The sequence below is a fragment of the Aquarana catesbeiana genome, linkage group LG11, assembly GCF_042186555.1.
Source record: "Aquarana catesbeiana isolate 2022-GZ linkage group LG11, ASM4218655v1, whole genome shotgun sequence".
Lineage (NCBI taxonomy): Eukaryota > Metazoa > Chordata > Amphibia > Anura > Ranidae > Aquarana > Aquarana catesbeiana.
Window position 1 is genome coordinate 229,931,259 of NC_133334.1, and position 135,408 is coordinate 230,066,666.

At 44.0% G+C, this 135,408-nt stretch overlaps 2 protein-coding genes and 1 pseudogene across 3 annotated transcripts; all 3 read left to right on the forward strand.

Annotated features, from left to right (window-relative positions):
• The first annotated feature begins 19,560 nt into the window (after positions 1-19,560).
• Positions 19,561-82,889, forward strand: LOC141111651 (inactive hydroxysteroid dehydrogenase-like protein 1). 2 transcript variants are annotated; one of them, XM_073603804.1, is made up of 5 exons: positions 19,561-19,640; positions 32,421-32,679; positions 52,725-53,170; positions 60,323-60,550; positions 82,426-82,889. In XM_073603804.1, the coding sequence occupies exons 2-5, from the start codon at positions 32,421-32,423 to the stop codon at positions 82,528-82,530; spliced, it is 1,038 nt and encodes a 345-aa protein (XP_073459905.1). In that variant the 5' UTR covers positions 19,561-19,640; the 3' UTR covers positions 82,531-82,889. The 2 variants fall into 2 exon arrangements, with proteins under 2 accessions (XP_073459905.1, XP_073459906.1); XM_073603805.1 differs by lacking the exon at positions 19,561-19,640 and adding an exon at positions 31,086-31,222.
• A 15,205-nt stretch (positions 82,890-98,094) lies between these two features.
• LOC141111738 (dynein axonemal assembly factor 1-like) lies at positions 98,095-119,006 on the forward strand. The gene is made up of 6 exons (XM_073603879.1): positions 98,095-98,180; positions 98,273-98,371; positions 102,021-102,105; positions 104,323-104,414; positions 111,254-111,475; positions 118,822-119,006. The coding sequence occupies exons 2-6, from the start codon at positions 98,275-98,277 to the stop codon at positions 119,004-119,006; spliced, it is 681 nt and encodes a 226-aa protein (XP_073459980.1). The 5' UTR covers positions 98,095-98,180; positions 98,273-98,274.
• An 8,046-nt stretch (positions 119,007-127,052) lies between these two features.
• LOC141111739 (F-box/LRR-repeat protein 8-like) overlaps positions 127,053-135,408 on the forward strand; it is a 24,842-nt pseudogene continuing 16,486 nt past the window's right edge.

Genomic DNA, 135,408 nt, shown 5'->3' on the forward strand with positions numbered 1-135,408 from the left:
GAGTACCCTAACCCCAGGTCCCACCTACATGTACCTCCCCCTGAGACTGCCCATAAACTTGGGTTCAGCCTGGGGTGGAGCTACAACCAAACAACCTGAAGTCACCTAACTAAAAATGTAATTTTACTTAAAAACCACTGCACGCATTTTAACAATGGTCTGCACTAAAGGATTCAACATGAATTTTAAAATACTGGCGATACTTCAATAGTACATATTGCACAAAAAGAGGAAGTGGTCATTTCTCTATCCTCAGTAAAAGATAGGTATTCTGGAATTTTAATTGAACTCTCATATAAACCAAGGTTTGAATTTTGAATGGGATATTTCATGTATTAAGTGTAACAATTGGATATGTTAGATCAGGGGCCTCAAACTTCTTAAACAGGGGGCCAGTTCATGGTCCCTCAGACTGTTGGGGGGCTGGACTATAGTTTGAAAAAAATATGAACGAATTCCCATGCACACCATCTTATTTGTAGTGCAAAAAAAAAAAAAAAACAGGAAAAAACAATACAATATTTAAAATAAAGAACAATTTTAATCAACTAACTTATTAGTATTTCACAGAATTCCCTAATCACAGACTGCCCTCATCACAGATCCCCCCATCAGACTCCTCTCCATCACAGAGGTCCCCATCATAGACTCCTCTCCATCACAACCCCCCCCATCACAGACTTGTCTCCATCACAGAGTCCCCCATCACAGACCCCCCCTCATCACAGAGCCCCCCTATCACAGGCTCCTCTCCATCAGACTCCCCCACCATCACAGACTTTGGAATTTGCTATTAGAGGAAATAACACAAAGAAAAAGAAGCAAATATTTGCTTGAGAAAGATGATTATGAGAACACAAATGTGCATTTCTGGAGCTGTAGAAACAGATCAAACAGTAAAAAGGAAGAAGCTCAGTCCTAAGGGGTAGTTCCACTCACATTAGATCACGTAAAATGAGTTAACTTTTCAGATACAGAAGGAGAAACTACAGACATCACAATTGCACCAGGATCCTCCAGACAGGAGAAGAAAAAAGGAATTTTTCAGATGAGATTGACATTTAGAAATCAGGAGATTAAGTGATTCATCTTACAGTCATATTAATAACTGTCGGCTTGTGTTGCTGTGAATGGTAACTTTTGTTGACTGTGTAATGGGATTATCATTAATAGGATTATCGTAACAAAAAGGCAACAACACAAGCCAAAACCTATTACTATGACTGTAAAAGATCAATTATCCCTCCACCAGCACTATGTTTGCTGGCACTGCTCTGTGTCCTGGCACCTCCAGTCAGCACATCCAGCATGAATATAGGGAGGAGCAGGTGCTCACTGTAAGCTCCTCCATGGGAATGCCCATAAATTGGGCTTCTGCCTGGGGTGGAGTTACAGCCAGCATAAAAAGAAACAAAAGTATTTTTCTAATAAAATGTGGCCATGGATCAGAACTTTACCAAGTGCTCCATGCACCAGGTTCTCTGGGGGATTTCATTAGGTTTTAAAATACTGTATGTAGTGGGACATCTTTAATGGAGTGAAAGATTCTTTCAAAGATTGCTCATTAAGGCAGCATACCCTTAGTGTATTTAATAGACTAATGGGCACCAAATATGTAATTTTTTTTTATCTATTACTATTTATACCTACTGTATATACTTATCTCTTTATTTTACATACTTGGGGTTATATTTTCTATTATTTGTCTTAATACTTGCTGTATTAGCATGACCACTTAGGATTTTTTCCCAGTCACTGTACAAATGGGTAACCTCTGCAGATGTTTGTCCAAAGAACCTTGTTATTGATTTTCTTTACCTGTGCTTTTCACTAATTGATTTTAATTAAACAAGCTGATTATTGATTCACTATGTATTTATTGTCATGCCTTTACATTTTCTATTCATTTTTATATCTGCAAAAAGTTGATGAGGTTCGCGTGAGTAATGTCCTAAAAACAAACCTTTTTATTTTTTATCTCTTATCACACAAGTGCAGAATACCTGTTGAAGCAGACTACTCTTCCAGCTGACAGATACAGTATGTACTCTTTGACAGGTTTTATTTATGTGCTAAATCATATGACATGTAACACCTCCTTTATCTCCTCCTTCAGTCTCTGCCCCTTTTCCTAATTTCCCAGGTACTTTTTGTTAAAAGCATATTTACTACAGCTCCTTACTGAACCTTACTTGACAAAACTTTATCTTTCAGGTATTTACTGTTACTATAGAATCTTTATATAGTCATCCTTTTATCATTTTACAATGCAATACATTTTATAATACCGTCTGATCACTCAGTCAACAAACTAACGAAACAAGTTATCAATTTGTATATTAGAACATTTCTATGGTAAGTTGCAAAGACCATTTTAAAATATTTTTTCTTTTTTTTGGAAACAATTTTTATCTCTCTTAAAATACAAAAATATCATTGCTTTTTATAAACTGTAGAATATATACTATCTGCAATATTAGTAAGATAGATAGATAGATAGATGCTGGTGAGTAGTGAATATCGTGGCTCCAAACGTGGACCTACATGCATAGATCTGATATGTCTGTATTCTCCTCTTTCTTATATATTTTTTACTTATGTATACTCTTATACTTCCTATATTATCACAACCTACATACACTTTTTGACTCATAAGCTGAGACAAATATATTATAAATATTTATACCTATTGACATTAGTGTATATATACTTTCTCATACACTTCTTGCTTATTTTTTTATACCTTTTTTATCTTTTACTCTATGCCAGATTGACGCCTCTCTGATGTTTTGGCTGTTCCTTGCGAACACTGATTTTCTGCTTTGGGGCGTGGGCATTAGACACTATATCATATGGGAAAGCCATGATTTGGAATATTTCCCAGTCTTACATTGCCATTTAAAACTCATCAACCATATGATCTACCATACAGCCGACTGCAATCTGTATCTTTGGCACAATATTGCCATGCACAGACAGTTCAGATCTGAGGCCCCGTCTCTCTTTTCAATGTGGTTTGTGCACCCCTTCCACATTAGATACCATTGCTGTAAGTACAACTTGCTTTTTGATATGTTATACCTTGCCTAGATTCAATTAATTCTGTTAAGTAAAAAAACATACAGTTATGTACACTCGCATTATATACTCTACTATATTGTAATACAATCTTTTTTCTTTTATCAGACATATAACTGTTCGCTTTCATCTAACCCCTGAGGAAGGAAATTAATATGTTTACTTTTATTCCCCCTGCTTTTCCGAAACATGTTGGGATTTCTTGGTGTTGATCCAAGAATAAAGCAATGTTATATGCATTGTTATCTTTTCTAATGATTTTAGGAATATTTTGTAGGAATTTCTAGTGTATGTTATTGTTATTTTGTAATAAAATTATCTACTTTTATATACACTTTTGTTGTTTATCCCTTACTCATACTCCCACCCACACCATCCCCCTAAGGGCAGTCTTTTCCACAATTTCTCCATGGGATGTGGTGGGAGTTTTCTTGGGATTAACTCTTAGGTGATTTCTCTTCCCTTTCTAATTTACATGCTTACTGGGTAGTAGATACCCACAAGTCCCTTTTTTGAAATCTTCCCTTGGAGTTTTCAGAGTGAATTATCCTGTTTTTTTCTAGGCATGGCAGAACTCCTGAGTCAGTCTTGGGATGAATACATATCAAGGCTTCAAAAGGAATTCTTCCAAAATGAATCCCGGGAATCAGAATGAACTTTTCTGTTCTCCAATTTGACCAAATGGCTTGAGAAGAAGTCACGATTACATTGGCATGTCAAAACATTCCAAGAATATATTAAAGATGACCTTAATCCCTTGGGACTTCGTGTCCAAATGTTTCCATCTTTTGACAATATTGACCCTGCGTTCAAAACAGCCTGGGAAAACAATCTAAAATCTTGTTCCACAGGCATGATGAGACTCCTGATTGAGGAGTACCAAAAACGCCTTGTGGATATAGACACCAATATAGAAAAACTTTTTTTTTCTCAAATTAAATCCCTACAAAACTCATATAGAACTCTAACAAAATATTCTCATTAAACAAGAATTTTTTTTTTTAAGAGATAGACAGGTCTTTTCTGAGGGTATGGCATATAAATGGAATAAAAAAAGTTACACTAGAAGGACTCAACATAATTATGTACCTAATCAGGATTAAATGGAGATGTCAGACACTTCTTCTGCATCCTCCATCACGTCACACCATTCTTCCAAAACCTCCAAATATAATAGACGGCCCAAAAGGCGCCATGATGGTGATCATCCCCCCACACCTCTTTCCAATAAGCGTGCACCTAAACACATTCCTTGCACTTCCCCGGTGATGGGTCCCGGGGCATCGGTCGCAGCACCAATGGAGTCTGTTGGGGCCGAGGCCCCAGCACCCGCCACACATGGCACCCCCCTTTTTGGTACTCCAAAAATTCCCTCAATGTTTTTTCCTAAGAACCAGGGGAACTCTTCTGTCCCTCTGACTGCAACACCACCTTAAAAGCACCAATTTTGTCTTGTGAACTTAATATTATCAACCTTTCTTCTCATTCCCTCACTCAAGATGAAATTTCGGTTTTATCGATAGGTCTCTCATTTTGTCCAACCAACAGGTTGGACAAATTTGAGGCAATTAAAGATCTCCATTTATTCGCGTGCAAATTATTACTTAGAAGCATGTTTGAAAAAGATAAACCTGAATATGGGGGCTGCCGCACAGCCAGCGAGCGACAGGCCTTGGATAATTTAAATGCCCTACTGCAAGAGAATGAACCGAGAGACCTGATCGATATCATTGACTTGGATTCCCTTCTATACCAGGGGGACACGCCCCCCATAAATATCACCAATACCACTCCCAAATCCTCACTAAAGAAACCTTCATCCCTGTATCCCGCTCTTAGCACTAATCACGGTATAGCCACATTTTTGAAAATGATAGGCCTAGAAATAAAGTCTCTAGATAGTCGGTCTTCTAGCTCAGGAAATTTAACCAAAGATGAAAAAATGGCACTGAGGAATCTATCTAATAACCATGACATCACCATAAAACCTTCGGACAAAGGAGGCAACGTTGTCCTTATGGAATGGTTGCATCACTGAGAATCTTTCTAAACTTATAGATGAGCACATCAGACCGTTTGTCCTAACGTTGCCTTCCTATATCCGCCATACGATACACCTTTTGCAGATCATTGAGGGAGTGCAGGTGACTGAAAACTGTATTCTTGCAACAATAGATGTAGAGGCCCTCTATTGTTCAATCTCACACTCTAAAGGGCTCTCTTGTGTCCGCAGAGTTATCTTAAACTAGTCACCACGAGGACCCATTCAATGACTTCATTGTCCTGTCTTTGGAATATATACTTAGACACAATATTTTTTCCTTTGATGGCTAAATTTTCCTCCAGGTACAGGGCGTAGCCAGGGGCACTTGCTGTGCCCCTGGCTACGCCAATCTGTACCTGGGGGAATGGGAAAAATCTTTTAGATGAATGCCTTACAGCTTTGAACATTAATGAATTTAATCTAAAGTTCACTATGTCTTCTGATACTTCAAAGGTAGCCTTTTTGGATGTTGAGATCTTCAAAGATAACTCCAATATGCTCTCATGCAAACTATTTAGAAAATCCACTGCAGGAAACACATTCTCCACTCCTCAAGCTTTCATCCAAGACCCCTAGTAAAATACCTTATGGTCAATACTTGCGTATTAAACGCAACTGTTCAGACTACTCAGATTTTAAAAGAGAGGCAAATAATCTTAAATGTCGCTTACTTTAAAGGGGCTACAGCCACAAAAGCCTCAAGAAGGCATTTAATCGCGCCGATACAATTAGTAGACATGATCTCCTTTTTTCAAAAAAGGAAAAAACTTCTGATAGATGCCCAAGAATTATTACCACATATATATTGAGGACCACATTTATTTTAGACAGATCTGCCAAAAATATTGGCACCTCCTAGCCTCAGACCCTGTGGTGGGTCGGTTTGTACCTTCCACTCCAGCAATCACATATAGACATGCCACTTCCTTATGTTACATGCTGGTGAGTAGTTAATATCGTGGCTCCAAATGTGGAAACCCTTGCAAAACCGTCGGAACCTTCCCCTGTAGCTCTTGTACCCACTGCCAGTACATAGATCTTAGAAAACAAATAATTTTACCCAATGGAAAGCCCTTTTTTCCAAACATTTTTCCAACTGCCAGACACAATATGTGGTTTACCTTTTACTGTGCGGTTGTAAGTGTTTTTATATTGGGAAAACTGTACAGAAGTTATGGCAAAGGATATACCGACACATACATGCCATGCAGACCAAAAACCCAGACCTTCCCTTGGGGAGGCATGTCCTGTCCTGGTGGGCTTTGTCCCAGGGTGTCGGTTGTGGTACTTGATCGTATACACCCCAGCTCGCGTGGGGTGCCACCAGGCCTTAATGAGGCCTTTAATTTGAAGCCCTTTCTACCTGGGTTCTCATCGGGCAGTTTCAACAAAGATCTGTAATATGACATTCTCTTACTCATTAAAAAATGTCATTTTGGATTTGCAACTGTTCAGACTACTCAGATTTTAAAAGAGAGGCAAATAATCTTAAATGTCGCTTACTTCAAAGGGGCTACAGCCACAAAAGCCTCAAGAAGGCATTTAATCGCGCCGATACAATTAGTAGACATGATCTCCTTTTTTCAAAAAAGGAAAAAACTTCTGATAGATGCCCAAGAATTATTACCATATATACTGAGGACCACATTTATTTGAGACAGATCTGCCAAAAATATTGGCACCTCCTAGCCTCAGACCCTGTGGTGGGTCGGTTTGTACCTTCCACTCCAGCAATCACATATAGACATGTCACTTCCTTATGTTACATGCTGGTGAGTAGTTAATATCGTGGCTCCAAATGTGGAGACCCTTGCAAAACCGTCGGAACCTTCCCCTGTGGCTCTTGTACCCACTGCCAGTACATAGATCTTAGAAAACAAATAATTTTACCCAATGGAAAGCCCTTTTTTCCAAACATTTTTCCAACTGCCAGACACAATATGTGGTTTACCTTTTACTGTGCGGTTGTAAGTGTTTTTATATTAGGAAAACTGTACAGAAGTTATGGCAAAGGATATACCGACACATACATGCCATGCAGACCAAAAACCCAGACTTTCCCTTGGGGAGGCATGTCCTGTCCTGTCCTGGTGGGCTTTGTCCCAGGGTGTCGGTTGTGGTACTTGATCGTATACACCCCAGCTCGCGTGGGGTGCCACCGGGCCTTAACGAGGCCTTTAATTTGAAGCCCTTTCTACCTGGGTTCTCATCGGGCAGTTTCAACAAAGATCTGTAATATAACATTCTCTTACTCATTAAAAAATGTCATTTTGGATTATGTATGTGCCTGACCTGAGAAATTTTATTGTTGAAATTGTGATTCTATAACCTTTAATATGGAAATGTAAAATTCATCTTCCCATGTCCAATGTTTAACGTGATTTTCTCCTCTCCCCCTTTTTTTTTTTTTGACATTCTAGTTTCATCCATCACTGCGCGGTGACGCCTCCCTGGCCGGGGGAATGCCCCTTTCATGTCGGACTGTCATCATCCTGACGCTCCCCCCTTGCACAGCTGATTACCATTGTTATGGGGATGGGACTATACTATAGTTCCTCCCTCTGGGTTTCAGCTGTGCATAATCACTACTCAGTGAATCTTTTCGGACACCTGGCTTTAAATACTCCCCTTATGCAGCAGTATGTTGCTGCACAGCCAGGATTTGGTCATACATATGACCTGTCTAATAAGGGTGTTCCAATGTTTATGGAATTAGCTTTCTGAGTCCTATATGGTATGTTTGTTTGTTGCAAGGAATGTGTCTTTCTATTTCTTCTTATGCCGCGTACACACGGTCGGACTTTTCGACCGCACTGGTCCGACGGACACTGACGGACCAAATCCGGTGGACAATCCGATTGTGTGTGGGCTTCCCCGGACTTTCAGCTGACTTTTTCAGTCGCAAATCTGACGGACTTTAGATTTGGAACTTCAAATCTTTACGTCGTAACTCCGCCGGACCCAGAAATCCGCTCGTCTGTATGCTAGTCCGACGGACAAAAACCAACACTAGGGCAGCTATTGGCTACTGGCTATCAACTTCCTTATTTTAGTCCGGTGTACGTCATCACGTACGAATCAGTCAGACTTTGGTGTGATCGTGTGTAGGCAAGTCCGTTCGTTAGAAAGTCCGTCGGAAGTCCGTCAAAAGTCCGTCGAAAGTACGCTGGAAAGTCTGTCGGACCAGTCCGGTCAAAAAATCCGATTGTGTGTACGCGGCATTACACTCCATAGTCTTATACTTTAATTCTGAATACAGACATTTTGTTGAATATGTCTCTCCTTGCTGACACTGCAGCTATGGATTGAACTTATTTTGACACTAACTTCCTCTTTCTCATATATTTTCTACTTATGTATACTCTTATACTTCCTATATTATCACAACCTACATACACTTTTGACTCATAAGCTGAGACAAATATATTATAAATATTTATATCTATTGACATTAGTGTATATATACTTTCTCATAAACTTCTTGCTTATTGTTTGATACCTTTTTTATCTTTTACTCTATGCCAGATTGACGCCTCTCTGATGTTTTGGCTGTTCCTTGCGAGCACTGATTTGTCGCTTTGGGGCGTGGGCATTAGACACCATATCATATGGAAAAGCCATGATTTGAAATTTTTCCCAGTCTTACATTGCCATTTAAAATTTATCAACCGTATTATCTACCATACAGCCGACAGCAATTTGTATCTTTGGCACAATATTGCCATGCACAGACAGTTTTGAGACCTGAGGCCCCGTCTCTCTTTTCAGTGTGGTTTGTGCACCCCTTGCACATTGGATACCATTGCTGTAAGTACCATTTTTACTGCTTTTTGATATGTTATGCCTTGCCTAGATTCAATTCATTCTGTTAAGTAAAAAAACTTACATTTATGTACACTCGTATTATTTACTCTACTATACTGTAATACAATCTTTTTTCTTTTATCAGGCATATAACTGTTCGCTTTCATCTAACCCCTGAGGAAGGAAACAAATATGTTTACTTTTATTCCCCCTGCTTTTCTGAAACATGTTGGGATTTCTTGGTGTTGATCCAAGAATAAAGCAACATTATATGCATTGTTATCCTTTCTAATGATTTTAGGAATATTTTATAAGAATTTCTAGTGTATGTTATTATTTTGTAATAAAATTATCTACTTTTATGTATACTTTTGTTGTTTATCCCTTACTCATACTCCCACCCGCACCATCCCCCTAAGGGCAGTCTTTTCCACAAGTGTATGTATGTCAGGTAGGTATGTCAGTGTATGTATGGTAGGTATGTCAGTGTATGTATGGTAGGTCAGTGTATGTATGTCAAGTAGGTAGGTCAGTGTAATGGTCAGTCTGTCAGGCAAGTGAGTTTAGTGGTCAGCATTGATTGGCACTGGTAAGCCAGGCAGCAACCAGCAAGTGAACTTACCCCCCACCACACAACCCCACCGCCCAGCCAAAAAACCCCGTGCCACTACCGCCCCTATACCCCCCAACCCCCCAGTGCCGGCCTTGGACTTTGGGATGAAGCCCCTGGTCTTTTTGCCACCTAGCAACGCCCCTGCTCCCAGCTTGTGTGAGAAGTTTCAGGTTCCACATGCTACGATTACTCTGTATGGCAGCTGCATCTCTCCCTCGTCCTGCCTCACACATGGACTAAAACCCCCTTCCCTCTCTGCCTAGGCTCGAATGTCACAGACAGGAGGATGAGGGGGAGGAGAATGGACACAGCATCAACAGGACGGCACAGGACGTGCTGATCGAAGGTTTTTACTGACTCTGAATGCTCGGCACCTGCAGGGGAAGGAGACACAGGGAAGGGGGGTCAGAGAAGGGAGCTAGTTGTCAAAGAAGGATACTTGCTGGGTCGTAAAAAATACAACCCCCCCAAGCACAGGTTCTCTAAGTTCCCAAAGTACCCCCTTGCACATACAGCATCTTCTTATCCCCCCCAAATCACTGCAAGTATCCTTCTCTGACAACTTGCCCCCCCTTCAAAGAGAGGCTGGCTGCTAATGAGGGGGCAATCATGGTTTCTGGGCTCCCGGGCACCTCGCTAGAGATTTGGGGTAATCACTCCAGGACTCAAGGCCAGTTCACACCACAAATCAAAAATGAACGCACATGTTCTTAAGCGATACACATGCCTTCCAGGTGCTGTGCGATTTCAGCCCTTTCATTTGAATGGGCTGAAATTGTGTTGGTCTGCACCAAGAGCTGTGCATGCGCTACTTTACAAAACGCACCGCAACTGTATTGCATGGTACTGCTGATCATACAATCTGGTGCAGGCAAACTCTGCATTTGCAACCTGCATTTGGGGAGTCATTAAGTTGACACCAGCTGCAGATCGCTTTGGCAGTGCATTTTGAATGCAGTGTGCGAAACGCACACAAACCGCAGGTTTCCCTTAAGGCATTCTGGTGTGAACAGACCCTTAGTCCAGATACACAGGATTTCATTTGTATCTCAGGGAGGTCCCACCAAAACCGGGACAGTTTAGAAGTATGGATTTGTATTAGAAGGGGAGAGGATTTGTGTTTTTGGGGGTTTGTACTGGGAAGCGGGATTTGGGTAGTAGGATTTGTGACAGAACTGGGGAGAATACTTATGCTGGCATGGGGAGAACAATTCATGCTGGGGGGGGGGATTTTACCCAGGATGGGGTGAAGGGGTTGTACTGGAAGGGATGACCTGGGGGAGAGGATCTGTGCTAGAAATGGCGGGAGGATTTTTGCAGAGAGGGGGATTGGGTGGGGGTGGATTTGTAGAGACGTCCTACATGTTGCACCCCATCACAAATACGGGCATATTGTGAAGGAGGTTCCAGGGTGGCTGTAGACATTAAAAGGTGGGGGGTGGCATTGTGGAGGGGTGGCAGGTCAGGTCATCAAAAATCAAAATGCACCTTCGCCTGTGTAGCCAAAAATTCTTGCACTGGCCCAGCTGGTACTGATAACCGCTGCCTGACTTGCCCCACCGCTGCTAGCCCAATGCTGCCAGTCTGATCTTCCATCCTTCATCAGTGTCCCCAGTGTGAGCCACTTGCTGTCAGAGCTCTCCTCCTGCACCACTGCGGGTCATATTCCTGGGGTCAGCAACGGATATGCTAGTTCCCCTGTCATGGGTGATCTGCTCAGGGTACACTTACTGAGCCTGTCAGTAACATTAAAAGCCTTTCAGATGCTGGCAGTGCAGGTCTTACATGCCAGTAAAATCTATAACATTTTATGGCAGCACCTAAGTACAGGTGGAACTACCAGGGTCACAAAGGTGGGGGTGAGGCCAAGATGGCAGGAAGGGGGCCGCTGTGGGCCTCGGGACCAGAGGTCGGGGGGGCCCTTCATGGTTTCTTGCACCGGGCCCTGAAGTTGTAGTTACGCCTCTGCCTGTCACTAACACAATTTCTGTTCTAGAGTTAAAATGCTCACTCGCTGTATATTGTCTGTAAAGGAATAGTGTTGTCACCTCAAACTGTTTTCCTGATTTGGACTACAAACACATCCACCGCTCCTCATCTCAGTTACTTGGGGTAGGTGTTCTGTAGTTCACAGAGGATAGCTGGGAAAGCTGAACATTGTGATTTCAGTTTAGTGCAAGACAGTTACAAGGCAAATGGATTTCTTTCAGGATCAGATATTTTTCTGTACTTGCAATAAATGTTGCACGTCCAGGCACTGGTAAGCTACAATACATTACATTTTTGTTTCTGGGTTTAGGTACACTTTAAAAAAGAACTTTAGGCTAGGAATTTAAAATTGGCAGACAGGCAGGATTTTTAATGCAGAAGAGACATGCTTTGTCTTTTCTGCATTAAAAGCTACTTACCTGACTGTCTGTCCTTGTACAGTGAGCCGCTCACGCACAGCTCACTGTACCAAATTGGCAATGCTGACGTCTGAGTGGCATTATCCCCGCCCTCCCAATAACAGTGGGGCGATCAAGACCTGGAAGCAGGCCGTGCAAAGATGTCAGCGACCAGGCAGGGAGCATAGGGATGCTGCATTGCTGGAGACGAGGTGAGTATAGTTCTGCTTTAAGTCAGACCGCCTAACCTGCATGCTTACAGTACCTCACAAAAGTGAGTACACCCCTCACATTTTTGTAAATATTTTATTATATCTTTTCATGTGACAACACTGAAGAAATGGCACTTTGCTACAATGTAAAGTAGTGAGTGTACAGCTTGTATAACAGTGTAAATTTGCTGTCCCCTCAAAATAACTCAACACACAGCCATTAATGTCTAAACTGCTGGCAGCAAAAGTGAGTACACCCGTAATTGAAAATGTCCAAATTGGGCCCAAAGTGTCAATATTTTGTGTGACCACCATTATTTTCCAGCACTGCCTCAACCCTCTTGGGCATGGAGTTCACCAGAGCTTCACAGGTTGCCACTCAAGTCCTTCCCACTCCTCCACGACGACATCACGGAGCTGGTGGATGTTAGAGACCTTGCACTCCTCCACCTTCCGTTTGAGGATGCCCCACAGATGATCAATAGGGTTTATGTCTGGAGACATGCTTAGCCAGTCCATCACCTTTACCCTCAGCTTCTGCAGCAAGGCAGTGGTTGTCTTGGAGGTGTGTTTGGGGTCATTATCATTTTGGAATATTGCGCTGCGGCCCAGTATTCGAAGGGAGGGGATCATTCTCTGCTTCAGTATGTCACAGTACATGTTGGAATTCATGGTTCCCTCAATGAACTGAGCTAACCAGTGTTGGCAGCACTCATGCAGCCCCAGACCATGACACTCCCACCACCATGCTTGACTGTAGGGAAGACACACTTGTCTTTGTACTCCTCACCTGGTTGCCACCACACATGCTTGACACCATCTGAACTAAATAAGTTTATCTTGGTCTCATTAGACCACAGGACATGGTTCCAGTAATCCACATGTCCTTAGTCTGCTTGTCTTCAGCAAACTGTTTGCGGTAGACATGTGCGGTTTGTTTCGTTACTAATTAATATTCGGAAAAATTTTTCAGTATTCGGAGATTCGAATATATCCAAATACCTGAATTATAATATAAACGAATTTTACCGAATGCTCTGAATAACGAAATTCGGACTGAAGTTCAAATCGAATTTTACATTGAACTCCAGTCTAATTCTCACTACACATATTGCTGAAATCAAAGACTGTGTGTGTATTAGAGTAGCATTTCGAAATAATGCTGTTCTTGTTAAGCCAAGGGTGATTTAAAAAGTCATTGTAATCATTTAATGAAGATTTTTCTTTTGTTTGTTCGAATCGAAAAAATCAGCAAACTTGAAGAAAATTCGAAAATTCCGAATATGAATTCTGAAAACAAATTCCGAAAACGAATTGAACATATCAACTGAATTTAACTAAACAAAATAACTAGATTAAAACTCAAAACTAAACAAATTTTTTCGTCATGCACATGTCTAGCTTGCGGGCTTTCTTGTGCATCATTTTTAGAAGAGACTTCCTTCTGGGACAACAGCCATGCAGACCAATTTGATGCAGTGTGCTGCGTATGGTCTGAGCACTGACAGACTGACCCCCCACCCCTTCAGTACACGAAGCAAGCGGATACTGGCAAATTGTTATTTTGTTATTTGATCTAATATTAGAATTAGAAGAATTTCTATTTTCACATAACACTAGACTTAGGAAGATGTGATCCAATAAACTTTAACAGTGAAATTGTAATTGCTGCCAGACAAAATCGAATCATTAAGATGGAAGTGTGCAAAGTACAGAACCTTGAAGACGATGGGCTACAGCAGCAGAAAACCCTGCAGAGTTCTACATCTTTTAGTTAAAAACAGGAACATGATGCTATGGGGTTTATTTTCTACAGTGCAGTTGCACTCTGCAAGAGCAGTTACTCCAGAGCTTAGTAAATGAGGTACAGATTCACTTTACAAAGAATACCCAATCACATGCAAGGAAAATAGAAAAAAACAGCATTTTTGTTTGCGCATGATTGGATGATGGAAGTCAGCTGAGCTTCTGCTCATTTAACTATGCTCTGGAGCATAGTGCACAGTCATTTGCCTTTAGTAAAGTAACCCCTATGGTTTATATGGTATAGGAATTATCAATATTTGACAACTAAAGACTGGAAGTACTTTATTGGGGCTGATGGATACAGATTTCTGATGTGACGTGCAGATGTAGGGTCAAAATTTGGAATACATGTCATGAATTCTTTAATGGGAAGGGAGAAAGCTTAAAAAAAATCTTTGTTTTGGTCATTGAAGGGGAATTAATTTGAAGCAGAATCAGCTTGTAAGACCCTAGCTGTGGGTAGCTAGCTGGCATATCATCTGTTTAGGCAAAATTCTGCTGTGGTTCTAAATATACAATCATTGTTACATGTATGGTTTTTCTGGAATTTTGGCAAAAATACTTTTCTTAAGTCCCAATATGGTAAAAATTTTCTTATTTGGGTCCTCAGTTAAAAAAGTTTAAGAACTCCTGAGCTAAATATTTATAATAAACATATTTCTGTAAAAAAAAAAAATTGAAACTATGATTAATAAAGGTTAAATGAATGTGTGATTACATACCAGCTCCTCCCACGTCCATAAAGTTAGAATAGCTGTTTCATATCTTACTTGGAGAACCCAAAAGTGAAATACAGAGATTATAAGAAACCAACAAGTGGTTCAACCTACCGCTGTCAAAACAAAACTGATATATCACTTTTGGATAGCTTTGACCTTTAAATTCCTTGTTGATATTAGTCAATTAAAGTTTTTTTAGTGAAAAGATATAGTAAAAGTGGTAAATTACCACAAGGTGTTAGAATATATAAAACTAATTCTTGTATTAAAAAAAATTAAGTCTCTAAAATGTTCTGCAGCCTTTGTCTAAGTACACGCCTCAAGAAATGGCAAGAACAAAAAGTTCTTACCTTAGCTCCTGGTTCCTAGAATATCAGTATCCACCTTTTGCATTGTTTCCAAATTTTCATAACACATACAAGATCGGTTTTGGGCTAACAGTATGGCTTACTGCCAGAAATAGGGAAGAGGTATTACTTACTGCCTCAGGTCTTAAAAGGGAGTAAATCATCTCTGCTTATCATCGCCCTCAGCCTGCTCATACTTATATGTTTGTGTTAAAATGTAAAACTTACAGTGGACTTGTCCTAAAAGTGTATAAAAAATAAGATTTTTGTACTCACTCTAAAGTAATTTTCTTGAAGTCCATTGAGAGATGTAAGAGTTTAGGAATTCCTAAACAGTTGGGTTATACTGCCACATACAGGAGATTGGGACACAAGCAAAGGAGCTAAGCCAGCCCCCATATAATCCCACCTCTAACAATCATGACTTACTTTTGTGAGCAAGCAAATACAAATAGCTAATAACTATGAGGTTCAGGATCTATGTCCAACAGATATGGAGACCATACTATAATGCCGCGTACACACGGGCGGACTTTTTGACCGGACTGATGATGACGTACGACCGGACTAAAATAAGGAAGTTGATAACCAGTAGCCAATAGCTGCCCTAGTGTGGGTTTTCTTCCGTCGGACTAGCATACAGACGAGCGGATTTTTTCGACCGGACTCGAGTCCGTTGGAAAGATTTGAAGCATGTTTCAAATCTAAAGGCCGTCAGATTTTCGACTGGAAAAGTCCACTGAAGGTCCGATGAAGCCCACACACGATCGATGCATTAAGGTAAAAAACCTTTAGATTTTAGTACCACTTGAAGCTCGGAAAAATGTAGAGTTACTGACCTTAAATTCTCCTTAAGAAGAGGGTAGAGTGATCAATAATACCTGCATGAAAGGGTAAGCAGGAATGAGGATATATTATAAAACAGACTGGAGTACAAGAACATTGGGATCAGAAGAATGAGTGGGATTCTGTCAGGGAAATGGCCGTGTTGTGGGCAATTCCGCCAGTAACCGTCATGGTGGCAGGCGAGTCTAGTGAGCACGCCCTGATCTTGTAGGCACACCCCTCTGGCCTATTCAAACCTGCCACTGACACTTGCAGTTTGCTGGATTATCAAACAGCTCCTGTGTTCCTGTGCCTTGTATACTCTGAAGACCCCTGCTTGACCTCTGCCCGGCTTGACCTGTGTTCCTGTTTATCTCCTCGCTCTGACCCCGGCTTGGCTGACTACTCTCCGATCTTCTGCCCTCTGTGTATGACCCGGCTTGTTCCTGTACCTCTCTCGGACTGTCTTTTGGTATCTGACCCCTGGCCTGGCTGCGGACCCTGTTCCTGGTTTACCCTGCTGTTACCGTTCAAGACTTCTCTCCGCATGGCTGCCACAACGCACTCTAGCTACTTACAGCCAACCAGCCAGCTTGCAGTATTCCTGGCAACCCGTGCACCTCTGTGCATCGCATTCCCTGTACCCAAATCCAGGGACGTGCTGCACTCAGCCGCAAGGGGCGCCCTCTCAGCAACCCGGCCTCACACTACAGACTTGACAGATTCCTTCCAACCAACACCATAGGCGTTTCTGGGTGTGATAGCCACACTGCAAACCTGCCTAACCAAATATATGATTCTAGGAATTTTCCAACCTACCCTTGTAAAGAGAAGAATCCTTCCTCTAGGAGTGGGCGGTAGGAATTACAGTGTTAGCACTGAATATTCATCTGATAGGGAATAGGAAAGAGGAAAGTTTCTAAGCCTGGTACACACAATGAGAATACCGAAAGAATGATTGTCCATTTTTTTTGCATGCTAATCCTATATCGACAATGAATAGGTTACTAAAGTTACGAAAACTCTTGTAAGACAGAATAACACTTCCCGGGATGATGTAATGTATTCTTTTGTTTCCGTGCCCATCATCAGTGCCCATCAATACAGCCTCATCAGTGCCCATCAATGCAGCCTCACCACTGCCCAACAGCACAGCCTCACCACTGCCCATCATTGCAGCCTCACCAGTGCCCATCAAAGCAGCCTCATCAGTGCTCATCAATTCAGCCTCACCAGTGCAGCCTCACCAGTGCCCATCAATGGAGGGGGGGCAGCAGGGGGGCCCCCTCAGATGTGTCACTCCAAACATGCTTGTCCCCGCAGGTGATTCCTCTGGAGCTGGGAGCCCGGGACCAGCTGTGCACTGCTGGTACATCTGGTCCTCTCCCTTTCTCCTGGGCACCACCAAGCTGGGCAACTAGGGCTGGAAGACTGGGAGGGCGAGGTAGAGCGGGTGGGGACTCCCAAATCCTGTCAACCAATAAGCTAATCCCCTGCTGTGCAGCTGTTTAGAAAAAAAAACTTCTCCGGGTCTCCCCTGTGTTCAGTAGGACCGGGGGACAGAGAGCGGACTATTTCACCACTTTTGGCTTTGGGCGGATTAATCTGCAGCAGCGCTCCCGGCTGGCTCCAATGTATTGATATAGTAGAGGCCTGCCTTCAACTGCGTAGCGTGCTGCTGCGGATTAATCCGCCTAAAACCGAAAGTGGTGAAATTGTTTTTTTTTTTCTAAACAGCTGCACAGTGAGGGATGAGCTTAGGCAGAAATAGAACAGAAAGTGCCGCCGCAGCCGTCCGACTCCCAAGGCTTGTCCATGGCTATGCAGAGACCACACTGAAGTCATCAGCCCTGGATGCGGCTGCTAACGGGAATGGCATTCCTGCTGTGGAAAAGGTACAGGAATGCCATTCCCATGCGTTCCTGCAGGACTCGAGCCCTGCCTTTTGCAGAATATCGGTCTGTCCCTGATTTTTTTCTTGGAGAGAAGTGGCTTCTTTGCTGCCCTTCTTGACACCAGTCCATCCTCCAAAAGTCTTCTCCTCACTGTGCATGCAGATCCACTCAGACCTGCCTGCTGCCATTTCTGAGCAAGCTCTGCACTGGTGACGCCCTGATCCCGCAGCTGAATCATCTGTAGGAGACAGTTCTGGCACTTGCAGGACTTTCTTGGGTGCCCTGAAGCCTCCTTCAAAAATGCAGTGGAAATGTGTTTATGGGATTAAAGCGGACCCACTTTTGAGAGGTGGGCTTAAATGAAAGACCACCTCTCCTCCCCTCGTTTTTGGCTAATTAAAAAAATGTTTTTTTTCTTCAAACTTACCTTTTTATGAAGTACAGCCTGTACTTCCGATCCAGCCGGTCCGCGGTGCAGGACGTCATATCCTCTTCTTCGGCGAGCCGCCCGATGTCTTCTGGGACCTGTGTGTCCCAGAAGACAGCCGGCCATTCACAATGTGCTGCGTGACTCACGCATGCGCAGTAGGAAACGGGCAGTGAAGCCGCAAGGCTCCACTGCCTGTTTCCCTTAATTAGAATGGCGGCGCCTGCACTTGATCCCTGGACAGGTAAGTGTCCTTATTTAAAGTCAGCAGCTACAGTGTTTGTAGCTGCTGACTTTAAAATAAAAAATTGCAGGTGGAACACTGCTTTAAGTTCATTTTCATGGCAAAGAGGGACTTTGCAATTAATTGTAATTCATCTGATCACTCTTCATAACATTCTGGAGTATATGCAAATTGTCATCATAAAAGCTGAGGCAGCAGACTTTGTGAAAATGAATATTTGTGTCATTCTCAAAACTTTTCGCCACGGCTCTACAGTATATACTGTACATATTGTGCTTATCCTGTATTTTTCTTTTTAACCTACTCAGGATTACATCTTTTGTTATTTATCTTACAAATACTGCAGCTGCTGACTTTTAAAATATGGACACTTACCTGTCCTGGGCGCCCACGATGTCGGCACCCGAAGCCGATCTTTCCCTCGGCTCTCGGTTGGAGGCGCCGCCATCTTCGGTAAGGAAATCAGGAAGTGAAGCCTTGTGGCTTCACTTCTTGGTTCCCTACTGCGCATGCGCAAGTCACGCTGTGCAATTCCACTGGTCCCTGCTGTCTTCTGGGACCTGTGTGTCTCCCAGAAGACAGCGGGGGGGGGGGGACGGAGTAGGCGCCAGACGTGGCGTAGGGCACCGCGATCAGCAGTAATCTATGCCCGGAAGTGGGAGCAAATACCTGTATTACACAGGTGTCTGCTCCCTCCTCCCCCCTGAAAGGTGTCAAATGTGACACCGGAGAGGGGGAGGATTGCAAAAAGCAGAAGTTATATTTTTGGGTGGAACTCTGCTTTAATACTTGCTCTATTAGCATGGCCACTTTTCTCACCGTACAAACTTGTAACTTCTGCAGATGTTTGTCCAAAGAACCTTGGTTGACTTTATTTGTGCTTTTCACTAATTGATTTTAATAAAACATAAAGCTGTTTATTCATTCGCTATGTATTTATTGACACGCCTTTACATTTTCTATTCACTTATATATCTGCAAAACGTTGTTCATGTGCTTGTGAGCCAAAGCCTTGTACATATAAACAAATAAATTGACAAGTATTTTTTTAACCCCCCCCCCCCCCCCCCGGTCCCCCGGTTTTAATTATGTGCTAATACATATGGCATGTTGTAACATCACCTTTATCTCCTCCTTTAGTTTCTGCCCCTTTTCCCTCATTTACCAGGTACTTTTCGTTATGAACGGATTTTCTTCAGCTACTTACTGAACCTTACATGACAAAGGTCTATCTTTCAGGTAATTACTATTACTATAAAATGTATATATAGCCATCCTATGATCATTTTACAATGCAATACATTTTAAAATGCCATCTGATCACTCAGTCAGCAGGCCATTCAAACTATTGAAAACATATCACTTTGTATAGCAGAACTTTTCTACGGTAAGTTGCTAAGAATTTTACAAAATAATCTTTTTTTTTTTTCTTGGATACAATTTTTATCTATCTCAATATGTAACGATATCATTGTGGCTTTTTACAAAATGTACACTATTTGCAGTATTACTACGTTTTATATATTATTATTATTATTATTTTTTGTATAATTGTCTTTAAGTTCTGTTGATTTTAAGGGAATACATGTTTAGTTGATCTTTCTCAAAACATCAAAACTTTTTTTGGGGGGGTTGGGGGGGCAGTATGTTTACAAATAATTTTTATAGACATTCCTTATAGTAGTTTATTTTGTTGTTAGTACTATATGCTGTTTTGTGCATGCATGTCTATATATTTAGGTTGAAGCCTTGGTATTTTTTTTTCAGATTATTTAATTTTTTGACAAATGACTTTACATTTTATAGTATAAGCAGCTGTTATTGTTCATATTTGTATGTTTTTAGCCCTGAGAAAGGGATATTTTCCCCAGAAAGGTGTCAAGGATTTATCATCTATCTCCTTTTTCTGATGTCCTTGCAGACAAGTATACTTAGTTATCCCCAGATGTCTGGAGCAGTCGTTTCTTTTCCCTTCACCAAATTACAATGAGTGCCTGTGATATAGCTTTTCGGGTGGCCAGCCTTTGGGCCATCCAAGTCTGCCAATTCCATCAGATATTCAGTCACCAATTCAGCAAATCTAATAAGACTTTTTATGTTCACTTAATCATTTCATTAGACTCAAGACATCATGTGAACGATATAATCAATTTTAGCTTTAATTTTTTAACCACTTCAATACCAGGCACTTACACCCCCTCCTGCCCAAGCCAATTTTCAGCTTTCAGCACTTTCGCTGTTTAATGACAATTGGGCAGTCATGCTACACTGTACCCAAACAGAATTTTTATCATTTTGTTCTTACAAATATAACTTTCTTTTGGTGGTATTTGATCACCTCTGATTTTTTTATTTTTTGCTAAACAAATAAAAAAAAGACCAAAAATTTTGAAAAAAAAGGTTTTCTTTTGTTTCTGTTATAAGATTTTTAAAATAAGTACATTTTCTCCTTCACTGATGGGCACTGATAAGGAGGCACTGATGGACACTGATAAGGTGGCACCAATGAGGGGGCACTGATAGGCGGCACTGATGGGTGGCACTGATGTACAGCACTGATGGGCATTGATAGGTGGCACTGATGGGCACTCATGGGTGGCACTGGTGGGCACTGATAGGCAACACTGATGGGCACTGAAAGGCTGCACTGATGGGTTCTTATGGGTGGCACTGATAGGCGGCACTGCTGGGCACTGATAGGTGGCACTGTTGGGCAATGATGGGCATTGATATGTGGCACTGATGGGCACTGATATGTGGCACTTATAGATGGCACCAATAGGCATCACTGATGACACTGGCAGGCTTTGGGGATGGGCACTGATTGGCAGCTGCCTGGGCACTGATTGGCAGCTGCTTAGGCACTTATTGGCATTTCCCTGGTGGTCTAGGGTGGCATACCTGATGATCCAGTGTGGTGGCAATCCCTGGTGGTCCTGGCGGCATCCTGCTGGTCCTGGGCGGGCATCCGAGGGGGGGATGCACTGATAAACAATCAGCACAGACCCCCCTGTCAGGAGAGCAGCAAATCGTCTCTCCTCTACTCGCGTCAGGAAAAGCTGATCAACGGCTCTTCCTGTTTACATCGTGATCAGCTGTGATTGGACACGGCTGATCATGTGGTAAAGAGCCTCCATCAGAGGCTCTTTACCGAAATTGTTGTAGCGGTGTGTCAGACTGAAACACCGCACCACTGATCGCTGTAATGCGCGCCCCCAAATTCGAGTACCGCAGGCAGCTGCAGTATTTACAAGTTAGTGTAGTGCGTCCTCTGCACAGTGTGCACCTAAAGCTACCTGAAGAAAATTAGTGATGTTCTTCTAATCCTATTAGTACAAAACCACAGGCAGCTGTAGTATTTACAAGTTAGTGTAGTGCGTCCTCTGCACAGTGTGCACCTAAAGCTACCTGAAGAAAATTAGTGGTGTTCTTCTGATCCTATTAGTACAGTACCACAGGCAGCTGTAGTATTTACAAGTTAGTGTAGTGCATCCTCTGCACAGTGTGCACCTAAAGCTACCTGAAGAAAATTAGTGGTGCTCTTCTAATCCTATTAGTACAGTACCACAGGCAGCTGCAGTATTTACAAGTTAGTGTAGTGCGTCCTCTGCACAGTGTGCACCTAAAGCTACCTGAAGAAAATTAGTGGTGTTCTCCTGATCCTATTAGTACAGTACCACAGGCAGCTGTAGTATTTACAAGTTAGTGTAGTGCGTCCTCTGCACAGTGTGCACCTAAAGCTACCTGAAGAAAATTAGTGGTGTTCTTCTGATCCTATTAGTACAGTACCGCAGGCAGCTGCAGTATTTACAAGTTAGTGTAGTGCGTCCTCTGCACAGTGTGCACCTAAAACTGAAGAAAATGAGAAAATCAGCCGCACTCCAGGAAGATGTATTTCAAAAGTTGTTTATTATAATAAATTCTTGAGCATACATCATACAAAGCACTGTGGCAGAAAGTACAGGCAATCAGCTAACGCGCTTCGTGCTTATCCCATAGTACTCATAGTAAGCGCTTGGGATAAGCACGAAAAGCGTTAGCTGATTGCCTGTACTTTCTGCCACAGTGCTTTGTATGCTGTATGCTCAAGAATTTATTATAATAAACAACTTTTGAAATACATCTTCCTGGAGTGCGGCTGTCCGGATTTTCTCATTTTCTTCAGCATGACTCAGCATTAGCCAGCACCTGGGGCTCTTTATCCTGAGAGACAACTGAGTTGATACCTGGAAGTGGATCTATGCCTGTGCGGTGAGAATTTTTCTGCTTATCGTGCACCTAAAGCTACCTGAAGAAAATTAGTGGTGTTGTTCTGATCCTATTAGTACAGTACAGCAGGCAGCTGCAGTATTTACAGTTAGTGTAGTGGGTCCTCAGCACAGTGTGCACCTAAAGCTACCTGGAGACAATTGCTGTTGTTCTGCTCCTATTAATACCACAGGCAGGCATCTACAGTATTTACAATTAGTGTACTGTGTCCTCTGCACAGTGTGCACCTAAAGCTACCTGAATAAAATTGGTGGTGTTCTTCTGATCCTATTAATACCACAGACAGGCAGCTACAGTATTTACAGTTAGTGTACTGCGTCCTCTGCACAGTGTGCACCTAAAGCTACCTGAAGAAAATTGCTGTTGTTCTGCTTCTATTAATACCACAGGCAGGCAGCTACAGTATTTATAGTTAGTGTACTGTGTCCTCTGCACAGTGTGCACCTAAAGCTACCTGAAGAAAATTGCTGTTGTTCTGCTCCTATTAATACCACAGGCAGGCAGCTACAGTATTTACAGTTAGTGTACTGTGTCCTCTGCACAGTGTGCACCTAAAGCTACCTGAATAAAATTGGTGGTGTTCTTCTGATCCTATTAATACCACAGGCAGGCAGCTACAGTATTTACAGTTAGTGTATTGCGTCCTCTGCACAGTGTGCACCTAAAGCTACCTGAAGACAATTGCTGGTGTTCCCATACTAATAATACTACAGGCAGGCAGTTGATTCTGCTAGCTGCAGTATCAGTATATATATACATCCCAGCTTTGTGCAGCTACATCTCACTGCAGGCCATTAGTATGTCTGGAAGGCCAACAAGGAGAGGCAGACAGTCACAAGCCAATAAAAGAGGGCAAGCAGGCTCTGTGTCTAGAGTCAACAGTGCTGGTCGTGGAGACGGTGCATCCTCATCAGCACGTGGCCGTGGGACACGCTTGTCCTTTTTTTCGGTAGCTGGCCGCGTTGAGCCGCAACATGCGGAAGACTTGGTAGAGTGGATGACCAAGCCGTCCTCATCCTCCTCATTCTCTCTCACCCAGGCTCAGGGTACTTTGGCAAAGCAGCTGCCAACGCGGCCTCTTCCCTTGGTTCAATGGCATCAGTCACTCCTTCCCTAGCCCCACCATGTCCTTCTGAGGAGTCCCCCGAACTGTTTGACCACAGTGTTGGGTACATGCTCCAGGAGGATGCCCAGCATTTTGAAGGCTCCGATGATGGTACCCAGCTAGAGGAAGGCAGTAACGTGAGAACAGAGAGAGGGGGTGCCCAAGAAGGACAGCAATCTGGCAGTCATGTTCCCCCAGCTGCAGCATACTGCCAGCTTTGCTCCAGTGAAGAGGAGGGAGGGGATGAAGAGGTCACTGACTCCACGTGGGTGCCTGATAGGAGAGAGGAGGAGGAGGAGGCACATAACCAACGAGGCAGGATGCCCTCCAGGGGCCAGCTTAAGGGCAGCACACCTACTGCATCACACCGCAGAGCTCCGCATGTGCAGGGCGCTGCTGTCTCTGTGCATTATTCCAAAAGTTCTTTGGTGTGGGCCTTTTTTGAGACGAGTGCATCAGATCCCACCGCTGCTATTTGCAACATATGTCTCAAGCGTATCTCTCATGGCCAAAACATCTCCCACTTGGGCACCACATGCTTGACCAGACATATGTTGACCTGCCATGCAGTTCGTTGGCAAGCGTACCTAAAAGACCCACACCAAAGAACAAAGAGGACCTCTCCTTGCTCCTCATCAGCTGGGATCTCAAACCCCACTATACCTTCAGTCCTCTCTGAGACCTGCACTGAGAGGTATGAAGGTGTAGAATTAGGTGTGTCACAGCCAAGTACTTGGGGGCAATCTGCTATCGGTACACCGATGTTAGATTGTACCAGGCAAATTTCCCTGCCCCAGCTGCTGCACCGCCGAAAGAAGTTCGCTCCCAGCTATCCACAAGCCCAGCTATTGAATGCTAGCTTGGCTAAATTGCTAGCACTTCAACTGCCGCCTTTTCAGTTGGTAGACTCTGCCCCCTTCCGTGAGTTTGTGGAATGTGCGGTTCCTCAGTGGCAGGTTCCCAAACGCCACTTTTTCTCACGGAAGGCGATTCCGGCTCTCTACCGGCATGGAAGGCAATGTCTTGGCCTCACTGGTCAGTGGTAAGGTGCATATTACCGCTGACTCATGGTCCAGCAGGCATGGACAGGGACATTACCTATCTTTCACCGCGCACTGGGTGACTCTTCTGGCAGCTGGGAAGGATGCAGGACAAGGTGCAGTAGTGTTGGAGGTTGTTCTGCCACCACGCCTTCAAAATACTACTAGTGGTGATTCTGCCACACCTCTCTCCTCCACCCCCTCCTCTTCTTCTTCCTCCATGGCCTCTTCCTGTGCTGATTTGACTTTGGAACCAACGGTGCTCCATAGGCGTTCAAGGGGCTACGCAAGCACGCAGGCCAAAAGATGCCATGCGGTGCTTGAGCTGGTGTGCTTGGGGGACAGGAGCCACACGGGGCAGAGATTCTGTCAGCTCTGCAGGGGCAGGTTCAGAGGTGGCTGACACCACGCCAGCTTAAGGCAGGTATGGTGGTTTGCGACAATGACACCAACCTCCTCTCCGTCCTCCGACAGGGACAACTGACCCATGTGCCCTGTTTGGCTCACGTCCTTAACTTGGTGGTGCAGCGGTTCTTGGGCAGGTACCCGGGCTTACAGGATGTCCTGAGGCAGGCCAGGAAAGTCTGTGTGCATTTCCGCAGGTCATATAATGCCAGTGCTCGGCTGGAAAGGAATTTAACCTGCCCAAGAACCGCCTAATCTGTGACATGTCCACCAGGTGGAACTCAACGTTGGCCATGCTGCAGTGGCTGCACACGCAGCAGAGGGCCATCAATGAGTACCTGTGCGACTATGGCACCGGGACAGGGTCAGGGGAGCTTGTTTTTTTTTCCCCACGCCAGTGGGCCATGATCAGGGATGCATGCACTGTCCTGTCACCATTTGAGGAGGCCACGAGGATGGTGAGCAGTGACAGTGCATGCATCAGTCACACTGTCCCCTTGTCCATCTGTTGGAGCACACGCTGCGTGGAATAATGGACAGGGCACTTGAGGCAGAACAGAGGCAGGAAGAGGAGGACTTCCTTAGCTCTCAAGGCCCCCTTTATCCAGACAGTGTTCCTGCGTGCCCGCCGATCACACAGGAAGAGGACGAGGAGGAGGAAGAGGAAGAGGAGGATTGTGTCAGCATGGAGGTGGAGCCTGGCACTCAGCATCAGCAGCAGTCTTTAAGGGATCATTTACAGTCCCAAACAACCCATGGACTTGTACGTGGCTGGGAGGAGGTGGCTGCGGATCAGAAAGGTCTGTGCAACGCGTTCCCAGAGACTGGGAGGTTACAAACTCCTGTTCCTGGACAATGTGTTGCTGAGGCTTCGGTCAGTCAAAGAAGGAGCGGTGGAGAAGGTGGCCGTCTGACCGATGCTTTCAGACAATTTTTTAGTCCGCAGCCCCAAGGTATGATCGGTTCCAGCAACCATCGCCAGCGTCTGTTTTACATGGTGCAGGAATGGTGCCTAGGGGCAAGATCTGACTTGGACACCTTTCCCACCGAAAATCCTCTGGGTTACTGGGTCCTGAGGATGGATCACTGGCCAGAGCTTGCACAATATGCAATTGAGCTACTTGCCTGTCCTGCATCCAGCGTTCTTTCGTAACGCACATTCAGTGCTGCTGGAGGTTTTGTAACCGATCACAGGGTGCACTTTCCACCGACTCGGTCGATCGACTGACTTTCATAAAAATTAATCAGTCTTGGATCACCACCAGCTACCAAGCACCTGATGCTGATGTAACCGAATAATTTTTTTTTGAAATGTCAGATCCCTTCAAGGCTGCCAATGCTGATGCTGGGTGACTATCCTCTTCCTCCTCAATGATCATGCTGATAGCTTGTAAGAATATTTTTGGTTCTGGGCGCCGCCACCAGTGGCTAAGGCCCAATTTTTCAGCCCCTGTTTTACAGGGGCGTGTAATTACAAATTTTGATGCAATACTTTGCAGCAGGGCTTGTTCCTGCGCTCCAACTAGAGTATCTGTGAGGGGTTGCAGTGTTGTGGCACTAGCACCAGTGCCTAAGGCCCAATTTTTCAGCCCCTGTTTAACAGGGGCGTGTAATTACAATTTTTGATGCAATACTTTGCAGCAGGGCTCGTTCCTGAGCTCCAACTAGAGTATCTGTGAGGGGTTGCAGTGTTGTGGCACCAGCACCAGTGCCTAAGGCCCAATTTTTCAGCCCCTGTTTAACAGGGGCGTGTAATTACAATTTTTGATGCAATATTTTACAGGAGGGCTCATTCCTGCGCTTCAACTAGAGTATCTGTGGGGGGTTGCAGTTTTGTGGCACCAGTGCCTAAGGCCCAATTTTTCTGCCCCTGTTCAACAGGGACATGTGATTACAATTCTTGATCTAATATTTCACAGCAGGGCCTGTTTCTGCGCCCACCAAGAGTAACTGTGAGGACTTACAGTGTTGTGGCACCAGCACCACCACCACCAAAGGCCCAATTTTTCTGCCCCTGTTCAACCGGTGCATGTAATTACAATTCTTGATCTAATATTTCACAGCAGGGCCCGTTTCTGCGCCCACCAAGAGTAACTGTGAGGACTTACAGTGTTGTGGCACCAGCACCACCACCACCAAAGGCCCAATTTTTCTGACCCTGTTCAACAGGGGCATGTAATTACAATTCTTCATCTAATATTTCACAGCAGAGCCCGTTCCTGCGCCCACCAAGAGTAACTGTGAGGGCTTACAGTGTTGTGGCAACACCAACACCTAAGGCCGCAATTTCTGCAGAGTATATAGGGCAGGCCCCTACTTTCAAACATCCAACTTACAAATAGGGATGATCTTCGAGTTCGAGTCGAACTCATGTTCGACTCGAACATCGGCTGTTCGCCAGTTCACTGCACAGCGAACAATTTGGGGTGTTCGCAGCAAATTCGAAAGCCGTGGAACACCCTTTAAAAGTCTATGGGAGAAATCAAAAGTGCTAATTTTAAAGGCTTATATGCAAGTTATTGTCATAAAAAGTGTTTGGGGTCCTGGGTCCTACCCCAGGGGACATGGATCAATGCAAAAAAAGTTTTAAAAACTGCAGTTTTTTCAGGAGCGGTGATTTTAATAATGCTTAAAGTGAAACAATAAAAGTGTAATATTCCTTTAAATTTCGTACCTGGGGGGTGTCTATAGTATGCCTGTAAAGGGGCGCATGTTTCCCATGTTTAGAACAGTCTGACAGCAAAATGACATTTCAAAGGAAAAAAAGTCATTTAAAACTAGCGGCTAATAATGAATTGCCGATCCGACAATACACATAAATGTTCATTGATAAAAACAGCATGGGAATTCCCCACAAGGGAACCCCGAACCAAAATGAAAAAAAAAATGACGTGGGGGTCCCCCTGAATTCAATACCAGGCCCTTCAGGTCTGGTATGGATATTAAGGGGAACCCCGGCCAAAATAAAAAAAAAAATGCCGTGGGGTCCCCTTCAAAATCTATACCAGAACCTTCAGGTCTGGTATGGATTTTAAGGGGAACCCCACGCCAAAATTTTTAAAAAAATGGCGTGGGGTCTCCCCAAAAATCCATACCAGACCCTTATCCAAGCACGCAACCTGGCAGACCGCAGGAAAAGAGGGGGGGGACACGAGAGAGCGTCCCCCCTCCTGAACCGTACCAGGCCACATGCCCTCAACATTGGGAGGGTGCTTTGAGGTAGCCCCCCAAAACACCTTGTCCCCATCTTGATGGAGACAAGGGCCTCATCCCCACAACCCTTGCCCGGTGGTTGTGGGGGTCTGCGGGCGGGGGGCTTATCGAAATCTGGAAGCCCCCTTTGACAAGGGGACCCCCAGATCCTGGCCCTCCCCCCTGTGTGAAATGGTAAGGGGGTACAAAAGTACCCCTACCATTTCACAAAAAAGTGTCAAAAATGTTAAAAATGACAAGAGACAGTTTTTGACAATTCCTTTATTTAAATGCTTCTTTTTTCTTCTATCTTCTTTCTTCTATCTTCTTTCTTCTATATTCCTTCGGTTTCTTCCTTCATCTTCATCTTCTTCTGGTTCTTCTGGTTCTTCCTCCAGTGTTCTCGTCCGGCATCTTCCTCCGCGGTGCCGGCGTCTTCTTCCCTTCGTCTTCTGGGCCGCTCCGCATCCAGCAGAATGGGAGGCTCCTGCTGTGTGAAGCTTCTCCTTTTCTGACGGCTCTTATATAATGGAGGGCGGGGCCACCCGGTGACCCCGCCCCCCTCTGACGCATGGTGACTTCCCTGTCCGCCCCCTCTGACATCACGGGGAATGCCACAGGGAAGTTCCCGTGCATCAGAGGGGGACGGGGTCACCGGCTGGACCCGCCCTCCATTATTTAAGAACCGTCAGAAGAGGAGAAGCGTCACACAGCGGGAGCCTCCCATCATGCTGGATGCGGAGAGGCCCAGAAGACGAAGGGAAGAAGACGCCGGCGCCGCAGAGGAAGATGCCGGACGAGAACACCGGAGGAAGAACCAGAAGAACCAGAAGAAGAAGAAGATGGAGGAAGAAACCGAAGGAAGATAGACGAAAGAAGATAGAAGAAAGAAGAAAGAAGAAGCATTTAAATAAAGGAATTGTCAAAAACTGTCTCTTGTCATTTTTAACATTTTTTTTTGCACTAAGCAGACTAGATACTAAGCCATGAGGAGGTTGAAAAGCACAGTCAAAAGACCTGCGTAACAAGTGAGTGCTTCTCCCTAGGCTGACACGCTGAAGTTGCCTCCCCTTGGAACGTTATATACATCGGTGTATCCGGACGCTGTCATCCATCTGTCCCTGCAGAGGGCTGTATCTGCATGCGCATATGACCTTGCTATTAAGGAGGTCCACCACTTCTGGTAAGGGCTCAATTTTATTGTCACCTGGATCCACCGTCTGCCTGGACACTTCCTTCACACTCCCTCTTTTCCTCTTTCCTCTCACACGGGCTGGGACCGATGAACTGTGGATGTGTGATTTTGTGATTCTCCTTCATGGGATTTGTGGGTCCTCATTGAGCTCTCTACGAATGGACTTTATTTATTGTTTATTCACCAGCCATTTATGAACTTTGATCACTGTTTTATTGTTTATATTTTTATTGTTCATATTTTAACATTTTTTTTGGTCACTTAACCGCATGTGCACTTTATTCAATATTGGACTTTATCATTTATTCATAGGCAATTTATGAACTTATTTATTTATTATTGGATTTCATTAACCACTTACAGGCTATTTATGAATTTTATCATCACTTAATTTATAGACTTTTGACCACTTGACTGTAAGCGCACTTAGTTTTATTCTTTTTAGTTTTATTACACTGATATTAGTGTCTTTTTGTTGCGGCTGCAGTTCAGTGTTTATAATTGTTTGCTTTTTAGCGCGTTTTTTTTTTCCTTTATATCTAGGGAAACATTTCCCGATCTCTGCAGCCGCGCATCAGGACAATGTCTCACTGTCTGTGATTAGCGCAGCGCAGTGCCAACTTCCTGGCGGGCTCTGCACGTGGGCTGTGCGAACACGCCAGAGCTCATCCTTAGTCAGGAACATGGTGCCAGCCGATAGGCTAAAGTGTGCTGCCTGGCTAGTGCATGTCCACTGCTTTCATGCGGCTTATTTAAAGTGGCACTTTAGTCAGAAAATTAAGTCTTGTTGCTATAACCTTTTGCAGGTATAGCTATGTAAAACATTAAAAATAAGTGCCCATACTGTTTAAAGTCTGACAATACACTGTCTCACCCTGCTCTGCACATGCTCAGTTGCTCTCTATTTTGAGGCACAGTGATGAAAATGTAGAGGCCAATCTGCTGACAGCCTAAAGATTTACTGCTGCTCAATGGCTTAGGGCTTCAATAAAATGGCAGCCTTCGGCAAGAAGAAGCAGGAATAAGACTGGAGGCAATTTATAGCACACACAATTTTTAGTACATAATTATTCATGTGGACTGTATGTTCCTTGCTAAAGAACATTATTTTTTATCAAGTTGTTATGGGTAAAGTTCTGCTTTAAACCTGAACTCTGCACTAGCCCTTTTCTGAATGGTCTTCAGTCTTGTTTTTGTTACCCAGTTCTTGATGCATATCTTGATCCCGTTGTTGCTTCCTCTCCAACCGTGCTTTCAGATTATCCTTGTCTGCTCATGCTCGCTGCCTGCCTCCGCTACTGACCTCGATCTCGGCCTCCGCTACTGACCTCGAGGGGCTTGGACTACTGACCACACTTTTTTCTAGTGAACCTGTACCTTTGATGTTTGATTGTTGTCGACTTCTGCCTTTTTCTGACTCTGATTTTTCTCATGCCCTGGTTTCCTTCCACTTGGCTATCACTTGTCCAGGCTTGGAAGCGGACTCCACCCTCAACCAAACTTGGCATCTCGACGGTGCACCATCAGCTAACTTTGCTTGTTAGATGCCAGTGCTCCCAAGATTCTGCTCAGTGTCTACAGCCTCACTCAACCACAAAGTGGAAAAACAGTAACTGTAAGTAAAAGTTAAAAATGTTTAGCTAATGGCTGCAAAATTATTTAATATCAGTATGCAGAGCTGCATGCTGATGTGTTTTTTAGAGAGAGGATGGGAAAGGTCTGTTTTAACTAAACTTCGTCCGATGAACGATCTGCCGATTTTCTGATTGTTAGTATGCTGCTTTTGACAGCCGATCACGAATTTTCAGCAGACAAAAACTGGATGTGCAGGCTTGAAAATTTTTGTCTGATGTGACCACAAAGTCCGATTTTCTTTTCATTAGTATGGTTTTCTGACAAAAAAAATCTGAAGAGCAAGACCAGGCATGCTCAGAAATGAAAGAACACATACAAAACAATTCAACACATTACGTCACTTCTGATGTTGAATTCTGCCATCAGAAAATTTTCTGATGGTGAGTACCCTCTTCACTTTCGATTTGAGTACAGCATCAAACAAAAAACTGATGAAAATTCGTCCAATAAAAAAGGTCCCTTCTAGCTATTAGGTCTCCAGTATCCTGGTGCATACAAGAGGTCCTTTCCCTTCATTAGCTAATTAATCCTAAAAAATAGAACATTCCACTTCACCACTATAGGAGAAAGCAGTCATGTAGGGGACAGTGAGAGGAACTACAGGACCCAGTAGGAAATACACTTTCTGACACACCCAAAACTGTCAGATAGCAGGGATACCTGGAGCTCTGCAAGAGAGAGAAGATTTTGCTCAACACATGCAGAACGATTAATGTAAATGTTTTCTGTCACAACTTTACCTTTTTTAGTATGCTCTTTAAAAGTGTGGTTAATCGATTATTATTTTTGTAACTGCTTGAAGTCCATTAAAGTAAGCCTATGGTGAGAACAGGTAGCTTTCCAATGCTGACCTGTGCTTCTAAAAATACAAGTTGCCCATGAGCAATCCTTATATTTCCCTCATGACATGTTTAATTCTCTATCAGTTACCCAAGGCAGTGTTTGCTCATGCACAGCACCCATTCATTTGAATGAACTGCTGCATCCACTGAAAATGCAGGGAAAAAGTCCCTGCACCGTGAAACTAGTCTTATAACGTTGGCATGAAAAGGAATCAATAAAGGTCTACATGTGCTAGAAACGTAACTGTAATGAGATTTATCACTGTAGGAGACATTACAGTTGTCGTAGAAGTTTTTATTTTTTTTAATTTTTTATTTAAATATTTATTATTTCAGATGGAAGGACTCGGCTTCAGTGGAATGATGGAGACAGTGAATGAGGTGTATAAGATCCCTGTGTTGATATCCAAGAGGATGTTCCAGCTCTTTTCCAGTCACATGGAGATCCTGGCTGCAGTTGGAGGGTGTTTCATCGTGTGGAATGTTTCCAGCTTTCTTCAGTTCTGGTATTCAATGATACAGCAATATGCCATTCCTTGTTTTCTAAGCAGGTCCAAGCATATCAGACAGTATGGAGAATGGGCTATAGTTACTGGTGAGTGAGAAGATCTGAAACATAAAAGCACGTAACTGAATGTTTTATTTCCTACTTGTATTGGTTCACATAATGCCTTCATCTTTGATGTATGCCTTATTAACAAAGCTCCCTGTGATTCACAGAGCTGAAAAAAAAATCAGCAGATCACACCAAGTATGCATTCCAATCAAAGTATTGTAAAACTTCTGGTTAGAAAAGCCGTAGACACAGTTTTTCACTGGCTGTGTGTTTTTTTTGACAATGTCCGGTACAAATGACACTTATGTTCACAGACATAAAATCTAAACTAAATCATAATACTGTATGTGTAACCCAAGCATTAACCACTTAAGGACCGAGCCACTTTCTGAGATTTGATGTTTACAAGTTGAAAACAGTTTTTTTTGCTAGAAAATTACTTAGAACCCCCAAACATTATAATTTTTTTTCTAACACCCTAGAGAATAAAATGGCGGTTGTTGCAATACTTTCTGTCACACCATATTTGCGCAGCGGTCTTACAAGCGCACTTTTTTTGGAAAAAATACACTTTTTTCAATTAAAAAATAAGACAAGAGTAAAGTTAGCCCAATTTTTTTTTATATTGTGAAAGATAATGTTACGCCACGTAAATTGATACCCAACATGTCACGCTTCAAAATTGCGTCCGCTCGTCGAATGGCGACAACATTTTACCCTTAAAAATCTCCATAGGCGACGATTTAAAAAATTCTACAGGTTGCATGTTTTAAGTTACAGAGGAAGTCTAGGGCTAGAATTATTGCTCTCACTCTACCGATCACGGCGATACCTCACATGTGTGGTTTTAACATCGTTTTCATATGTGGGAGCGACTCACATATGTGTTTGCTTCTGCACATGAGCTTGGCGGGACGGGGCGCGTTTAAAACATTTTTAATTTTTTTTTCTTATTTATTTTACCTTTTATTTTTTATTTTTACACTGTTCTTTAAAAAAAAAATGTGTCACTTTTATTCCTATTTCAAGGAATGTAAACATCCCTTGTATCCGCCGCAGAGACCACTATTATCGGAAACCAGACCGCCAGCCAAAGAAGAGGATACCAGGGTTATGGCAGCTAGCTGCTGCCATAACAAAGATATGGACGTATAGTCCAAATTTAGGACGTATATCGGCGTGCGGCGGTTCTGGAAGTGGTTAAATTCACATAGAACCATATGTAAATCTAATTTCATAAGTATTTAGGCAGGTTGAAAAAATGATGCTTCTAGCGCGTTAGCAGCTGGCGGCTGTTAACTGTTGTGAGCTCAGTTCCCAGGCTTTTTGGTCCTAACCAGCTCACTTGTGCTATAAAAAGGGGGAACGCTGAGGTCCAGGAGCCCTTGGTTCTCTTCCCACTCACAACTGGAGATAATAGGATTAAGGCACCTTCTAGTCCACTAAAAGCACCGGGATGTTCGGAGACATCAAAGCCACGGGGAATATGAAAATGGACTCTCACCTCACAGGGGTATGCCTGGCAGCCACACTAAAGTAGTTAGTTTAGGAAGAAGGACGTTGTTCACATTGAACTGTTACGTCACACTTGTTCAGTAAAGTTACACTGACTGTTCTAAGCCTGGTCTGAAGTTATTCAAAAGGGTGCATGTGCAGGAGGATCTCAATGCTGGGAAGGCCTATCGAGGATCTCAATCTGGGTAGACCTGCTGCGTAGCTGAGGAACAGATGGTAAGTAAAAGGTTTTTTTTTATGTTAATTTTCAAAAGGTTCATGTCTAAGTCTTGCCTAAGGCCTCATAAAAGTCTAGAGCAACCTCTGCATCGATATGAAGTAACACTGTTATCAGCAAGATAAGGAAGAGCTATGCAGTTGCTAAGAGTAGACAAAAACAAGTTCAAAACGTAAAGCAACCAGTCATTAGGCGTGGTACCTGGTAGAGGTGACAGGTCCTCCGGTAATGCAGGTGTTGATGTCTGGCTCCCTCCCTAGCGATCATTATCCAATAGCAACCAGATCTGAACTTGCATTACTGAGATCTATGGCCTGGTCATGAGGTACAGTAAGGAAGTAGTTAACAAGTGCATGCATGAGGTCCACTATGTGCAACATTCTGTTGCGGGAGTGAGGTAACAGAGGTACGCTGGACTGGTGGAGTGGGCGCAGTCTCAGTACGTCCCTCTTAATGCAACATATAAGTTACAGAGTGGAGTGGGCGCAGTCTCAGTATGTCCCTCCTAATGCAACATATAAGTTACAGTGTGTACTCACATGGAACAAGACACTTTTCAGAGGAACTCTGTATTTCTTTACTGCACACAGTAAAGGCTCCTCCCTAAGTTGAGGAACTGGCCTAATGTTAGATTCTTCACATGACTGTAGTCTCTGCCTGATCCCGGGCATTAATGAGTGTGCTCCATGTGAAAGGTATTCTTGTGCGCCAAACCAGAACTGTAATAATAGGGATCTCCAGTATATTAAAAAAGGGTCCATCACTTCTAACTTCCACCCTCCTCATGGACCAGGAGCTATGGTTCTAGATTTAAAGATTTATAATTGTATATTTTTTACTGTTCTGTCCTCTATGGGATAAAATACTGTACATATAGTACTTTGTCCTATATTGCTGGGTGTTTCCTAACTCAGCTATGGGGTCTGAACTGCACCTCCTCCCCTCTTGCCGTGGCAGATCTGACAACAGCTAGGAAGGAGAGAGCTGCTTCATAACAGCAGCTTGTCTCTGCTCGCAGCACTTTCCCAAGGAAAGCCATGGCAAGAAGAATTCAAAGGGGGGGGGGGGATATGTCAGCCCCTGCATTCTTCTTGCCTCAGCTTGTCTCAAAAAAGTGCTCAGAGCAGAGCAATTATGAAGCAGCTGTCTCCTTCCTAGCTGTTGTCAGATCCTCTGAGGCAGAAGGGGAGGGGGTGCAGTTATGACTTCATAGCTAGGGTTAGGGAGCACAACAGAGGAATGCCCTTTGCAAGGGGAGCAGAGGATTAAATAAGTAAAAAGTGCTTTTTAGGTCCAATTAACTCTTACAGTGCAGGCGCAACCCCACTACAAGGGAGGACTTTTTAGTTTTCCGGAATTTAGCTTTAATAAATATTATTTTTCTTAGTCTATTCATCATTATTTTGTACAGTAGCACACCCCCGCAGAAGCTGCTAGTTTGGTAATTCCTCTGGAGTTATCCTTCTTTCACTGAACTGAGTGGTGTAATACCTCGGCCACTCTGACACACCCATTACACAAAGAAACTGCATCAATTTAAAATGACCTTGAATATATTGAAAGTAAGTGAATATACGATACAACTATAATCACAACCTTGTAATAAACTACTACTATGCAATGCACTCACAAAGCAAACTGGAGATTTATAGAGATTGTTTTTACTCCATCACGTTTATAACTTGGTCTGTAATGGGACCAACAGAGTCCAAACAGAGTAGCTAAAAGAATGTAGAAAATAAAACTTCAGGGAGCTAAATGAACTCAGTGACTCAGAGATGGCCCTGCTAAATCCAAATTGCCTGCAGGGCTTTGATATAAATATATATATATATATATATATATATATATATATATATATATATATATATATATACACAGCTAGGTCCATAAATAAATATTGGGACGTCGACACAATTCTAATCTTTTTGGCTCTATACACCACCACAATGGATTTGAAATGAAACTAAGAAGATGTGCTTTAACTGCAGACTTTCAGCTTTAATTTGAGGGTATTTACATCCAAATCAGGTGAACGGTGTAGGAATTACAACAGTTTGTATATGTGCCTCCCACTTTTTAAGGGACCAAAAGTAATGGGGCAGATTAAGAATCATCCATCAAACTTTCACTTTTTAATACTTGGTTGCAAATCCTTTGCAGTCAATTACAGCCTGAAGTCTGGAACGCATAGACATCACCAGACGCTGGGTTTCATCCCCGGTGATGCTCTGCCAGGCCTCTACTGCAAATGTCTTCAGTTCCTGCTTGTTCTTGGGGCATTTTCCCTTCAGTTTTGTCTTCAGCAAGTGAAATGCATGCTCAATTGGATTCAGGTCAGGTGATTGACTTGGCCATTGCATAACATTCCACTTCTTTCCCTTAAAAAACTCTTTGGTTGCTTTCGCAGTATGCTTCGGGTCATTGTCCATCTGCACTGTGAAGCGCCCTCCAATGAGTTCTGAAGCATTTTGCTGAATATGAGCAGATAATATTGCTCAAAACACTTCAGAATTCATCCTGCTGCATTTGTCAGCAATCACATCATCAATAAATACAAGAGAACCAGTTCCATTGGCAGCCATACATGCCCACGCCATGACACTATCACCACCATGCTTCACTGATGAGGTGGTATGCTTTGGATCATGAGCAGTTCCTTTCCTTCTCCATACTCTTCTCTTACCATCACTCTGGTACAAGTTGATCTTGGTCTCATCTGTCCATAGGATGTTGTTCCAGAAATGTGAAGGACTTTTTAGATGTTGTTTGGCAAACTCTAATCTGGCCTTCCTGTTTTTGAGGCTCACCAATGGTTTAGTCTGGTGAAGTCTTTTCTTAATTGTTGACTTTGACACACATACACCTACCTCCTGGAGAGTGTTCTTGATCTGGCCAACTGTTGTGAAGGGTGTTTTCTTCACCAGGGAAAGAATTCTTCGGGTCATCCACCACAGTTGTTTTCTGTGGTCTTTTGGTGTTGCTGAGCTCACTGGTGCGTTCTTTCTTTATAAGAATGTTCCAAACAGTTGATTTGGCCACACCTAATGTTTTTGCTATCTCTCTGGTGGGTTTGTTTTGTTTTTTCAGCCTAATGATGGCTTGCTTCACTAATAGTGACAGCTCTTTGGATCTCATATTAAGAGTTGACAGCAACAGATTCCAAATGCAAATAGCACACTTGAAATAAACTCTGGACCTTTTATCTGCTCCTTGTAAATGAGATAATGAGGGAATAACACACACCTGGCCATGGAACAGCTGAGCAGCCAATTGTCCTATTACTTTTGGTCCCTTAAAAAGTGGGAGGCACATATACAAACTGTTGTAATTCCTACAACGTTCACCTGATTTGGATGTAAATACCCTCAAATTAAAGCTGAAAGTCTGCAGTTAAAGCACATCTTGTTCGTTTCATTTCAAATCCATTGTGGTGGTGTATAGAGCCAAAAAATATTAGAATTGTGTTGCTGTCCCAATATTTATGGACCTGACTGTATATATATTGGTATCCCCGTAGGGGCTGCTGAAAGTTGTGGCCCACCTGTCACCCTGCCCAGCCCAGCATTCACTTCCCAATCACCTTGAAGACAATGAACTGTCCATGTGCTTGTTTTTGTATTTTTTATTGAGGGATTTGAACTTGGATAGGGATGGGAATATATGGGATGCCCAGTAGAACGAGCAATTGGTTGATTGTATCTCAATCGATTGGGACAACTATATACACTTTACAGCTCCAGTCTCCTTTAGCACAACACTTGCTTTCAGACTGTTTCTCTTTCTCTCTCTCTCCTGCACAACTCTTCACTTCCAGGTACAGCTAGCACATGGTTAGGGATGAGCCGAACACCCCCCGGTTCGGTTCACATCAAGTACATGCAAGTGGACCGAAAGTTTGCGCGAACATTCGAACACCATTAAAGTCTATGGGACTCGAACGTGAGAAATGAAAAGTGCAAATTTTAAAGGCTAATATGCAAGTTATTGTCCTAAAAAGGGTTTGGGGACCCGGGTCCTGCCCCTGGGGGTATGTATCAATGCAAAAGAAAGTTTTAAAAACGGCCGTTTTTTCGGGAGCAGTGATTTTAATGATGCTTAAAATGAAAAAATAAAAGTGAAATATTTCTTTAAATATCGTACCTGGGGGGTGTCTATAGTATGCCTGTAAAGTGGCGCGTGTTTCCCGTGTTTAGAACAGTCCCTGCACAAAATGACATTTCTAAAGGAATAAAAGCCATTCAAAACTGCTTGCAGCTGTAATAATGTCGGGACATGAACATTTTTGAGAAAAATGGCATGGGTAACCCCCCAGCCCATTACCAGGCCATTTCTGTCTTGTATGGATATTAAAGGGAACCCCGCACCCAAATTAAAAAAAGAAAAGGCGTGGGGCCCCCAGGCCCTATATACTCTGAACAGCAGTATACAGGCGGTCCCCGGGTTACAAACAAGATAGGGACTGTAGGTTTAGTGGGTACAGTAGTGTAGTGGGTAGCACTCTCGCCTAGCAGTAAAAAGGGTCACTGGTTTGAATCCCAACCAAGACACTACCTGCCTGGAGTTTTTATGTTCTCCCTGTGCCTGCGTGGGTTTCCTCCGGGTACTCTGGTTTCCTCCCACACTCCAAAGACATGCTGGTAGATTAATTGGCTTCTGTTCAAAATTGGCTCTAGTATATGAATGTGAGTTGGGGACCTTGGATTGTGGGCTCCTTGAGGGTAGGGACCAATGTGGGTGTATGATGTATGTGTGGAGTGCTGCGTGAATTGGCGGCGCTATATGGGTACCTTAAATAAAATAGGGATGATTGTAGTCACGCACCCACACTCACTCAGGTTGAACTGGATGGACTGGTGTCATTATTCAACCTTACTAACTATGTAACTATGTAACTCTATGTAAGTTGAATCTGTTTGTAATTTGGAACAGGTACATTTTATATGTGTAGCTCCAGCCAAAAAAAATCTATTTTTAAGTATTTTGGATAACATAGGGAAGGGTTATCATCACCCCTGTAACATTTGTTTTGCTGTCTGTGCCCCTGTTCAGAAGATTTCACCTCACTTTCTGTCCCAATGACAATTGGATTTTGAAAATTTGGGGTTTTTAGGGAAACAAGGATTGGTGATAATAAAGCATCAGTGGAGACACCTTTTTCCCATAATAACTCCTACAGGAGAGAATTTCCCTTCCTAGGGGTAGATTTCCTCTCACTTCCTGTTGTCTCCCTCCGTTTGTAAGTAGGAGTCATTTGTAAGTCGATTGTTTGAAAGTAGGGGACCGCCTGTATATACTATACGGCCTGCCCTATATACTCTGCATAAATGGGCCTTAGGTGTTGGTGGTACCAGAACACTGTAAACCCTCACAGTTACTCTTGGTGGGCGCTGGAACGGGCCCTGCTGTAAAATATTATATCAAGAATTGTAATTACATGCCCCTGTTGAACAGGGTCAGAAAAATTGGGCCTTTCGTGGTGGTGTGGTGACGTTGCTACAACACTGTAAGCCTTCACAGTTACTCTTGGTGGGCGCAGGAACGGGCCCTGCTGTGAAATATTAGATCAAAAATTGTAGTTACACTCCCCTGTTAAACAGGGGCAGAAAATTGGATCTTAGGCAGTGGCGGTGGTGCCACAACACTGTAACCCCTCACAGAATCTGTTGTTGAGCATAGGAACGAGCCCTGCTGTGAAATATTAGATCAAAAATTGTAATTACGTGCCCCTGTCAAACAGGGGCAGAAAAATTGGGCCTTAGGCACTGGTGCTGGTGCCACAACACTGCAACCCCTCACAGATACTCTAGTTGAGCGCAGGAACGTTTCCTGCTGCGAAATATTACAGCAAAAATTCTAGTTAAGCGCCCCTGTTATACAGGGGCAGAAAAATTGGGCCTTAGGCTGCGGTGGTGGTGCCACAACACTGCAACCCCTCACAGATATTCTAGTTGAGCGTAGGAATGAGCCCTGCTGCAAAAAATTACAGCAAAAATTGTAATTACACGCCCTTGTTAAACAGGGGCAGAAAAATTGGGCTTTAGGCACTGGTGCTGATGCCACAACACTGCAACCCCTCACAGATACTCTAGTTGAGTGCAGGAATGAGCTCTGCTGCAAAATATTACAGCAATACAGGGGCAGAAAAATTGCGCTTTAGGCACTGGTGGTGGTGCCCAGAACCAAAAATGTTCTTAGAAGCTATCAACATGAACATTAAAAAAACAAAGGGAGAGAAGCGCCTCTAAGTAAACAGTTTATTAAATGGATAAAATAAACAGTAGCCACTTACATGTGAAAATACAGCGATGCATGAAGCAGGTGGATGTGTATCAGAGAATGTGGCATAAGAAGGAGCCGTTTCCGAGGAGTCTCTCGAGTCCGTACTGGAATACGGCAGGGAGCCGGGATGGAACACAGCCAGTCCTGCAGAGGAGAGGAGCAGCCAACCAGAGAAAACCGCGTGTGACGTCAATTACTGTGGGGAACACAACACATTTCAGAGCATGCGCAAGGTCCGTGGGGCGCATGCGCGCTCCTTTCTCAAGTTTCTCCTTTCCTTTATCAAAATGAACATTGAGGAGGAATAGGATAGTCACTCAGCATAACAGGATAGTCACTCAGCATCAGCATAGGCAGTCTTCAAGGGATCTCACATTCATGAAAAAATGAATCGGTTACATCAGCATCAGGTGCTTGGTAGCTGGTGATCCAAGACTGATTCATTTTTATGAAGGTGAGCCGATCAACTGAGTCTGTGGACAGGCGCACTCTGTAATCAGTTACAAAGCCTCCAGCAGCACTGAATGTGCGTTCAGATAGAACGCTGGATGCAGGACAGGCCAGTAGCATACTGTGCAAGCTCTGGCCAGTGATCCATCCTCAAGACCCAGTAACCCAGTGGATTTTCGGTTGGAAAGGTCTCCAAGTCTGATCTTGCCCCAAGGTATTCCTGCACCATGTAAATCAGATGCTGGCGATAGTTACTCGAACCGATCAGACCTTGGGGCTGCGGACTAAAAATTTGTCTGAACGCATCGGTCAGACGGCCACCTTCTCCACTGCTCCTTCTGTGACTGACCAAAGGCTCAGTAACACGTTGTCCAGGAGGACCAGGAAATTGTAACCTCCCAGGCTCTGGAAACGCATTGCACAAACCTTTCTGCAAGGCCTCCCAAAGATGTTTCATCCTCTGCTCCCTCTGCGAAGGCTGGATAAGTTCCGCAACCTTATCCTTGTAACGTGGATCAAGAAGGGTTGCCAGCCAGTACTGATCCCTCTCCTTGATACCACAAATCTGAGGGTCCTTTCGCAGGCTTTGCAGGATCAGGGAGGACATGCATCGTAGGTTTGCTGAGGCATTCGGTCCGGAGTCCTCTGGGTCACTAAGGACGACATGATCCGCAGCCACCTCCTCCCAGCCACGTACAAGGCCATGGGTTTCCGGGGACTGAAAATGATCCCTTGAAGACTGCTGCTGATGCTGAGTGCCAGGCTCCACCTCCATGCTGACACAATCCTCCTCCTCCTCTTCCTGTGTGATAGGCGGGCCTGCAGGAATACTGTCTAGATAAAGGGGGCCTTGAGAGGTAAGGAAGTCCTCCTCTTCCTCCCTCTGTTCTGCCTCAAGTGCCCTGTCCATTATTTCATGCAGCGTGTGCTCAAATAGGAAGACAAGGGGGACAGTGGACAGTATCACTGATGCATGCTCTATCACTGCTCACCCTCCTCGTGGCCTCCTCAAATGGTGACAGGACAGTCCATGCATCCTTGATACTTAGCCACTGGCGTGGCGAAAAAAGCCAAGCTCCCCTGACCCTGTCCTGGTGCCATACTCGCACAGGTACTCATTGATTGCCCTCTGCTGCGTGTGCAGCTGCTGCAGCATTGCCAACGTTGAGTTTCACCTGGTGGGCATGTCACAGATGAGGCGGTTCTTGGGCAGGTTGCATTCCTTTTGAAGGTCAGCCAGCCGAGCACTGGCATTATATGACCGGCGGAAATGCCCACAGACTTTCCTGGCCTGCCTCAGGAGATCCTGTAAGCCCGGGTACCTGCACAAGAACCGCTGCACCACCAAATTAAGGATGTGAGCCAAACAGGGAACATGGGTCAAGTGTCCCTGTCGGAGGGCGGAGAGGAGGTTGGTGCCATTGTCGCAAACCACCATTCCTGGCTGAAGATGGCGTAGCGTCAACCACCTCTGAACCTGCCCCTGCAGAGCTGCCAGAATCTCTGCCCCAGTGTGGCTCCTGTCCCCTAAGCAGACCAACTCAAGCACCGCATGGCATCTTTTTACATGAGTGCTTGCTTATCCCGTAGAACGCCTACGGAGCACCGCTGGTTCCGAGGACAAATCTGCACAGGAAGAGGCCATAGAGGAAGAAGAAGAGGGGGGTGGAGGAGAGAGGTGTAGCAGAATCACCACTACCAGCATTTTGGAAGCGTGGTGGCGGAACAAGCTCCAACATTACTGCACTCTGTCCTGTATCCTTCTCAGCTGCCAGCAGACCCAGTGCACCATGAAAGAAAGGTAACGTCCCTGTCCATGCGTGCTGGACCATGAGTCAGCGTAATATGCACCTTACCACTGACCGCCTTGTCCAACGAGGCCAAGACATTGCCTTTCACATGCCGATAGAGAGCCGGAATGGCCTTCCGAGAAAAAAAATGGCGTTTGGGAACCTGCCACTGAGGTACCGCACATTCCACAAATTCTCGAAAGGGGGCAGAGTCTACCAGCTGAAAAGGCAGCAGTTATAAATGCTAGCAATTTCGCCAAAATAGCATTCAGCCGCTGAGCATGTGGATGGCTGGGACCGAATTTCTTTTGATGGTTTAGCAACTGGGGTAGGGAAATTTGCCCACTACAATCGGATTTAAGTGTACCGCTAGCAGATTGCCCGCAAGTGCTTGGGACACCTAATTCTACACCTTCATTCCTCTCAGTGCAGGTCTCTGAGAGGACTCAAGGTATAGTGGGGTTGGAGATCTCAGCTGATGAGGAGCAAGGAGAGGTCCGCCTTATGCTTTGGTGTGGGTCTTTTAAGTACTGTTGCCAACGGACTGCATGGGAGCTCGACATATGTCTGGTCAAGCATGTGGTGCCCAAGCGGCTGCTGTTTTGGCCACTGACCAGGACATTTTATAGATAGGCAACTCCTATCCTCTTATTGATTAGTGGTTCCAAATTATTAATAACTACTGCAGTAGGGAACAGACACAAAAGATACACTCAGCATCTTTCCAAATAACTGTTCTGCTTTATTATGACGCAATTGAAGGTTTTTATACACATGACTACGTAGGTATCACTATAATATTACATTTGTACTCTTGTGGTAACAAGGGGCGTTACATAGGCAGGCTAATTCTAATCAGGACTCGAAAGAATGTAAACATGTACTGAAAACATTATTAGTGCCGTGTGCACAGTGAGGGCAGTATGTAATACATACAAAATAGAATACAATTATATACAGAACTTACAAATTTCCATTACAGTCTCCCCTCTTTTGATCAATATTTTGATCACTAACCACACCTGCTATCACCTTTAACCTGGAACCTCCACATGCTTAGGTGGAGGTAGTCCTGGCCAAAGAGGCAAAAACTCCATTGTGGAAAAAATAATAGCTGAGCAGCTTTTTCATTACAAAATGACTTTTCATTGTGAAAAACAAATGATTGATAAGACATATTTACAGAGTACTGGCTGTACACTCCTGTGGCCAGAATGGCCTTCTAGCTGAATTGCTGGCATGCTGACTTATCAGCACATGTAAACACAGACAATTCTACATAAAATGGAAGATGTACAAAAGACAAATATGTCTTCAACATGGCTGAACTGCTTTTCAAATCACATTTTATATATATATATATATTTATTAGGGGTGCGCATCTTCACTGGTCTCACGATTCGATTACGATTATCTGGTCAATGATTCGATTCGATTCTGCGATGCATCACGATGCATCACGATTACTGACGAGCTCCCACTTCCACTTGGGCTGCCTAGGCTGCCCTTCCTCCCTTCTGGGACACATCACAGTTCCCAAATGATTGCCTGGCTATGCAGGAAAGCGCAGTGAGACATGCGCACAGTTCCCTGTACTGTCTCTGTGCTGACCAGTGTCAGCTGGTGCTCAAAATTTTTGGGAGGGCGCAAACAAACTGAAAAATACTGAACCTCCCCCATCAAACGCAGTCACTTGTGCCCGTCAAACACAGCCACCTGTTCCCGTGAAACGCAGCCACCTGTTCCCGTCAAATGCAGCCACTTGTGCCCGTCAAACACAGCCATTTGTGCCCGTCAAACACAGCCACTTGTGCCCGTCAAATGCGGCCACCTGTGCCCATCAAACGCAGCCACCTGTGCCCTTTAAACGCAGCCACCTGTGCCCGTCAAATGCGCCACTTGTGCCCGTCAAACGCGCCACTTGTGCCCGTCAAACACAGCCACCTGTTCCTATCAAACACAGCCACTTGTGCCCGTCAAACGCAGCCACTTGTGCCCATCAAACGCAGCCACCTGTGCCTGTCAAACGCAGCCACCTGTGCCCGTCAAATGCAGCCACTTGTGCCCGTCAAACGAAGCCACCTGTGCCCGTCAAATGCAGCCACTTGTGCCCATTAAATGTAGCCATCACTAACCCCCCCCCCCCCCACAATGCACAGGCCACCACTGGTGGTGACAGTTCCTTGGCATTCCTGTTTGCACCTTCCAGCACACTAGAAGTTAACAGTGGAATGTGCACAGGATAGCCAGGGACCTGTCAGCATGGAGCGTGAGGTGTAATGTTACTGTTGTTAAAATGACTTTCTTTTAATAAATGCTGTGTTACAATGGATGATATGCCCCGCTGTACTGTATGTGCTTTTTAAAAAACTGTCACTTCATACCGAATTTCATTGTAGTACGAAATATCCCGCTCATGTGACTCCCGCCCCTCTCCTCTCTCCGCCCGCTCTCCTCTCACGTCTCACGTCTCCTGAGTCCTGACATCAGCGGGGAATTCTCAGCCCCGCCCGCTGACTATAGGTATCGTATCAGAAGAGAGGTGGGCGGGACTGAGAATTCCCCGCTGACGTCAGAGCTCAGGAGAGTAGAGAGGAGAGCGGAGAGGGGCGGGACGGGATGGGAGTCACTTGAGCGGGATATTTCGTACAACAGTGAAATTCGGTATGAAGTGACATAGTTTTTTAAAAAGCACATACACAGTACAGCCAGCGGGGCACATCATCCATTGTAACACAGAATTTATTAAAAGAATGTAATTTTAAAAATACACTCCGAATGTATTCCCGGGAGGGGCGGAGCTAGTCGCCATGACCCTCCCGGGCAGAAGACAGTGACAACATAACATATAACTACCAATCAGGGCTTTTTTTCTCAAACAATAGGTGCTGGAACGTAACCACGGCCCACAAAAACCCTCCCCCTACACACACCCTCCAAATCACATCAAATAATGGGTGTGTTCAGTCAAATTTCACGAAAACAGTAGGAGGGTCTTAAAGGGGCATTAAATACCAGGATTGCATTACATACAGAGTGCAGAGCTGTCACTCGTAAACACAGAAACCAGACTTCTGTGTTTACAAGTGATTGTCGTGAGCAGACACCAAGGGGTCTAAGCCAGAGGTGGTGGAACTAAGTTCCACCAAGTTCCCCCTGAAAAAAAGCCCTGCTACCAATCAATACAGTTCGAATAAGGGGAGTAAAATGGTACCCTTTGTCCCTAAAATGCCTTACCGATCAAGGAAGTCTGATAACTCAAATGTAAGCAAAAGGCTTACCTCAGCCGGCTGATTATCAGAAATTCCCGGATAGTCTCAAGCTCCTCATTTCGGATTCTCAGGGTCACCTGTAAACCCCTCCTGGCTGGCTCGCCACTTGACCAGAACATTTTATAGATAGGCAACTCCTATCCTCATATTGATTAGTGGTTCCAAATTATTATTAATTACTGCAGTAGGGAACAGACACAAAAACACTCAGCATCTTTCCAAATAATTGTTCTGCTTTATTATGACGCAATTGAAGGTTTTTATACACATGACTACGTAGGTATCACTATAATATTACATTTGTAAGTTTATGGTAACAAGGTGTGTTACATAGGCAGGCTAATTCTAATCAGGACTCGAAAGAATGTAAACATGTACTGAAAACATTATTAGTGCCGTGTGCACAGTGAGGGCAGTGTGCAATACATACAAAATAGAATACAATTATATACAGAACTTACAAATTTCCATTACAGCCACACTTGATACGCTTCAGACATATGTTGCAAACAGCAACGGTGCGATCTGCTGCACATGTCTCAAAAAAAGGCCCACACCAAAGAACTTTTGAAAAAACGCGCGGAGTCAGCAGCGCCCTGCACATGCGGAGCTCTGCGGTGTGATGCAGTCGGTTGGCTGTCCTTAAGCTGGCCCCTGGAGGGCTATCCTGCCTTGTTGGAGATGTGCCTCCTCCTCCTACTCCTCCTCTCTTCTATCAGGCACCCACGTAGAGTCAGTGACCTCATCATCCCCTCCCTCCTCGCCACTGGAGCAAAACTGGCTGTATGCTGCAGCTGGGAAACATGACTGCCAGTTTCTTGTTCTTCTTGGGCACCCCCTCTCTCTGCGCTCACGTTACTACCTTCATCCTCAACCTGGGTACCATCATCGGAGCCTTCAAAACGCTGCGCATCCTCCTGCAGCATGTACCCGACACTGTGGTCGAACAGTTCTGGGGACTCCTCAGGACAGGATGGTGGGGCTAGGGAAGGAGTGACTGATGCCATTGAGCCAATGGAATAGGCTGCTTTGGCAGCCAAACATCTCTTGGGTGACAGAGGATGAGGTGGATAAGGATGGCTTTGAGATCCACTCTACCAACTCTTCTGCATGTTGTGGCTCAACACAGCCAGCTGTCGAAAAAAAGGACAAGTGTGCCCCACAACCACGTGCTGAGGATGCACCGTGTCCACGACCAGCACTGTTGGATGTAGACACAGAGCCTGCTTGCCCTCTTTTAGTGGCATGTGAGCATCTGCCTTTCCTTGGTGGCCTTCCAGACATGCTGTAAAATTGGATTAGCAAAACACTGCCTGAAGTTTACTAGAAAAATTACACCAGGAATGACCTGCAGTCAGGTATAGACTTGGCTAGACTAGAATGCAGTGGATATATATGTAGGAGACTGTGTATATACAAAATATCTTTATGCACTGCAGATCACTGAATCACCTGCCTGGCCTGCCTGAAAGTGTCTTTAAATACATACACCAGAAATGGCCTATAGTCAGGTATAGGCTTGGCTAGACTAGAATGCAGTGGATATATATGTAGGAGACAGTATATATATTTTATGCACTGCAGATCACTGAATCACTTGCCTGCCTGCCTGAAAGTGTATTTGAAAACGTACACCAGCAATGGCCTGCAGTCAGATATAGGCTTGGCTAGACTGGAATGCAGTGGCTATACAGTATATATGTTGGAGACTGTAAATATTGAATGCACTGCAGATCACTGAATCACTTGCCTGCCTGCCTCAAAGTGTATTTGAAAACGTACACCAGCAATGGCCTGCAGTCAGATATAGGCATGGCTAGACTGGAATGCAGTGGATATATATATGTTGGAGACTGTATATATATTTAATGCACTGCAGATCACTGAATCACTTGCCTGCCTGAAAGTGTATTTGAAAACGTACACCAGCAATGGCCTGCAGTCATATATAGACTTGGCTAGACTAGAATGGAGTGTATATATAATTGTAGGAGACAGTATATATATTTTATGCACTGCAGATCACTGAATAACCTGCCTGGCCTGCCTGCCTGCCTGCCTGAAAGTGTATTTGAATACGTACACCAGGAATGGCCTGCAGTCAGATCTAGCTACAGTATATACTAAATACACTGCAGCTAACTGAATAAACTGCCTGCTCAAAGTAAATGAAATGACACTCTCTCTCCACCAAGAACACACTACACAAGGCCGACATGCAGGCGGCCTTATATAGTGTGGGGCGTGGACTTAACCCCCTGAGCCATAATTGGCCAAAGGCACCCTGCCTTTGGCCAATTATGGCTCTCTTTGCTGACGGGGCTGTGATTGGCCAAAGCATGTGGGTCATAGTGCATGCTTGGCCAATCATCAGCCAGCAATGCACTGCGATGCCGGAGTGCATTATGGGACGTGACACGCAGCTCGAATTTGGCACGAATGCCCCATAATGTTGGATCTTCATCGATTGATCGAACAGCTGATGTTTGCGTCAAACTCATGTTTGACTCGAACAGAAAGCTCATCCCTAACACATGGTTAGGCCCAACATTGACTCAGTCAGGCCCTAGAAATTGCCATTTGCAGGCAGGGACCGCGGGCCCCATTAATCCTTTTGGAAGAAAACCTTCTGGCCTTCAGGAAGAAGCTCAAGACCCATCTGTTCTGAACACCCAGATGGACACTAGCGGCAAAAGCGCCTTGAGGTGATTTACTTTGCATATGTAGCGCTATACAAGTTATTCATTCATTCATTCATTCATTCATTCATTCATTCATATAGCAACAGAATAGAAAGTCTTTGTGTGCTAGCTGACCTATGGTGGACTACTGCTCCCAGTCAGCCCTCTTCAGGCCCTGCCAGTCCTCCTGGCTGCTGCTGCCTGACTCCACTGCCCCTGATATTGCAATCCTTACTGGCTCCACACCCAGCTCTGACTGTTTTCTCCCAGTCCTCTCTGGCATGCCTCTCCAGTCCTCCCGATAGCACATGTCATTTACCAGCCCGCTTGGCTGCAAACTGGTGGTTCCCTCCTGAACACTTGCCCAGCAGTACTAGCTTCTTCTGTTCTCTGACTCCTCTCTGTGCCTCCTGTTCAGATCCTTCATGTGTTCTTGAAGAGATCTGTCCTGCACCCGAGTCCCAGGCCCAAGGTCATCCCTCCCCGAATGGGGAGCTCCCTCAAAGGCCCCAACAGCCTAGTACTCCATCCTCTGTTCTTCCACCCGACAACTCCTCCCCAGCTGGGCTGACCCTGGGTATAGGCCTACCCCCTGCCAATCCTAGTTGGGGATTGGTCAGGGCTCCCTGAGACACCCTAGACAGTTCCACCTCTCTTCCCTGCCTCTTTTCTAGAACCCTCTAGATGGAAAAGGGAGGTGACGGTGGAATGATGCTGTCTGTGAGTCACCAGCCTATACTGAGCCAATCCCAGCCCACACAGGTCAAAACAAACAGGCCGAGCTTCCAGCTAGGCCTGCCTAAATTTGCCTGTTCTAACCAAAAATATTACCTATAGCCCCTAGCTAAGAAGAGGGTGCTATATTATATATATATATATATATATGAAATAAAATAAATAGTAAGACAAGTGCTAATAATTAAAATAAGAGGAGACTGTCCTCAAAATTTAATCTTTCTTTTCTTTTCGCTAGCTTAGCTGGGGCCCCATCTTTGACGGTTTTGATGAATTTTGGTTAGGTCCTTCTAAAGGTATTTGTAAGTTGATACTCTAGAAAAGAACGGAAACACTAATGGGTGAAGATAATTTGAAACAAGCTTCAATAGGAGGAGAGATTAGGATGAATTTTATTTCATTTGGATGTCCTAAAGCAAGTGATATAGCATTATCTGTTTGTTTCTGTACTTTGTGTAAAATGGGTTTGAGAACCCTATCTCACCAATCTTTGTTTGCTGGTCTTAATAGTGAAGGGACCCCTTTCAGCTTTATAGCTCCAGACAGATTGACCTGATGTATGAGGTATGATGAGGGACCACCAGGTCCATACTGACATGTATAGACTATAAGTGATGTTTGCCAAGTAGTGTTGGGTAAATGGTTCGGGCCGAGCATAAGTTCGGTCCAAACATTTGCTGTTCAGCAAACACCCGAATTGTCAGGGTATTCGACCATTTGTTTGGTCAACTGAACTCCCCACGCACAGTGCATTGGAAGCCCTGATTGGCTGAAGCAGTGAAGGCTTTTCCCAATCAGAGCACAGAAAACTGTCAGAGCCATGATTGGAGAAAATAATGATGTTTGTGCCCAATCATGGCTCATTGTTCATAGACCCACCCCACACTATAAAAGGTTCCTTCCCAGAGCAGCCATTTGCAGCGTGACATACAGTATATTGAAGTGCATTAGTTCATTTGAAGTAGGTTAGTGCACTTTTACTGCAGTATATTGAAGTGCGCCAGTGCAGTTTTACTGCAGTAGGGGAGAACACTGGTAAACAACAAATTGGCAGTTATGTTCTCCCAGCCACAGCGTATTGCCAAGTTGGCTCCAGTGATGATGAGGATGGAGGAGATGATGATGATGATGAGGTCACTGTCGTGACTTGGGTGTCGGATAGAGCAGAGGAGGAAAATGAGGGTGAGGCACAACCCCAACGAGGCAGCCATCATGAAAGTAGAGAGCAGTCACCCTATTCTATCACATTGTGGAGCTGTTTTCTCCCGGCCCACTTCCCAGCTATCTGGGCCTTTTTTAGGACATGTGCAGGCAATCACACTGTTGCAATTTTCAAACTTGGCCTCAAGCATATCAAGCATACCAGCATACCAGCCATTTGGATACCACATGCTTGACAAGGCATTTCATTTCCCACCACTCAGCCCATTGGCAAGAGCACCTGAAAGCCACACAAAGGGGATGCAATTCTGCTCCTCCTCACTCCTCGCCTTTCAGGTCTACCCCCCGCTATATCTCATGACCTCTCAACAGCCTCCATTGACAGGGATGATGGTATAGCGAAGGGTGTCACGGGTCCTTGCAGCACTTCTGCCAGCAGCACACCACCAGCTGCAGCAGGCTAATTTCTCGGCCCCAGTTGCTGCAGCAAAAAACAAAAATACAGTCACTGCCACCTACATGCCCAGCATCTAAATTCCAGCTTGTGCAAATAAAGAAAGCTGGCACGGAATTAATTTAAATGCAATTTTTTTTCTTTATAAATATCAGTTTTGCTGCAGCAGGTTCTATACACAGTACTGATGCGCCACTTTATAGACAGACTAAGGGGACCCCCAGGCACTATATTAAAAAAAATGTTTCATTTTTATTGTTTCACTTTAAGCATCAGTAAATCACTGCTCACTTACAAATTATCTTTTTTACAAACTTTTTTTCATTGATGCATGTCCCCCAGGGCAGTACCCGGGCCCCCATACCCTTTTTATGCCCAATAACTTGCATATAAGACTTCAAAATGGGCACTTTTGATTTTTCCAGTTCTTCAATAGGGTTTGTTGCTTGGCTCTGAACTTTTGCGATGTTTGAAAGTTCTGACGCAAACCGAAACGGGGGGGGGGTGTGTTAGGCCCATCTCTATTGGCAAGACTTGGCTTGACTCATTGAGAAGTCCTCACGTTAAATCAGAGAGGTGTATACAGAAATATACTATCTAACTCCCTTCAAGAAATGACTACTGGCTACACCTTGTTGTAATGGTACTCGCGAGAGAAACTGACAACTCACCCTGGAATTGTTGCTGACTATTCAAGATGGCTGCCATTCTTTATTTTCTAAGGTAATGGTGGCACCCTGTACATAGTGAACTCTTGAGCCCTGCATCCTGTATGTAGCACACTCTTGAGCCTTTTACCCTGCACATAGCGGAATCCTAAGTCCTGCACCTTGTGTGTAGTGCACCTCTGAGGCGTGCACTTTGTACGTAGCGCACTCCTGAGACCTGCATACTGTACGTAGGTCACTCCTGGGCCCTGCAGCATGTACATAGCATACTTCTGATTTCTGCACTCTATACGTAGCGCACTCCTGAGCTCTGTTCTCTGCATGTACAGTACTCCTGGACTTTGCACTCTGTATGTAGTGCACTCCTGAACCCTGAACACTAATCAACCCTGCACTCTGTACATAGCACACTCCTAAACCCTGCACTCTCTATGTACTGACCTCCCAGGCACTGCACGCTGTACATAGCACCCTCCTGAACCCTGCACTCTGCACTCTGTATGCAGTGTATGCCTGAACCCTGTGCATAACACACTCCTGGTATTTAACAATGTCTTTTTAAGACCCTCTAAATTTTAGTCCAATTTGGCCACACCCTCCCTTTGATATGGTATGCTCTCCCACTGCGGGGGTAGCTTGTGGAGGGGGCATGGTTGAGTTCCTCCACCTATTCACATAGAAAAAAGGCCTGATTATTATTATTATTATTATTATTATTATTTATCTTTAACAGGCTGCCTTAAGGATGAGTTTTCAGTGTAGCATCAGCATGTCCACCAGATTATTTTTGTGTATTATACCACCCACAACGTAACGCAGTCTCTATAAATCGCTGCAGTTCATCATTTCTTTTCCACAGGAGCCACAGAAGGCATTGGTAAAGCATACGCAGAGGAGCTGGCAAGTCATGGTATCAACATCATCTTGGTCAGCCGCAACCCTGAGAAGCTTAAGAAAGTATCTGATGCCATTGCTGCGACTTACAAAGTAAAAACTCAGTTCATAGTGGCTGATTTCAGCCTGGGATGTGAAGTCTATCCACATATTAAGGAGGCTCTGAGAAATGTAGAAGTGGGTATTTTAGTTAACAATGTTGGAGTATCCTATGATTACCCACAGATCACTACAGAGGTTTTAGAAGACAAACCATGGGAGATCATTAATGTCAATATTGGAGCAGCTGTCATGATGGTTCATATAGTTCTTCCAGGGATGGTACAGAGGAAGAGAGGAGCCATTATTAATGTGTCCTCTGGATCTTGTTGCAGACCCAGCCCTCTAATGAATATTTATGCATCTTCCAAGGTAACGTATCTACCTGACTAATTGTGAGCACATTGCAGAAAAAGAAGAAGTATAATTTACATTTTGTATATAAGCTTGATCATTGTAGTTTCATGTAGGCTTTAGCATGCTAATTTCAAAAGTTATTTTATTTTAATTATGCAGCTTTCAATAAAAATAATACCTGGTGGTCCTGCCATGAAGGTTCTTTTATAGGCACTTTCTGTACAGGGTAACTCCCAATTGTTCTTGTGTGTTGTCACCCTGTATCAAGCAGGGTACACTTTTTTTTTATTGGTTGAACAGATGGTTTTGTGTCTTTTTTTTAACCTCACTATCTATGTAACACTGCACATGTATGTTCCACTGTGGTCACAATTAGGAAACTCACAGAAAATGACCTGCAGCAGTTGCTGTTAACATGCATGTAGGCAGGAAATGGTTGTGAAGAGGCTGCCAGAAATCAACAGTGAATATATGCAACAAAGGATGAAATAAATGTTAAAACGGTATTATTTTTTTAAAAGGTGATTGCTTCTGATACACAGTGTTTTAGCAAATTCAATGTTTTTCATTTAGGGTTTACATGTACTTTAACTACTTCATCACTCAGGACAGACATACAAATCCTGCTCCATTTGCTTCTTCCCTGGTCACAACAGCCAGTGAAAATGATACCTGAAACCAAAACTGATGAAATCCTTGTTATCACTTCCAGGTTTTTACTAGCTAGGGGAGGTCAGAAAACAGAAATTTGCTTGTTATTCTCCCTACTACCGAGCGACTCCAACCATGCTGGGTCCATAGGTGGTTGAATAAGTAACTATTCCAATGTCTGTGGGAGTGATGATCCCTTCCATTTAAAAGCCAACATTTGGCTTGTGAAGTTGCTGCAATGTCAGCGGTGTGTGTAAAAGCCCTCGCTGCTGCCTGTGCAAGCCTTAGGTCAGTGGCATCAAAGGACAGGATATACCAATCTGACAGGTTCCTGTGAGGTTAGAAGAAATGATGCTATCACATATGGAGAAGTAATCTGCTAAAGGTACATGTTTTTACTGATCTGCTGAGTCACAGTAATTATTTTTCCTGACGCCTTCAGGGCAGCACACACTGGGTTGTGACTCCGCCCCCACAACCTGACAGGATTGGTTAGCTATAAATTTGAAGGGGAGACACCCCGCTGCATTCTCTTTTCTATCCTCTCCTGACAAATTGGGATAAGCAAGGTTGCTCCTGTTTTCAAGATTAAAGAAAAAGCCTCTTATCACACTCGCCCCAGCAGGTTCAAGCCTCTCCTGTTTGGAAGTCCCTCCTGTACAGTCTCTAAAGGAGCTTCTATGGAGGGAACCCCCGGTCTGGTGGTCTCAGGGGGCGTCTGGATGCCTGGCACAGTAAGCTTTAAAGAAGCCTCATATATTGCAGTGGTCTCCTCTCTATTATGCCTGTCCTTTTTTCCCTTTATCATATTAGGTTTTTCCCCCTGCTGCAGGGGATTGCTGGCACCTGTTGTCCACCACTGTGGAACCGTCATGGCCACCGACGCTCCTCCTCCGCTCTGCACGCTCTCTATTGTGCCCAGAGTCAGGTTACTGCCTTGGGAAGGTTATGCCCTTTTCCAAGATGGCGCCGAAGCGTTCAGGGCGCTCTGTGCATGCGTGGGAGCATCATTTTGCCACGACGGCGGCGCCAAATTTAAAAACACAGGCATTCTCTGTGTTTTTGCTGAGCTAATCAAAAAAACTTGGATTTCGCTGTATGTTTCCCTGCTTTGCCAGAGACTAACTCAGCTAACTCAGGTAAGTCGGATCAGCTTCTCCAGACTCTCTTCAGCCTTTAAAAAAAAAAAAATTTAAATAAGTAAATTAAAAAAAAAAAAAAAATTTTTTTCCCTATTCCTCTTCAGACTTCCTGTCACTATTTCTATGGAGACCACTGCCGGCACAGACCACCATCAGCAAACAAGGTAAGAGGCCATCTGTCATTGGTAAGTATTGAAGAAGGGGAGAGAAAAAGAGAGCCAGACCACTAACGCTGCGTCTTTGGCAGCCCTACCAGGTCAAGAGCCACAAGTTCAAGGCATGGAAGAAGATTGAAGAAGAAGTCAAGCAGGAGGTCCCGCAGAAGCTGTTCAAGATCTTCCTCCCGCCACTGAAGACATAGCCGCTCACGTCACAGCCGCTCACGCCAGAGCCGCCACACCCGTCCTGCAGCAAACGCTTGCTGGGTATGCGGCGCGCCGGCCTTGCCAGATAAACTAGCCTGACGATCCTGCTTCAATGAGGCAACAAAGGAAAAAGAATTAGACGCAAGAGTGGCTACGGAGCTCATAAGAGAATCTGTACGAAAATCCATAAGGGAGACAACGGCACCACTAACGGATAGGCCTACTCCCAGCACATCGGCAGCAGATGTCCATCAACCCCAGGCATCAGAATCTTCCTCAGGAGATGAGGACCAGGAGATGTCAGCAGGCTTTGATTTTTCCCTTGTAGAGCCTTTTGCAAAATCAGTTAAGGAAGTGATCGGCTGGGAAGAAGATAAAGTGGAACCGCAGAAAGTTCGGAAATATTTCCCAAATTTAAGAAAAGATCCTGAAAACTTCCCTTTTATAGGTTAACTGGAAGATCTAATTAAAGATGAGTGGGAAAGATCTGATAAGCGGTCCAGTCTCACCAACAGGCAAAGATGTATCCTTTGAAAGAGTCGAAAGTCAGCTCGTTGATGAACGTCCTCGTCGGTGACTCCTCCTTGATGCGTCTTGCACGCCATGTCACTGTGCCTATTGAGGATGCAGTTTCCTTTCGGGATGTTCTTGATCGGAAATTGGATCTGGAATTGAAAAAAGCATTTTCCACGGCTGGGGGCGCTTGCAGGCCAGCAATTACCACAGCAGCAGTGGCTAAAGCCATATCAGGTTGGGCAACCCAGGTGGAGAAGGACCTTCAGGACGGCACTGAATTGGACAAAATAATCTCTTCTCTTCAGGAGATCAAGTTGGCAGGCAACTTCATGGCAGAAGCCTCAGTCGATATTATAAGATCCTCAGCAAGATCAATGCTAGCCTCAGTCACGGCAAGAAGGGCTCTGTGGCTGAAACCATGGATGGCCGATACTGCATCTAAAACAAACTGGTGCAGAATTCCATACAATGGCTCAAACCTGTTCGGGTCTAAATTGGACGCCGCTATCTCCAAGGTAACAGGAGGGAAGTCGGGATTAATGCCCTCAGACAGGAGACCCAAGGCCCAAAAGGGTCCGTCCTACAGACGTAACCTTCCCGATAAATACAAGGAAGCTAGATCCTACCGCCCCGGTAGGGAGTTTAGAAGGGACTGGAAAAATACAAGACCTTCCTTCCTGAGGATGCAGGAGTCCAAGCCTACCCCGGCAGGGGAGCAGCAGAAGTCCTTTTGAAGATTCGCCTGCCCACCCAGCACAGTTGGGCGCCAGGCTCAAGAACTTTGTACAGATCTGGTCAAGTCATATAAAGGATCTGTGGACTCTATCCACAATCAGATTTGGACACAAATGGAAGTTTATGGGCAGACTCCCGGGAAATCACTTCCAATCAACCAGACTGCCATCTTCACTAAACAAAAGGAAGTTACTAATAAAATATATAGTAGGATTGAAGCAAAAAGGATCAATTCTGGAAGTTCCATCAGGTCAAAAGGGGAGGGGTTTCTATTCCCCCCTATTTTTGGTAAAGAAGAAGACCGGGGACTTACGCCCTGTATTGGATTTAAAAAATCTCAACAGGAACATCAAAATAGAGGCTTTCAAAATGGAGAGCCTTCAGTCCATAATTCTGGCAGTGAACCTGGGCGACTGGATGCTATCAGTAGATTTATCAGACGCTTACCTACATATTCCGATTAATCCCGCCTTTCAAAAGTTCCTCCGATTCGCCATCAACAAATGCCACTTCCAATTCCAGTGCCTCCCTTTCGGCATCTTGTCGGCTCCCAGGACATTCACCAAGGTTCTCCTACCCTTGATTGCATCCCTTAGGGAAAAGGGTCTTCGAGCCCACCATTATTTGGACGACATCCTGCTCTTAGCAGAAAGTCGAGAAACTTTGTTGTGTCATTGGAAGATCCTACTCATGACTCTCCAGGACTTTGGTTGGCTAGTCAATTGGAAAAAGAGCAGTCTGCAACCCACGCAAAATATGGTATTTCTGGGAGCGGATCTGAACACCAAATTGAACAGGGTACAACTCCCTCAAGAGAAGGTCCAGCCTCTAATACAGAAGATGCGGAGATTACTGTCAGCGAGGCATCTACCAGCCAGAACCTGTTTAAGTGTCCTAGGCTCCATGTCTGCAACTCTACCCATGGTGCAGTGGTCACAATGGCACATGAGAGTCCTGCAAAACTCCTTTCTAAGGCAGTGGGATGGAGTATCGATGCATCAGACCATTACCATTTCCAAACCAATGAAGCAATCAGTATGGTGGTGGACACACTCTACCAACCTCAGAAGATACAGGCCGATAGTTCCTCCAGACCCGGTAATAGTCACTTTGAATGCCTGCCAGAGCGGCTGGGGAGCCCACTTTCAAGATCAAGCAGCGCAGGGCCAATGGCGGTTCCAGGCCCAGGGTATAGTATCAAATATACTGGAACTCAAGGCAGCTTTCCAGGCTCTCATGGCATTTGCACCAGCCCTCAGAGGGAAGAACGTGCTTATCCGGATGGACAACAAGGTGGCAGTGTCCTATATCCAGAAGCAGGGGAGTACCAAGAGTCTCACACTGATGGAGGAAGTCCATCCTATCTTGGAATGGGCACAGGCACACCTAACAGACTTAAAGGCAATATATGTTCCTGCGGCACAAAACATGTTAGCCGATTATCTGAGTCGAGAGACTCTCTCGAACAACGAATGATCCTTGAGCCTCCAGGCCTTTTCACTTCTTACGGAAACATGGGGAATGGCAGAGGTCAAACTAGCAGCCACACCTGCGAATACAAAGTGTCGGAGTTTTTTGTCAAGAGCGTCATTCCCTTCAGCCGAGGGAATAGATTGTCTAATTCACCCATGGAACTTAAGGTTGGGGTAGATATTCCCTGCAACCCCGTTAATTGCAAGATTCCTGTCCAGGCTCCGGAGATCCTCAGCCACAGTAATCGCAGTAATCCCACTTTGGCCGAGAAGACCATGGTTTACGACCCTATTGCAGCTCAGCCTTCAACCTCCAATCCCTCTTACGGTAACCCCGAATCTGCTATTTCGAGGCCAATTTCTACACCAATCTGCAGAGAAGTTGCATCTGACGGCCTGGAAGTTGAAAGGACTAGGGTAAGGGAACAAGGCTGTTCTCAGGAAGTAATATCAACCCTGATGCAAGCCAGGAAGAATACCACCAACACCACCTATACAAGAATTTGGAGCAAGTTCTTTTTAATTGCACAGCAGAAGGGATGGGACCCCATTGCTCCAGAACCTTCTCAAATCTTAGAGTTCCTCCATTCAGGAATCGACAAAGGCTTAAGTTCAAGTATCCGCTTTGTCGGCCAAAACAGGCACTAGATGGGCATTACATCCTCTGGTAATCCAATTCCTGAGAGCCTGTCTGAAAATCAAACCTCCCAAGAAACCAGTTTTTCCATCATGGGATCCCTCAGTAGTTCTCGATGGCTTCACCAATCCTCCTTTTACTCCATCTGAATCAATCTCACTGTGGGATTTAACTCTAAAACTGTCTTTTCTCATTGCAATTACATCAGCAAAGAGGGTATCTGAAATCCAAGCACTGATGGCATCAGAACCTTACTTGGTATTCTTCCCTGATAAAGTAGTTCTAAGACCTTCAGACCACTTCATCCCGAAGGTAGCAACTTTCTTTCCACTACAACCAAGACATTGTCTTACCATCCTTTACTAATGATCAAGGTGAACCTCATCCTCTGGATGTTAAAACAACCATCATTAGTTACCTTGCGGCTAGGAAGACGGATGCCCTCATGGTCATCCCCCAATGAAACAGACGAGGTCAAGTGGCTACTTCACGTACTATCGCCTCCTGGTTAGTCAAATCCATCAAGAAGGCATACTCCATTCGCCATCTGGCAATTCCTGAAGGCATCAGGGCTCACTCGACCAGGGCAGTGGCTACCTCCTGGGCAGCATATTGCAGGGTCTTACCAGAGATAATTTTCAAAGCAGCGACTTGGTCCTTCAGACACACTTTCATCTCTCACTATAGAGTGGACTCTGCTCACTTGGCTATGGCAGACTTCGGTAGATCCGTTGTTAGAGCCAATTCTTCCGCATTATAAGGAATAAATATTATTTTCTTGCACCCACCCGACTGGCGAGTTATTTCCAAGTGTGTGCTGCCATGAAGGCGTCAGGAAAACGGAAAATTGTATACTCACCTTTCCGTAATTTTCCTTTCCTGGCGCATCTTCATGGCAGCATACAGATTCCCACCCCATTTTATGGTGATGTATTTACAGAGAATGTAGCAGGGTGTCTCCCCTTCAAATTTATAGCTAACCAATTCTGTCAGGTTGTGGAGGCGGAGTCACAACCCAGTGTGTGCTGCCATGAAGATGCGTCAGGAAAAGAAAATTACGGAAAGGTGAGTATACAATTTTCCGTTTTTCTGTTCACAGACAAATTAAGTATAGGGCTGTTTTTTGCATATGTGACCCTCAGTAGACATAATATGGCCCCTCAAGATTTGTAGTTTTGGATGGAGTAAGTAAGGGTTAGAACCCTAATCAATTCATTGTTTCCTGTCCTTGGGGAGATTTCACTTCCAGTCCCAGGGACACAACAGGAAATGAGACAAAATCTCTATAAGGGAAGGGAACACCCCCCCCCCCCCCCCCGACAACGGAAAATTAATCATCCCGACCTGTTCTGGTGACAACTCCAACATTTTGGATTTTCCATCTTCTGTGACAATGGCCAATAGGACAAATACAGAAGGTTAATCCAGCCTTAAATGAGACAGACATAAAATCGTGACAGAAGTCATAGCCCCTCCCTTTCCTGAACTTAAAAAAAAAGTGAAAATGTTTTACTATTTATACACTTTTGTTTCCACGAAATGCAGACTTTTTTCTTTTTGCATTTGACATACCTGCTATTGAGTATAAGGATTGTTTATACAATGTATACCAAATCATGTTAATTTAGATTGATGTTCTCTCTTTACAGTCTTTTATGGATTCATTTTCTCGAGCTCTACATTATGAATATGCTTCCAAGGGAATCTTTGTTCAGAGCTTAGTCTCATATTTTGTAAAGACCAGTATGACAGCATCTAGTACATTCTTGAAGACAAAGCCATTACTTGTTCCTGAAGCTAAGGATTATGTTCGTCAAGCAGTAAGAACTATTGGAATATCACGGAGAACAGCAGGACACTTGTCTCACTCTATCCAGGTGAGGATTATAGAAAGTACAAATGTGGTGTAAAGTTTGGGGAACCAGCTAGATCGCAGGACACAGGCTTTTCACTCAAAAGGAGATTTATTGAACTTAAATAGCTTTACAGCAGCAAAACAAAAGAAAAAGGTTTCAGTCTCACCGACTTGCAAAGTCCAGAATTGCTATTGCAGTTAAGCAGTCCTTAGTTTCTGTTGCAGGTAGATTCCCCTAGCAAGAGGCTTCCAGGCAGGACACTGCTGTTCACTATTGCTGCACACCAAAAAACACCATCCACCATCCACATTCTCCTCTACACTCCTCCACACCCTCTCTAACTTCCTGTCTTGTTTTAAACCCACTTCCTCTGACAGGTGAGTTAACCCTTTTTTTTGTTCCCTTAAAGGGAGCACAGTCCAAACAGAGGGGAAACATAGCGTCCTTCCAGGACCCAGCCACGGCGTCCTGTACAGTGGGTACAGGACAGCATACTATACCACACCAGTACATAGACAGGTTCATCCAGTGCAGAAATGTAGAACTGCACTCCACTCCTCCCCAGGCCCTACTACAAATGCATGATGTAGAATAGGTGTATCGCCCTGTGCCTATTTGCCTATTCTTTGACCCTTGCTATGGTTGCCTGTAGTTGGCATGGAGTATGCACTCTAGAAAACAAAAGGACAAGCTGCTGCTCACCTGGAACAAGAACTGTCAGTGCAGGATCTGTAAGGAACTGTGCTCTGTAGGCCGATCCTCATGTCATGAATGAATCAGCAACCACGGTAAGGCACATGCGACTCCTTATTTCAATCCAGGATAAAATAGATATAAAGTTTCCTCCATGCTCACATGTTTCCACCCTACACAGGCCTTATTCTTAAATCCTTTACAATGTATCTGTGTCTCCCTCACTGATCCTCTGCTGACAATGAGGTAGTTAAGAGTTTATTACTTTGCACCTGGGCTGATGGGAGTGGATTGGAGGGGGAGTTTTTAAATAAGATCTAATTGCCACCTCCTAATGCTAAGACTAAGGCCGACCATACACAGTTGAACCTCCTGAAATTCGAACCATTACTGGGCAGGCTGAATGTACCAAGTTGATCGATCGATCAACTTGGGTACAACCAGCCTGCCAGATTCGCGTACGATTATAGCAAGCGGCTGCTATAACCGCTAGCAGTATTCACCGTCTTCCCCCGGTGGGGACAGCTTGCAGGAAAGAAATCTGCTCTGTGTATGGCCGGCCTAATGCCCGTGTAGGGCGGAGATGCATGAGCATGGAGGAAACTTTGCATATTTTTATCCCGGTTTGAAATAAAGATTTAAATGTGCCTTGTAGTGATTGTCTTTTTTATTTATTAATAACATGGGGTGTGTACTGCACATGCATGACCAAACTCTTGCTTTCTAGCAGGTAGAAGGTAGTTGTGCGTGCACAGTGTGTATTTCATGTCAGCTTTGGGTGGATGGGCTGAAGAATGGGCTTGTTGGAGCACCGTGTGATAGCAGTAGCTGCAGCCCACTGGTGACCAGCCACCGATCTGGTGGCACTGGTCATAAGACTAGTATTAAAATATTGCACAGGGCCTAATCATCCTTGCAATGGGCACTAAAACATGTGTTTCTGCAATGAATTGCTAAGCACCTGCTCTATGGGCATTGTGGTGCCATTCATTGTGAATGGTACCCCAGTACAATATTACAGTACAGCCAAATGCACCACAGTATAGCGCAATGCAAGTGCAGCTCAGTTTACACTCTGGCACAGGTCCTGTGTGCTGGGATGACTGAACTCCTGCGTATAAGCAAGAATCTTGTGCAACCAATCTGTTGAAGATGAGGTAAGTATTACGGACTTTAGTTCCGCTTTAATGCATCGCAAACTATAGCTGACCATAGACAATTTGAATCTCGGTCAGTTCAGCAGGGACCAACTGAGATTTGAACCATGTATAGACAGGCTGAATGTACCCTCGTTGATTAATCAATCAACTTGGGTACAACCAGCCTGTCAGATTTAACATGCGACTATACTGCTAGCGGCTATAGTAGCCTCTAGCAAATCATTGTGTTCTCTCGGTGGGGTCTTCTCCCCCCACCAGGAGAACACAATAGTTCCACGCGAGGGATTCCCCCATCATGTTTATGGTGGAATTGAGTGGTTTTCTTTCCTGCACGAAGGATGTTGGTATTGTTCCTCAATATGGTAATTTTTAGGCAATCGTTGTGCTTCCCATGTTTTTTAGTGCTATTTAGCGTTCCTCAGTATTTTATAGTTTTTATATAAACTGGATATGCCCCTTTGTGTTTACTTCACCTACATTCATTTTAGAGTATCCTATATTTTTTTGTTTATTTATTTTACCCTACCCTGCCTTTGATGTTATAACTGATGTACTGTATATATCTCTCATAATATGTGTGATGCACCCTAAATTATTTTAAAGATTTTACCGTTTTATTCATATTACTACCTGAGTTCACTGTGATGTGTTCAGGATAGTTATTTCATATTTTAGGAACATCTGTGGTTATGACAGTTCTTTGCGTGTACTCTAATCCGAGATGTATGCTGATATCAGTGCTAAGGCACTTATCTCATCCGGTCGTTTTTTAACCTTAAAAAATTTTATACATTTTCTTAATTCTTGCAATTTTTTAATTATGCTTCTTAATTTTTAATATATTATAACAAAAATTTTCTTTATTATTATGAATAAAAATTGATTTTATATTATTTTTTGTGCTCTCCAATAGGGATGAGCTTCGTGTTCGAGTCGAACCCATGTTCGACTCGAACATCGGCTGTTCGATCGTTCGCCGAATTGCGAACGTTATGGGCCGTTCGCGCTAAATTCGTGTGGCGCGTCACGGCCCATAATTCACTGCGGCATCGCAGTGCATTGCTGGCTGATGATTGGCCAAGCATGCACTATGACCCGCATGCTTGGCCAATCACAGCGCTGTCAGTAGAGAGAGCTGTAATTGGCCAAAGCCAGGGTGGCTTTGGCCAATTATGGCTCAGGGGATTTAGTACACACCCCACACTATATAAGGCCGCCTGCACGGCGGCCCTGTGTAGTGTGTGTTCCGGTGTGCTGAGAGATAGAGAGAGAGAGAGACAGTGTCATTTGATTTGAGTTAGATAGATTAGGCAGAACAGTCAGTCAGTTAGCTGCACTTACAGTGTATTGTGTATATATATGCATCCCAGGTGTTGCATATATATATATACACTGTATTCAGTTTAGCTAGATCCGTTCCTGTTATCTTCTATCTAGACTATTTACATTTAATGCAGTGCGTCCTGCTCACAGTGTTCAGCTAGATCCGTTCCTGCTATTTACATTTAGTGCAGTGCGTCCTGCTCACAGTGTTCAGCTAGATCCGTTCCTGTTATCTTCTAGACTATTTACATTTAGTGTAGTGCGTCCTGCTCACAGTGTTCAGCTAGATCCGTTCCTGCTATTTACATTTAGTGCAGTGCGTCCTGCTCACAGTGTTCAGCTAGATCCGTTCCTGCTATTTACATTTAGTGCAGTGCGTCCTGCTCACAGTGTTCAGCTAGATCCGTTCCTGCTATTTACATTTAGTGCAGTGCGTCCTGCTCACAGTGTTCAGCTAGATCCGTTCCTGCTATTTACATTTAGTGCAGTGCGTCCTGCTCACAGTGTTCAGCTAGATCCGTTCCTGTTATCTTCTAGACTATTTACATTTAGTGCAGTGCGTCCTGCTCACAGTGTTCAGCTAGATCCGTTCCTGTTATCTTCTAGACTATTTACATTTAGTGCAGTGCGTCCTGCTCACAGTGTTCAGCTAGATCCGTTCCTGCTATTTACATTTAGTGCAGTGCGTCCTGCTCACAGTGTTCAGCTAGATCCGTTCCTGTTAAATTCCTACTGACCGGCAGGCTTGTCTGGTTACAGTATATAAAGCTACCTGAAGAAAATTACAGGTGTTCTATTTGATCCTATTAGTACCACGGTCAGGCAGCTAGACTATTTACATTTAGTACAGTGCGTCCTGCTCACAGTGTTCAGCTAGATCCGTTCCTGTTATCTTCCTACTGACAGGCAGGCTTGTCTGGTTACAGTATATAAAGCTACCTGAAGAAAATTACAGGTGTTCTATTTGATCCTATTAGTACCACGGTCAGGCAGCTAGACTATTTACATTTAGTACAGTGCGTCCTGCTCACAGTGTACAGCTAGATCCGTTCCTGTTATCTTCCTACTGACAGGCAGGCTTGTCTGGTTACAGTATATAAAGCTACCTGAAGAAAATTACAGGTGTTCTATTTGATCCTATTAGTACCACGGTCAGGCAGCTAGACTATTTACATTTAGTACAGTGCGTCCTGCTCACAGTGTACAGCTAGATCCGTTCCTGTTATCTTCCTACTGACAGGCAGGCTTGTCTGGTTACAGTATATAAAGCTACCTGAAGAAAATTACAGGTGTTCTATTTGATCCTATTAGTACCACGGTCAGGCAGCTAGACTATTTACATTTAGTACAGTGCGTCCTGCTCACAGTGTTCAGCTAGATCCGTTCCTGTTATCTTCCTACTGACAGGCAGGCTTGTCTGGTTACAGTATATAAAGCTACTTGAAGAAAATTACAGGTGTTCTATCCCAGCTTAGTGCAGCTACAGGCCATTAGTATGTCTGGAAGGCCAAGAAGGAGAGGCAGACAGTCACAAGCCAATAAGAGAGGGCAAGCAGGCTCTGTGTCTAGTGCTGGTCGTGGAGACGGTGCATCCTCATCAGCACGTGGCCATGGGACACGCTTGGCCTTTTTTTCGGCAGCTGGCCATGTTGAGCCGCAACATGCGGAAGACTTGGTCGAGTGGATGACCAAGCCGTCCTCATCCTCCTCATCCTCTCTCACCCATGCCCAGGGTGCTTTGTCTGGCAAAGCAGCGGCCTCTTCCCTCAGCTCAATGTCATCAGTGACTCCTTCCCTAGCTCCACCATGTCCTCATGAGGATTCCCTCGAACTGTTTGACCACAGTGTTGGGTACATGCTCCAGGAGGATGCCCAGCGTTTGGAAGGCTCTGATGACGATACTGAGCTCGATGAAGGCAGTAACATGAGCGCGGACAGAGGGGGTGCCCAAGAAGGACAGCAATCTGGCAGTCATGCTCCCCCTGCTGCAGCATACTGCCAGGTTTGCTCCAGTGATGAGGAGGGAGGGGATGATGAGGTCACTGACTCAACGTGGGTGCCTGATAGGAGAGAGGAGGAGGAGGAGGAGGAGGAGGAGGAGGCGGCAGCACATCACCAACGAGGCAGGATGCCCTCCAGGGGCCAGCCTAAGGGCAGCACATTGACTGCATCACACCCCAAAGCTCCACATGTGCAGGGCGCTGCAGTCTCTGCGCGTTATTCAAAAAGTTCTTTGGTGTGGGCCTTTTTTGAGACGAGTGCATCAGATCGCACCGCTGCTATTTGCAACATATGTCTCAAGCGTATCTCGCGTGGCCAAAATATCTCCCGCTTGGGTACCACATGCTTGACCAGACATATGTTGACCTGCCATGCAGTTCGTTGGCAAGCGTATCTAAAAGACCCACACCAAAGAACAAAGAGGATCTCTCCTTGCTCCTCATCAGCTGAGATTTCCAACCCCACTAGACCTTCAGTCCTCTCTGAGACCTGCAGTGAGAGGAATGAAGGTGTAGAATTAGGTGTGTCACAGCCAAGTACTTGTGGGCAATCTGCTTTTGGTACACCGACGTCAGATTGTACCAGGCAAATTTCCCTGCCCCAGCTGCTGCACCGCCGAAAGAAGTTTGCTCCCAGCCATCCACATGCCCAGCGGTTGAATGCTAGCTTGGCAAAATTGCTAGCACTTCAACTGCTGCCTTTTCAGTTGGTAGACTCTGCCCCCTTCCGTGAGTTTGTGGAATGTGCGGTTCCTCAGTGGCAGGTACCCAAACGCCACTTTTTCTCACGGAAGGCGATTCCGGCTCTCTACCGGCATGTGGAAGGCAATGTCCATGCCTCGCTGGACAGGGCGGTCAGCGGTAAGGTGCATATTACCGCTGACTCATGGTCCAGCAGGCATGGACAGGGACGTTACCTAAGTTTCACGGCGCATTGGGTGACTCTGCTGGCAGCTGGGAAGGATGCAGGACAAGGTGCAGTAGTGTTGGAGGTTGTTCCGCCACCACGCCTCCAAAATGCTGATTGTGACACACCTCTCTCCTCCACCCCCTCCTCTTCTTCTTCCTCCATGGCCTCTTCCTCGGAACCAGCGGTGCTCCGTAGGCGTTCAAGGGGCTACGCAAGTACGCAGGCCAAAAGATGCCATGCGGTGCTTGAGCTGGTGTGCTTGGGGGACAGGAGCCACACTGGGGCAGAGGTTCTGTCAGCTCTGCAGGGGCAGGTTCAGAGGTGGTTGACGCCACGCCAACTTAAGGCAGGAATGGTGGTTTGCGACAATGGCACCAACCTCCTCTCTGCCCTCCGACAGGGACAAATGACCCATGTGCCCTGTTTGGCTCACGTCCTTAACTTGGTGGTGCAGCGGTTCTTGGGCAGGTACCCGGGCTTACAGGATGTCCTGAGGCAGGCCAGGAAAGTCTGTGTGCATTTCCGCCGGTCATATAATGCCAGTGCTCGGCTGACGGACCTCCAAAAGGAGTTTAACCTGCCCAAGAACCGCCTAATCTGTGACATGCCCACCAGGTGGAACTCAACGTTGGCCATGCTGCAGCGGCTGCACACGCAGCAGAGGGCCATAAATGAGTACCTGTGCGACTATGGCACCAGGACAGGGTCAGGGGAGCTTGGTTTTTTTTCCCCACGCCAGTGGGCCATGATCAGGGATGCATGCACTGTCCTGTCACCATTCGAGGAGGCCACGAGGATGGTGAGCAGTGACAGTGCATGCATCAGTGACACTGTCCCCCTTGTCCACCTGTTGGAGCACACGCTGCGTGGAATAATGGACAGGGCACTTGAGGCAGAACAGAGGCAGGAAGAGGAGGACTTCCTTAGCTCTCAAGGCCCCCTTTATCCAGACAGTGTTCCTGCGTGCCCGCCGATCACACAGGAAGAGGACGAGGAGGAAGAGGAGGAGGAGGAAGATTGTGTCAGTATGGAGGTGGAGCCTGGCACTCAGCATCAGCAGCAGTCTTTAAGGGATCAGTCCCAAGAAACACATGGACTTGTACGTGGCTGGGAGGAGGTGGCTGCGGACCATGTCGTTCTTAGTGACCCAGAGGACTCCGGACCGAATGCCTCAGCAAACCTACGCTGCATGGCCTCCCTGATCCTGCAAAGCCTGCGTAAGGATCCTCGTATTCGTGGTATCAAGGAGAAGGACCAATACTGGCTGGCAACCCTCCTTGATCCACGTTACAAGGGTAAGGTTGCGGACCTTATCTTGCCATCGCAGAGGGAGCAGAGGATGAAACATCTTCGGGAGGCCTTGCAGAAAGGTCTGTGCAACGCGTTCCCAGAGACTGGGAGGTTACAAACTCCTGTTTCTGGACAACGTGTTGCTGAGGCTTCGGTCAGTCAAAGAAGGAGCGGTGGAGAAGGTGGCCGTCTGACCGATGCGTTCAGACAATTTTTTGGTCCGCAGCCCCAAGGTATGATCGGTTCCAGCAACCATCGCCAGCGTCTGTTTTACATGGTGCAGGAATACCTAGGGGCAAGATCAGACTTGGACACCTTTCCCACCGAAAATCCTCTGGGTTACTGGGTCTTGAGGATGGATCACTGGCCAGAGCTTGCACAGTATGCAATTGAGCTACTGGCCTGTCCTGCATCCAGCGTTCTTTCGGAACGCACATTCAGTGCTGCTGGAGGCGTGGTAACCGATCACAGGGTGCGTCTGTCCACCGACTCGGTCGATCGGCTGACCTTCATAAAAATGAATGAGTCTTGGATCACCACCAGCTACCAAGCACCTGATGCTGATGTAACCGAATAATTTTTTTTGAAATCTCAGATCCCTTCAAAGACTGCCTATGCTTATGCTGAGTGACTATCCCTGAGTAATTATCCTCTTCCTCCTCAATCATCACGCTGATAGCTTGTAAGAACATTTTTGGTTCTGGGCGCCACCACCAGTGCCTAAGGCACAATTTTTCAGCCCCTGTTTAACAGGGGCGTGTAATTACAATTTTTGATGTAATACTTTGCAGCAGGGCTCGTTCCTGCATTCCAACTAGAGTGTCTGTGAGGGGTTGCAGTGTTGTGGCACCAGCACCAGTGCCTAGGGCCCAATTTTTCTGCCCCTGTCTAACAGGGGCGTGTAATTACAATTTTTGATGCAATACTTTGCAGCAGGGCTCGTTCCTGCGTTCCAACTAGAGTGTCTGTGAGGGGTTGCAGTGTTGTGGCACCAGCACCAGTGCCTAAGGCCCAATTTTTCTGCCCCTGTCTAACAGGGGCGTGTAATTACAATTTTTGATGCAATACTTTGCAGCAGGGCTCGTTCCTGCGTTCCAACTAGAGTGTCTGTGAGGGGTTGCAGTGTTGTGGCACCAGCACCAGTGCCTAAGGCCCAATTTTTCTGCCCCTGTCTAACAGGGGCGTGTAATTACAATTTTTGAAGCAATAATTTGCAGCAGGGCTCGTTCCTGCGTTCCAACTAGAGTGTCTGTGAGGGGTTGCAGTGTTGTGGCACCAGCACCAGTGCCTAAGGCCTAATTTTTCAGCTCCTGTTCAACAGGGGCATGTAATTACAATTCTTGATCTAATATTTCACAGCAGGGCCCTGTGAGGGCTTACAGTGTTGTGGCCACAGCAACACCTAAGGCCCAAATTTCTGCTGAGTATATAGGGCAGGACCCTACTTTCAAACATCTAACTTACAAACGACTCCTACTTGCAAACGGAAGGAGACAACAGGAAGTGAGATGAAATCTACCCCTAGGAAGGGAAATTCTCTCCTGTAAGAGTTAATATGGGAAAACAAGTTCTCCTTTCCACTGATGCTTTCCAATCCTTGTTCCACAAAAAAACCCAAATTTTCAAAAAACATTTTTCATTGGGACAAAAAAGTGAGGTGAAATCTTCTGAAGAGGAGGAAAGACAGCAAAACAAATGTCACAGGGGTGATAACCCTTCCCTATGTTTTCCAAAAAGCTTAGAAAAGATTTTTTGGCTGGAGCTAAACACGTTAAAAATGTTCAAAATTACAAACAGATTCTACTTAACAACAAACCTACAGTCCCTGTCTTGTTTGCACCGCCTGTATACTGCTGTTCAGAGTATATAGGGCCTGGTGGCCCCACACCTTTCCTTATTTTAATTTGGGTGCGGGGTTCCCCTTAATATCCATACAAGACCCAAAGGGACTGGTAATGGACTGGGGGGTACCCATGCCGTTTGTCTCACTGATTTTCATCCATATTGCCATGACCCGACATGACATTAAACCCGCAAGCAGTTTTAAATGAGATTTTTTCCTTTAAAAATGACATTTGGTGCAGGGACTGTTCTAAACATGGGAAACACGCGTCACTTTACAGGCATACTATAGACACCCCCCAGGTACGATATTTAAAGGAATATTTCACTTTTTTTTTTTACTTTAAGCATCATTAAAATCACTGCTCCCGAAAAAACGGCCGTTTTTAAAAGTTTTTTTTGCATTGATACATGTCCCCTGGGGTAGGACCCGGGTCCCCAAACCCTTTTTAGGACAATACCATGCAAATTAGCCTTTAAAATGAGCACTTTTGATTTCGAACGTTCGAGTCCCATAGACGTCAATGGGGTTCTAACGTTCGTGCGAACTTTCAGTCCGTTCGCGGGTTCTGGTGCGAACCGAACCGGGGGGTGTTCGGCTCATCCCTACTCTCCAATATCGCATGGGGCCGATTTGGTATTGGACTTAGAGGCTCACTATCAAATCGCTCCCCAGCTGACAGCTTATTGGTTTATCATTGCTTGGGTCATACAACTTTGATAGTTTTCTGGTAGTCCATGGCAATAGGCGCCGATCGCAACTATATCTGCATCCGTGCCATCATTTAGATAACCAACAAAATGGCCACCCCCATTACCCTTCGGGAAAATGGCCGCTATAGCGTTTCCTTATCGATTACAAGAAAATGGCCGCCGTATACCGATTAGGCCACAGCTATTTAAGGGCAGCAGTCTATGCCTCCTAGTATCCCCTGATGAAGTCACGAGGTACGTGACGTCACGCGTAGGGACGGGACAGGCACTTCCCACTGATTGACGCATACGAGCCCGCTGCTCGTTGGTGTTATGCTAGTTCTGCTCTGCTTTATATGAGTATCTATGCTACAATAAATGTCGGCTTTGGTTTATAAAATTACTACACTATGTGGCATCCCCTTCTTTTCATTTATGGCCCCGGCACCCTCTGAGGGACATAGATGTTTGGAGAACAAGACTCGGGTCCAGGATTATTATGAGAAGGAGCCAGTACCAGCATTGCTGTTAACGCTGTTACCTCAGTAATATGAGGTAAGGGGCCATTACTTATCAGTGTAGGATCTCTGTCACGAAGAGGAGCCACAATTTTTTTCCTGGTTTATACACATCACGGTGTCCATCTACTTTATAGAATGCCCTGCGGAGAAATATCTTTCTATGTGTGAATTCACTGGATGTTATATTGACACAACATGGACTGAACCTCTGTCACTGGATTTACTGCACTAGGCACTTTTATTTATTTATTTATCTACATATTTATTTGGCGCTTTACAATTGGGAGATATAGATAGATTTGAGATCTGTCACTGTGTTTGTTTTTACACTGGACACTTTGTTATTACAGTGCGCCCCTATGTGTGCATGACATGCACAGTACTGCATTATTTTGCACGGATTTGTTCTACACTTTTTCATTTTCTGAATTTATTATGCACCATTATTTGTAATGTATGAGTATTTTAATATATTGGCATATCATTTTACAATATTGCAGTGCGTCCTTATGTGTGCATGACACAGTACTGCATTCGTTTGCACTGAATTGCTCTGCACTTTGTCACCTTCTGAATTTAATATGCACCATTATCTGTAATGTATTAGTATTTTAACATATTGGTATTTATTTTTATTATTTATACACCGTTGTTGCACTTTGCACTTTACTTGTGTTCACTAGCTTGATATTTAACTGTTTTTTCAGTGAAACACAATCAGTTTATGTATTTTCCCACCAGGGACATTTGTACTTCTACGCATACTGCTACCTTTAGCAATACTGTTATTTTACTGTTGCATTAGGGCGGGAGGGGAGGCTGCCCTGGGCACAAAGGTTTACTGTAGGGATGAGAGCACCTTCCTTCTGTTACAAGGATGACAGGAGTAGTGACAGCCGCAGTGATTTTGACTTCTGGGCGTAGGGTCCCCTAAGCTTGCACATCATGAATGGGGTGGGGCAGGGTTGTCTTTAGCGCAGGGCAAACGGGGCACTTGCCCTGGGCCCAATCTTTGTTGGGGGGCCCGCGCTAGCCGTGAATTAGGGCCCCGATGACAGCTTTGCAGAGCGCACAGAGGACACGGGAGGATGTATTCCGCGCTAGCCAGCTGAGAGGGGCGGGGCCGGGAACTCCACTGACGCTCTGACCCCGCCCACGTGCAGCCTGTGTACTCGGAAAAGAGCTTCTGTAGTGAGAGCCAGTGATCGGAGTGCGAGTGTCAGTGGAGCTTCCGGCCCCGCCCCCTCTATACTGGCTGGTGAATACAGAGGTCCGGGGGCGGGGCCGGGAGCTCCAATGACACTCCCACTCCGATCACTGGCTCTCACTACAGGCGCTCTATTCCCAGTACACAGGCTGCACGTGGGCGGGGTCAGAGCGTCAGTGGAGCTCCCGGCCCCGCCCCTCTCAGCTGGCTAGCGCGGAATACATCCTCCCGTGTCCTCTGTGCGCTCTGCAAAGCTGTCATCGGGGCGACAATTCACGGGTGATGTGGGCCCCCCAACAAAGCATCAGTGGAGCTCCCAGCTGCTTTAGTGACAGCAGAGAGTGGAAGCCCCGCCCACAGTCCTGAATGTATGTAGTGAGTTTGGCTGGTCAGGTATGTCCTTACAACCATAAAATGCCTGACTGTTTAAACCCTGAGCTGTGTTATTTAACTGTAAAGCTGTGCATTGCTGAAAGTTCTCTGACCATCCCCTGTATAATGTCTGCAGTCTCTGATTGTCTCCTGCAGTATGTCCGCAGTCTTTAATTGTCTCCTGCAGTATGTCCACAGTCTCTGGTAATCTCCTGCAGTATGTCCGCAGTCTCTGATTGTCTCCTGCAGTATGTCCGCAGTCTCTGATTGTCTTCTGCAGTATGTCCACAGTCTCTGGTAATCTCCTGCAGTATGTCCGCAGTCTCTGATTGTCTCCTGCAGTATGTCCGCTGTCAGGGTACCATTGGCACCGAACCGGGGCGTCGGCATACGCCTATGCGCCGGCGCGCTCCGTTACGCGCTGTTCAGCAAATCCCTGTTGTTCCCGGGCGTCGGCGCGGGTACGCGGCGCTTGTGCGCGCGCGCGTGTGCACGTGCGCGCGTACGGGCGTGCGCGCGTTTGCGATAGCGCCGGCTTGGCGCCAAATTGCACATAAAAGTCCCCCTGTGCCTCTGGCACATTGCTGCTTCGTCTCAGCTTCGTGATCCTTGTATTTGAACCTGATTGCTTGCTACCTATCTGACCCGGCTTGTCTGACCATCCGTCCTGCTCCAATCCGACTCGGCCTGTCCGACTATTCTTCTACTACCTGCCCGATACCGTTGCCGATCTCTGCCTGCCTACCGACTCTGCCTCTGCCTGCTGTTTTTGCCTGTCTCATATCCTTGCTGACCCGGACCGTCTGACCCTGCTTGTTCCTGTTTAGTCCTTGCTGTTGCACCTTCAGCCTCAGCTCCAGAGACCTCTGCATCTCCAAGTGTTCCAGTTTGCTGCCTCCAGTCTCACCTGATCTGCAGTCCAGCCATCCCTGTGGGATCTCTCATCACTTCAGCATCAGAGACTCAGCTCAACAGGCACTCCTACCCCACTGTGCTCAGGAGACCACTGTCCCCACTCCAGTGGCTCCTGAACCAGCGTTGTATGAGAGGTCTTCTCCTACAAGTCAGGCTCTACTACCAGGTACCTAACAGTACGAAGCAGCCATGTCTGAGCCTGCAGGAGATACCTCTCCATTGAAGGAGATATGCACACACCTGGCAGCTCTCACCCAAGCAGTGCAAGCCCTTCAGGACAATTATAACAGACTGGAGGGACAAGTTCAGAATCTTGCAGGGTCTAACCCTTCAACCTCCTCTTCAGCTGCTGCCCCAACACAGACTGTTGCAGGGCCTGCAGTGGTAATGCTCCCGCCTGAACCACGGGTCCCCATTCCTGAAAGGTTCTCCGGAGACCGGGCTAAGTTTCGGGGTTTCCGCAATGCTTGCCAGCTCTTTTTTGCCTTACAGCCCAGAACCTTTTCGCTGGAAGCCACTAAAGTTGGATTTGTAATTTCCCTCCTACAAGGGGAACCACAGATCTGGGCACATCGTTTACTTGAAGGGGACTCTGCTCTAACTCAAACCTTATCCGCTTTCTTCCAAGCCATGGCACAATTATATGAGGATCCTCAACAGACTGCCACAGCCGAATCTGCTCTGCTCGCGCTCCAACAAGGCCGCAGACCTGCGGAGGACTATGTTACTGAATTCAGACGTTGGAGCGCGGACACCCAGTGGAATGACGCGGCTCTGCGTCATCAGTTCCGCATTGGACTGTCTGAAAGTTTAAAAGATGAACTTGCTCGAGTTGGTGTTCCAGATACCTTGGAGGCCTTGATCACCCTAACCATTCAGATCGATCGTCGCCTCCGAGAACGCCGATCTGAACGATCAGTTCAGCCAAACCGCCCGACCTGGATGACACCACGAGCCCCGATTCCTGCATCACGCTACTTACCTGTGCCCAGTCCAAATTCAGTCAATGCCACACCAGATACCTCCGAACCAATGCAGTTAGGTCTGATGCGACCTGCCCTGTCTCCCGAAGAACGTGCCCGACGTCGACAATTAAATCTGTGTCTTTACTGTGGAGGAACCGGGCATTATGTCCATAATTGCCCAATCAGAATAAGTAAGTGTTCATCTCCTATACTTACCAGTCTCTCTGCTTTATCTACAAATCCTACCCACCTTGCCCTTCCTCTCTCGTTACAGCTTCAAGAAAGGACACTCCAAGTCAACGCAATTATTGACTCCGGGGCATGCAGCTGCTTTATAGACTTAAACTTTGCCAATCAGCACAACATCCCTTTACGGACTAAAGCCCATGGACTTTCTGTCTTTCTTGCCGATGGCTCCCGTATTAGATCCGGACAAGTGACACAAGAGACCCTGCCATTATCCGCCACAACTTCTTCTCAACACAAGGAATTGCTGATCCTTGACGCCATCACCTCCCCTATGTTTCCCATTATCCTGGGCATTCCCTGGCTACAAGCCCACAATCCACACATCCAATGGGCATCAGGAGAAGTAAAATTTCTGTCATCCTACTGCCAGGAACACTGTTTGGCGAAAGATTCGGATCCCCAAGCTACCCTGCTTTGCCTGGACTCCGACCAGACAAATTGTCAGGTCATTCCCAAACACTATCATGACTACATTGATGTCTTCAGCAAAAAGGGGGCAGATTCTCTTCCACCTCATCGTCCCTACGATTGCCCCATCGAATTGCTGCCAGGATCCGAAATTCCCTTTGGACGCATCTTTCCCCTATCTGAGAAGGAACAAGAAGTGTTGAAAACATATATTGATGAAAACTTGGCCAAAGGATTCATTCGCCATTCTACTTCTCCAGCAGGTGCGGGAATATTCTTTGTTACTAAGAAGGACAAATCTCTCCGCCCGTGTATTGACTACCGAGAATTGAATAAAATCACGGTCAAAAATCGTTATCCTCTACCCTTGATACCCGAACTGTTCCAGAAATTAAGGACTGCCGTCATTTTTTCTAAGCTTGATCTAAGAGGGGCCTATAATCTGATCCGCATTCGGGCTGGGCATGAGTGGAAAACAGCTTTTCGGACCCGATTCGGGCATTATGAATATTTAGTCATGCCTTTTGGACTCTGCAATGCCCCTGCGACCTTTCAACACCTAATTAATGATGTGCTTAGAGACTTTTTAGATCTGTTCGTGATCGCATATCTAGACGATATTTTGATCTTTTCAGAATCCCTAGAGCTCCATCGGAAACATGTTTGCCAAGTGTTGGATCGTCTCCGCTTACACAGACTTTATGCAAAGGCGGAGAAATGCGAGTTTGAACAACAGAGCATCCAATTCTTGGGCTTGATTATCTCCTCAACTGGCATCAAGATGGACCCACAGAAGGTTTCTGCCGTTCTGGACTGGCCGGTACCCCTGGACAAGAAAGGGGTTCAGCGATTCATCGGGTTCGCAAACTTTTACAGGAAGTTTATCAAGGGTTTCTCTGCAATAATTGCACCAATCACACAACTGACCAAACAGAATACCCGTTTTTCCTGGAATCATCTAGCCCAAGAGGCTTTTGAGAACCTCAAGAGACTTTTTACCTCAGCACCTATTCTCAGTCACCCTGAACCATCCTTGCCATTCATTTTAGAAGTGGACGCTTCGGAGATAGCGGTCGGTGCGATACTCTTGCAACGAAAGGGCAGTAAGGATGTTATGCACCCCGTAGGGTTCTTCTCCCGAAAACTCTCCTCGGCGGAGAGAAACTATGATGTCGGTGATCGGGAGCTTCTTGCCATCAAGACTGCATTAGAGGAGTGGAGTTACCTGCTGGAGGGGGCTGTGCATCCAGTGCTAATTTATACTGATCACAAGAATTTAGAATATTTACGATCTGCTAAAAGACTAAAACCCCGTCAAGCCCGTTGGGCGCTGTTTTTCTCACGCTTTTCCTTCCACATTACGTATCGGCCAGGTTCAAGAAATGTCAAACCAGACGCATTATCACGAATGCATGACAACCCAAGGGACTTATCTGCTCCGGACACCATTTTACCTGCAAACAATTTTTTGCTCATACAAACTGATCTTCTCTCTCAGATTAAGGAAGCATCTTCTGAATCAGCCAGACCCACAGGGTTTACCTTAAGTAGCAAGGACGGACTGTTCTGGAAAGGTAGCCAAATTTTTGTTCCTGAGGAGGTTCGGGTCAAGGTCTTGGCACTCCTGCACGATCACCCACTGGCAGGTCACTTTGGGGTTCGTAAAACCCTGGAATTGGTACCTTTTGGTGGCCCAATTTAAAGGACTTTTGTGAGAAGTATGTCAAATCTTGCCCTATCTGTACCCAGAATAAGACTTCCAGGAGTCGAGCTTGGGGCCTGTTAAAACCTTTACCAGTACCCGATAGGCCCTGGAAGATGATATCCATGGACTTTGTTGTAGAGCTTCCATGTTCTGAGGGGTGTTCTGCTATCTTCGTGGTAGTAGACCGTTTTACCAAGATGGCCCATTTTCTTCCATTAAAAGGAACTCCGTCAGCTATTGAAACGGCTCACATCTTCATTAAGGAAATCATTAGACTTCACGGAATCCCTGTAAACATAACCTCTGACAGAGGGGTACAATTTACCTCACGTTTCTGGAGAGCCCTGTGTGAGTCTTTAAAAATTAAGCTGGCCTTGTCTTCGGCCTATCACCCTCAGACCAATGGTCAGACGGAGAGGACCAATCAGACTCTTGAGCAGTATATCAGATGTTTTACTTCTTTCTCCCAAGATGATTGGGTATCCTTGCTGCCTTTGGCAGAATTTGCCTACAACAATGCCAAACATTCAGCCACCGGTCAATCCCCCTTTTTCGCTAATTATGGTTTCCATCTAACCTTTTTACCCGATTTCCTTCCAGAGTCCTCAGTCCCGGCAGTACAGAGTACGGTAGACTTCATCAATCATAACAACCAGATGTTGCAGGAAGCAGTATCCAAGGCTCAGGCGGACAGCAAGAGGATCTTTGACCGGAAGAGAAGAGGGGAATTGAAGCTTCAGCTTGGCGATCAGGTATGGCTATCTACAAGTACTATCAAACTAGCATGTCCTTCTAAGAAGTTGGCACCTAGATTTATGGGACCATTTCCGGTTAAAAGAAAGATCAATGAAGTTTCGTATGAACTAACTTTGCCTGACTCTCTTAAAATACACCCCGTGTTTCATGTGTCATTGCTCAAACCTGCTGTACCTGATCCCTTCCCCGATAGAGGAACTAGACCTCCTGAACCTATTGTGATTGATGGCAACGAGGAATTTGAGGTCGAGGCTATCCTTGATTGCAGGAAAAGACAAGGGCAGATCCAGTTCCTAATTAAGTGGAGGGGCTACGGCCCAGAAAGTAATTCATGGGAACCAGATAGTAATGTGCATGCTAGGCGTTTAGTGCGAGCCTATTTTTCTAACCATCCGGAAAAGAAAAGGCTTTTGGACACCCGGAGGTTGCCCCTTGGGGGGGGCAATGTCAGGGTACCATTGGCACCGAACCGGGGCATCGGCGTACGCCTATGCGCCGGCGCGCTCCGTTACGCGCTGTTCAGCAAATCCCTGTTGTTTCCGGGCGTCGGCGCGGCGCTAGGGCGCGTGCGGGTACGCGGCGCTTGTGCGCACGCGCGTGTGCACGTGCGCGCGTACGGGCATGCGCGCGTTTGCGATAGCGCCAGCTTGGCGCCAAAGTGCACATAAAAGTCCCCCTGTGCCTCTGGCACATTGTTGCTTCGTCTCAGCTTCGTGATCCTTGTATTTGAACCTGATTTCTTGCTACCTATCTGACCCAGCTTGTCTGACCATCCGTCCTGCTCCAATCCGACCCGGCCTGTCCGACTATTCTTCTACTACCTGCCCGATACCGTTGCCGATCTCTGCCTGCCTACCGACTCTGCCTCTGCCTGCTGTTTTTGCCTGTCTCATATCCTTGCTGACCCGGACCGTCTGACCCTGCTTGTTCCTGTTTAGTCCTTGCTGTTGCACCTTCAGCCTCAGCTCCAGAGACCTCTGCATCTCCAAGTGTTCCAGTTTGCTGCCTCCAGTCTCACCTGATCTGCAGTCCAGCCATCCCTGTGGGATCTCTCATCACTTCAGCATCAGAGACTCAGCTCAACAGGCACTCCTACCCCACTGTGCTCAGGAGACCACTGTCCCCACTCCAGTGGCTCCTGAACCAGCGTTGTATGAGAGGTCTTCTCCTACAAGTCAGGCTCTACTACCAGGTACCTAACATCCGCAGTCTCTGATTGTCTCCTGCAGTATGTCCGCAGTCTCTGATTGTCTTCTGCAGTATGTCCGCAGTCTCTGGTAATCTCCTGTAGTATGTCCGCAGTCTCTGAGTGTCTCCTGCAGTATGTCCGCAGTCTCTGATTGTCTCCTGCAGTATGTCCGCAGTCTCTGGTAATCTCCTGCAGTATGTCCGCAGTCTCTGGTAATCTCCTGCAGTATGTCCGCAGTCTCTGGTAATCTCCTGCAGTATGTCCGCAGTCTCTGAGTGTCTCCTGCAGTATTTCCGCAGTCTCTGATTGTCTCCTGCAGTATGTCCGCAGTCTCTGGTAATCTCCTGCAGTATGTCCGCAGTCTCTGATTGTCTCCTGCAGTATGTCCGCAGTCTCTGGTAATCTCCTGCAGTATGTCCGCAGTCTCTGATTGTCTCCTGCAGTATGTCCGCAGTCTCTGAACCTCTCCTGTAGTATGTGTATTAATGTGCCCCTTTACTTGCTCAATTATTTGGGATTGCTCCACTGCTCAGTGAGAGGTAATGATGTGCATGAACCTCTAGCAACCAATCAGCAAACAGTAGTGATCTGCTTTAATCTCTAGCAACCAATCAGTAAGTGCTAATGATGTGCTGTAACCCCTAGCAACCAATTAGTAAGCGCTAATAATGTACATTAACCTCTAGCAACCAATCGGCAAGCAGAAATTATGTGTTGTAACCTCTAGAAACCAGCCATTGAGCAGTAATGATAGGCTGTAACCTCTGGCAAACAATTGCAATCGCTGCGTGATCTGCTGCAGTAAACTGATTTTGAGTCTACCTGCTATTTTTTGTATATCTCAGAATGGAGGGGGGGCCCCAAGAAAATGTTTGCCCAGGGCCCAATCAAAATTAAAGACGGCCCTGGGGTGGGGCACAGTTTGACATTCTTGCCCTGGGCTCTGGATGACCTTGTACCGGCACTGGTTGCAGGAAAAAAAATTCTCCGTCTGTGGAAGACTTAACACATGCCATAACCACAGCAGAGCATTTAAAGAGTAATTCCCCTTTTGTTAAGAAAAAATTATTCTCCTCTGAGCGATCTATGCACATTGCAAGGATTTTACCAAACTTTGTTGCAGAGTCCTGCCTTTTGTTAATTTGCTTCTCTGTGTCCAAGTGAATCTAATGAGAGTGATTTTCGAATTACCAATCTGCTGCTGCGCCTGCTGGGTTCTAATGATGAAAGTGGCAGGGTCTGCATTATTTTAATTGTGATTTCCCTTTGGGAAAATCTCACCAAAAATGACATTTTTGTTTCAGGGGATGCCCAAAATCTGTCTTTTTTCTTAGTGCAAACTTCTGGGATAACCCCACTAGCAGGAAATTACATTTCTTAGGGGTGTTCCATACACCATCTGTGTACAGAACGCCTCCAGGTGCCATAGTACATTGAATTTTACAGAAAATTACAGCACTGCAGTATAATTATGATAATAATAATAAAACTTATATAATGAGTTTAACAACATTCAATTGCAATAGGAATTGTGTTGTAATTGTATACACTATATAGATAGATAGATAGATAGATAGATAGATAGATAGATAGATAGATAGATAGATAGATAGATAGATAGATAGATAGAGATATATCTATCTATCTATCTATATATCTATATATATAGATAGATATATATATAGATATATATAAAATTTGCTTTTTTTTCTCACAAAAGTGTCGTTACCCTTTAAGTGTGAATTAGCCCTTTTTTAACTTCATAATGAAGTATGATTTAGGAGCTCTTATAAGGATGCAGCACAGTGGTTAGCACTTTCACCTAGCAGCAAAAGAGTCGCTCGTTCAAATACCAACACCATCTGCCTGGAGTTTGCATGTTCTCCCTGTGCCTGCGTGGGTTTCCTCCGGGTACTCCGGTTTCCTCCCACACTCTAAAGACATGCTGGTAGGGTAATCGGATCCTGTCTAAATTGTATGAATGTGTGTTAGGGACCGTAGATTGTAAGCTCCTTGAGGGTAGGGACTGATGTGAATGTATAATGTAAATGTACAGTCAGGTCCATAAATATTGGGACATTGACACAATTCTAATCTTTTTGGCTCTATACACCACCACAATGGATTTGGAATTGAAATGAAACGAACAAGATGTGCTTTAACTGCAGACTTTCAGCTTTAATTTGAGGGTATTTACATCCAAATCAGGTGAACGGTGTAGGAATTACAACAGTTTGTATATGTGCCTCCCACTTTTTAAAGGACCAAAAGTAATGGGACAATTGGCTGCTCAGTTGTTCCATGGCCAGGTGTGTGTTATCCCCTCATTATCCCATTTACATGGAGCAGATAAAAGGTCCAGAGTTCATTTCAAGTGTGCTATTTGCATTTGGAATCTGTTGCTGTCAAACCCAGCGTCTGGTGATGTCTATGCGTTCCAAACTTCTGGCTGTAATTGACTGCAAAGGATTTGCAACCAAGTATTAAAAAGTGAAAGTTTGATGGATGATTGTTAATCTGTCCCATTACTTTTGGTCCCTTAAAAAGTGGAAGGCACATATACAAACTGTTGTAATTCCTACACCGTTCACCTGATTTGGATGTAAATACCCTCAAATTAAAGCTGAAAGTCTGCAGTTAAAGCACATCTTCTTAGTTTCATTTCAAATCCATTGTGGTGGTGTATAGAGCCAAAAAGATTAGAATTGTGTCGATGTCCCAATATTTATGGACCTGACTGTGTATATTCCTTACAATGTATATGTAAAGTGCTGCGTAAATTGACAGCGCTGTATAAGTAACTGAAATAAATAAATAAGGATGTTTTTCAGGTAATCCACTTAAAATACACCAAACTAAACAATAACTTAACCTGCCTACATCCATCCAGTGTGGAAATTACAGGATTACAGTCCTTGTCCCTAAATTGAAACTCTGGGAAAATAAAAAATGGCCTATATGACACACTGGTGACTTTTTTTTATGAACTGTTGCTCCTGCCAGTAGAGCATTATTTTCCCACTTCCTAGCACTGTTTGTTCAGCAGTGAAATTGCACAGCAGCATTATCTCTGCGGCGGCTCGAGTGCGAAGTGCACAGGAGCCCCGAGCGTCTTTTTGGTCCGTTTCTGGTCCGATTTCATCCCAAAATTGGGGCTGAAATCAGACCTGATACAGTGAATGGGGACGCACCAGACTCCTGCTGTGAGCCGCTGCTTTCTATAGTGTGAACCCAGCCTCAGAGAGACTTTAAAGCCCCACTCTAAGAAATATACAAATCCTTTGACAGATAAGGTAACATGTATTTATTTAACTGTGTATTTAGCTTTTTTGTCAAGAGTCCAGCTTTAAAGCTGAAACTAAACCAAAGGTTTCCAAACAACAGTTACATTCCCATCATGCCAGGAATGCAAACTGTCACATTTGCTTGTACTCTCAGCCAAATGTTCAAACCATCAAATGTCTGGTGTCATCACTGATCACATGTGCAGCACCATGGCGGTTGCAGATCAAACAGAGGCTAAAATGGCAGCTTCCTTGGCTGAAAAAGATAGTAGGGTTTAGTTCCGCTTTAGGTATAAAAGAGTTTAAGACGTTCCATCAGATGCACATGCAAAAAATGAAAATAGATGAGCTTGCACTGCTAAGGAGAAGCTGTTCTAGTAGAAAGTTGATTTTTGTTAACTTTTTTTCCCACAGTTATCGTTAACTTCTTGGATTCCGGAACGGCTCTGGGTTTCCATACTTATCTTTCTTTGCAACATCCTTCGCAAAGAGCACAATCTCAAACCAGTGAAGTTATAAAAATCCACCACTCCAGTTTCTCTACTGTTAAATATGTTAAAGACTTGTAGGAGAGATAATATTCTATCTATATTATCTTTAATTACACATTATATTGCATTTACATTTTTCCTTTTTTTTATCCTTATTATTATTATTATTGGCTCTATTCACCTATTTTTTTACCAAGTGTTGAGTATATTTTCTTCTTCTTTTGTTATTATTACTTTCATGTCCATTGGTCATATTTAAAGTGGTTGTGAACCGTTAGGACCCGTTCACACATGCGCATTCTGGGAATGCACGCAGAAACAAGTGTTTCTGTGAACCTTCCTAGAAATGAGTAAGAAATGCGCCAAAGCATGCATGTTTACTACTAATTGGGTTATTTTTCATGATCATTGTCTTGATGTTTTACTAGCTAAAAGTACTGTTTAATGTTGAAAATTACCTTTTATTTTATCTTACTAACCCTTATTTGAAATTATGTTAAATGTGCAACCTGGGTTAAACTACAATAAAATAATAAATAAATGATCAAATAGCTGGGGTTGTTGTCTGGCTATGATAATGGTCACCTCCTTGCTGTAAGGCTGCCTACCGACCTACAAGTGTAGCTGACTCTTCCTAGGCAGTGGCATCAGTAGAAACGTCCGTAAGCAGAATCAACAATATTTACCAACTATGTAGTATGAGAACCTAAACCATCCATTCCATTCATATACAGTGAAGGTAGGCCATCACACTTTATACAGTTGTTATTGGTAAAAAATATAACTGAATTTTGGAAGCTTTTAGAAGGTAGACAGAGTGCAAAGAACTAGTCCACAGCATTGTCTTTGGTCTCCCTAAAGCTGATATTCTCCATTACTATTAACCATGTCTTGTTCTGCACTGTCTTTGTGTGGAGGTGGCCATCTTGGTAGAGGCAGGGCTTTTGCTTTCTCATATCAGAACATCCAGCAAGGAACATCAGAGAGCAGAACAGTGGTGACAAACTAAATCTCATGTATCTGGATAGGGAGCCTAAGATAATGAGAGCAGTCTCTCATACTGCTCCAGTCCAAACACTCCTGCATAGGGAGACAGGGAGTGTAGGTACAACAAAGTTGGTGATGTTGGCATCACAGGGGCTTTAAGATTTGGTGACACACCCCAGGATTGGTACAGGAACAGTTAAGCATAGAAGCAGAAGTTTCAGGCAGGTCAAAGAACAAGCTGGGTCAGTAACAGGAATCAGCAAAGCCAGACTTCAGATCACAAAGGTACTACTGAAGACCTTTGATAAGTGAGGCCCGCTAGGGCTTAGCCTACATAGCCTATTAGGCCCCACTATCCCTTATTAATGGACGGCAATGAGTTGTAGAGCAAAGTGCAATAACATCTAGCAACCAATCTGCTTCTTTTTACAGTCTTTGGACTTCAACCAAATCATAACTTGCCACAAAAGCCTCTTTATATTTAATAATTAAATGTTTGCATTTCAATTTGCAGCTGTATCGCTTACCCCTGCAGGAACTGCTGGTGATGACGGGTCTTCTGTTCTGCCAAGACTTTCTTAACTGCTCCATCCCCACTGACACACTTGGTTGTACACTAAAGTCATTTAAACCTGTGGGTTAGCAGGCTACCACTCTAATGCCCTGTACGCACGGTCGGACATTGATCGGACATTCCGACAACAAAATCCATGGATTTTTTCCGACAGATGTTGGCTCAAACTTGTCTTGCATACACACGGTCACACAAAGTTGTTGGAAAATCCGATCGTTCTAAACGCGGTGACGTAAAACACTTACGTCTGGACTATAAACAGGGCAGTAGCCAATAGCTTTCGTCTCTTAATTTATTCTGAGCATGCGTGGCACTTTGTGCGTCGGATTTGTGTACACAAGATCGGAATTTCCGACAACGGATTTTGTTGTCGGAAAATTTTATAGCAAGCTCTCAAACTTTGTGTGTCGGAAATTCCGATGGAAAATGTGTGATGGAGCCCACACACGGTCGAAATTTCCGACAACAAGGTCCTATCACACGTTTTCCGTGGGGAAATCCGACCGTGTGTACAGGGCATAAGAATGCACAAACATAAAGCCACAAACAGCTCAGAGATTGTTAATTACATTTATTAAGGCAATGCAAACAGAGAGTAAAACGATAAACATATTACACAGATTTAAGCATGCTATGAAATGGTTCATTACGCACTAGCTGGCACTCAAATTGTATAGAAAAATTAAATTAAACTACTCCGGGTAACTATAGTCTCTAAACAACCTCAACCAGTTCAGAAGAATCATAAAAAGGTCCTGGTTTACACCTTGTGCATACAACCCCAACAGCAGGCAGGTGTATGTGTCCTTAGTATGGGGATACCCCTGAATGTAGTAGAAAGTACCTGGCGCCTTGTAATTAATAATGGTCGCCTTTTGGTGGGGCCCTTCTTTAGATGGTGCACTATCCCTTTAGTGAGTAAGGCATGACAGGTATGCTGCTAAGTAGGAGCAGTCTCTTGTTGGATCCAAAAAAAAAAAGTAGGAGCAGTCTCTACCGGGACTAACAATGAGTTCTGAACATTTAAGATGTGTAGCTCAGCTCACCACTTCCTGGCAGGCAGCTAATCTGGTCCCAATGACTTGGTGATCATTCTCTTCCCTGGATGAACTGCAATCAGGTACAAATTGCCTGGGAAAACGGTAAAGCTCTCCTCCTCTAAGTGTAGCCACTTGTGGGAATTGAAGTCCAGTAGCCATTAGTCTTCAATAGCAAGCATGATGCAGCGCCCCCTTTAAGAACTACAATTCATAGCTTCTTCCCAGCAAGTTCTCTCTGAGGTTCTTTCTCTTCCTCTCTCTGACTTGATCTATTCTGCTCTGCCATGAGGGAGCGGTGACAGCAGGAGCAAGCAAACACACACAGCCACAGCACAGCCAGCAGTGAGAAAGAAAAAAAACTGTCTGCATTCCCTCTTTCACTGGGCAGCAGAGGGGGTGAGCAGAGGAAGAGCCTGCACAGACCTGCAGTGAGAAGGGGGAAAAAGAAAATCAGTTGCATTTCTCTCCCTGTCTATCGCACACTAGCTAACTGCCACTATTAGGAGAAGGGGGAGGGAGAGAGTGGGGGAAGATCACACAGCCCGTAGCAGCACCCAGCTACACAGCCATACTTTATTTTTTACAATGGTAAATAAAAATAGCATTTCACATTTTTGAAACAAATTTAATAGTAATCTATGTATTGATATAGAATCAAGAATGTCTGCTCTTTTGATTGGCTTGGTGTTTTTCTCACCAATCCACACAGAGCCTAAGGTATCATTTCAGGCACACCAAGTACTTTCCTTAGGTTTTCATTAGGTGTTTGGAAATATGTGTACAAGACTGCTCAGAGTACAATGGGGTTGATTTACTAAAATGCTGCTGCAGGATGAACAGAACCCTGCCATAGCTGACCACAATCGGGAGAGACAGCTCATTGCACAGAACCTTGTCTCAGAGATGAGAACTTTCTTCCTGGGAAGGTGTGAGGTGTGATTTGGATAATGAACATAGAAAGCAAAAGGATGCCAGAAACCGGTACACTTTGTTAAAATAAAAAGATAAGCATTCACTTACAGTATTATATCACCACCACTGGAGTGGGGTCAGCAAATCTCAAAAGGCCATATCATAAAGGTCAATAGCAGAAAGATCCAGAATTTACCAGCTAGCCAACCTGAGGCCTCAACACCCCGTAGGCACAAGGCCGGATGTTCTAAGGGGGCAATCAGCCCCCCTTAGGCTGTGATCTTCTTCTAAGAAAAAAGACCCAGCTGCACTCTGTCTCAGAGTATTTATACAGGCCAGGGCTGTATAAACATTTATCTCCTGATTAGACTCTTCCTGCTCACTAATTTCCAGAGCTTTCTGGACTAATCAAGGGGAAGCAGTCAATCCTGCTGAAACTACTGGAACATAGAACAAAAATATAAAAAAATATATCAGCGCACATATGACACAAAAATGAAAATAACTGAAGCAGCTGAACACCAGGGTAAACGATCAAATCCCTCCAGAAAAATAATAAAAAAGGTGCAGCGCTAAATCAATAAATGACCATAGAGAGAAATACAGGGAGCAAAAAGAAATGTCCAATAATAAATGTCCAAATAAGCTGACATAAATCCACCAGGAGTGTGATGATAACAGCAAACAATTGTGACTGATACTGGAACCCTTCACCATGAATCGAGTGGCCTCTCACCTGGTCCCAAAGGTAATCAAGCAATCATATAAGGTCAGCAGGTAACAGGAGATCTTTATAACAAGGGACTCCACTTTATAAAACTCTGGTCAGGCCACATCTGGAGTATTCCGTCCCGTTCTGGTCTCCAGTCTTCAGAAGAGATGTGTTTTTTATCTGGCTCCCAGATTCAAAGCAAATTTGTCAAGCCCCGCCTTAAGTGGAACATAGAACAGACCAAAACAATCAACACAGCCACACTGGTTACTGTGAGGCAAAAAAGAAATTTACCTAACCAGATGGCATAGGGTCCTTACACAAAATGCTACCAGAGGTATCTCTCAACTGTTTCAGATGCAGAAACAAAGAGGGCACCCTATTTTATATATTTTGGACATGTCCAGGGATCTCACCTTTCTGGTCCCGAGTTTATACCCTTATACATGACCTAACTAAGGGGAACTTAATAGACGACCCAGCAGCCTGCCTTTTGTATTTAAATATTTCTTCAAAGGAGATATACAAAAAATCTTTAACAATCCATCTCCTAAATGCAGCAAAGTCATGTATTTCCTCCAAATGGAAGTCACTTCTGTAAGACACCCAATATTTATTTATAAAAAAATGTACACATTTTAAACACAACAACTCTCTTGGTCCTCAGCAACAGCTTCACCCGGCCAATACGCATCGTCACAATTTAGTAGGGGCAGGCGCAAGCAGAACTATATATCACTTTAAATGTAAGTTTCATGTTGTACTCTACACAGTGTTAATGATCTTTGATTGTTCTGTCACCTACTAAAACAAAAAAACCCCATAAAAATAAAAAAAAAATACATTTGCCTAAAAACTAACTGCAGCTCAACTGGGTACAGTGAGCCCTTCCTTAATTTACCTAATTCTCCTAATTCGAACACCTATCTAGGAGGGTGCTACAATGAAATGGTCAAAAAAACTGAGAGGTGGCGACCAAAATCCAATAGTGGAAGGAAGTGAGAATCTTGAAAAAGCGTGAAACGTGAAAATTAATAAAATTACAAAGCTTGGTGATAAATTAAAGTAGAACTATAGGCAAAACTTTTTTTTCATATTGGATAGAGTGATGGAGGGTTATAACCTCTGTCAGCTTTTTATTTCACCATCTTTGTCCCATTATGAAGATTCCCCTTCACTTCCTGTCCCAAAGCCAAACAGGAAGTGAGAGGAAATCCCTGCAAATGAAGGGAATTTCTTGGGGACCCCCAGGTCACCAGAACTAGTGTCCCCATTGGAAGATTTCCCCACTATAGCTTTTCTGAGCACACCCCAAAATTGGTGATTTTCTTTTACTTTCGCTTTCGATGATAATGGTAAACAGGACAAATAGAGAGGGGGAATCTCCCTAACGGTGGTACAAGCAACAATGTAAAATGAGAAGAGTTCTAATCACTCACAGTCACTACAGGCAGTCCCCAGGTTAGAAACAAGATTTCTGTAGGTATGTTCTTTTTTTTTTTAAATCCAATATCTCTTTATTATTATTTTTATATAAAATTATAACATGAACCAAAACATATATGCATCCTAAGTACAAGAAAAAAAGAAAAAACATGACAATTACAAAATAAATCACATCATAAAGTGGAGGGCCACCCTAAATCAAAAAAGTGCATTAATATTCTTGTAAAAAAAAAAAAAATTGAAAAAAATTTTTTTTTAACTTACCTGAAACCCCTGTTGCTAGGCAGTCTTCCTAATCTGTCTCTTCCTATTCCGCGGTGCTTCCTCCTCTTCGGCGAGCGTCCCCCGTTGCTTTCTGGGACATGTGTGTGTCCCAGAAAACAACGGGGCCATTCACAAAGCGCCGCATGACTTGCACATGCGCAGTAGGAAACTGGCAGTGAAGCCGCAAGGCTCCACTGCCTGTTTCCCTTCGTTAAGATGGAGGCGCCGGCAGCCGATCTGATGGATGGATTGGCCTCCAGGGGGCCGACATCGCGGGCTCGCTGGACAGGTAAGTGTCCTTATTAAATGTCAGTAGCTACAGTGTGTGTAGCTGCTGACTTTTAAAAAAAAAAATTGCGGCCGGAATACCCCTTAAAACAAAAACAAAAAAAACACAAATTAAAAAAATATTTTACTTTTTTATAAAATTGAATCCTCTCCCTCCCCTTGATCAATCCACTCTTCTTGGCATCCTTTCCTATGTTATATATCTCCTTCCATATCAGATTCACAGGTCTCCATCCACTAGACATGTGCACAGCCAAAAAATTCGTTCATTTTCGTTTTCGTTTCATTAGTTTATTTTTTTTTTTGTTTTTCGGGTCATTCGTTATGATCGGGATTCGTAAATACGTTCATTCGTAAATTCGTAAATGCGTTCGTTCGTACATTCGTACATTCGTAAATTCGAACATTCGTTCATTCGTACATTCGTTCATTCGTACATTTTTACATTTGTTCATTTGTAAATTCGTACATTCGTAAATTCGTAAAATCGTACATTTGTAAATTAGAAAATTTGGAAATTTGTAAATTCGAAGTTTGAAAATCCAAAAACCCAAAAATTCAAAAATCTGAAATAGTAACTAACTATTAAATTATAGGTATTGTAATTTCCTTTCAAATTTGACTGTCAGTGAACGTAACAAATACGAATTTATCTGAAGTTACGAATTATCCAAAACGAATGCTGCATCTAAACAAATGGAACGGAACAAATTAATAATAAATAATAATAATAAAACGTTGTTATTATTATTATTGTTATTTATTATTATTAATTCATTACGTTCCATTCCATTTTTTCGGATCATTCATAACTTTGGAAATTACAATACCTATAATTTAAAAGTTACTAGTAATTACTAGTAGTTAAGTTATTATTAGTTAACTATTATTTCAGATTTCTGAATTTTCGAATTTACAAATTTACGAATTCACTAATTTACGAATGTACGAATGTACATTCGTAAATTGCGAATGTACGAATGTACAAATGCCCGAACTTACGAATGTCCAATTTTATCGAATTTACGAATATTCGGAAAAAATTTGTTAAACAAGTTTTCGTTAATTCGGATATTCCCGAATTAACGAATTTGTCGAAATTCGTTAAAAAACGAATTTGGAACGAAACGAATTGCACATGCCTACCATCCACCTTTTCCAAATATTCTTGAATTTCCCTGGGCAGCTTCTATGTAGAAAAATATATTTCTCTTTTATCAGATTTTCCTGTATTTGTGATGTCCATTTCAATAGTGTTGGGGGGTATATTGAGATCCATTTTTGTGCTATTAACTTACGCGCCAGGAAAATGAATAGTTGTGTTCAACTTTGCATAGTGGATAAGGAAACCCTGGGAACTGTAGACAATGCTATTGCCCATTGATCATCTGATATTGGACCCAGGTCACCTACCCATTGCACCCTTGATGGAATATCTATTGATTCTTGAAACTTATTATATAATACCCCATATAGCCTTGATATAAGGCCCTGCTTATGGACCTTCACATCCAATAAAGAGATTATTATAGAATTACTGAGTCTAAAATCGGAGGAGTGGGCCTGCATCTGTAGAGCATGTCTGAGCTGTAGATATTGGAAAAATCTTTGATTCAGGATATTATATTCAGCGGTTAATTGATTAAAAGTTTTTAGTATACCATTCTGGAATAATTGCGTCATATACCTCACCTCCTGTTTTCCCCAAAAATTCAAACCCTTCCAATTTCCTCAATTCCTCATAACTAGAATTATCTCATATTGAAGTATTATGCCGCGTACACACGGTCAGACTTTTCAGCTACAAAAGTCCGACAGCCCGTCCGACAGACTTTCGACAGACTTTCGACGGACTTTTGGTGGACTTTCAACAGACTTTCTAACGACCGGACTTGCCTACACACGATCACACAAAAGTCAGACGGTTTCGTACGTGTTGACGCACACCGGACTAAAATAAGGAAGTTGATAGCCAGTAGCCAATAGCTGCCCTAGCGTCGGTTATTGTCCATCGGACTAGCATACAGACGAGCGGATTTCTGGGTCCGGCGGAGTTATGACGTAAAGATTTGAAGCATGTTCCAAATCTAAAGTCCGTCAGATTTGTGGCTCGAAAAGTCCGCTGAAAGTTCGGGGAAGCCCACACACGATCGGATTGTTCACTGGAATTGGTCTGTCGGCGTCCGTTGGACTTTCGTAGCCGAAAGGTCTGACCGTGTGTATGCGGCATAAGAGGTATAGCCCGTAACCTTTGTAATCCTTTTCATTTCTTGCCAGACTTTATTGATTAATTTACCAGTTAGGAACCCCTTATCCCTTAGCATATTTCTTGTCTCCAATAAGGATATTAATGGATATTCCTTAAATAACGACTATAACAGACCCTGTATAGTATCAGTGTCCCCCACTGTCGTCTAGCCAGAAAAATGCTGTAGCTGAGCAGCTAAAAAATGATTACCACAGGTGGTCCCTGACATTATGGTTCCTGACATGGTGGTCCCATTGTGGTCCTTGACATGGTGGTCCCTGGCATGGTGGTCCCTGACAAACGGCACTGGTGGTCCCTGACATGGTGGTCCATGACAAGCGGCACTGGTGGTCCCTGACATGGTGGTCCCTGACAAGCGGCACTAGTGGTCCCTGACATTCGGCACCAGTCTCGGCTGGTGCTCAAAATTTTTTGGGGGGGCGCAAACAAACTTAAAATTTCAGAAAAAACCTCATCAATTGCTGCCTCACTGTACCATCAATCGCAGCCACTGTGCAATCAAACGCAGCCACTGTGCCCATCAAACGCAGCCACTGTGCCCATCAAACGCAGCCACTGTGCCATATCAAATGCTCCCATTTGGGCCATCAAATGCTGCCACTGTGCTATCAAATGCTCCCACTGTGCCCCATCAAATACAGCCACTGTGCCCATCTTATGCAGCCACTGTGCCCATCTTATGCAGCCATTGTGCCCCATCAAATGCAGCCACTGTTCAGCATTGAATGCAGCCACTGTGCCCATCATATGCAGCCTCACTGTGCCCCATCATATGCAGCCTCACTGTGCCCCATCATATGCAGCCTCACTGTGCCCCATCAAATGCAGCCTCACTGTGCCCCATCAAATGCAGCCTCACTGTGCCCCATCATATGCAGCCTCACTGTGCCCCATCATATGCAGCCTCACTGTGCCCCATCATATGCAGCCTCACTGTGCCCCAACAAATGCAGCCTCACTGTGCCCCATCATATGCAGCCTCACTGTGCCCCATCATATGCAGCCTCACTGTGCCCCATCATATGCAGCCTTGCTGTGTCCCATCAAATGCAGCCTCACTTACCTTACAGGCAGCTCCGCTCGGGCTGTGCGTTCCACGGAGCAGCCAACGTCACTTCCGGTTTCTCTGTGGAACAGGGAAACCAGAAGTGACCTCTTAACTTGAACAACAAAGCTCCCGGGCTTTGTATTGCGCCCCAAAGCAGGTCAAAAGCCTGCAAATGAAGTGCCTCGTCTGCAATCTCGCGATTGCATTGACTTGGCACTTCCCATAGTGCACTGTGTCTGGCGCCTGAACACAGTGCACTTAAAAAAATTTTTTACATTTTTTTGTGACTGCTGGGTGGGGGGGGGGGTGGCGCCTGTGTGCCCCCTATGGACGGCCCGCCACTGTTCGGCACTGACATAACCAGGTCCCTGACATGGTGGTTCCTGACAAGCGGCACTGGTGGTCCTTGACTTGGTTTTCCCTGACATGGTGGTCCCTGACATTCGGCACTGGTGGTCCCTGACATGGTGGTCCCATTGTGGTCCCTGACATGGTGGTCCCTGGCATGGTGGTCCCTGACAAGCAGCACTGGTGGTCCCTGACATGGTGGTCCCTGACAAGTGGTACTGGTGGTCCCTGACATGGTGGTCCCTGACAAGTGGCACTGGTGGTCCCTGACATTCGGCACTGGTGGTCCCTGACGTGGTGGTCCCTGAAAAGCGGCACTGGTGGTCCCTGACATAGTGGTCCCTGACAAGTGGCACTGGTGGTCCTTGACATTCGGCACTGGTGGTCCCTCACATGGTGGTCCCTGACAAGCAGCACTGGTGGTCCCTCACATGGTGGTCCCTGACAAGTGGCACTGGTGGTCCCTAAAATGGTGGTCCCTGATAAGCGACACTGATGGTCCCTGACATTCGGCACTGGTGGTCCCTGACATGGTGGTCCCTGACAAGCAGCACAGGTGGTCACTGACATGGTAGTCCCTGACATGGTGGTCACTGACATTCGGCACTGGTGGTCCCTGACATTCAGCACTGGTGGTCCCTGAGTAGTGGTCCCTGACAAGTGGCACTGGTGGTCCCTGACTGGTGGTCCTGACATGGTGGTCCCTGACAAGTGGCACTGGTGGACCTTGACATGCTGCACTGGGGGTCCCTGACTGGTGGTCCTTGACATTCGGCACTGGTGGACACTGATAAGCTGCACTGGTTTGCATTTATATTAAATGCATTCAATGTATTATTTAATTTAAATTGATTTATTAAATGCATTAAATTTCTATTATATTAATATGCATTTACAGTGGGGACGGAAAGTATTCAGACCCCCTTAAATTTTTCACTCTGTTATATTGCAGCCATTTGCTAAAATCATTTAGGTTAATTTTTTTCCCTCATTAATGTACACACAGCACCCCATATTGACAGAAAAACACAGAATTGTCATATGGTCCTAAGTATTCAGACCCTTTGCTGTGACACTCATATATTTAACTCAGGTGCTGTCCATTTCTTCTGATCATCCTTGAGATGGTTCTACACCTTCATTTGAGTCCAGCTGTGTTTGATTATACTGATTGGACTTGATTAGGAAAGCCACACACCTATCTATATAAGACCTTACAACCCACAGTGCATGTCAGAGCAAATGAGAATCATGAGGTCAAAGGAACTGCATGAAGAGCTCAGAGACAGAATTGTGGCAAGGCACAGATCTGGCCAAGGTTACAAAAAAATTTCTGCTGCACTTAAGGTTCCTAAGTTTACAGTGGCCTCCATAATCCTTAAATGGAAGACGTTTGGGACGACCAGAACCTTTCCTAGAGCTGGCAAGCTATCTGGGGAGAAGAGCCTTGGTGAGAGAGGTAAAGAAGAACCCAAAGATCACTGTGGCTGAGCTCCAGAGATGCAGTCACGAGATGGGAGAATATTGTAGAAAGTCAACCATCACTGCAGCCCTCCACCAGTCGGGGCTTTATGGCAGAGTGGCCTGACGGAAGCCTCTCCCCAGTGCAAGACACGTGAAAGCCTGCATGGAGTTTGCTAAAAAACACCTGAAGGACTCCAAGATGGTAAGAAATAAGATTCTCTGGTCTGATGAGACCAAGATAGAACTTTTTGGCCTTAATTCTAAGCGGTATGTGTGGAGAAAACCAGGCACTGCTCATCACCTGTCCAATACAGTCCCAACAGTGAAGCATGGTGGTGGCAGCATCATGCTGTGGGGGTGTTTTTCAGCTGCAGGGACAGGACAACTGGTTGCAATTGAGGGAAAGATGAATGCGGCCAAGTACAGGGATATCCTGGACGAAAACTTTCTCCAGAGTGCTCAGGACCTCAGATTGGGCCGAAGGTTTACCTTCCAACAAGACAATGACCCTAAGCACACAGCTAAAATAACGAAGGAGTGGCTTAACAACAACTCTGTGACTGTTCTCGAATGGCCCAGCCAGAGCCCTGACTTAAACCCAATTTAACATCTCTGGATAGACCTAAAAATGGCTGTCCACCAATGTTTACCATCCAACCTGACAGAACTGGAGAGGATCTGCAAGGAGGAATGGCAGAGGATCCCCAAATCCAGGTGTGAAAAACTTGTTGCATCTTTCCCAAAAAGACTCATGGCTTTATTAGATCAAAAGGGTGCTTCTACTAAATACTGAGCAAAGGGTCTGAATACTTAGGACCATGTGATATTTCAGTTTTTCTTTTTTAATAAATCTGCTAAAATGTCAATTCTGTGTTTTTCTGTCAATATGGGGTGCTGTGTGTACATTAATGAGGAAAAAAAATGAACTTAAATGATTTTAGAAAATGGCTGCAATATCACAAAGAGTGAAAAATTTAAGGGGGTCTGAATACTTTCCGTCCCCACTGTATATTAAAATGCTTTGCAGTGATAAGGCTGTAACCTATCATACCGTGTGTTATGTATGGCTTGCTGGCTGCAGAATGAGGCGTGTGATTTATGTTGAAGTGGCCGAGTTCACATTTACATGCACAACCCTAGTGTACCTCCCACATTCTCTCCAATCCCAAGGATTCATGGGAAATGTAGTCTGATTACAGTTAGAGAGAGAGAAGAGGATATGATGCAATCACTGTTCTAAGAGATTCTCCCTGCCAGAAACGATGATGCAGTTTTTGAATCACAAAGCTGACTTCCTGAAAATTCAATCAGCCATATCTCTTAAACGGTAAGAAATTTCACAATTTTTTAACTGTTTAGTGTTTTGTGTGCGGGGGGGTGTACTAATGGGGGATTTTTTTGAAAATCCCGGAGTTCTGCTTTAACACTACAAATTAGCCAGGTTGGCTACCAGTGGCGGCCCGCTCATAGGGGGCACAGGGGTGCTACCCCCCCAAAGCTATTCATCATAAAAAATAAATAATTATAAAAATAAATGAAACTTTAAAAAAAAATCTGGCCCTTTAAGAGTGTGCAGGATGCAGGACACACAGGTGTATGGGAAGCATAATGTGCTGCAATAGCAAAAAAAAAAAAAAAAAAAAAATAGAAAAAAAATAATGGCCCTTTAAGGGGACACACAGCTGCTATGGGAAGCATGACGTGTATGCAATCACGTGATTGCAAACAAGAAGCTCTATTGGCTTCCTTTAGGAAGTGCTCGGGGCGCTGAGCTCTGTGCCCTGAACACTCCCTCTATAGCATTGTTCCCTGCTGTGGTGTGTGAATGGCGGGTCATTTGACTTCATTTCTGGTTTCACTGACTCATCACGGCCAATCGGAAGGTGGATTGAAGGTGAATTGCTGTGAGTACAAGGGGAGGGGGGGAGAGGGGGGACATCTAATGAAAAGGAGGGCTCTGATGGGGACATCTAATGAAAAGGGTGACTCTGATGGGGACATCTAATGTAAAGGGGGACTCTGATGGGAACATCTAATGTAAAGGAGGACTCTGATGGGAACATCTAATGCAAAGGGGGACTCTGATGGGAACATCTAATGTAAAGGGGGGCTGTGATGGGGACATCTTATGTAAAGGGGGACTCTGATGGGGACATCTAATGTAAAGGGGGGCTCTGATGGGGACATCTAGGTAGCCTGAAGAAGGAGGAGGCACCTCAGAAACGCGTTGCGGCCCGCCTCCATCCTGATTTGGTCTCTTGCTAGCTCTGTGAGAGCAGGTGTGAGAGCTGGAGACACTGCTGGTTATATGCCTCCATAAGGCAGGTCTGAGCTTATCCCCACAGTGGTCTTCTCATCCCTTGTGATGGCTGACTACTTGATTGGTGATCCACATCCATCCTGTGTGCAGCTTGCAAGATACTTTTATGTAAGTGTATCTGAATAAAGTGTTACTTGCTTTTACTATCACACTGACCCGACCCAGGCGCCCTCTTTCTGCTGTTTTGGTTTGTCTGAGGGAACTCCCATTTCCTGCTGAGGAGCTGCCAGTGACTGTGTGTGCAATCCCCATCCACCTGTGGATCCATCTGTCCTGTGGACTTCTCCTTGATATTCCTTACTACTATGGACTAACTTATTAATTCATTTTGGGTATATCTTGTTGTTTCCCCCCCTCCCTGTTATTGATCCCTTATGATCCACCTTAAAGCTGCCAGTGAGCGCTGACTTGCACACTACCTGACAGTTCTGTGTGATATATTGCTCTGATTTAAAGGGGGACTCTGATGGTGACATCTGGTGTAAAGGACTCTGATGGGGACATCCGATGTAAAGGGGGGCTCTAGTGGGGACATCTGATGTAAAGGAGGATTCTGATGGGGACATCTGATGTAAAGGAGGACTCTGATGGGGACAACTGATGTAAAGGAGGACTCTGATGGGGACATCTGATGTAAAGGGGGACTCTGATGGGGACATCTAATGTAAAGGAGGACTCTGATGGGGACATCTAATGTAAAGGAGGACTCTGATGGGGACATCTGATGTAAAGGGGGACTCTGATGGGGACATCTAATGTAAAGGAGGACTCTGATGGGGACATCTAATGTAAAGGAGGACTCTGATGGGGACATCTGATGTAAAGAGGGACTCTGATGGGGACATCTGATGTAAAGGGAAACTCTGATGGGGACACCAGATGTAAAGAGGGACTCTGATGATGAAATCTGATTTACAGGGGGATGCTGATGGGGACGCCTGTTGTAAAGGGGGACTCTGATTGGCAAACCTGATGAAAAGGGGAGCAGATGCTGTTATGGGGGACTCTGATTGGCACATCTGATGTAAAAGGGGGCTCTGATGAGGACACCTATGTTAAGTGGTTTTATTTTCTTTTACTTGAAATGTGGATGTGATTGGCCTACTGTGATGGGCACAGTGAGGCTGCATATGATGGGCACAGTGAGGCAGCAATTGATGGGCAATAATGGGCATCGGTAATGATACATAATCACCTGATAAATGGCTACTTACAGTCCTGCATTACTAACGGTTACATTTTTCAGTTTGTTTGCGCCCCCCCACAAAAAGTTTGAGCACCAGGTGCCACTGAGTATATTACACTATGGGTTCTGAGAGGGACAGTGAGGGGTTGTGGTTTTACATAGCTCCCAACTGTCCCCTGATTTCGAGGGACTGTCCCTGATTTGGAGTAATGTCCCTCTGTCCCTCTTTCCTTCCCATTTGTCCCTCATTTTGGTCTGATCTATATAGTTGTATATAAAATGCACTTTTAACTTTCAAAAAGTGTTTCCCATTGCTAAACCGTTCATCCAATTTCTAAATTACTGCATTTGTAAATGTTAAAAGCCAATATAAAGGAAAAATACTGGTTAAAAAAAGCCCTTGTGATTCTCCTTTAAGAGGGAGTGGCAGGGGGCGTGTCCTATGCCTACATACGTTTGCTAGTAGCTGTTCCTCATTCCCATCTTAAAAATGTTGGGAGGTGTGGTTTTAGAACAGATAAAGAACAGAAGAACTTTTTCCAACAATGAACAGTATGGATCTCTGCAGTTGCTGCTCCTCCCCGCTGGGAGGCAGCAGGTGACCCGCTCCTTCATTCCCCTGTATATTATGATCATGGTGCAGACACAACACACTTCCGCCCCCTGGCGCCCATATTAAGCAGCACATAGATCCTGCGGGAGGCGGGGAAGTTTTAAGGCCGCGCTGCATTCTGGGTCCTGGGGGTTGCTCGTTTCTATGGTGACTGTGGACGCGCTGCTTTCCCTGGACGGTGCTCGGTGGCTGTGGAAGCGGTGAGCGGTCTGTGTGCGGTTTATATTCCCGTTTCTTATCCTCCTGTTAGTCGCAGCAGCTCTATTTATAGAGCGAGGTGAATGTACTTTTCTTTTCAGAAATGATAATGCAGCTGTGTGCGGGAGAACGTACAGGTGAGGAGGAGGGACCCCAACCTGGGGCGCCCCCACATGGCCAGCACCGGGACATCACTCCAGGTAAGGTGCATCAGCTGCTCTCAGGCCATGCTGGTATTTGTAGTCCAGCACACCTAATTACTGATTGTATTACCAGCACACAACATATCGGGCTACATTCACACAGCTAGAAAGAGTTTGCTGATATTATTACGCAGATTTTTTTTTCTAACATAAAAAGTTCCCATGTAATGATCAGTAAATACATAAAATTCTCTTTTATTCACCCAATACCTGAATCTGGCATACATGTATACACATGACCTCAGACACTGGATTACGGATCGGAACGCAGCTCATGTTTATGTCCCTTTGTGATTGTTTCCATTCAAAACAATGCAGATCAGATTCGTAAAAAAAAAAAAAAAAAAAAAAAAAAAAGACCAATGCCCCGCACACACGGTCAGATTTTTCAATGGCAAATGTTCGATGGGAGCTTGTTGTTGGAAATTCCGACCGTGTGTAGGCTCCATCAGACATTTTCCATCGGAATTTCCATCACACAAAATTTGAGAGCTGATTCTCAAATTTTCCAACAACAAAATCCATTTAAATTCCGATCGTGTGTACACAATTCCGACGCACAAAGTTCCATGCATGCTCGGAATCAGGCAGAAGAGCCGCACTGACTATTGAACTTCATTTTTCTCAGCTCGTCATATGCCTTGTACGTCACCGCGTTCTTGGTGATCAGAATTTCAGACAAGATTTGTGTGACCGTGTGTATGCAAGACAAGTTTGAGCCAACATCTTTCGGAAAAAATCCATGGATTTTGTTGTCGGAATGTGCGATCAATGTCCGATCGTGTGTACGCGGCATAAGGGATCATTTCCATGGCTATAAACAAGCTCATATACAAGTGTTTTAGAATTGCGGATCTGATCTGCATTGTTTTTAATGAAGACATTTACACAGGGCAGTAAACATGAGCTGCGGTCAGATCCATAACACAGAATCCAAAAATCTGCACCTAAGAACATGTGATTTACATGTATACGCATTTGTAGGAATGTAAATTAAAGCGGAGTTCCACCCAAAAGTGCAACTTCCACTCATTTGTCTCCCCCTCCGGTGCCACAATTGGAACCTTTCGGGGGGGTGGACAGGATACCTGATATCTTTGACAGGTATCCTGTTCCCACTTCCGGGAGTCCAGCCGCGGCCCGTGACATGACCCCAGGGCTCCCTCCTCCTCTCCGTCGCCGGGCCAGTAGGAGAGAGGAGCGGGGCCTTGCGCATGCGCAGTAGGGTTCCCAGCGTGAAGCCGTAAGGCTACACTGCCAGGTTCCCCTACCCGCAATGGTGGTGGCAGCACCCATCAGCTGATGGAAACAGCTGCGGTGCCAACATCGCGGGACTCCAGGACAGGTAAGTGTCCTATTATTAAAAGCCAGCAACTGCAGTATGTGTAGCTGCTGGCTTTTAAATTCTTTTTTTTTTTGTTTGGGTGGGACACTGCTTTAAGTTACATCAAGTTTTATATATGCATACATATCTTTAACCGCTTGCCGACCAGCCGCCGTTATGTTACGTCGGTTCCCTTTTTGTCCACTAGGGGCGCACGCGTGCCCCCTGCTCGCCCATGGAGCCGATGCGAGTGCCCGGCGGTCGCGTTCTTCTCCTACACAGTCCCATCCCCTCTTCAGTTAGAACACACCTAGGGAACACAATTAACCCCTTGATCGCCCCCTAGTGTTAACCCCTTTTCCTGCCAGTGACATTTTTACAGTAATCAATGCATTTTTATAGCACTGATCGCTGTATAAATGCCAATGGTCCCACCAAAAATGTGTCAAAATTGTCCGACGTGTCTGCCATAATGTCGCAGTCCCGATTAAAAATCAGATCGCTGCCATTACTAGTAAAAAAAAAAAAAATGAATAATAAAAATGCCATAAAAATATCCCCTATTTTGTAGATGCTATAACTTTTGCGCAAACCAATCAAGATACATTTATTGCGATTTTTTTTTTTAATTTTTTTTACAAAAAATATGTAGAAGAATACATATCGGCCTAAACTGAGGAAAAAAAATATTTTTGGGGGATATTTATTATAGCAAAAAGTAAAAAATAATGTGTGTTTTTTTTTTTTTTTTTTTTCAAAATTGTCACTCTTTTTTTTTTTTATTGCACAAAAAATAAAAACCGCAGAGGTGATCAAAAACAACCAAAAGAAAGTTCTATTTGTAGGGAAAAAAAGGACGTCAATTTTGTTTGGGTGCAACGTCGCACGACCGCGCAATTGTCAGTTAAAGCGACGCAGTGCCGAATCGCAAAAAGTGCTCTGGTCAGGAAGGGGGTAAAATCTTCTGGGGCTGAAGTCTTTACGGGTTTAAATGCATCTATACACAAGTATTTTACTGATTATTACACAGGAACTTTTCTCCTAGAAAACACATGTATTATGACATCAGCAACATTTTTACGGCCATGTTATTGAAGCCTATTATGTTGCACTTACCTGCAAACTAAGCCTGCGATGTCCCCACTGGTGGCTGCATCCATCTTCACCCTTCTTCCTTCCGGGGGGTGTGGACTCTGGCTCTGTGAGTGGCTGGAGTTGCATGACGTCACATGCGCGCGGGAGCCGACGATCACGGCACAAGCCCAATAGAAACAACATGATCATGCCCTTTCTTTAGAGCGTATGCGCTGATGACGTCGGTGAAAGCGCGTATGATAAATATCTCCTAAGGTTTAGGAGATATTTCCAGTACGTACAGGTAAGCCTTATTGTAGGCAAAAGTGGTATGTAAGGGTTTAAAACCACTTTAAAGTCCTTTTGTTATTAAAAAAAAAAAAAAACATTATACTTGCCTGCTCTGCGCAATGGTTGTGCACAGAGCAGCCCGGATCCTCCTCTTCTCAGGTCCCACGCTAGCTCCTCCCTCTTGCCCGGAGCCCCCACAGGAAGCAGTTTTCTCTGAGGGTGCCCAAGCAGGTGCGCTCCTGAACCGCAGCTGTGTGTGTCGATTCACACCTGGAGCCGTGGCTCGGCCCTGTCCCCTCAATCTCCCAAATGGCTCACTGGGTGTGATTGACAGCAACGGGAGCCATCGGCTCCCATTGCTGGCAAAAGCCAATCAGGAGTGCGAGTCACCAGAGAGGGAAGGATTTTGTGGACATTGCTGGATTGAGAGGGGGCTCGGGGGCTGATGCACACAGGAGGTTTTTTACCTTGTGCCTTTACAACCACTTTAACCACTTCCCACCCGCCATATAGCAAAATTACGGCCGGAAAGTGGTCTCATTATACTGACTGGGCGTCATATGACATCCAGCAGGATCAGCCACTAGCGTACGCTTGTGGGGGCGTGCAGCGCAGTGATCGGTGGTGTGGTGTGTCAGTCAGACACACTGCATCTCTGATCTAGGTAAAGAGCCTATGACATAGGCTCTTAACCATGTGATCAGCTGTGTCCAATCGTTTGATGCGTTTCAGTGGGGGGGAGCTGGTTGAGTTCCTACATCTATTTTCTGAGAAAAAAAAATCTGGTTATATTTGTATAGTCTTACAGATCTAACTGGCCCTTTAAAGGCAACCATAATGCTGATATGGCCCACAATGAAAATGAGTTTGACTACCCTGGCCTAGAATAATAACTGTTTCCCCCTGAGAATAAAACTTTCCATTTATCATTCGTCATTTTTTTTTTTTTTTTTCAAGCTACCTCAATAGAATGCGGAGATCAGATTTCAGAAAAAACATCAACACAAATCAAGATGGAGAATGATAAGGACAGTGGCCCCAGGTAATTATGATAACCCTGTTGTAATGAAACGTCCCACACTCTGCTTGAGTGCTTCCATCATATACCGCTTCCTTGCAGTCTGAATATAGATTTCAGATATTCCAACCGGGACAAACCCCCTTTGCATTCCGGACGGGAGAAAACTGTCCAATCAGTAGGGAGAGCTGTTGGAGGAATCCCCCACCCCCTCTCTCCTCAAAGCAAACACACTTACACATCCCATAATATCCAAGGCAGACAGACACAATAGGACAATGGAATACAGCCATACCCCAAACGACCCAGCAAAGAGTCCCCAACAGTATGAGACAATATACTATATAAAATATGGTAGCATAACGTGTGGTTGTACAGTAAGTCTGATTAGTACAGATCAGACTGGATTTCTCGTTCACCCTGTACCTCTATTAGAGACACAGGGTGACTTAGACATAGGAGGTGCATGGGGAGCTGAAACGGGTTTCCCAACCTCTCCAAGGGATTTTGGGTTCCACGGGCTCTCCCGTCACACCCGTCAAAGAATGAACTACATTCATACTGCAAAGCTTCACATCCAGGATGCAAAAATAGGTCACTTCTTTCTAATTATACTGTGCACTAAAGGTGCCTACAGATATAAGAGAACATTCACTTAATCTGGCTGTTTACATTTGGACCGGTGAATGGTCATGTGTTTGTAGTTTCCTTCTTGAACCTGAAAAATGTTCACTGGTTGACCTGCTTAGGATAAGGATAGGTTGATTGGCCAGCATAGATTTTCCCACTGGAATGATTTTATTTCCCTTGACAAAGCCAAGGCCCTCAGAACTTTTTTTGTCCTCCTTTATTAGCATGCAGAACTTGCAGCTTCTAATTTGGTGTTGCCTGAATTTCAGCCAATATACACAGGGGTCCATTCAATTTTTAATGCTTTTAATCAACTTCAGTCCGGTCAGTGAAGTTGATTTCAAGAATTTCTGTCAACTTTTATTTAAAGATAAAATTCAGAGACTCAGTCAAGGGGTTTTCAGCATCACAATGACTAAACAGAAAATTTTCAGCCTCTTGGCTATTTGATCTCTGTAGTCCCTAAGCCTGTCTCTGCACCAACTCACTACATTATCACATTCAGCTTTATGACAAACGGACTGCCCAACTTGGGCTGCACAGGCTCCTGCCTACTTACACAGTCTTGGTACCTCTTCAGGCGATGGCCTGGTCAGATTAAATCACCTTTGTGAAACCAGAAGACACTCTTCCAGTGCATGTTCTAACACACTGCTCCTGCAGCAGCTTATCTCCAGAGGAAGAAGCCTTGAACCATAGACAGCCCCATGACTAAAAGGGCTGTGCACAATGGGCATGCTGGTTTCCTGTTAAATGTGGACCCAAACTGCAAAACCTGTTTTCTCCACTCAGGACAGACATCCCAAAACCCCTCAACCTGCATAAGTTGGAACCCTGGATGATGGCATCTAACTCTTCTGACACAGTGACAAGGTGCAGCACTGTGACTAGATAGATATGCAATTTTTGCTTTTTTTTTTTTTACTCTTGCGATGGCTGCCAGTAAGTACAGAGTCCAAAAAATAACCTTAAAGAAAATGAGTCAAGATTGTTGACTTATTCAGAAACCTGAACAACTCAAAGTCTGAGGTGCGCTTTATCAGATTGATGCTTGAATAGGACCAATAGATCTTTTAAGGTAGACATGATCTGACCATCCTTGACCTATCTTCCAAGTTTCTATTAATGGAGACTGGGAGAGCAAAAGAATGATACCAACTATTAGGGGGAAAGTTGGGTTGAAACAAGTTTTGTAACCAGCCTGATTTCTATTCTTCTATCAACTGCTAGTCCACTTTTTTTTTTTTTCAGGTATGTCTGACGTTGCCCCTACTCCAGCCCCTGTAGGCAAGACCCTGGGTGTAGAGGTCATGATTATGTGACAGTCTAAAAATAAATCTTTGCCCTGGCACAATCTGATTGCCCTCCAATGTCTGTAGTCCGCTTTCGATATGAAGCTTGCAGAAGTCTTCACAGTTTACAAACCTTTCATATGGGTTCAGCTAAATCGGCAATGCTACTGAGGTGAACTGTAAATTGGGCCTCTGTAAATTGAGTCCTCAGGGCAATTAAATTAGATTTTTGATTGGACGCCATAGGATTGTTGTTAACTAATTTATTTTATGACACATTACATGAATACAAATCATTTATACCGATTTCTTGTCTTAGATTAACCAAAAAGTACCTGCGGGATCTGTGCAAGCGGCAAAAGCTGTATATGACTCCATATCTAAATGACACTCTATATTTACATTATAAAGGTAAGTGATATAATTAATCAAGTTATTAAATATTTCTAAAAATATTTTAAGCAGTACAACCGTAATGAAATAGGCCTTGATTTAAAGACAAGGGAACAATAACTGGAGGGCTGCAGAAAGGATTGAGTCATAGGTAAACTTGGTTCAAAGGGTCCATTCACACCAGATTGCTGACCTGCATTGATCAACACATACTAGTGCATATACATTGAAAAAAGAATGTAATTCAATAAGAGCAGTGCACACCGGTGCGTTGCAATGATGTACGCAGCCCTGTGCAGAAGAAAAAAGTAGAATCGGCACTATTTTTTTTTTTCCCAGTGCACTGCAACACCACATATGTAAACGCAACACACAAACATCAGAGTCAAAATAGTTGAAGTTTTCTGCACAGTTAAAGCTTAGTGGAGTTTAACCACTTCAGCTCCGGAGGATTTTACCCCCTTCATGAGCAGGCCATTTTTTTTCTGCGCTACTTTAACTGGTAATTGTGTGTCATGCAACGCTGTACCCAAAGAAAATGTATATCATATTTTTCACACAATTAGAGCTTTATTTTGGTGGTATTTAATCACCTCTGGGTTTTTGGGGGTTCGGGAGTGAGCCCGCACAAATGCCCCCATGGGAATCGGTTTCCTATTGGGGGCACCAGCAAGAGAGGAGGAGCCAGAAGCACCAGCAGGGGGGGGGGGGGGCTGAGAAGAGGAGGATCTGGGCCTCTCTGTGCAATTCTATTGCACAGAGCAGGTATGTATACATATGTTTGTTATTTAATTTTTTTTTAAATTTCCTTTACAGCCATTTTAATGCATACATTGCGGTGTGAATGGACCCTAAACGACACAAATAATGATGATGGCATATGGTGAAGGCTATTGTCTATGAGCAAATGCAGCTTGCTTTCAGGTGCATTCAGCCTGCATTTCAGATTTAGTTTCCTACGCTTCTGTGATCGTTCACAGTTTGTTGACCGCTACAGTTAACCTCCTTCTGACCTGTATTCACCATTGACTTTAAGAAGCAGTTCAGACATAAACAAAAGCCTGTCTACACAGGCCCTAAATTGTTTTCATATGGCTATATTATTATAGTGAAACGGCTTGTTAGAAATACGTGCCCGGCAAGTGCATATGATGGGGAAGCACAGTGCATATGCAGGGGCAGCACAGTGGTGTAGTAGTTAGCACATTCACCTAGCAGCAATAGGGTCGCTGGTTCAAATCCCGATCACGACACCATCTGTCTGGAGTTTGCATGTTCTCCCTGTGCCTGCGTGGGTTTCCTCCGGGTACTCCGGTTTCCTCCCACACTCTAAAGACATGCTGGTAGGTTAATTAGATCCTGTCGAAAAATTGGCCAAATATGTGTATGTTGTATGTGTATGTGTTTGTAAGCGTGTCAGGAACCCATGGGGCAAAGGACCGCGCTATACTGCAGATGGACACTGGCAGCAAAAAGCGCCCTGAGGTGATTCAGTTTGCATAGGTAGCGCTATACAAGTCACTCATTCATATGATGACCTCAAGTTTGTCTGTGTCAATTGATATGGTTAATTTATTAACTGTTTATTAGCCATTGCAACTTTTAGATGTCGAGTTTTCTCTCCGGTGAGTAGTTAATTTTAAAGGTGAAATGGATGAAGTACAAGGCATAATTGTAAAGGGCTGGATAGAAGCTGGGTTTTCATCTACCTGGAGATTTAAAAAAGTATGTTTAGAATCACTTTAAAACATATTATACTTATAATACAATAGTTTTGCAGAGAGCAGCCCTTATCCTCCTTTTCTTGGGTCCCACGCTGGAGCTCCTGGCTCCTCCCCTACCCGCCAAGTACAGTGTGCAGGCTCGCTCCCAAGCCTCTCTGTCTGCGTCTATTGACACAGACAGTGAGACTCAGAGCTGCCCCCACTTCCTCGTCATTGGCTGTTCGAGAATGGGCTCAGGTAGGTATAAGAGGGGCTGGGGGACTGCAAAGAACCATTTTGGGCGGCACAGTGTTGTAGCGGGTAGCGCTTTCGCCTAGCCGTAAAAAGGGTCGCTGGGTCGAATCCCAACCACGACACTACCTGCCTGGAGTTTGCATGTTCTCCCTGTGCCTGCGTGGGTTTCCTCCGGGTACTCCGGTTTCCTCCCACACTCCAAAAGACATGCTGGTAGGTTAATTGGATCCTGTCTAAATTGTCCATAGTATGTATGAATGTGAGTTAGGGACCTTAGATTGTAAGCTCCTTGAGGGTAGGGACTGATGTGAATGTACAATGTATATGTAAAGCGCTGCGTAAATTGATGGCGCTATATAAGTACCTGAAATAAAAATAAAAAATAAAAATTTTAAGGCAGTAAACAAGATTCTCATGCCTAGGGTATCCCTGATAAAAGCAATGAAGTGTTGTGTAACATTTTCATGGACATTTCCATAAGGGCTCATCTGGAATCTTTTTCCTTTGCATAGAATAGTGCACCAGGCATACGATTTCTACAAGGATAGTTCTGAGCCTGTGACTCGCTTCCGGAGTTTTATCAAGAGAGTTTTGTGTTGGGTGACCTATTTTAAATTAGAAATTAAGGTTATATGACAGAACAATATGGTCACCAAAAAAATTGGCATTGTGGAAAAAAAAATATATTTTTAGGACATATAGTTGTATCTCAAGAATTGAATCATCTGCTGTAAATGGTAAAATTTAAAAGTGGTTGCAAGAATGTATCTCATATAGTCTGTAAAGTACACAATTGGTCAAAATCTATAGTAAGGTTCAAGTGTTTTAGTATGATACATCTAAACCACGTAAAACCAGTACACAGAGTGTTGGAATGTTGGGATTTTCTGGAAATAATTTTGTCTGGACTGGATATACTGTAAGCTTCTGCTTGAAACCTTTAGGATCTTCACAGTGTAAGAAAGTTGTACTATAGAGAGAGCGTGACTGTACTGCATCCACGTAATATTGGTGCTGTCAATGCGGGCCTGAGAAAAGTGTGTAGTTTCTGCTACTTCTTGCTACTTCATAATACGTTTGTAAATGTACAGAGAGTCCTCCAAGTTGCTTTTGTATACAAAAGCTTTTTACTTATTGGTGGTCAGCTTTCCAAAGTAAAACCTGAAAATCTATTAAATATGATAAAGTGCCACTGGTATGGCAAGGACCTCTAGGTAGTTGAGACCTTTGCCCTACACTCTGCAGCTCGCTGTTGGCCCATCGTTATAATGTGCCGTTTTGTTATCCAGTAGTAAGACAAAAGGAGCAGGGCCAAGCCAACCATTGTAGCTGTTCAAACCAACTGGGGCAGATAACTGTGAAACTAAACAAATATGTAACCACCTGGAGATACTGGCTATTAAATACCAGTAGTGCTTTACAAACAGAGTGAAGTGAACCTCAGTTTTATTACATCAGAGGTTGAAAACACCCATAAGTAAAGAAAAAAACAAACTTATCTGTTACCTGTAAAGTAAATCCAACATCATCCCCTCGACAGTGTAAAGTCTCCACGAGCTGACACACGGATGTACATACCGATGTATTTCTGAGTTGGAACCCTTTTTCATCAGAGCCACCAGGTTTAACAATAAAGTCGCTGTAGATCCGAGGGGGACATGCAAGGAGAATTAAAAAACAGCATTTTTGCAGGCACATGATTGGATGATAAAATCAGCAGAGCTTCCCCTCATTTCAGATCTACCCCTTAGATTTAGAGCGACTGCACTTCCAAGTGCACTTTCAAATGCACTTGCTGTGCAAAGTGGATTTGCCTTTTGTAAATAACCCCCTTTGCTACAATGTAAAATAGTGAGTGTACAGCTTGTATAACAGTGTAAATTTGTTGTCCCCCTCAAAATAACTCAACACACAGCCATTTATTTCTAAACTGCTGGCAACAAAAGTGAGTACACCCCTAAGTGAAAATGCATGCATGCCTGGCCATTATAATCTATGGTCCAACTGCTCTGGTAACTACTACTATCTGGTGGTGGAGTCCATTTTTTCCTTTTCTTTCACGTATGATATTTTTTTGGAGGTTGGTGCACTTTGGATGTTCTGTGATGGAACTTTATATTTCTTATGAATGGACTGCATATACATATTTTTCGATTAACTTTTTTTTTTTTTTTATATTTGGAATTACACATGCACTATCAGTTGCACTTTATGATTATTTATTTTTGAATTTATTTATTGATTACACTTTCCCTTTTTAATAGATATTTGTTGAAATTTATGCACTTATAACTTGTAGAGCCACCAGGTTGCTAAGCACAATTTTGCAAATTGGTCCTTGTTTGATTGCTAGTAGTGAAAAATTGACTTGAACTTGAAGGTGATGGTCAAAAGAAACATCTGTACCATTGTTTGAAAACTTTGGGAGAATATTTTTGCAGGAGTCAAATAAAGACGTACAAGCAGAATAAATGAAAAGCCATTTAGTAAGCACTAAGTGATCAAGATTTTTTTTTTAACTCATGCTTACATCTCTCATCTTATGGTTATAAAAATATTGTCTAAATGTTTGGACCTCAGCCCATTTAGCTGCTTTGAGATAGATAATTGGGAAAACTTCAGTCTAGTCGATTTTATAAAATGCTTTACTGAAATGTTAAAAGGCGCTTGCACTCGGGGCCTTCATTCAGGGCTAGCACTGGGAGTGCTATATTGCTTAAATAAAAGTGAAATCATTTCCCTTTGCAACACCCCACCACTCACTGCCATTTATTATAGGTTTGTGAATGTACACAGAGCATCTGCATGCTGGTGGAGGAATTTGATGACTGGAACTGGGGTGACTAGAAAATATATATATATATAAAATCAGTGGGGACGGAAAGTATTCAGACCCCCTTCAATTTTTCACTCTTTGTTATATTGCAGCCATTTGCTAAAATTATTTAAGTTCATTTTTTTTCCTTATTAATATACACACAGCACCCCATATTGACAGAAAAACACAGAATTGTTGACATTTTTGCAGATTTATTAAAAAAGAAAAACGGAAATATCACATGGTCCTAAGTATTCAGACCCTTTGCTCAGTATTTAGTAGAATCACCCTTTTGATCTAATACAGCCATGAGTCTTTTTGGGAAAGATGCAACAAGTTTTTCACACCTGGATTTGGGGATCCTCTGCCATTCCTCCTTGCAGATCCTCTCCAGTTCTGTCAGGTTGGATGGTAAACGTTGGTGGACAGCCATTTTTAGGTCTCTCCAGAGATGCTCAATTGGGTTTAAGTCAGGGCTCTGGCTGGGCCGTTCAAGAACAGTCACGGAGTTGTTGTGAAGCCAATCCTTTGTTATTTTAACTGTGTACTTTGGGTCATTGTATTGTTGGAAGGTAAACCTTTGGCCCAGTCTGAGGTCCTGAGCACTCTCGTCCAAGATATCCCTGTACTTGGCAGCATTCATCTTTCCCTCGATTGCAACCAGTCGTCCTGTCCCTGCAGCTGAAAAACACCCCCCACAGCATAATGCTGCCACCACCATGCTTCACTGTTGGGACTGTATTGGACAGGTGATGAGCAGTGCCTGGTTTTCTCCACACATACCGCTTAGAATTAAGGCCAAAAAGTTCTATCTTGGTCTCATCAGACCAAAGAATCTTATTTCTCACCATCTTGGAGTCCTTCAGGTGTTTTTTTAGCAAACTCCATGCAGGCTTTCATGTGCCTTGCACAGAGGAGAGGCTTCCATCAGGCCACTCTGCCATAAAGCCTCGACTGGTGGAGGGCTGCAGTGATGGTTGACTTTCTACAACTTTATCCCATCTCCCGACTGCATCTCTGGAGCTCAGCCACGGTGATCTTTGGGTTCTTCTTTACCTCTCTCACCAAGGCTCTTCTCCCCCAATAGCTCAGTTTGGCCGGACGGCCAGCTCTAGGAAGGGTTCTGGTCGTCCCAAACGTCTTCCATTTAAGGATTATGGAGGCCACTGTGCTCTTAGGAGCCTTAAGTGCAGCAGAAATTTTTTTGTAACCTTGGCCAGATCTGTGCCTTGCCACAATTCTGTCTCTGAGCTCTTCAGGGCAGTTCCTTTTGACCTCATGATTCTCATTTGCTCTGACATGCACTGTGAGCTGTAAGGTCTTGTGTAGACAGGTGTGTGACTTTCCTAATCAAGTCCAATCAGTATAATCAAACACAGCTGGACTCAAATGAAGGTGTAGAACCATCTCAAGGATGATCAGAAGAAATGGACAGCACCTAAGTTAAATATATGAGTGTCACAGCAAAGGGTCTGAATACTTAGAACCATGTGATATTTCAGTTTTTCTTTTTTTTAAAATGTCAACAATTCTGTGTTTTTCTGTCAATATGGGGTGCTGTGTGTACATTAATGAGGAAAAAAATGAACTTAAATGATTTTAGCAAATGGCTGCAATATAACAAAGAGTGAAAAATTTAAGGGGGTGTCAATACTTTCCGTCCCCACTGTGTGTGTGTGTGTATGTGTGTGTGTGTGTGTGTGTGTGTGTACATGTATGTAATATATATAATAAAAATATATACTTATTAGATGATTCCGATGTCTCAACATCATTGCCTACCAGAAACTACAAACATCACCCATTTATTAAAAAGCTCTAACATATTTAGTTTCTTTTAGGACCCGTTTCTAATATATTTTTTAAAATAAGCAGGCCAGCTTTTTTACAAATTAAAATTTCACCTCTGGCCATAATACTTGCCATCTCTCTATTAAGTCTATTAGCATGCATTATTCTTCTGGAAAGGTATCCTGGAGTAAATGTATACTGTATATTGTTTTTTTTTTACTGTGCATTTGTCATTTTCTATTGCATTTGTATTGAAGACATTTTTTTTTTTTTCTTTTGTTGGTTTTAAGGATTTATGCGTGTTGAGAATCTTGAGGAGTATACAGGCTTGAAATGTCTTTGGCTGGAATCTAATGGTCTGCAGAAGATAGAGAATCTGGATGCTCAGACAGAGTTACGTTGCCTCTTCTTGCACCAGAACCTTATCAATAAAATTGAGAATCTTGAACACTTGCAGAAACTTGACTCACTTAATCTTTCAAACAACTGCATCAGGACAATAGAAAACCTGTGTAAGTAGCTTCAAGCAGTGCATGTACCAGTAAAAAGTGAGAAATTAGATTGTGTAGCCCCAATGTCTGGGGCTCAGTGATTTATTTAGTCATGTATTTATTTTTACACAAAAAGGACCTCTTAAAGTGTATGTAAAGCCATATTTTTTTTTTTTTTTAGTCGTGGATAGATTTGGGAAGGGTTAAAACCCATGTCGCTTTTTGGGCAATAGTGTCCCACTAGGGAAATTGTCCTTCACTCCTGGTCCTGGAATTGCAACAAGAAATTAGGGAAAATTTCCAACTTAAAGGGGTTGTAAAGCCAGAAGGTTTTTTATCTTTAATGCGTTCTATGCATTCAAATAAAAAAACCTTCTGTGTGCAGCAGCTTCCCCAACACCCCTAATACCTAATACTAACCTGAGCCCCATCTTTCTCCAGCTATGTGCACAAATTCTTCGGCCGTCCGAGACTCTCCTCCTGATTGGCTGAGACACTGCAGCGGCGCCATTGGCTCCCGCTGCTGTCATTCAAAGTCAGTTAGCCAATCAGAAGAGGGGGCAGGGCTGAATCGGGACTGCATGTCTGAATGGACCCAGGGAGCTGTGACTCGGCTAGGGTGCCCCTATAGCAACTTGCTTGCTGTGAAGGCATTCGACAGGAGGGAGGGGCCAGAGGGACCAGAGAAGAGGAGCTCTGTGTAAATATATAAGTATAACATGGAAAGTGTACACCCATTAAGTATTGTCCTCTTTCTTTCTTGGTGATGGTGATCAAAAGGACAAGTTTGGGGTAAATTTCTCCAGCACTGACACAGATGGCAATAATAACTTGATTAAGGCTGGGTTCAGACTTATGCAAACTGGATGCGGATTTCCCCCGCATCCAATTCCCATGACAGGAGATTGTGACCGGCTCTGTTTGGAGCTGGTTCACACATCTCCGGGGCAGCTGCGGAGCGATTTGCACAGGGGTCCTGCGCGTCTTTGGCTCAGTTTCAGGTCTGAAATCAGGCAAAAACTCGGGCCTGATTCATTCCCTGCTGTCATTTGCATCCATTTTAAGTTTTAACCCAGCCCTGGTAAGAAAAAAGTGTTTCTCCATACACGTTAAATTTAAGTATTATATTTAAAATGTGTCTATATTGCCCACAGAAAGTATTTAACAAACTACACTTGGCTTTCTAGTCTAGGGAGGAATGATAATGGACAAAAACCTAACCAAAAAAATGAAAAGCCATAATCCATAAAATTCAATGTTCTAAAATGTTACAATTTACAACTAAATTAAACGCCAACTGCAGAATGAATTATCCTGAATTGTCAGCATAAGGGCTCATGTACACAGGGCAGTTTAAATCCTTTTCTGAGCGCTGGAAATTTGACAGTTGGAAACAGACGTTGAAAAGCATCAGTTTTACAGCTTTTACATACCCAGTTTATGCAAGTTTAGCAGTGGTTATGAGCGTTTGAGGTTAGAAGCATTTTTTAACCACTTCAATACCAGGCACTTTCGCCCCTTCCTGCCCAGGACAATTTGCAGCTTTCAGTACTGTCGTAATTTGAATGACAATTGCGCAGTCATGCTACACTGTACCCAAACGAAATTTTTAGCATTTTCTTCCTACAAAAAGAGCTTTCTTTTGGAGGTATTTGATCACCACTTTATTTTTTTTTTAGTTTTTATTTTTTGCTAAACAAACTAAAAAAGACTGAAATTCGTTTCGGTTATAAAAATTCGTTTTCTCCTTCACTGACAGGCACTGATGAGGTGGCACTGATTTGACTAGACACGCCGCACTCGTCGCACTGCGCGCCAGCATATTTTCTTGCTGGACGTCATATGACGCCAAGTCAGGATAACAGAACCACTTCCCGGTCGTCGTTCTGCTATAGGCCGGGCGGGAAGTGGTTAAAGATAACCTCAGGAGAACCCCCCCAAATGCCCACAATGCATGAAAAACAAGTAAATTATTACCCATTTCAGCCATTCTGTGAGAGAAGAAAGAGCAGCAGCAGAGAGAGAAGTGTGCTTGTAGGTAGATGTCCTATTTGTGTCTTCACTATGGATCCCAGCATGTGTGAGGAAATGCTCCTGATGTTTCTGTTGCTGATGCTCTGAAGACATAGAAAATTGCATGAGATTGCAGAGTTCGTTGCTACTGGACTCACCCATTGATGCAGGCAACAGCATGTGGTGAAATTTGTGTTTTTTCAACATTTTTGTATGTTCAAAAAGTATCAGAAATGTTTTCCCCTTTTAAAAATGCTTATAAAGGCAAACTTGAATAAACGCAGTTTAGCTCGGTTACAAGCATTTGGCATTTGAAATGCCGGTAAACTACAGTCCTGAACGCAATTTTTGCTGCTTTCAAAAAACTGTCTGTAACCTCAACTCAACAACTCAACAAAAAAAATGCTCCTAAATTCAAGTTTAGGAACTGTAGTGTACATGATGCCTTACACTCCTGCCTGCTGTTCCAGGATCAGGTAAAATGTTTAGGAAGTTTTTAGCATTTTGTAGCCTAAAAATGTCTTCAAAGTTTCTGTCGCATGACTTACTGAAATCTTCTCTTTTCTACAAGCTGTGCCTGGTGAGAGGAAGGTCATATTCTGGTGATGTACCTGCCGTTTGAGGACTGCACGTCCTGGAGTTCAAGTAGTTTTAAAAACAATACTTTGATACGGCTTTAGTAGTATTACTTCTTTAAAGTTGCAGATCCATGAATACAAATCAGGAGTGAGTGTTATGCGGTGGATGCATTTGCATGCTGACTGCTGCTGCTTCCACAATAAGTGGAATTATTTTCTTTGCAAAACTGCTAGTAAAGACTTGACTTTTATTAAGTTGCTGCTTACACTATAGTGTGCTCCCACATCAGCTGAACTAAATTAAAAAATGCTGAGCAACACTTTTTGTGTCTCAAAGTTATTACCCCTACTCGGCTATTGTGAACACTCAAGTAAATCAAATAATAAGTAAATAACACTACTATAAAATCAACAAGATCCACTCACTCTAGTGCCATGACGATGACACCTCACTCTAGTGCTGGGGACTACAGGGAGGGAGGTATCTTTTAAAGGGTTTGTAAAGAATCACTTTTTTCCCATAAAAATAACAAACATGGCTATACTTAAAATATGAAATAAAAAAAAAAATCACAATAACTTGCAAAGATTCACTTTCCCCTAGCATTCATATATTACAATTGATAATCCAATGCTCAAACAGCAGCTACTATAAAAATTCAACAACATAAAATATATGCTTTAACTTCCCCAAAGAAACCAAAAGCATTAGAAGATATAAATTGGGATAAAATCTTAGAAACAAAGAACATGGAGGAGAGATGGGTTTGCTTTAAGAGAATATTAAATAAAGGCATTAGCCAGTGCATTCCATTGGGAAATTAAATTTAAAAGAGTGAACAAAAGTTGTGGATGGCTTAACTCCAATATAAAAATGCATATAAAAGCAAAGGAGAAGGCCATCAAAAAATACAAGGCTGAGGGATCATCATCAGCATTCAGACTTTACAAAGAATGCAACAAGATATATAAGGGTGCAATTTGGGCTGCTAAGATAGAACTGGAAAGACACATGGCAGAAGAGAGCAAAGAAAATCCCAAGAAATTTTATATAAACAGTAAAAAAGAGAGGACAGAACATATTGACCCCATAAAGAATGAGGAAGGACATCTGGTTACAAAGAAAGGAGAGATGGCGAAGGTATTTAATTTATTCTTCTCCTCAGTCTTCACGAGGGAATCGGGGGAGAGGGGGCTTCAGTAACCAAAACTACAGTGTTTGTCCTCCTGATACACCACAGGAAGCACCCTCATGGCTAACAGAGGACAGAATAAGAAATAGACTTGGGAAACCTAACATTAATAAATCACCAGATGGCTTGCACCTGAGGGTACTTAGGGAACTCAAGTAATTGCCAGACCATTGTTCCTAATTTTTACTGACTGGAATGGTACCAGCTGATTGGGGAAAAGCCAATGTAGCACCAATATTTAAAGAGCCAAAATACATCCCTGGGAATTACAGACCAGTTAGCCTAACATCAATAGTATGCAAGCTCTTGGAGGGGATAAGGTACTATATACAAGATTTTGGTAATGAAAACGGTATCAGTAGCAGTAATCGGCATGGAGTCCTGAAGAATCGTTCTTGCCAAACCAATCTATTAACCTTCTATGAGGAGGTGAGCTGCCATCTAGACAAAGGAAGGCCCGTAGACGTGGTATATCTGGATTTTGCAAAAGCATTTCACACAGTTCCCCATAAATGTTTACTGTACAAAGTAAGGTCTGTTGCCATGGACCATAGGGTGAGTACATGGATTAAAAACCTGGCTACAAGGGCGAGTTCAGAGGGTGGTGATAAATGAGGAATACTGGGAATGGTCAGGGGTGGGAAGTGGGGGTCCCCCAGGGTTCTGTGCTGGGACCAATCCTGTTCAATTTGTTCATAAACTACCTGGAGGATGGGGTAAACAGTTCAATCTCTGTATTTGCGGACGACACTAAGCTAATCAGGGCATTAACTTCTCCGCAGGATGTGGAAACCTTGCAAGAAGATCTGGACAAATTATTGGGGTGGGCAACTACATGGCAAATGAGGTTTAATGTAGAAAAAATGTAAAATAATGCAATTGGGTGGCAAAAATATGAATGTAATCTACTCAATAGGGGGTGAACCTCTGGGAGAAATCTAGAATGGAAAAGGACCTGGGGGTCCTAGTAAATGATAGGCTCAGCAATGACCTGCAATTCCAAGCTGCTGCTAACAAAGTAAACAGAATATTGGCATGCATTTAAAAAGAGGATTAACTCCAGAGATAAAACGATAATTCTCCTACTCTACAAGACTCTGGTCCAGCCTAACCTGGAGTATGCTGTCCAGTTCTGGGCACCAGTCCTCAAGAAAGATGTACTGGAAATGGAGCGAGTACAAAGAAGGGCAACAAAGCTAATAAAGGGTCTGGAGGATATTAGTTATGAAGAAAGGTTGCGAGCACTGAACTTATTCTCTCTGGAGAAGAGAGGGGATATGATTTCAATTTACAAATACCATACTGGTGACCCCACAGGGTTAAAACTTTTTCGCGGAAGGCAGTTTAATAAGACAAGTGGCCACTCATTAAAATTAGAAGAAAAGGGGTTTAACCTTAAACTGCGTAGAGGGTTCTTTACAGTAATGCCCCGTACACACAATTGGACTTTCCGACAACAAAACCGTGGATTTTTGTTCGAAGGTTGTTGGCTCCAACTTGTCTTGCATACACACGGTCACACAAATGTTGGCCAACAATTTACGAACGTGGTGACATACAAGACGATAAAAAGGAAGTTCAATAGTCTTGTGATATCTCCATTCCGAACGTTAGTTTTACAAGACCGAGCGCTTCCGGCTCGTACTTGATTCCGAGCATGCGTGAACTTTTGTGCGACAGACTTGTGCGACAGACTTGTGTACACACGATCGAAAAGTCCGACAACAAAGTTTTGTTGACGGAAAATTTGAGAACACCAACAAATGTTCCATGGAGCATACACACGGTCGGACTTTCAGACAAGCTCAAATCCAACATTTTCCATTCGAAAGTCAGATCGTGTGTACGAGGCAAAGGAGCAGCAAGGATGTGGAATTCCCTTCCACATGCGTTGGTTTCAGCGGGGGGGGCATTGATGGTTTCAAAAAAATGATTCGATAAGCACCTGAACGACTGCAACATACAGGGATATACAATGTAATACTGACATATAATCACACACATAGGTTGGACTTGAGGGACTTGTGTCTTTTTTCAGCCTCACCTACTATGTAACTATATACTGTATTAGAAGCGCTTCACACACATAATTTGAATAGTCCCAAAAAATGATCATAATACACCATGTGATTCCTTAGGTATACAGGTATACTTCATAGGTCCCGTCACCACACCTCATGGAATACTGCTCCCTGTGGATGTTGAACCAGATCTCAAAGTAAAATATGCCTTAAACAGGTTGTAACCCTTCCTTTATACGTTGTACCTATAGGTAAGCCTAGAATAAGGCTTACTGGGTCAGTCAATGAGTGTACAGCTCAACTTTAGAATCACCGCGATTAGCCATTCCGAGGAGCGGTGAGCGTGTACATGCAGTTTGACGTGTGACCCACTGTTTCCATGCTTTTAACAATCTTTTATCTTGTGATCTTCTGATGAGAGGAGGATTCCTATATGCAATTTGCACTGAGCTTAAGACGTATTTTACTTTGAGATCTGGTGAGTTCAACAGCCGCAGGGAGCGGTATTCCACGAGGTGTGGTGACCGGACCTATGAAGAAGTATACCTGTAACACCATATCCCACTCAACCTGATGTGAACCATATAGGACTCACATGGTGTATTATGATAATTTTTTGGGACCATTCAAATTATTTGTGTGAAGTGCTGCTAATGCTTTTGGTTTCTTTGGGGAAGTTTAAAGCATAAATGTTATGCCTATACTTACCTGCTCTGTACAAGGGTTTTGCACAGAGCAGCCCTGATCCTTCTCTTCTGGGGTCCACCTGCCAGAGCTCTTAGCTCCTCCCCTCCATAGGGTGCCCCCACGGAGAGCCGCTTTCCTTGGGGGCACCCATGTGGACGTACTTCCGAGTCCCACTGCTGCATCCATTGACACACAGTGGGACTTGGCCCCGCTGCCCTGTCACTGGATTTGATTGACAGCAGTGGGAGCCAATGGCTCTGCTGCTATCAATCTGTCTAATGATGAGAAAGATGGGGGCTCATGCCTAACGCTGGAACGGATCGGGCACATGTAAGTAAAAGGGGGGCTCTGGGGACAGCAGCAGCAAAAAAGGTTTTTCACCCCAATCCATAGAATACATTAAGGTGAAAACCTTAAGACTTTACAACCACTTTACCAACCAGACCACTGAGACCACTGACAAGCAATCTGGATGATGTAGGCTGTCATGTGGCCTAAGGCCTGGTTCACACATATGCATTTTTTAGCGCATTTTCAGTTATGCAGAAACACACTACAGTCCATTTAACATAGTTTCCTATGGATGTAGTTCACATCTGTGCAGTGCTTGAGCAAGTGATTGTAGAAAAGGAGTGGCTGCAGGAGATCAGCAATGTTGGGATGAAAAAGGTGTAAACAGTATATTATAAAACAATAAAACATAATAGTTTTTTAGGATACAGTTGGGGTTTAGATCTACTTTAAGCACAAAGAATACATGCATTGTCTAAGACGAAGGCGGATCTATAAAAACTTGGAATGCATATTGGTTACAATTGATGATTACAATATTTGACATATCTTAGGAATTTAACAGCCTTTTATTTGTATTTCAGCTTGTCTCCAAGTTTTGTCAACTTTGCAAATTGCACACAACCGATTACAATCTGTGGATGATGTACAGCACCTTCAAGAATGCCTTAGTATCAGCGTTCTAGATCTATCCCATAATAAGTTAGATGATCCTGCTGTAATTGATGTCCTTGAGAAAATGCCGAATCTGGTATGTACAGAAAAGTAAATTTACCATGTGGCCATATTGGGTCAATGATCTCATGAGCATCCCTACCTCTTTGCAATGTCAGCTGGACCCATATCCAAACAAATGCAACCACATCCCTACTAGGCAGGATTCTAGAGTCTGGTAGATCTCCTGGCGGCCCAGCTGCAACCTTGAGACCCCTGTGGTGAGCCAAGCAGAAAATGAATTGGTCAAAGCTGTGCAGCTTGTCTGTCCCTTCACAAGGAAGAATGCGCTTTTAGGCAGTTGGTGTCTAATGGCACCATGGTTAGTGTGGTAGAAGGGTCTGGCGCTGTTCCTTTAACTAGATAATAATTCCCTGCCTACGCTGTATGTCTCTAATTCAAAGCAAGGCGTGTGAGTGTAAATTCCTAAATATGAACAAAACGTACTCGTATCCAGTGGTAGTATCCTTAGAAGATTGTGCAATTGTAAACAAGCTTTAAATATGAAAAAGAAAAAGCAAACTATAAACACATAAATATAATAATATTTTCAAATCCCATATATAATAGTGCTGGTAGTGTTCCAAATGGCATAAAGTGTAGGTGGAGAGGGGGAAGAGGGGGGGGGGGGGATCAGGGGGGGGGGAAAGGAAGGGGTGAGGGGGAGGGGATGGGGGAAGGGGGGAAGGAGAGAGGTGTGGGAAATCTATTGGAATTACTCCTAGTAAAGTGCAAAACGTGCTGTCAAAGGTCATAAAAAGTCCTTATTGTGTATATACTCTTATTAGAGTGATATCCTGTGCAATATCTTGTGCAGTATCTTAGTGCTAATGACGTGATGCTTGTAATCCTTCAATGATTTAAAATCCTTGTTCTGAAAGTGCAGCCACTCACCGGATCACTTCACCCCTGCAGGGGTACTAGGCGGTTACAGTTTTGCGCCACTGTACGGCAATCACTGGCAGACTCAGGATCATGATGTTTCATATAAAAGGAGAGAAGGAGTGCCCATAGCATAAAACCGTTTTTAAAAAGTTTATTAAACAAATGAATAGGTACTCACAATTTCACAATACAAATCAAGCGGAGTGGTAAAAAGTCACGATCAGTCCTCAGCGCTGGTAAGTAGGTGATAGTGGGAAGCACAGATTTAGGCCACGCCCTACGCGTTTCGTCGTTAGGACGTCTACAGGAGCGTGACCTATGCTGTATCTTCCCACCCTTATATAGTGTGCGGTGTCCCCTTGTTAATTCTCGATTGGCGTCCATTTTCCTGTGGTTCCGCGGACCGGAAGTGTGTCCGCGGCCATTTTGCCTATATTCTGCAGACCGAAGCCCGCCTATATCTAGTGGTCTAGTGCTACAGAGGGACAGTTTGTTTAAGCTATTCGGCGGCCATTTTGCCTGAGATTTTGGCAGACAGTAGACCATGTTCATTGTCTCTGTGTGCATACTTCTCCAGATCCCGGCGGCCATTATGCCTATGATTTTTATAGACACAGGAGACCATAAGGAAAAATTCCCTTGCAACTAATTTACCTTAGTTTCGTTTTTAAGATGATCCCAATCCAAATTTGCTGATTAAAAACAAGTGTATGGTAATAGGTATACCGCACATTATAAAAAGGTTCTACCAGATCTATTAGTATGCAATAAAACCAGAATCATTATACTAAAATCAAATATAAAAAACGCCGACATATAAGCCACTATAATGGACAATTACATGACAAATAAAATCATAAAAAATGAAAAATAATGAAAATGAAATAAAACTTTTTAGATAAAACCATTGGTAATTAAAACACTGTGTATTCTATGTAAATTATTGTTTTCGCATATCTTTTATTTTTGTTTATATTTTTATTTCCATATGTTGTTCTGGGAAGAGGGAGGAAAAAGTTTATGTGGGGGGCTTATTATATATGTTAGGTCAACTGTTAAAATTTATTTATATTTGTACATTATATATCCATATCTGGTTATTATGCTGGGTTATCAATTCTGTAATGTACAACTGGAAGAAATATATTAGGTGTCTGTACTAGGTTCCTTGCTGGATGTAAATGTGAACCTGTGTCAAATAAGACTTAGGATTTTTTTAATATATATACATGTTAAGCAAGTGGAGAAGCAAAGGAGAAAAAAGGAGAAATCAGGAGGATTTTTTCTGATTGTGGAATGCGTATTTCCTCTAGTGTGGGCCAGTGACCTCATACTGTAGTTATATGTTAGAGGGAGGGGTTTTGAAGTCTGTGTTGTACAATGCGCGCATATCTATTTGCATGTTTTACGTGTATATACAAGGACTCTTACTTAAAAGGTATGTAAGACTTTTTAACTCTTTATCTTGGGAAATCGTTGGTGCACTTTTCTCAATAGAGATGATTGATGTCAGTTCCCTTCATTTTTTCGGGGACAGGGCTAGTTTGTTGCTGATGTACTTCTAAGGCCAGATGTAAGGTGCTACATGTCTCCCATTTTTAGAGTTACTGTTACTGGTTGTTTAGAAAGCAGCTTCATGCGATGCTGTGTGTCTCCCATGCTTGTGTTACTGTTAATAGTTGGTTAGGAAGCAATTGAGGTCGAGGTCTATATTCATACCCATAGGCTGTAGGGTATCCAGCAAAAATATCCACTTGGTTTCATTTTGTGAAACCTTGGTTTTTTTATTTTCGCCTCGCCAATGGCCCTTGATTTTGTCTATTGCATAGAATGTCATATATGCTGGATCCCTATTATGATAGTCTCTGAAATGCCTAGAGACGCTATGTTTGTTGAACCCTTTTTTGATGTTTTTAGTTTTCAAATAGTTTTATTGAGAGTAACAAAATCAGTACACAAAATAGATATACATGTACATCCTTCAGAGTCATAGGGATATCATTTTAAACAATATGATATGGTGTAGGTATGATAGGCTATAAGACCGTCCTGAGATCACAGTAGCCCAATGCATTCTGTTCATGACTCACATGAAATTATCACCCTGAAGGGTATCTACTTTGGTGAAATAATAAACGAAGGAATAGGAAAGAAAAAGGGATTTTCAAAACAGATGAAACAAATAGTAGATTATTAATAGTCAGTCTATATAATCAAAGAGTGGTCAGTCTTGGAGCCTGAATAAAAACCATGGATTCCATTTGGCATCGTATGTCGGAATGGAATCATGTAGGGTATGGAATATTTTCTCAGACACCATCATACTATCTATACGTGAGATAATTTGTGCAAAGGGGAACGTAGAGGATTTCCAGTGTAGTGCAATGACCCAAAGTGTAGCAATACAGATAGAGTGTATTAATCTCATCATAGGTTTAGTCACTTCTGGGATGTCTTGGAAAAGAATACAGTGGTGGAATGTGAGATTAATGGGTTTCTCTGCCAATCTATCAATCATTTTAAAAACCTCCTTCCAAGAGGGTTGTAGTTTATCGCACTCCCAGAATATATGTAGGTATGAGCCTAAGTTGGTGCAACCACGGAAGCACCTGGGAGACACCTGCGGATAAAACCTGTGGAGACGGGTTGGGGTATAATACCATCTTGTTGTAAGTTTGATGGCTGTCTCCCTGATAGTTAATGATTTTGTGCATTTGCGAATGTTCTGCCAGTTTTTATCCCAGTCTAGTTCCTCCTGGTCAAGAGCTAGCTCTTGTTCCCATTGTGATCTGTATTTTAAGGTAGGAGGGTCATTAGATGATTCTAGCATACTATGGGTTAAAGAGATAAGGCCTTTTTGACGAGGGGATGTGTGGCACAAGTCCTCATAGAGTGTCGAGGAGTCTGTATTAGGGTTGGGGTAGTGTAGCTGAAAAAAATGTCTTATTTGGAGATAACGGTAAAATTCACTGTTAGGTAGTTGGCATCTGGCTTGAAGTGCCGAGAATGTGGTAAATGTGGAGTTGACTAGAAAGTCCCCAAGAGTAATCAGATTATTTTGGGTCCACTCTAGGAAGGCCTCTGGGTGGTCATATGCAGGGGGGAATCTAGGGTCCCCGAGATATGAGGCTCCAGTGGATATTGGAGAGGAGAGACAGTATTTGGTCTTATACATTTTCCAAAGTTTCAAACCGGCTGTCACTACCAGGTTTCGGGTGGAAAGGTCTGGGATGGAAGGGTGTGAGGACCAAAGTAGGCCAGGTAGGTAGAGGGGGGCGATGGAGTCCTGTTCAAACCTAACCCATGGGACCTTGGAACCTCTAATGTTCCATTGTGCTTGCTGTGCAAATCTGCTGGCTATGTAGTACAGCCAAATATTTGGGACTCCCAGCCCACCCCTTTTGGAGGAACGGTAAAGGGTCTCTCTAGCGAATCTCGGGGGTTTGTCCTGCCAAATGAATCTATTGAAGTGTGCTTGAAGAGAAAGTAGGTATGATTTGGACACTCTAATAGGGAGGGAACGAAACAGATAGAGTAGCCTGGGAAGTATTGTCATTTTGAGGGCCGTGATTCTTCCAAGGAAGGATATATGGAGATGATTCCAAAGTTTAAGAGTTTTTTTAAGTTTTGTGGTCAGGGGGGGATAATTGGCCTCAAAGAGTCTGCAGAAGTCTCCAGTCAGCTCGATGCCCAAATATTGTAGGTGAGTAGTGGCCCACACAAAGTGAAAAGCATTCTTCAGTTGTTGGGTTTCCAACTGTGAAAAACCTACTGGGAGGGCAACAGATTTCGAGACATTAATTTTGAGGCCAGAGACTCCTGCAAAGTCCGAGAGAGTCCGTAAGAGGTTGGGTAGAGATATGAGGGGGTTAGTCAAGAACATGAGGACATCGTCTGCGTACATACAAAACTTGTAAGAGGAGGGGCCTTTGGTGTAGCCAGAAATATTTGGGTTTGTAAGTATTGCTATAGCGAGTGGTTCTAGGGCAAGGGCAAAAATTAAGGGGGAAAGTGGGCATCCCTGCCTTGTGCCCCGACCTATGGAGAAAAAGTCTGAGCTACAACCTGGGATCTTAATGCGGGTTTTGGGGTTTAAATAGAGAGTTTGGAATGCATGGAAAAATTCGTCCTTAAAACCCATTCGTTGTAGGATGGTAGAAAGGTAGTTCCAGGATACGCTGTCAAATGCCTTATGTATATCCAGGCTAAGCATAAACAGTTTCCGGGAGGTTAGGTTGGCATCCTGAATAACGTTAGTGGCTAAGCGTATGTTGTCAGTAATGAATCTATGGGGTATAAATCCTGATTGGTAGGGGGAAATAAGTGAAGAGATAATGGGTGCCAGTCTGTCAGCTAGGATTCTACTAAAGATTTTTAGATCGTTGTTTATTACCGAGATTGGTCTATAATTCTGAGGGAGTAAGTGGTTTTTGTTTGGTTTGGGAATCATGGACATATTGGCCAGGAGCATCTCCTCAGGGAAGCTTCCTCCTTGTAGAACCCAATTAAATAATTGTACTAAATTAGGGGCCAGAAGATTGAAAAATTTCTTGTAGTAAATGGCTGAAAAGCCGTCTGGGCCCGAAGCAGAGCCTAACTTTAGAGATTTAATAACCCTAAGTACCTCTGAGGTAGTGATGGGGGCATTGAGTTTCTCAGTTTGAGATGGGGTGAGGGAGGGCATAGGTAGTTCTCGGAACCAGTCAGTTTCAGCTTGGGTGGGAGGCTTTTGGGTAGGAGCCAGAAGGGTTGAGTAAAATTGTTTGAAAAGTTGGAGTACTTCTTTGGGATGGGAAGTGGGTAACCCTGAGCTCTGTGTTAGTTTATAGACATGTGGAGGGCGGGAGGACTGATTGAGCCGTCTGGCAAATAAAGTCGAGGCGGTATTGTTATGAAGTAGAAATTTCGCTTTCGACCATCTAAGTGCCTTCTCCGTTTTAGAAGAGAGAAGGGAGTCTAGTTCTAGGCTTTTTTGGTCAATAAGCTGTCTAGTGGACTCCAAGGCCAGTGAACCAGCGTCTCTGTATAGCCTATCAAGGTCTTTTGTGAGGTCTACAATTCTCTGTCTATGGAGTTTGTTATGAGCGGAGGCGAGGCTGATTAATTTGCCCCTCAGCACTGCCTTATGGGCTGTCCAGACAATCGAGGGCGGGGTTTCAGGGAGAGCATTAAGTGAGAAATATTCGTCAATGGACTTGGCTGCCTCTGACTCTACAACCAAGTCTGAGAGCAAAGCCTCGTTAAGTCTCCAGGTATACGGAGTGGGGGCAAGTCTGATAAAGTCAGTGGTGAAGGAGGTTACGTGATGGTCTGACCAAACACATGGGTGGATCTTGGCACCAGTGGAATTGGCTAAAATGATGGGGGTAGTATACACATAATCTAACCTGGCATAACTTTTATGTGGGTGTGAGTAGAAGGTAAATTCTTTAATGCCCATATTGTGCGTTCTCCAGGTATCTACTAGTTGGTGGTTCAAAAGACCCTGGGTTAGAGACCTGGGGAAGGCTTTGGTAGCAGTAGTGGAGGAGGATCTATCCAATGTGGGGTTAGCTACTAGGTTTAAGTCCCCTCCTATAATCATATGGGGAGACTCCAAGGAGGCTAATTTGTCAAAAAACATTTTAAAAAAGGAGGCAGGGGCATCATTGGGTGCATAAATACTGGCAATGGTGATTTCCCTATTATGCATTACACCTTTAATTATAACAAATCTGCTTTCCTTATCTTTGAAGCATTGCTTAATTTCCATAGGAACTGAAGAATGTAATAGAATGGCAGCACCCCTGCTTTTGGATGTGTGGAGGGAACAAAATGATTGTGGGAAGCTTCTATGAAGGTATTTTGGGTGTGAGGAGTGGGAGAAGTGAGTCTCCTGGAGTAGGAGAATCTTGGTGCCCAGACGGTTATAAAGATCAAATGCCTTGCGTCTTTTAATAGGGGAGTTAAACCCCTTAACATTATGTGAAATACAGGTGATTGCCATGGTAGGTCAATTTCGTGTAGTCAGGCAGAAAAGGTACCAAACTATGCATGTAAGAGGGCTTGTGTACCAAGCAAGCCAGGCCCAGCAGGGGTGCTGTCATTAAATCAAGCATCAAGTGGAGAAAGTGGTACATAAAATTCACATTCAGGCCAATGCTAGGGGAGAACATTTCTATCACATTAGCATAATATCGGGAGAGCAAACATTCCAGACTGTAAGGTGACTGACCAAATAAAAAGAGAATAGCTGTAAAAAAGCATTGAATGAAAAAACGAAAAAAAATATCAAAAATTGTATAGCTAGACATGAAGTCTAGTATCAAAAAAGGGTCAGGTAAACAAAACTTTACCTGTTAACAGTAAAGACTAATAAAAGAAACCTTTATTAGCGAGACAACTCGGTCTCGTACCCAGCTGGTTTACTAATTCCCACTATGGGGAAAAACCTGTGAGGCTCGCAAAAAAGCAGAAAAAGAAAAAAAAAAAAAAAAACAGGAAAAGAAAAAATTCAAACCAGTACGTAGCCTGTGGTTTCAAACGGAACTTTTGCTGGGTGGGGAGGACATGCCACGGCTCCGCGGGACTGTCGCCTGTAATAAGGTGGTGGGAGAAACAGTGTCATGCGTCATATAGGTGGAGGAGTGGTAGGTATCAGGAATGTCACCGTGGAAGTTCCGCGGGGCCCTCTCCAACATCATAACGGATTCTCCTTCTTTCTCTGCGTGATGGAGGGGTTTGCCAGATGGGGGCTGGACGAGGGGTCAGCGGTGGACGACGGATGGCAGCTGCATCAAGCAGGCCCAGTTTCACCAGGATTTCTTGGCCCTCAAGTAGAGAAGTGGCTGAAAAAGTGGTGCCATTGTGGGGGACCAGCAACTTAAACGGGAAGCCCCATCTGTAGCGGATGTGGGCGGATTGGAGTGCGGTGGTTACTTCTTTTAAGCCTCTGCGTCTGTCAAGGGTGGCAGGGGAGATATCCGGATAGATCTGGATCTGATGATTGTCCAGCATAATCCTTTGCTTGTTCCGTGCAGCCCTTAGGATATCCTCCTTGATGAGAAAATCCTTCAGGCAGAGGATCACATCTCTGGGTGGTTTGTCATCAGGAGGCTTTGGGCGAAGCGCTCTGTGAATGCGATCACATTTAAAAGCAGAGGAGTCGCACTCTGGGAGCAGTGATTTAAATAAACGAATAACAGCAGGGATAAGTTCAGTCTCCGCTGGCCAGTTCATGCGACTACATAGGAACTGCTCCAGTAAACAGGATTATGAAAAACAAACGGACATCCTAATAAATAGGTTTGTAGAAAAGGGATACAAAAGGAAGGACTTAGTGGCATTAAAACACAAGGTAGGAAATATGGATAGGAATAAACTGATAGATGAAACGGCAAAACAACATAGAAGAACAAAAAACCAAAAAATGGAAGTAGCCTTTTTAACGGGATACAATAGGCAATACAAACATGCGGAAACTATAATTAAAAAATACTGGCCCATTTTACAATCCGATAGGGTCCTTAATTCCATATTGCCTAAAAAACCCGTTTTCATTTACAGGAAAGCACCAACCCTGAGAAATAAACTGGTGCACAACGCAATAGACCCACCAAGAGAGATAAGAATAGGAAAAGGTCTAAAAGGGTTTTACAAATGTGGAAAATGCTTACCCTGTAGAACCAGTAAAAAAACTAACAAAAAAACAACAAAGTTCAGATCAACTGTCAATGACAAAGAGTTTACCATCCGAGAACTCATTACCTGCCACAGTACCCATGTTACCTATGTATTAGAGTGCCCATGTCGGAAGCAGTACGTAGGAAGAACTACTAGAGAGTTACACGTTAGGATTAGGGAACATATTAAAAACATCAAAAAAGGGTTCAACAAACATAGCGTCTCTAGGCATTTCAGAGACTATCATAATAGGGATCCAGCATATATGACATTCTATGCAATAGACAAAATCAAGGGCCATTGGCGAGGCGAAAATAAAAAAACCAAGGTTTCACAAAATGAAACCAAGTGGATATTTTTGCTGGATACCCTACAGCCTATGGGTATGAATATAGACCTCGACCTCAATTGCTTCCTAACCAACTATTAACAGTAACACAAGCATGGGAGACACACAGCATCGCATGAAGCTGCTTTCTAAACAACCAGTAACAGTAACTCTAAAAATGGGAGACATGTAGCACCTTACATCTGGCCTTAGAAGTACATCAGCAACAAACTAGCCCTGTCCCCGAAAAAATGAAGGGAACTGACATCAATCATCTCTATTGAGAAAAGTGCACCAACGATTTCCCAAGATAAAGAGTTAAAAAGTCTTACATACCTTTTAAGTAAGAGTCCTTGTATATACACGTAAAACATGCAAATAGATATGCGCGCATTGTACAACACAGACTTCAAAACCCCTCCCTCTAACATATAACTACAGTATGAGGTCACTGGCCCACACTAGAGGAAATACGCATTCCACAATCAGAAAAAATCCTCCTGATTTCTCCTTTTTTCTCCTTTGCTTCTCCACTTGCTTAACATGTATATATATTAAAAAAATCCTAAGTCTTATTTGACACAGGTTCACATTTACATCCAGCAAGGAACCTAGTACAGACACCTAATATATTTCTTCCAGTTGTACATTACAGAATTGATAACCCAGCATAATAACCAGATATGGATATATAATGTACAAATATAAATAAATTTTAACAGTTGACCTAACATATATAATAAGCCCCCCACATAAACTTTTTCCTCCCTCTTCCCAGAACAACATATGAAAATAAAAATATAAACAAAAATAAAAGATATGCGAAAACAATAATTTACATAGAATACACAGTGTTTTAATTACCAATGGTTTTATCTAAAAAGTTTTATTTCATTTTCATTATTTTTCATTTTTTATGATTTTATTTGTCATGTAATTGTCCATTATAGTGGCTTATATGTCGGCGTTTTTTATATTTGATTTTAGTATAAAGATTCTGGTTTTATTGCATACTAATAGATCTGGTAGAACCTTTTTATAATGTGCGGTATACCTATTACCATACACTTGTTTTTAATCAGCAAATTTGGATTGGGATCATCTTAAAAACGAAACTAAGGTAAATTAGTTGCAAGGGAATTTTTCCTTATGGTCTCCTGTGTCTATAAAAATCATAGGCATAATGGCCGCTGGGATCTGGAGAAGTATGCACACAGAGACAATGAACATGGTCTACTGTCTGCCAAAATCTCAGGCAAAATGGCCGCCGAATAGCTTAAACAAACTGTCCCTCTGTAGCACTAGACCACTAGATATAGGCGGGCTTCGGTCTGCAGAATATAGGCAAAATGGCCGCGGACACACTTCCGGTCCGCGGAACCACAGGAAAATGGACGCCAATCGAGAATTAACAGGGGGACACCGCACACTATATAAGGGTGGGAAGATACAGCATAGGTCACGCTCCCGTAGACGTCCTAACGACGAAACGCGTAGGGCGTGGCCTAAATCTGTGCTTCCCACTATCACCTACTTACCAGCGCTGAGGACTGATCGTGACTTTTTACCACTCCGCTTGATTTGTATTGTGAAATTGTGAGTACCTATTCATTTGTTTAATAAACTTTTTAAAAACGGTTTTATGCTATGGGCACTCCTTCTCTCCTTTTATATGAAACATCATGATCCTGAGTCTGCCAGTGATTGCCGTACAGTGGCGCAAAACTGTAACCGCCTAGTACCCCTGCAGGGGTGAAGTGATCCGGTGAGTGGCTGCACTTTCAGAACAAGGATTTTAAATCATTGAAGGATTACAAGCATCACGTCATTAGCACTAAGATACTGCACAAGATATTGCACAAGATATCACTCTAATAAGAGTATATACACAATAAGGACTTTTTATGACCTTTGACAGCACGTTTTGCACTTTACTAGGAGTAATTCCAATAGATTTCCCACACCTCTCTCCTTACCCCCTTCCCCCCTCCCCTCCCCCTCACCTTCACCCCTTCCCCCCCCCCCCCCCCTCCTGATTCCCCCCCCCCCCTCTTCCCCCTCTCCACCTACACTTTATGCCATTTGGAACACTACCAGCACTATTATATATGGGATTTGAAAATATTATTATATTTATGTGTTTATAGTTTGCTTTTTCTTTTTCATATTTAAAGCTTGTTTACAATTGCACAATCTTCTAAGGATACTACCACTGGATACGTGTACGTTTTGTTCATATTTAGGAATTTACACTCACACGCCTTGCTTTGAATTAGAGACATACAGCGTAGGCAGGGAATTATTATCTAGTTAAAGGAACAGCGCCAGACCCTTCTACCACACTAACCAATCCAGCTGTCCCCATTTATGGTGATTGCTTGTTGGGCGGCAGCAGTTCCACAAATTTCACCAATAGATTTTTATTTCCACTGCGCGGGTTTAACATCCTTTCTAATGGCACCATGTTGGTACAGACATTGCAAAAGGCTTCTCTGTGCCTATTGCAATTAGCAGTGTCAATCGAAGGGATGGGGGGAAAAGCTGCTACCTGGTCATGAGTCTTTATCCTGCCTTATCCTTTCTCTGGCTAAAAGTCTTTTTCCAGGAGTAATCTACCATAGGAAAACATGTTGATGTTGTTACAGTGTAAGTTGCATTCAGCACTCTGCTAGTAAAAGCTAATAAATAGTGACCTGCCATTACTCTCAGCCATTAAACAGTATCTCCACTTTCATGGGGAAAAAATAGCAAATAATTGAAAAAAAATAGCATAGCATATACAAGTCATATTGTAATTTGAATGTTAAAAATGACCTTTCCTTTTTCAACCTAAAATGCTGTCATTTTTAAAGCAATATGGCAATCTGGTGGCATTGTGTACACCACTGGTGTACCAAACGGCACCAGAAATGTCATTTTCTGCTTGTGTGATAGGCTCACTGTTTTTCTCCAAATGAACAAGTGTAGGGCCCTCTGGATAACAGGACTGACCAGAGATAATGTCCCCAGTGTGGAATAGATGCAAGTCAGACAAACAGATGTCTCAGAACCAGGGTCGTCTTTAATATTGATTGGACCCTGGGCAAACATTTTCTTGCCCCCCACCGCCACTCCCTCCATGCAATTTTTGTTCTCCACCTGCTCTGAGACATACAAAAAATAGCAGTTTACTGAATCAGATCAGGCAGTGATTGCGATTGGTTGCCAGAGATTACAGTGTATCATTACCGATCACTGACTGGCTGCTAGAGGTTACAGCACACATTATGGCTTACTGATTATTTACTAGAGATTACAGCACATGACTTCTGCTTGTTGATTGGTTGCTAGAGATTACTGTACATCACAACTGCTCACTGGTTGCTAGAGGTTACTGGACATCCTTACCACTTACTAATTGGTTGCTAGAGGTTACTGCACATTATTACTGGTCATTGATTGGTTGCTAGAGGTTACTGCATATCCTTACCACTCATTGATTGCAAGAGGTTAGTGCACATCATTACTGCTCACTGATTGATTGCTAAAGGTTACAGCACATCATCTCCTCACTGCCTGCACACCATGAACTCAGAAGGTGAGGGGACCCATAAATAGACAGAAAATGCTTAGGGATCCTAGGACTCCTGGAATCAGTGCAAATGCTGGGGGATAATGGGATCAGTGGCAGTGGTGGGGGGATGGGATTAGTTAGGAGGCAGTACACTATGGTTAATTCTGAATCACGCAGAGCAAAGCTGGAAATCTGTGGCAAGTATATAGCAGTGGATTCTACACTGACTACTAATGTAATGCTGAATTTACAATGACCACCAACGCGAGGGGGGATTTACACTGGCCACCAACATGAGGGGGAATTTGCAACTGACCATGATGTAAAGGATGATTTTACGCCACCCCCCAATATAAAGAGGGATTTCTACACTGACACCAATGTAATAGGAGCATTTACACCAACCACCAGTGTAAAGGGGAATATATAATGACCTCCATGTAAGGGGGAATTTATACTGACAACCATTGTCGGGGAGATTTGTACTGACCACCAATGTAAAGTGACAGTTCTACACTGACCACCAATGTTGGGGGAGATTTACACGGACCACCAGTGTAAGGGCAATTTTGCACTTACCACCAACGTAAAGGGAAATATACACTGATCACCAATGTAGTGAAGAATTTACACTGACAATCCAATGTAATGGGAGATTTTACATCAACAACCAATAAAGGGGGATTTCTACACTGGCCACCAATGTAAGGGGGACTTACACTCACCACCAATTTAAAAGGGTTTTTTTTTTTTTCTTGATGGAGTTTCTACACTGGCCACCAATGTAAAGAGGGATTTACACTGTCCACCAATGTAAGGGAGACCTACGCACTGGCCACTAATCTGAATGAAAGGATTGTACACCAAGCCCCAATGTAATGAGACGATTTACACTGACCACCAATGTAACCGAGATATTTAGCCTGCGTTCACATTTGTGTGTGCCGGGAACACATGCAAAATCACTTTCCTGACACCACAGAAACGTGCTACCCTTTAGCAAATACACAGCAGCACCATTAATTGTTTGACACCCTCATGGATCTGCTGAGATGTACGTATTCACATGCACCTAAATTCACAGTGCTGTGGCACCATGTCATTTTGAAAAAGGGTTCCACCCTATATTTGCTTGCCTTTTGCAGAACAGGCTGATGTTAGGCTTAATGAGCACAGTTGTAGGCAGGACTTTCAAGCGTGCCCCTTTACCCCCCCCCCCCCCCAGTGGGCAGCATTCAGCAGAAGTGATGGTGGATATAACCTCAGGGGGCATGATATACATATGACTGCCATCTCTATTTACATACCAATGCGCCGGTCCGCTCTTTCTTCAGAGCAGAAACAGGTAGGACTCTGCTACAAAGTTTGTTAAAATCCTTTGACACATTGATCACCCAGAAAAAGACTCAGTCTTTTTTGGGTATGAGTCCATCAGCATGGCTTGACTTGGCAATATTTGCCCACTCTTCTTTGCAAAAACACTCCAAATCTGTCAGATTGTGAGGGCATCTCCCTGTGCACAGCCCTCTTCAGATCACTCCACAAATTTTCATTCGGATTCAGGTCTGGGCTCTGGAATCTTCTTCTGCTGAAACCATTCCTTTGTTGATTTGGATGTATGCTTTGGGTTGTTGTCATGCTGAAAGAAGTTCCTCTTCATGTTCAACTTTCTAGCAGAAGCCTGAAGGTTTTGTGCCAATATTGACTGGTATTTGGAACTGTATATAATTCCCTCTACCTTGACTAAGGCCCCTGTTCCAGCTGAAGAAAAACAGCCCAAAGCAATGATGCTGCCACCACCGTGCTTCACTGTGGGTATTATGTTCTTTTGGTGATGTGCAGTGTTGTTTTTGCGCCAAACATCTTTTGGAATTATGGCCAAAAAGTTCAACCTTGTTTTCACCAGACCATATAATGAGGGAAAAAAGTATTTGATCCCCTGCTGATTTTGTATGCTTGCCCACTGTCAAAGAAATGATCAGTCTATAATTTTAATGATAGGTTTATTTTAACAGTGAGTGACAGATAAGTAACAAAAATATCCATAAAAACGCATCTCAAAAAAGTTATAAATTGATTTGCATTTTAATGAGTAAAATAAGTATTTGATCCCCTATCAATCAGCAAAATTTCTGGCTTCTAGGTGTCTTCTATACAGGTAACAAGCTGAGATCTCTTAACATGAGTGCTCCTAATCTCAGCTTGTTACCGGTATAAAAGACACCTGTCCACAGAAGCAATCATATTCCAATCTCTTCACCATGGCCACGACCAAAGAACTGTCCAAGGATGTCAGGGACAAGATTGTAGACCTACACAAGGCTGGAATGGGTTACAAGACCATCGCCAAGCAGCTTGGTGAGAGGATGACAACAGTTGGTGCGATTATTCCCAAATGGAAGAAACACAAAATAATTGTCAATCTCCCTCGGTCTGGGGTTCCATGCAAGGTCTCACCTCATGGAGTTTCAATGATCATGAGCACGTTGAGTAATAAGCCAAGAACTACACAGGATAATCTTGTCAATGATCTCAAGGCAGCTGGGACCGTAGTCACCAAGAAAACAATTGGTTACACGCTACGCCGTGAAGGACTGAAATCCTGCAGTGCCTGCAAGGTCCCCCTGCCCAGGAAAGCGCAAGTACAGGCCCATTTGAAATTTGCTAATGAACATCTGAATGATTCAGAGGGAGAACTGGCTAAAAGTGTTGTGGTCTGATGAGACCAAAATCAAGCTCTTTGGCATCAACTCAACTCACCGTTTTTGGAGGAGGAGGAATGCTGCCAATGACCCCAAGAACACCATCCCCACCATCAAACAAGGAGGTGGAAACATTATGCTTTGAGGGGGTTTTTCTGCTAAGGGGACAGGACAACTTCACTGCATCAATGGGACGATGGACTTGTCCATGTACCGCCAAATCTTGGGTGAGAACCTCCTTTCCTCTGCCAGGGCATTGAAAATGGGTCGTGGATGGGTATTCCAGCATGACAATGACCCAAAACACACGGCCAAGGCAGCAAAGGAGTGGCTCAAGAGGAAACACATTAAGGTACTGGTGTGGCCTAGCCAGTCTCCAGACCTTAATCCCATAGAAAATATGTGGAGGGAGCTGAAGGTTCGAGTTATCAAACATCAGCCTTGCAATCTTAAAGACTTGGAGAGGATCTGCAAAGAGGAGTGGGACAAAATCCCTCCTGAGATTTGTGCAAACCTGGTGGCCAACATCAAGAAACGTCTGACCTTTGTGATTGTCAACAAGAGTTTTGCCACCAAGTACAAAGTCATGTTTTGTGAAGGGGTCAAATACTTATTTCACTTATTAAAATGCAAATCAATGTATAACCTTTTTTGTAATGCGTTTTTTTTATGGATTTTTTTGTTGTTCTGTCTCTCACTGTTAAAATAAACCTACCATTAAAGCGGAAGTAAACCCATCCATAAAACTGCTTCATTTCCGGCACATGCCGGAAATGTAACACTCCCATTGGATGTGCTCTCAACAAAACTGTCAAGCCATCCAATGGCTGGTGTCATAACTGATCACATGTGCAGCATCATGGCAGTTGTAGATTAACCAGTTGCCGACCGCCGCACGAACATATACGTCCTCAGAGCGGCACGGGCAGGCAAAAGGACTTACAGGTACGTCCTTGCCTGCCCGTGGGTGGGGGGTCCGATCGGACCCCCCCCGGTGCCTGCGGCGGTCGGCAAATCTCCCCCGGCGATCGGTGGTGAGGGGGAGGCCATCCATTCGTGGCCCCCCCCTCGCGATCGCTCCCAGCCAATGGGATCATTTCCCTGCCTCTGTATTGTACACAGAGGCAGAGGAAATGATGTCATCTATCCTCGGCTCGGTATTTTCCGTTCCGGCGCCGAGGAGAGAAGACTGTACTGTGAGTTACACAAACACACACACACAGTAGAACATGCCAGGCACACATTACACCCCCGATCGCCCCCCGATCCCCCCCCAATCACCCCCCCCCCCCTGTCACAAACTGACACCAAGCAGTTTTTTTTTTTT

Coding starts and splice junctions, on each gene's coding strand:
- LOC141111738 (XM_073603879.1), top strand. CDS start 98,275: ATGATAATGCAGCTGTGTGCGGGAGAACGTACAGGTGAGGAGGAGGGA. Junction 102,106..104,322: donor GATAAGGACAGTGGCCCCAG/GTAATTATGATA, acceptor TTCTTGTCTTAG/ATTAACCAAAAAGTACCTGC. Junction 104,415..111,253: donor TCTATATTTACATTATAAAG/GTAAGTGATATA, acceptor GTTGGTTTTAAG/GATTTATGCGTGTTGAGAAT.
- LOC141111651 (XM_073603804.1), top strand. CDS start 32,421: ATGGAAGGACTCGGCTTCAGTGGAATGATGGAGACAGTGAATGAGGTG. Junction 32,680..52,724: donor AGAATGGGCTATAGTTACTG/GTGAGTGAGAAG, acceptor TCTTTTCCACAG/GAGCCACAGAAGGCATTGGT. Junction 53,171..60,322: donor ATATTTATGCATCTTCCAAG/GTAACGTATCTA, acceptor CTCTCTTTACAG/TCTTTTATGGATTCATTTTC.